The following is a 144,179-nucleotide window of genomic DNA, read 5'->3' as shown; positions in this document are numbered from 1 at the left end:
AGGAAGATGATGCTCATCTTCTGTTCTCCTCCTTTCTCATAGAAAGTATAATGTCATGGAAATCAAACCTTCTAGTTCCTTTCTGGCAACTTTCCAAAAATGAGAAGGAAAAAAGTACCCTTTTTAAATCCAGTTTTGAAAATGAAATAGAAAGGAGACAGATGATTATATATGTGCATTCATATTTCTACCCTTAAGTGTGAAGTTTCTACAGAATCCCTACAATTTTCATTTATGCCTGTTAAGGTCTTTATCTTGCTTCTGTGTGGATGAACATCACCTCATTTTTTACCATCTACTAGAGGGAGTAGAAAGACATTGGCAGGTATCTGTTGTGGACCTTTGTCCTTTTGTCTTTGGCTTCCCAGCAGGGTAATGGCTCTAAACAGCAGAGCTAAAGCTATGGATGGATAGCAGGAAAATGAAAGAAATATTTTAGTGTCTCTTTTTCCTTCATTCTTCACCATAAAATGTGGCTGTAAGAGGATTACTAACTGAACTAAGATCATCATCAAAAGGCAAGAAGTTAGGTTAGAATATTAAAAGTAAAGTTTAGGAAAGAGAGTGTAGCTGTGGTTTTTTTAGCCCAGCTGGGCCTGATAAAAATTATTATAAGATATTTAAAGAATAGGCTGAACTAATCTCACAACAATCAGAGATCATCTTTGAGAATGCCTGCTGAGGACAGGTGATGCTTCAGAGGTGGAAGATGAATGATTATAGCACCATCTTCCACCAGGAAATACAGGAACTGCTGGAGAGTTTAAGATGCTGTGCTCAACTTCAGAGCCAGGGAAACTATTGGGATGAATTACTCAACAAACAACTGCAGGTGCTGGGAAAATAGCAAGTATTTAAGAAAAGGGCCAAGATGAAATTCTAAATAACATATTATATCAAACTATTGATTTCCTTCCTGAGAGTGCAACAATTCTAAAGAACAGAGAAGGATCAGTAATACAACATCATTAGACTCCAGAAAGTTTATACAAACTTTTTGTCTGACTCTTGCAAGCTAAGTAAGAAACAGTCTGCATGAAGCTAATATAAGGGGGTTCAAAACTGTTCAAATATTTGTAGGGAATATATAGCAACAGGTCACCACAGCACAAAACAGAAGTATTGGGCAGGGCTTTATGAAGTTCTTGAGAGCTATTCATGATTTTCACTTATTATGTAGAAGATGAAAACACAAATGATGAAACAGAAAACCCCAAAAATCACTTAGTGACCCTGACAGGTCCATGCAGCTTCATAACAAGGTGATAACTTTGTACAGAGCAAAGCATAGTCACTCCCACCTCAGTATAATGGACTGGCCAGTTCTACAAAGTTTTTGAAATACTAATTTAGTTGAGGTCACATTTCTAAGGACAGAGATATAAGAAAAACTGGAAGAGCTCTTTTCCTTTGCCAGTGATTTTCTCTTGTCCATACTTTGTGCTCCAGTTTTCCTGCTTCAATTATGCAGCATCATGCATTATACAGTGCTCTTCAACTCATGGGGTCATCCTATAAATGGAGAGCATTAATTTGGTGTGTCACATAATGGGCACTTCCTCCTGCAGAGTGGTCGCTTCAGAATGGTCTCATCAGAAGCACCGTTGGACGTGAGCAGCATTTGTCAGGAGGCAGTAATGATGCTGTACCCATTTGCTGGCTGTTCCCTGAGAATATGAAAAGGTGAAGCCTCACTTTCCAGGAAGAACCTTTATTCCCTCAGCCCCTTCTACTAAATTTTAAAAATTCAGCTACCACATCTAGCTCCAAACAGTAAATATCTGGATGCAAGCAGAATACATTAAATAACAAATAACTCTATCTTATATAGTTTGCCATACTAGAATGGGTTTATTTTCAATCCAATTCCATGATAAAGGAAAAATGCACTCGTGTATGTGGATTTGCAAAGGCAGTATGGATTAGGGGGACACAACATAAAATATGTTTTTGTGTGGAGGAAATATCAGTGCTTTAAACTAAACTGAATGCAGCAGCTTTACTTCAACCTTTTCATGCAATCAGTGATGTGTTCTGCTAAGCTCAGCAGTTAGGTAAAAATATGAAAGCTTGGCACAAACCATGAAAATTATCTTAGAGGTCAAGTATGAAGATTTTTTCTTTTACTTTTTCTGTTATATCAGAGATAGAAATATCTCTGATGTTTTAGCATCTCACCTAGTAGATGACAGTGTCATGTCACCAAACTCTGTGTCTATCTGCCAGTCTTAAATCAGCAATCTCTGTCGAAAAAACTACCTTGAAAGATGGAAATTTTACATCCATGGGAAAGATTAGATAAGTGACAAAATCTGAAAGCAGCACTATCTGTACTTTTATCAGAAGATTCTCATCTCCTGCACCCATGTTTTTTCTTTCATTCAAGTTGTCTCCCACAAGACATGTGCATACACACTACTGAAAGTTATAGCTCGGGGTGTGCCATAGTTGTGCACAGATAAATTTGTCTTAACAGGTTTGAAATCGACTAGACCATAAAAAAAGAACAGCCAAAGCCATCCAGTAAATTGGGCAACAATTACTCTTGGTACCTCCATTTAAATTGAGAACAGTGCATTACACACTGTCACTGCAGAAAAAGTAAGAGGCTTGCTTTAGTAATGGATTATTGGATACACTTGCAGTGATGGTAAGGCAATAAATTAAAAAGTACATTACCAATTCTCAATTAGGTTTATATTCTCTACTCACCAGCTTTGTATATATAAGTAAAAAGTGAGACTATTTCACAGGGAGGGCTTTTTAACAGCATTTAGTCCAGGGCAACCTGTTGGTCACTTTGGTCACAGCTGAGACCCAAGCTTAGTTCACTGTCTGTATAAAATGTGTGTCTATAAAATACACAAGGACAGCAGGTCTTCTGCTAATCCTTCACATGGGAACTGTTAGTCAAATTCATCCTACATGTAAGTTCATGAAGCCAGTGAGCTTAACACTGGGGATAATTTTCCCCCAGAGCATTAATGGCAAGGTGACAGCCTTTCACAGACAGTCCTCACAGTTGCACTGAGGAGGGGAGGGAAACTTTGCCCTTACAGACACACTGCTGTCCAAAGGATGGGAACAAATGAAGTGTAAAAGCCAATTTGGGTCCTTCTACCAGATACTGAGTCTCTCTTTTAAAAGCATCAGTCAATCAGACTGACGTTTCCACTTAACCTTGTGAAACAAAATGGATTTTCTTCTCTTTGACATTTTAGCAGGGACATCACGTGTGCACTCTTCTGTAGCAGTGGCACAGCTTCATATAAGCCATTGAAAGAATGAAGTCCTTGTCTCTTTCCAAACTATTTCTGGTTTTAGTTTGTAATATTTCTTTCATGCTGGAGGAAGCCCTCATAGTTTATCCTGGCACATCTATGGCTCTTGATATAGAGTGCAAATAAACAGGCTTATAGCAGGCTAGAAGCCAAAGGCAGCTGCTGGCAGGCTCTGAGCCAGCTCTGGACCCCTCATAAAAGCATTCAATTTGGAGAGAAGAGAATGTTTCTAATGTACCTCCTGAGGGATTTAGAGAAGGTCAGTTGAAGGTGCTAACATCTACATTGTCAAAGTGGAAAAGCAAGCCATTTGACTGGGCTAAAAATACTAATTTCTGTAAGGTTAATGTTTGATTTCAAACTGGACTACATAGAAGGCAATCATGCCAAAGTCAGTAAAAGACAGGAGAGAAGTGTCTAATACAAATAATTTTTCTTTGCGAAAAGAAGGCTATATCTTTATGATATTTAATATTTGGGAGGGATCACCTCTCTTAGTTTCTGTTCTTCCCATGGACACAGAAAATTTGCCTACCGAATAGAATAGAATAGAATAATATTTCATTTGGAATGGACCTACAAGCACCATCTAGTCCAGCTGCCTGACCACTTCACAGCTGACCAAAAGCTGCAAGCATATTGTTAGAGACCTTGTCCAAAAGCTTCTTAAACACTGAGTCTTGGGGCATCCACCACCTCTCTAGAAAGCCTGTTCCACACTTGGTAAAGAAATGATTCCTAATGCCCAGTCTAAACCTCCCTTGTGCAGATTTGAGGCATTCCCATGCATACTCTCACTGCATCCCAGGGAGAAGGGATCCACACCTCCCTCTCTGCTTTCCCTTCTTGGGAAGCTGTAAAGAGAAACAAGGTCATCCCTCAGCCTCCTTCTCTCCAAACTAGACAAGCCCCAAGCCCTCAGCCACTCCTCACAGGACATTCTTTCCAGCCTTTTCACCAGCTTTGCTGCCCTCCTCTGAACCCATTCAAGAACCTTCACATCCTTCTTGAAATACTCTGTCATTTTTAATAAAACTATATAAACAGCTGGGGTTTGGCTGCTTGTTGGGGATTTTTTTGTTTTGCTGGGCTTTTTTGTTTGTTAGTTTTGTTGTTGTTGTGGTTTGGTTTTGTTGTTGCTTTTGGGGATTTGGGGTTTTTTTGTTTGGTTGGTTTTTTCTTGTATTTTTATTTACTGTTGCCTCAGAATCCATGAAAAAATCTATCTTTTACTCAGCAATTTTTTTCAGTATTGGTAGTTGAAAAGAAGGGTTAAAAGCACAGTATTTTGTGTTGAGCAACATTTATTCTTAATATTTTTTCACTTCTTTTGAACTGTTTTATCTGCAGGACCTTTCTTTATAAAATTTACTAAAACCCAAACTCATTTTAGATGGAAAAATGGAAATTAGTCCTTTTGAAAATGCCAAAAGAGAGAGCTTGGGTATACATGATTCTTAATTAAGGGTGATTTTTGTTTTATTTTGTTTTGTTTTTAAAGCCTGAGTTTGTAGGATCAATTTATTGAAATATTTTGGACAGTCTCAAAAAGCTTTTTTTTTATAGGGGGCTGACAGGAAAGGTGGAGAGGGACTCTATATCAGGGAGTGTAGTGCTAGAACAAGGGATAATGATTTTAAACTAAAGAAGGGTAGTAGATTTACACTAGGTATGAGATTTTTTACAACAAGGGTGATGAAACAATGAAACAGGTCACTCAGAGGGGTAGTGGATGCCCCATCACTGGAAACTTTCAAGGTCAGTCTGGGTGATGCTCTGAGCAATCTGATTTACTCAAAGATGTCTCTGTTTACTGCAGGGTTATTGGACTAGGTGACATTTAAAGGTCCCTTCAAATCTCTTCTAATATACTTATCCCTTCAAATTATTCTATGACTCTATGATTGACTGCTACTGTGTCACCATTTCAAGGAGTCACATCCAGGCCTCCATGGACACAGGATCAAGAACTAAAGTGTATCCCACTGTTGGATTTTCTCCATCCTCACTCACAGAAGGGGATGGCTGGACAATGAATCACTGCTGTCCTCATTAAAAGTAAGTTTTCTAGTGTCCATGAGAAAGCTCAGGTCTGTACAGTGCCACATGTCAGACTGGACGTAGCCCGGATCTTCGAAGAATTCCTTCTTTTGTGGTGCTCTTCCTGGGCTAATTTCCTGGGTTTTGGACCACAAAGACAGTGTGATTGCCCCATTGCTGTCCTGCTCCTTGTAGCCAAACTAGTCCATGTAAAGCTGGTTGAGGTATCTCTGTAGGGGCTTTAAGGCTAACTCCACAGAGCAGTAAGAACCAGCACCAGCAGCATTTCTCTGCTCCTGAAAGCTTCTCTGCTGCTAGCTCCAGCTAGTAAGTCACAAGTCTTACAAAATTATGACATCTTATTTGTTTCTTAAAGTTTCTGTTTCTTCCAATTGCTAAATGAGGCACTTCCTTTTGAAAGGGTAAGATTTTCTCCCTTGTGACTCATGTAAAAAAATCTCAAGCCATCTCTCAGCCATCTCAAGATGGCTGAAAACCATCAAAATATCCCAGCTGAGGCTGTAGTTTGTGAACAAAGGAAGTGTCAGCACTGCTTATCCGAAGAATACAGCTCACTTGCTATTTTATCAGCCTTTGTGCTGTCACAGTAAAAGGAAACAGCGTCCCAGTGAGCAGTGTAAGCACCCAACTCCATTGATCACACAATACATGCTCATTTGGGGTGCCTAAGAAGAAATGCCAGGTCGGAAAGAAGTGACTTATTGTAGTTCTACACACACAAGCACTCAGTGGGTTTAAACAACAGCCTCTCCTACAATAATTAGGGCTCAAAATCAATGTTTAAATCAGATTTGAAAAGGTGTTGCTTGAAATCCTGGGCACAGCTGCAGTGTGCTCTGTGATGTGTTGCTGGGCATTTCTAGCATTCTGGCCAGATCTCAGTCTGCTGTGGTGTTGTGCTGATCCATCTCCCAGATCACAGAGGGCTCTCCACCACTGGGAATCCACAGTGGGACCTCCCAGACTTTTCTCTCTACCTGATGTCTCAAACCTAAACAGCACCAAATTTATCATGTACAGGGGCTGCAGAGACTCAGAGATGATCATCCTCTCAATGGAGTGCCCTCACTCCTCCCAGTTTCAAAGGGGTAAACTCCCCTTCTTATGTCTCTTCCCAAAAGTAGGACAGGCACAGCAAGCCAGCTGGACTATGACCTCCAGCATTTTCTAAAGTCTTCTACTTCTTCCATACTGAATAGACTTAGCAAACTTACCTTTCAGCTGTCATGAGTATATGAAGGATCTTTCTGGTGCTGGACAGAGATCTTCCAGGGCAAACATTTCACAGTAAATTCTGAAGTTTCTGTTGGGATTAAATTCATGTGAAGTATTAACTTCATTTTTCCTGTTCACAGCTAAATCAATGAAGTATTTCCCTGACTCTTAGTTTTGCATCTGGCTATCTTTATGAAGTCTTATAGAGTCCTATCTCATTTAGAGTAAAAAGGAAAAAGGAAGAATAGCTGAAAAATAAAGATGTCAGTTTCCTTGTATCAGCATTTATATATGAGATTGCAAAGCCTTTGAAATTGCAGGGCGTTATAAAAATCTGAATAATGCCAAATCAATTGTTCTTCACATATTAACAAGAAATTTCATGCATTTTATTGCACTCACTTTGATTTCACACTGTTTGTAGAGAAGAATATGTGTTCAGAAAACTGAAACACGTAAGTAATATAGAAATGTTTTTCAAGTTTCCAGTCACATGGAATGAGAATCTAAAGCACTTTCTGAAAGGGCCTATCTTTGATCTTGTTTATTGTAAGAAAATACGAAACTGATCTCTTCCAGCTAAAGCCTCTGTATATCCACAGGCAGGAGCAGTCGCCTCTGGCAGCCCATGCAGCCTGCAGCGTCAGAGCAAGGGGGAAAGACAGAGAGAATACTGAGCATATTCATCATATTGTACTAATAATATAATCTGTGAAAGGCTTCACAGAAAGTATATGCAGGGGACAAAAAAAGAGCTTTACTATCACTTGTTCCCATCTCATTTTAATCAGCAGATGCTGCTGTCTCCCTTGGTGGTGTGCTCTGGGCTGATTTATTCATTCATTAGTGCTTGTATCAAGTTCCTTTTGTCTTCTGCTTTCTCAGTGCAAGGTACAGTCCCCTGTTCACAGAGAAACTTCTGACTTAGAGATGGTGTTTGAAGTAGAGTTAAAACTGATTCTTCTCATATTGCATTAAGGAAAAAGGTCAGGTTTGCCACTAATGAGAGTGAAAGAGCATATGTAGATCATCACTGCCTCCACAGAAAGCCATTCTGTAAAAAAATCCAAAACAGAAATTAATATAAATGTACATATATTCTTATATATCTCAGAGTCTGAGGCAAAGGAAAAGCTCTGCCTCTTTCTGCCTGCCTCTCTGCTTTCTCCCAGCCTGTGCTAAACCACTTCTTGCCACTCTGTTCCCTGCTGCTGCTGCCCCAGCATAAGCTTATAAAGATGTGACAATAATATTTAGATGCTTACGTGACAATCAGAGAACTGCTAATGACAATGCCAAAAACCTCTCTGTCACAACATCTGGAAGTAAATACACACCAGATCATGGGGAAGTATCAGTGCTGAATGCAGTAGGGGCTAAAGACTCAGGTAATTAAATATAGCCTCAGGTAAATAATTTTAATAAAAGTGAACAAGAGCTCTCTTGAATCTTAATCATAACACTTTGGCCCAGAAAGCCTATCTAATCTGTGTTTGTAGACTTTGTAGTGAGATGGGTACAGCACATCAATCTTCAGTGTTCATTTTTTAAGAAAGCCATAAAACTGGAACATCAGTGGCCCCCTGGGGTGTCCAGCTCTCAGGGACCTGAGCCCAGGCACTCAGCCTTTGAGGAGGTGGCATGGTCTCAGGTTTCAAGCAGATTTTTTTTTCTTCTTTGTTTATATTATTTCTTCTGCTGTGGAGCACAGCACCACAGCAGAAGAAAACATCAGGGGGCTCATACTTATATGCAAACTGGCAAAAATTGGAAGATTTCCCACAACATTCAAGGATTTTTCTTATTTACCTGTTTCCTCATGCTACTTTTATCATTGTTGTTTTGATTTGTTTTCTTGTGAAAAAGCAGAAGTTATCAGACTGGGTGGGAAAGAGGAGGTAGGGAATGGAGACACTGGAGTACACAATATGGGAATTGGGAATAGATAACTTGTTTTTTTCTGTTTTCAGACTTAGTTCTTACCTTGCTTTCATGTTTTCTATTTCATTTCAATTCTATTTCATTCTATTTCTATTACATATAAGTCAGCTGGTACAATATTTTGATGTATCTGCTTAAAAATAGATTTTAACTGTGAAAAATGTGATCTATTCCATGTATAATGTGTAAGCCCCATTGCAGCTTAAAAAAAGAAATTACAAAAGAGGCATCTTTCCCATGTACATTTGATAGGCTTTCAGAAAGTGTCCTTCAAATGTAAAATTTTTGTCCTTAAAATCTTATTCTCCAAGCAGTGATAAATACTCTAAGTGTAGCTGGGAATTTGGGGGATTTTTTTTCAAATGCAGGCCTTTAAAATTGTTTGGATAATGGATGAGCAGTTTTAGGTAGTTTGCAGACCTAGGCAAAGGCAGACCTTGAATTACTTAAGAATTGGTTGTAGTGATTTTGAAAAGAATCTTGAAAAGAACTAGGTGATTATATGGACATAGACTTCATCTAGCCGCAATGCATGCAATATTCAAGGAGTGCATGTAGGAATTTTTATTAGACTGTCTTCATTTCTGGCTTTTTTCTGCAGTGAAGGGATCCAGCTGTGTGAGCCTGTGGGGAAAGAGTGTATTAATCTTCCCACTTTCATAATCAAGTGACCCATGGCTGCCACAGCATCAGCTACACCCTGTCTGTGAAAGCTGGCATATCAAAGGAAGTACATGTAATTTTAAGGGATTATTAATTACACTTTAACTAGGTCTCGAGTGATCAACAATGTCTACATAAGGTTCTATTTAGATGACTGAATATCTTTGAGGATATAAGCCACATAAATTGCATAATTTCAAGATCAAAGCATCAAGGTGTTAAGTTGAAAATGGTGATGCTCTGCTGGGGAACTGAGCAAGAGGTGAGGATTGTTGTTTCTTACCACTCACAATTTAAAATAAGTCGTGATGGGAAAACAAATCTCCATGCCAGCTTTTCTTTCACCTGTGTGGGTGTTGCCTACTTCTCCAAAAACTCCAAGGTTTAAAACCTTTTAATCATCTACCTAGTGGATTACTGTTAGTCTAGGAGAGCATCTGGACATAAACAGAGTGTGAGCTCTGTTCCAGATAGGGAATGGATCACATCTGAAGTCTCAGTCCTAGACTGATGGATTTCCAGGAGGGCTCTTATGTTAGAGACCAATCTATGGTGATATTTCCCTTCCATCTAAACTGATGAAGCACCTGGGGACTGCATGAAGCCTTGCCCATCCCTCAGCACTCCAACTTGTAAGCATTCTGCCAGCTTAGAAGACACTGAGCACATGAGGATGGGCTGCCCACAGGCACTCACACCACCAGTAAGTGGACTGCCTGTCCACCCCTGCTGTGGGGGGAGAGAGGGAGCAGCAGAAGAGACTTCCAAAGACTCTTGAGAGAAATGCAGCCACTGTGCTGGCCTGAGGAGGGAGCAAATGTGTGTTGAAGCACTGTGCTTGCATGAGGATGCTGCTCTGACTCAAGGTCTGTGTGTTGAAGGAAACCCCTCTGACAGTGGGACATCTTTGCTGGGATGATCAGCCTGAGGCCCAAGGAAAGACTGCAGAGGGAAGTGTAGATGCTCAGGAGTCCTTCAGGGAAAGGGGCACACCTTTCACTTCCTCTTGCCTTTTTGCTGACCAAACCCTATGATTCTTGTCTGAGCAGTCTCCAGCCTCTTGAAACCTTCTTACATGGAAGTTCTTCTGGCAAAGTGTAAATTTCTAATTTGGTTTGAATCCCTTGAATTTTTATCTAAAACCTTTGCTCCCCACAAATACTACATGTAATTTCAGACTCAACAGCAAAGTTTAGTGATGAGTGAGCTTTAATACAATTTTTCTTTTAGACTCTGATAATTTTTTCTTATTTTCTAACAGGCATGACAAATCTTACAAAATCTCTGTTTCAGGCATGATTGATGCAGGGATAAGAGCAAACTACTCCAAAGATTGCCTTGTTGTTTTAAAGACACTGAGTTAATTAGAGAGATAGTCTTGTTAGTGGTGATTTATTAAAAGATCCTTCATGCAACTGAAATGTTAATTTTAGCAGAAAGGATCTAGGGGACTCAAATTATTAATTGATGCATGTTTAATAGTTTTTTTTTTTAATTAGTAGCTTTAGCAGCAGAAATAACACCAAAACTGCAGTGACTGTCACTAGATTTTTAAGAGTTTGACTATACAGGGTTGGATTCCCTGACTGCATTACTACTGCCATCTTATTGCCATTCCCAGGCTGCTTTCATTTGTGCCCAAATTGCAGTGACTTTTTAAAGTGCATTTACTTTGCAGCCTGTGATTAGCAGGGCAAGGTGCCCTGTAAGAAATACTGGGGAGTGAGTCAGGGAAGGAGATGAGAAAGCCAGTAGGTACAGAGGCAAAGCTCTGAAAAGCTAATTTTACAACAGGTATATGTGGTTTATGGAGCTGAAAAGGGTGGGTCTGTTCAATCTTAAGGAAAAAAAAGGCCATGCCCAAGCCATGACAGTAAGCTAAGAGATGGATTGCAAATTTACTTCCCAAGGAGCAAACTTTTGGTTACAAAGAAGAGAGGTCTCAGCCACAATGATCTGCTTCATGCCTTCTTTGGGATCCCACATTACACAATATCCTAATCACATGCTTAAAAGTATGTGTTTGTTCACCTGTTTTGGTCACTGGTCGTCTCTGCTGGTGTTTAGACATCTGATTCTTAAATGTGCAGGCAGTGGACTGACAACCACGTCAGCTCACTAAAATATCCTGGGGAAAAAGAAATAACAAAACAAAACAGAAAAATGCGGTAATATTTTCTTGGCTGATGAGTTCAGGAGCAATGACACAGTTTCAGTTCCTGTGGCCTTGGAAAAAGTTGTCAAGGTCTAGGAAAGCCCTCTTGTAATGCAGTATTGAATGTGATGTGTGCAGCAATGAGATTCGATTGTGTGGCAAATATATTCTTGGTAGCTTGTGTCTCCTCTGATGCTGAATCAGAAAAAATCAATGCCTGTAAGCCAGAACTCCTGTGTTTGTCCTCAAAAACCTTATTTTCAGCTTTCTTCAGAAATTCATATTAAAACAGAGGTTTATTGAAAGGGAAAAAAAGCAAACAGTCAAATCATTAGTCTTGTATCACTAAACTGAAATTAGGGTTGAACCACATTATTGATTTTGCTGTTTATTCCTTCTTTTTCAGGGTACAAGCAGACATTGCGCATGACTGTGTTCAGAGTATGCAGGACAAAGAACAGGTCTAACATTAATCTCAAAGGATGATTTTAGCAGGCTCAGAGGCTAGAGAGAGTATGACAACTAGCTCTGTTATACTCAACAGGATACGAGATGGAAATACAGGAAACTGCTCTAGAGGAAAGACTTGTATCCCAGTGGAGAATTTTTTTCCCCAACTGAAAAACTGTGGTCTAATTAAGGAACGGATGCAGATGGTTTCATTCAGACTGTGCCCAATATTTGCAATTAGCAAATGAGAAATTATGTTAATTTCTAAATTGGCACTAGCGTTAGGAGAGGGGGCTGTTTGTTATTCTTTTTGCTGTGCATTTTTGCGGTTGCCACTCTCAACTATCTGATGGGATGGCTTTCTGAGACAAGCTGAGTGACCTGCCTGAAGGGGTGGCCGTGGGGGCAGGACACAGGTCCTGGGTGATGATGTGGGGTCTCTCACATGCTTCTGGCAGTTTTCTGTGCTTTGGCACAAGCTGTTGATGCGTTTAGGTGTGTAAAGACTTTTGGAAAGCACAAAGGCCAGTGCTTGGGGCACATGTATGGGATCAGACCTCTTCACAGAGATTAAGGTGAGGCAGTGGTAACCAGCCCTGCCTTCCTGAGCTGCTTCATGCATGGTAAGACCTAAATTTTCAACACAGATCTGCAGTGCTTGGCCACAGAATGGGAGGGTGTGTGCTGCAGAGGCATGGGCACTGCTGGGGCCAGGCAGGGATGCTCTGGGCTGGCACACTGAGCACCTACCCCTGGTGTGGAGCAAGCAAAGCAAATATCCTTTTCTCTTACCCTACCTGAGCCCACAGCAAGATTGTCTCTGCCCAGCATCTCCCATACCCCAGGCCATCACAAATAAGTGAGACAGAGGTACCTGTCCCCAGTCCCACCCTTAGCTAAGGACAGAAGCTCAGCTCCTGTGCTCTCTCCCTCGCCTTCACAGATTGCCTTATCTTGTGCTTTTGCAGACTAACCTGAACACACTCCCTGTAATGGCAGAATAACAAAACCAACAAGGGTGTCAGCTGATTAAATCCCAGTAAACTCCAGGTAATGATGCACATAAGAATCAGACAACATATACTTTTGTTTATCACTCTCTGTATGTCTTATGTGGCAGATCAAGTTCTACATTTTACTTGTAGCTAAAAGAATATTTTTGCAGCAGCCAAACTTGGGCATTGGACTGAAACTAGCAGCTGAGGAAATTATTTGGCAATAAATAAAAAAGCTATTCCTACACCACTAGTTAGCAAAGGAATTGATTCAGTCAGTCAGGGAACATTTTTCCTCCACTGGCATCAGAAGGTAAAGCTTCAGACTCATCTGGTATTTTTCCACTAAGACTTCTGAACTCAGAGAATTCCATTTGCTGATCATTTTACCAGAAAATTATCACTTCTGAAGGAAAGTTATTTACTCCAACTGCTGTTTTAGCAGCTGTAGCACAGACCAGGTGTGCAAAAGAGCTATGAAACAGTGCCATCTCCTGGGCCTCGGGCTGCTCTGGGAAATCTGCATTTGCCCATCCTTGCATGGGCACATCGAAGGCAGCTGTGCAAAAGCCACTGTGCAATTAGTGGATAATGCTGATTCTAGGAGGGGAAGGAAAGGAGGGCAATTTGTTAATGTCATCATTTAGTAGTGTGTTCACTGGGCAGATAAGCTCTGAGAGTGTCTCATTTAGAAAAACAAAGAAAAAGAAATTAAAAAAACTCCCACTGTGTTAATACTGCATAAGCCTGAAGAATTGCAGCAATTATAGTGGTCATGCAGCTGCCGTGTTAGGGAGATGGGTTGAATGGCAGGTGAAGGGATAGTTTGCACAGAGCTATCAGCCCACCAGCATCTTGAAGGATCTGCAGCACCAACACCAATCAAGCTGCAGGGAAGGCAGATCCCTGCAGCTTCCTGTGGGGCTTTTGGGCTTGGGGTACTTTTTTTTTTTTTTTTTTTAAATGCTCTTTTTGGTTGTTTTGCTCTCTTCATTTCTGCTAGCTGGTGATCCCCTCCCACTTAACCTGGCTCAAATGCCCTTTTTCAGTAAATGAAAAGACACACAGATCTGCTTGCCCTCCTTTTAAAATTCCTCAGATGACAGAGCCAGTCTGGAGAGGAGTCCTGAGAAAATCTGCAGGGTTGTGATTTGCAAAGAACAGCTGAAATCTTCTGCCTTTTGTCCTAGCTCATACTGCTGTACTTGTGCAGAAACAGCTGTCATTTTAACCCCAGTCTTAAGAAAATGAAAAAATATTAAAACCAGAGGGAACTATTATTTAATGAGACCCAGCTGCAGCCAGGGAGCATCTCAGTTTCCAGGGCAGTTATACTTTGTCCTGCCTGTAGTTTGCCCACTTTGTCTTGATGAGGGAAAGCAGTTTTCTGTCCCCATTGTTCCTAGAGGATGGTGGACTTCCCTTCATTAGAATTAGTCATGTCATTATTTGAAAATATAATCACCTGCATAAAAAGTATCTGGTGCCCAGTAAGGACCATAACCTATGTTTAATGCTTCACAATCCTTTCCCTTCCTATTTATACCACCTGTTATCTGAACTGTTGTTTGCTTGTTTTCTTGGATGTCATGCCTTAACCCTGGTGAGCATCTCAACCACACACAGCTGCTCCCTCACATTCACCCAGTGGGATGGGAAAGGGAGTCAGAAGGGCAAAACTGAGAAAACTCGTGGGTTGAGATAAAGACAGTTTGATACATAAAGCAAAAGCTGCACACAGCAATGCAGAACGAGAAGTTCATTCATCACATCCCATGGGCAGGCAGGTTTTCAGCCATCTCCAGGAAAGCCAGGCTCCATCATGTGTGAGGGTGACTTGGGAAGACAAACTCTGAACATCTCTGAATATCCTCTCCTTCCTTCTTCTCACCCAGCTCTGTAGGCTGAGCATAACACCATGTGGTTTGGGATATTCCTGTGGTCAGTTGGGGTCAGCTGTCCTGGCTGTGTCCCCTCTCAGCTTCTTGTGCACCCCCAGCCCTCTCACTGCTGGCTTGGGGTGAGGAGCAGAAAAGGCCTTGACTGTGCAAATGCTGCTTATCAATAACTAAAATATCCCTGCATTATCAACAGTGATTTGGTCACAAATCCACAGCATAAACCCCTATCAGATACTATTAAGAAGATTAGCTCTATCCCAGCCAAAATCAATATATTGGACTAAATCCAGCTTTCTCTTTATTTTTTATCCAATTTTGGATCAAAGAAATTATTGTGAGGGATTGCAGTTTTGGTGTCTTTACTGTGTCTTTGAATTTCGAAGACTTTTCCCTTGCAACTGATGAAAGATCTTAATTTTTTTGGTCCTTTTTCCTATTGCCATTCTGCTTCTTTTTGTCAGATTTTTCCTAAGCCTTTAAGATGTGTGAAGTAGGAAAGAAAACTGATAGACCCTCATGTGCAATAGGTTTGATAGCAAATTGGGAAGACTATTCTGTTTCTAAAATTATTCTGTCTCTTCATTAAGAAATTCAATCACAGTCCATTTGTCACTGCACTTGGCATTCAGGACGTAGTGAAAAATTTTCCAAGATTCTTTACATTCTGCACTCTCACAGCTGTGCTCTACCCAGCAGGTCCCAGAAATGCCACTAAAACAAATCATGGAGTATTTTATTCTTAGAAAATATAAAACAGTGCAGATAAAATACTATTAAATGATAGTATTTTCTGATACATGGCAGTGGTTCATAATAAGAAGACAAACATACATCTATTCATTGGTATATATTGGATACACATTTCAAGTACAGCCTGATTAAAATTTGCCAGGACAGATGTAAGATGTTTTTGCATTTTCAATATTGAAAGCAGCCTCCAAAAATCTGCATAGTTACAAGTACATCCTCTTCCTGTGAAACCAGCTGGCAGGATCTTCAATTTCAACAGGAGGATATTTCAATTTATTCCTGAACTACACTGAGAAGTCAATTGCATTTACTTTTCAGTCCAATGCCTTACAGTCAGTGTTTAGTTCCTAGAAAAACTATTTGGGCTTCTCAGTGTAAGACCTGTCCAACACTGTCCAGTCTTGCAGTACTGTTACACTCATGTACTTACATCTTTTTATTCTTCTGAGAATGATACAAGTGGCTTGACTGGGTGAAATAAAACAGAAAGTACACTTAATTAATACCAATGGATTACACTGGAGTTCATTTCTAAATACCTGTAAAGACTTGTCTTATGGTTTTTTTGTACAGTGTCACCTCTCTTGAAATTTATCTCTAAAATATATTGCTCTGTTGAGCAATTAGTTTTATTGGTGATTTTGTAGAGTTTTGTAACAAAAATATTAAAATTGATGTGTGTGCAGCAGTAATTAAAAGTTTTGTGTGTAAGCAGGCAAAGAAGCAGCTGAATGAGGATATTTAAAAAGGTCTGCAATGACAACAAAGGGCACTATGCTTAGCATGCCATGCCCAGGACCCTGTCAGCAGCAGTAAAACGGGGACACATTGTTACACCAAGCACAGAAGCTCTGCACTATGACAAGACCCCAGCCCAGCTGCCTCTCTCTGCATCCCAGCAACAGCAGGGTGACACCAACATGGCCACAAATCACATGTAGCACTTGAGCCCTTTCCCACCAGCCTAGCAGGAAAACAGATATTTTCCAAACAAGGGAAAACAGAGGATGAGCAGCAGCCCTACCTAAGATTTATAGTCCTGAAGCCAGAATCACACTGGGGTAGGCACAGCTCCATAAGAGCTCATGGTTCCTAAGGGCTGTAAGAGGTCTGTCCAGACTGTCATTTGCTTTCAGTAGTCAAAAGAAAGCCCAGAGGCAAATTCAAGAGGACCTGACAGCCACAGTGCTTCCTGCTGAGGGCAGGCCACTGGCACACACACCTTGCTGCTCACTAGGAGGGGGTGTGGGAGAGCAAGCAAATGAGCTCTGGAAGAGAAGGAGTGCCAATTCATAAAGTTAACCTGAATTAAATGTTTGTAAGTAAATATCATCTTCCCTTCTGTACCATCTCACACAAAGCTTTTCCCACAATTCTACCTGTTTCATACTGATGTTACTGGTTACCACATCATGAAGAGTGAGCTCCTGACTGAAGGTACTGATCAGAGCACCTGCACAAAAACTCCAGGTTGTTTTCACTTTTTGAGTGCTGATAGCTTGGGAAGGAGTGCCTGTATGGACAGTTGGCTACAGGAGCCTTCACAGCATCATTTGGGGTCAATGCACAGTGGGAGAGCAGTGACTGTTGTGTCTCCAGGGATTGTCAGGGTGGAGGATCCAGTGATAGGACTGCAAGGATCATAAGACCACTCCAGGGGGGATGTTATCATGAACAGCAAGAAAACGTGGAGAAAAAGAGGAGAGAGGAAGTTGTACCAGTGTGGTGGAGGACACAAAGAATAAGGACGTAGAGAGGTGAAGGAGGTGGGGAATCTGAGGATACAAGCAAATATATCACATGAAAAAGATTACAAATACAAATATTATTAGAGGAAAGAGAAAAATAACCTAACATAATCTTGGATACAAAGTCAGAGCAACTGATAAGGAGAAAGAGTAAGGAGTGGAAACATAAGTAGCATATGTCTAATAATAAGAAGTGCAGTTCGTGGCCTGTTTATAAAGTCTGTGCATTTCACAGGAGACTAGGCAAACGGAAATAGAAAATAACATCTCACCCTGTGTAGGTCATAGACTCCTTGGAGGATATTTGGGGGTTTATGCATTTATTACTGTTGAATTATGAGGCTGAGTTGATAATTTTTGAAGGAAGAAAAGTAGGAGAAAAAAGAGAAGTCTGACTGATTTACTTTCTCGGTTATAGGACAATTCAGTGAGGGAGAAGGAGAATCTTGAACTCTGAGGGATATGGGTTTACAAATTTATGTTTTACCCTCAGCTGATGCAGTGAACCAAAGCAAGATTAACCCTCCATCTAAACAAGGCAAATAGCCAGGGTAGGGAGGATGTCCCTCAGCCCTCACTCAACTAATTTCAAGCTACAGGTAGATAGGCACTGACAAGAAGACCTCCCCTCAACACAGCATCAATTCCTTTCTGCTTCATTTCACAGCACAGGCACAGGCAGAAAGCAAAGCAAAAGGCATCAAAGAGCAGATTTTATTCCCATTGGTGCTACCAGGAAGCTTATAAGGGGCCCCTATGGCACATGGAATCAGCATCCTCCCACTCTGGAGGGGTCATGCTGGGACTTTGCAGAAGTTCATAGTGGGAAGATGCATCACCTACGAAGATACTTCACCTATGAAAATGCCCAAGATACTGGGAGGGATCTGGGTACTGCCCTCCTGCCAGCTCCCCTGCAGGGCTCCTGCAGTGTCTGGGCTTCTGTGTGGTTAATCCTGGCTCAGCCAGGCTCTGTACTATTAAACTGCCCCAGGGGACATGTCTGGTGGGAAGCAGGATGGATGTGCCCAGGGCCAACACACGGTTTGGGAGCACTGAGGTTCCCAGTGGTATCAGACTTCCAGGTTCCCTGCCATGTAGCTGGGCACCTGTGTGTGTTTTGGCTTTGCTGTTCCAGGATCAAGGCTGTTTCAAAAGAGAGCATGTCCTCAGACTTAACTTCTATGTGTTTCTAAAAGAATATTTCTTGAAAGAAATTAATGTTTTTTCCAGTTCAGAACAAAAGGGCAACCTGCCTTTTAACTAGCTCTGGATAGATATGTGTAGCTCTGGCAGACTAACCATGTCCAGGTGCTTGCAGTGCCTGACTGAAAGTCTTTGTTATTGCCATGTTCCAAACCTATTAAAGTAAAGGGGTAACAGGGTTAGTTCTCATTAATTTTTCATCAGGTAAGTAGACTACAGGGCAATCTTGTACTCTGTCCACACAGAGTTGTTCTATTCATTCCTTCCTGTGATTCATTCTCACTCTGTATGAAGATCAATATGATGGAGATATCAGCTGCTTTGTCTAAATCAGAGCTGTTCCCTTTGAACACAAACCTCATTTCTTTCATAGTGGACTTGAGGAACACTTGGGAAAGCTGATACAAATTAGTAGTGAGGGTAAAATTAAATTGGAATTTAAGCTGGCTGAGTGTAATCAGACATTCTCACACTGGGGTGATGCCCTCATTCCCCACTATGGAGATGAAGCAATTACAGCAAAGAAGCAAATCTTCAGAGTTTGACGACTGCAGAACTAAACTTCATTAAACACCAGTTGACTCTCTTTCTCAGAACTAAGGGGGTACATTTCCCTCTGCCCAAAGTGTTGGCACACAGAGTTCCTCTGCCAGGCCCACGAGCCAGCAGCAATATTGCACTCCTACAGCATTTTCTCCATGCTAATGGATGCTGTTTCTCAGTGAAGCTAATCATCTGGGACAGAGCTCCATACTGATATGATTACATATATTCCAGCACCCAAGTAAGCTTGGATACCCTAAAGTGCCACTGTACTGCCTATAGTACTAACGGGCCTAAAGTAGAATTAATTTAGTTTAGTATAATACATTTTGAAAGTGACTTAACTAAGTCCATTGGGATGAGTTCCATCCTGAAGGAAGAATATTTGCATAGGGATTTACTGAAATTGAACTAAATTTGCATGAACTTTTGAAAGAAAAACTTTCTTAGGTGATCTGTGCTTAACAAAAAAAAGTAAACAATAAAATGAAAAGGCCACACTAAAACAAACCAACCAACCAACCAACCACAATAAAAAACCCCAAAACCCAACAAACAAAAAAAAAAAAATAAACAAGACCAATTATCCTTTTCTTTGGAGTGTGTAAAGATGGGAAAATATATTGGAATTTATTTAAAATGTACTGTCTCTACCTGCCTGCCTCTAGAGAAGATGAAATAAAAAAAGTTGGGTGAAATATTCGGGATTTTCAGATTTCACAGTTCACATCTTTGACAAAAACATACCTTCTGCTATTCAGCTTATACTCTCTTTATATTGTTTTGTGTTTCCTTTGAGACAAAGGACTTGGTCAGTGTTGATCAGTGAGGAAGGAAGAAGGCAGGAATTTATAGGTATTTCAAGGAAAACAGCTTTTGATCCCTTCAGATTGTGGGAGATGCTCCTTCCAATCCTCCATTCAGTAATGATCCTAGGCACTGAACTTTAGAGATTTAAACCAAACTCAGAGGTCTATGAAGTGTTTAAAGAGTAAGGGGAAGGTCCCCAGGATACAGATTGCCCTAGAAGGCTAAAGAGGTTTTATAAACCCTCACTCACAACTTTCCCATTTAAAAGAACTGAAGAATTCACAGGTAAGACATAATGAAGTACCTTGCACTGAGGCAAGATTCTCAAGCTTGCACCTAAGCAGCTTCACATGCAATCTTTATTTCTCCCCCAAAATAGATGTCCTTCAAATTTTGTGAATAAATATTGACTTTTTCTTTACCATTAAGCATTCCTGGGTTGTTCAGAGCAGGGTGAGAGAGGAGGGAAGGGGGATCACTGTGAAATTAGTGAAGGTGAATGCATTGTCTCCCAGTGGGCAGAGAATGAAAACAAAGATGTTCTCCTGGAAGGAGCTGGAAGTCATTAGCTGCCCATCTACAAAGAACTGGGTGGAGGGCTGGTGCTGCTGAGTGCTGACCTGTGGGAAAAATTATCCTTCCAGCCACCACAAACTAGCATTTATCCTGCAAAGAGCAGATAACAGAAATGCAGTGCTCCAGTATCACCTGAATTGAAGCCAGTTATAATCCTTTTCACTCTCAATGTACTTGATGGGACAAAATCTTTGGAATTGTGGTGATAAAACCTTTCAGACTTGATAGAGTTCTTCATGAAAATTTACAGTGCAATTTACAAGTTTGCTGCAAAATGCAAACAGGCTCTTTGCTTTTGCATCACATCTTCCTCTTTCTCTCTCAGACTGTCTCTAGGATACACTGGTGGATATCTAGAAAGAGTTTGTCTAACTGCATGTGTATCTTCAGCCTAGACGATGCCCATGGTCTGAGAAGGACCTGGGCATAAATCCAAAAAGTGCAACAATAACCAATGATTTATGGGTGAGTGATGTAATATGTAATAAAGATGTAGAGTCAGGTGACATAATTGATTTGGACATTGAATGAGGAAGAGGGATTAAAGGCTTAATATTCCAAAAGGTGAAGTTAGGAGATGGACATATGCATGACTGAATCTTTTCCAGTAAGGTGATATAGACTAACAGAAGGAAGCTGGATTGCTTTTGTTATAGGGTGTCTCTCGAGAAAAGTTTATGTTTGAAACTAAAAATGTGTGGTATGCAAACTTGGTGAAGCATTTTGCTGGAATGGTTTCTTATCAGAAAATACTTTGGTTTGGCAAATAATTTAACCTTTTCATAAGAAGAAAAAAAATAGAAAATGTAAGTAACCTTTGATTGAGAAACTTGTTTGTATCAAGTTTACAGGAGAAAGGGAGAGTCCCACTCAGTAGTTACATGATCAGAGAGAGGACCTACCTGCTGATACATGGAAACTCTGTGCGCAAGAGCCCTTACCTCTACTTTTTCTTGTGAAGAAACCATCTGTTTCTTTTGTCTGATCTGAACTTCTGAACTTTGTCTGAATCATATGGAATTTCACAGACCTTTTTGAATCACAAGCAAAAGTTTTTATTTGCAGTTCCTTAACACAGGTTAAAAGATAATTAAAACTCTTGCTTCTATTTTGGATCCTATTAATTGAAGAAGCAGATAACTATTGCATATAGATTTGAGGTTTTTATCTCTTTTCTCAAATCATTGCTCAGGATTTTCTCCTCTTTTTTTACTGCAGCAAGGATAGCCCTTGGCTAGTTCCAGGCTATCACTTATTCCTTTCCTTTCCTTTTTCCTTCTAAAGCCTAACCACCACCTGTAACTGTACTGAATAGCACTATCAAGAGTTATTTGCAGTGCATGGCAATCCCTTCCTGTATAAACATGTCTGACTCACTCATCATTAAATTCCATCTTCTGAATCATTCAGCCAAGGGTCGCAACATAAATGAGTTCCTTCACCCAGGAAAACTCTCCTGTGTGTATTGTGTTGTGCTGTACTCTGTAATCCTCTCTCCCACTGTCAAGCAACATTTTCACAACCCAAAAACATGTCTTGGGGTTGCTTTGACAATGTGCTCTGGCCATAACAACATATTGCCAACCTTGGCATTAGCACTGACTGGACAAACCAAGTATTAGATAGGGAGCCTGGGAGAACTCCTCATGCTTCCAACACCAGAGGAGACACTCCTAGTGATGCAGCATGGACATGGAAGCTGGAATATTCATCGGGTAATAAACACATCATTTGGAAAACAGGTCTCTCCTGTCCAAGTGTACGAATTTGTTGCTGATTTCTGACTCTGGCTCTAGAAAAATCACTGAATCCTGAGGTACCGGCAAAGTTTCTATTTGCCAACTTCTGCTGGCTGAAAATGTGCACCCAACAAAAAGGACCTTCAGTGATAGGAGTGTCATGGGGACACCAAGAGAATAACACTGATTATTCCCTTCTTTGCCCTCTTAGTGCCTTCCCAGACTCTCTCTGCCCTTGTAAATAATCTCAAATACAGATAGATAGATAGATATAGATACAGATTAGATAGATAGATATAGATTATATAGATAGATATAGATATATAGATATAGATGATATAGATATAGATATAGATGATAGAGATATAGATAGATAGACAGATAGATAGATAGATAGATAGATAGATATATAGATAGATATAGATAGATTATATATAATGAGACATCTCCCCATGGGTTTCATCTGTATCTGTAGATAAGTTTCACTGTCTATCTTTGTATCTCTCTCTCTGCTACAGCCCACTGAGGGGTGTGTTTCTGAGATGCAGGGGACTTAGACCTAAGTCTTCATTGTGAATCCCCTGATTTACAACTATTGATTCATTTTCCCTGTGCTCAGGGGAAACAAAAGTACCTTTCTCCTTCAGTCAACCAAGAGGTTATATTTAGCAAGAGATAATGAAGTAAATTGTTATGAGAACCATTAGTCAATGAATAAGAGCATGAGTAGTTTAATAGTTTTTCTTTACTTTCTAGAGAAAGCATCCATCAACCTATCTATACTTACATTAAGTGGTGATTACAGGATGAATATATTATAGAGGAGTGAGAAAATGATGAGCCATGGTTGTTTATGGGCAAGAGATTAAAAGAAATGTCCTGAATGCCAAATACTCAATATTTTTTGCCTTTTTGGACTAAGATGAAATGGCTTGATCACATCAAATTACCTTGTGAAAATGTGTCACTGCTGATTGAGATAACGAAAGAGAGGACCAGAACCCATTTTCATTCCTCTGACCTTGAACCTGTTTTCATTCAGAGGTTCTCATCTGCAGATATCATCACCCATATTAATTGTTGAAGCCAAATAAGAGGCATAAGATTTTTGCCTAAATATATGTTTTGTTTTGTTCTTTTTAATTTCTTAATCATGTATCCCTGCTTTATATATCTATTTTTGTCCTTTTAGGATTGTTTTCATTTTCCTTCATTATGCACATCATTATTTTTTAATATTTTCTGAATATTGTTGCAGAACCCAAATTTGTCAAATCATACAAGCAAAATTATTTTTTCTGGACAGAAAAGCCTAGCAGGGTGAAGAAACCTCTGTGGGGTGAACCTATTCTTCACCAGTATTTGAGTGTCAGCACTGAGCAAATATGCTCAAAAAACCTTGAAATGTATTGGCTGGCAAGGTAATTTCCATTCTAGCACTGATCATTTAATGTCCATTTTTTTTCCCATATAAAAGTCTTTGAAGTCCAAGAAAGATACCAATAGTCTGAAAAACAAATTTGTAGCTCTGCAATGTGTGTTCTTCAAATGGGGCTGCCAGAGTTTATCTAGTATTGAATAGATTTACTGACCTCTTTTTACATCTTCCAATGATCCTTAACCTCTATTTGGAACAATGACTATCTGTTATTACTTTAATTTTTATTTTATTTCGTATCTTACATGGGAATAAAACCAAGGAGTTTTAAAAATTCCTATCTAAGGTTATGCTTCCTGTTTTAACACACAAGCTCTAGAAATTCTAAGAACTGATTTAAAACAAGTACAGTCAGAGGATTGAAGAAAAATTAGAACAGAAACCTATAAACTAATTTGTAAAACTCCATTAGGAAAGCAGCCCAGGAAAAGCCAGAGGGGCTGCATGTTAGTTGACAGTGATAAGAGAAATTGAGTATATTGAGAGCAAGACATTATACAGCAGAAGTCAGAGAGGCAGCTTGAGGGGTAGGAAACTCATTTTTTCTCCAACAAGAGTATGCAGCAATTATAAAATACAAACATGTTTATTTTTTCAATAAGTTCTCTTATTAAGAGTGTAACGTTTCACATGAATCCCAGATCAATAAATTATCACACCCCTTCACTGAGCAATAGCTCAAATCTTTCCCACTTTATTCTCCTGCAGTTTAAAGTTGACATCCATGACAGAGGCAAAGCAAGCTGTAGCTAAGATGAGAAGCAGATGTGTCTGATGCACACATGCACAGGTAGTCATGCACACAGGAACACACCAATCACTTTGGCAGGTATTAACAGCAGCCATGACTTTTAACTGAAAGTGAAGAACTCTAGAGAGAGTAGGTCAGAATCTGCCCACCACATCAATTTTTTGCACCAGATACTGCACATAAGTACCAAGAAGGCAGAACTTGATTACTCCTATTGTCTGTGCTGAACTGTTGATGGGATACAATATAATTACAATATGAAATTCCTTTTCCTCTGTCCACAGAGTGAAATTACATGACAGAAAATCCATCAAGACTTGGGTCACTGTGGTGGTTTGACCCTGGCTGGATGATAGGTGCCCACCAAAGCCACTCTTGTCACTCCCCTCCTCAGCAGGACAGGGGAGAGAAAATATAGTGAATGTCTCATGGCTTGAGGTAAGAACAGGGAGAGATCACTCACCACTTCCTGTCATGGGCAAACCAGGTCTGACTTGGGGAAATTGATTGTATTTATTACCAATCCAATCAGAGCAGGGTAATGAGAAATAACCCCAAATCTTAAAAAAAACCTTCCTCCCACCCCTCCCTTCTCCCCAGGCTCAACTTTACTTCCAAGTTCTCTACCTCCTTCCCTGCAGCAGTGCAGGGGGACAGGGAGGGGGTTGTGGTCAGTTCATCACATTGTCTCTGATGCTGCTGCTTCTTCATGGGGAGGACTCCTCATGCTCTTCCCCTGCTCCACCATGGAGTTCCCCTTACAGGAAAGTGCAGTGATAAATTCAAATGCAAGGGACATCAGGTATCAGATCAGGGGAGACAAATTTCCCTCTGCTCTTCACTGGAAGTGGATTTTGAGGAGACAGTTTATAATTCTAGTTGCACATCCGTACTGACACAGGCATTGAAACACAGTCTGTGAAACACAATCATGGAAAACTTTTTTGAATCTTCCACTATGAACTTTTAGAAACTAAAGTTTCTTGGGAAGGTGTCGCTTTCTGCCAAAGTCTAGTTTCATAGCAAAAGAATGAAAAAGAAGAATCAAAGATACCAAAATAAGCATCTTAAATGTTTTTAAATGTCTTTTCTTCCTTTCACAGTCGCTACAGATTAATTATAGCAAAAAATTTTAACTTTAAACTTAAACTAATTTGAAACTACCACAAAGTATTTGTTTACATAATGGAAATACAAATTTGTTGATTAGACTGACTTAAATATAATCTAATACAAATAAAAATAAAATCTGATTTAAATAAAATTTGATAATAAAAGTTATTATTCCAGTTTTGGATGGAACAGAGCCTTCTCTGGCAGTATCAATGAATGACAGCAGCAGAGTTCTGCCACATTCAAGTTTCCAGAGGAAAAAGGGCAGACAGTTTGGTTTATTTGAGTGAGAACTGAATTCAAGGCTTCAGTGGATCTCACAGGTAGATCTTGTGATGTCTCACACAGAACAGCTTCAGCTGCCATTCCATGGCACTCATCAATGCCCTGGACCTCAGCAGTGACAGACAGAGCAAATGTGCTCCACTCCAGCACTGATTTTGGTCATAGAGTTAAAACTAGACTCATTTAATGCCTTTTCTTCCAGCTGTGTATTCAGCTGTTGCCAAGAGAGCTCTTAGTAATTCTTGAGATATTTTAGCTTTCATGAAACTTATCGAGATTTTCTAAAGCGGTCCTTGTAACACAAGTAGCATCTTGTAATTCATGGCAGTTTGACACAGTCATCTAAAACTGATGGTGTTAAAACATCTGCAAGTTATTATCACATCTGCATGAATATCACACTATAAATTAGGATGAGGCTAGTATTATATTAAAATAATTTAAATAACAGGTATAATAACTGGCATTTTCTTCTACCTTAATCTAGAAACCTATAAAAACTGTATGTTCTTTAGTATGTGATGAATTTTTACTTCATCAAAACACTCTCTAATCAACCTACGCTGCATGATTTATCTGTTATGCTTTCCAGTGCTTTAATACAGAGCAGTCCTCTAAAATAACCTGAAACAACGCATACTTCCTACTTATGTTTTATTTAGGAAATTTATTTCTATTCTTTGCCCTCCCCATTCCTCACAAGCATTTCCAAGCACATGGCAATGAGAGATCTCTGTTTAATGCAGAATTCCTCTGGGATGTGTTCCCAACAAAACTTGGGAAGTGGAGACCAAGTCAGTCTGCAGGTGAGATTGGCATTCAGAGAAACAAAGACAGAATGATGCTTAGTTTTTTTTCACATCTACAGTCCTTACTGAGAGTGATTAATGGGAAACTGCTGACCTTCTATATATATCCTCTTATACTCTTCATTTTCCCAGGAAAATAGGCAGCTAATTACTGCAAATGACTTGGGAATAGAGTCACAAAAGGCTTTTAGTACTTAAATCATGCCTTAGTCTGAAGTTGTGACCCTTTAAAACCTGTCTCATCTAGTGCAGAAAGCCTGGAAGTGCATATGGATATCTAGTGCAGCTTTCATATGAACTCTAGGTAGATTTAAATATTCCAAGTAGAAACTATGTTTCCAGGCCTTGAGAGCCTGTGTCCTGTTCTCCTAGCCCATGCTTGCATCCTCCTGGCACCCACAAGTTAGATGCCTCAGTCTGTGCTGGTGGGAGAGCCCAATCTGTCATGTGTCTTTACACCACTTCAGCCCAGGACTGTCCCTGGACAGTGACAGTCAAGCTGTGCTCATTTGACTCATCCTATGCCCTCATTCTCCTAAACCAGCTGTCCAGCTACTAGATCCCACATCTGCTACAGCTTCCCAAACATGGAGGAGTTTCAACAGGCATGTGTCCCTCATGTCCAGAGCACATCTCAGGTTGCATTTAGCCTTTAGCTTTATGAGTAGAACATTCGGGTTGGATGGTCCAACAGATCAAAATGAAAAAACAACCCCAATATCTTGAATAACTTTGAATACCCTTTAACTGAGAACAAGAATAGCCTTAGTTTCATTGCCTTGAAGAAAAAGACTAAACCTTAATGATCCAGCTGAGTTCTTATAGCAAATCTTGGTTAAGCATTTACCTGTGGAGAAGGGAGGAGTGGAGGGGTGGGTTCAGTGCGAAACTTCCAGATGGAGATTTGTGACCAAGAGGTAAGTGTCTATATCCCATGATAGGTTGGGATTTAAGACCTAATTCTCTTCCTTTTATTTCTGAGTGGTGATATTAAATGTCTAATTGTTCAACCTACTAATTTCTGATCATCTGGCTCTGAGACCTCTCATTTTTTCTCTCTTCTGCTTTATGGAGTAGTACACACCATTCCTGTGATCAGGCATACAAAACATCGGGCAGAGGAGCACACAGCCCTGAGACACTGAAATTTTCCCATTTTTTCACAGTTGGCATTTTCACAATACAGAAACTGAGGTGTAGAGTTGTGCTGCATCCACCCATGACCTTGGATGCAACTTGATTGAAGGTTATCTAATAAAACATCATCTCAAATGAACACAGGCTCACAAATCACTGATGTGATTGTTTAAATAGATGAGGAAAAGACAGAAAAGGAATTTTCTGAATCTAAACAAAGTTATCCATTTAAACAAAAAATCCCAGGAGGAATTTCTCGTATTAAACACAAGGAGGCTCCTATTCTGGACAAAACCCTTGGCAGCATCTTTCTGAGCTTAATTTCCATCGAAGTTGGACACCAGCATGTGCTGGAACAGGGCATCAGCAGAAGAAAAAGGATGTGTGTGTGCCTACATAGCAACCCTCAGTGGAGATTTCAGTGGCTATCCTCAACCTGGCAGACTGAGACAACTCTGGTTAAGCATGCAAAGACACCTGCAAGGGACAGTTACAAGGTTCTTTACAAGATATTGTCCATTTTTTCCTGTTTTTCACTATATAAGTAGAATATTCTTGGGTAGTTAGACTCATCATAACAAATAATCTACACTGTCCTTTTTTGCCAATACAATAGCCTTAAACAAACCTCTTTTATGTGCACTTACAAGAACACTTATCTTTGAGATCTTCACCAGATAATAAGCTTGAGGGAAACCATAGACTGAAAAAATAACAACACTCAGGAAAAAAAAAGGATTAAAGACAGAAGAAGAAGGGAAGAGAAGGACATCACAAAACAGGTCAAAAAAAACCCCAAAGAAATATGCAGCTGAATTAGTTCACACATGGATTCATACTCGTAATAAGAAAAGCAGCTAAAGAAAAAGTGCACTTTCCTTGGGGATTATAGCAAGTCAGAGTGTCATTGATCATGACACCAATGTAACAAGGCTAGGGAGATGCTCATTCACAGTGGAAAAATGCTGTCCCTGGCTCAAGAGTAGGGGTAACTTTTCCAGTTGGACTGCAGGTCAGTCCTTGGTGTAACTCAAAAGACAGGGCTCTGTGCTGGGAGCTGCATGGCAGAGCTGGTTAGACCAGCCCTCCAGAGTACCCTTCTGTGGCTGGCACAAAAAGCTTCCTGCTGTGAGAGCAGGCTCAAGCTTTCCCTGGGCAGTGCTCCCACACCACTACCAGCCACGGGATTGAGCACCCATGCCATTAGCAGTGGGGAAGGTGCCCATGGGTGGAACCTCCCCAGTTACTGCACAAAGAGGGAGAGGCAAGAGTGAATGTCCCTGCATCCATGGAAATGTGAGTGCTGCCACAGCCCTGCTGCTCTGCATGCAAGGATCCTTTCATGCTTTGATTAGGGATATGAAAAAGTCTTTGGCTTCCCTCAGAACATAAATTCTCATTTTTACCTGACTGCCAGTTCAACAGGGTAATGTAACCTTGATAAAACAGTGTCCTGGGGACAGACATTACCCATTCAATTAGCAGTGAATTAAAAAAATGTATCACTCAGATAAAAAGTACTGATGCCATTTTGTCAAACTCACATTGTACATATGTGATATGATTCCATCTTCCTTGGATTAATCTCTTTCTGGAAGCTTCCCTACTTTCCTGCTGTTTAGCCTGGAGGAAGAATGAGTCAGATGTCCAAAAGACCATGTCCTCCCTTTGCTCTTGATGTCCTTGGGTGAGGGTGAGAAGTCTGAGTATCTGTGTAACCCCAAGGTCATGCAGGCAGTGGTTTTTGCCAGCAGAGACCATTTTATGTATAACACTCAGGTGTTTTGTCTGCACTCTCAGCACTGCTCCAGAGGGCAGCCAGCTGCACGACTCACACAGCCTGGGGAAACCAGAAGTGCCTCAGGCTGGCCCTGCACTGCTGTCACACTGAAGGGCACAATAAGCCCCACTTAGGAAACTGAGCTGTGTGGCCTCTCTCTATGTCAACCCCAGGGACAGGGATGAGGGAGACTGCTTCAGGTGTTGTTTATCAGGGATGAATTCCCCCGACATACCTGATTCAAAGCATTAGGCTTTGTTTCCTGCATGCAACACCAGAAAGAGTAACAGAGACATACCTTGCAGGAAAATCAGATGGCAATGACCAGAGGCTTGTAAGCAAATGTTATGTGCTTTAGACAAACTCCACAGAAAACATCAAAAGGGCAGGGAGGAGGTGCTTTCCTGGTTGTCTTGTATCTAAATATCTGTCAGAGAAGGTTCTCTCAATCTGACTGAACGACGGGATTTGAACACAGTCCTTAATGATCATTGAGAAGTGCAAGGCTATGCAGAGCTGTAAATAGGAAAAAGAAGCCAAAGCTGCAGTTTGCAGCTTTGCTGTTGTGTAGTTTTCCTGGGAAGGTTTCAGAGCAGAGGCTGCAATTTACTGAAGTATTCCTGAGGCTGGAGATTATTTTCCTCCCAAAGCACACAGTATTGATTGCTCCTTGTCTCCTCCAAATCCCATAATTTTAAAAAGTATTTTGCATTGTTTCCTAAAATAAGTAATAGATGGTTTCTGAAAAGTATGGGGGAAGAAGGCATTGGGAAAACACATTCTTCTGAAAGCAGAAGCTAGGCAAATTCAACTTGAAATTGAAGTCCAATTAAATATCAGCGAGACATTGCAACAACTCAGACAGCAATATGGAAATTCTCTGTAATTTGAAATTTTTCTCACTGTGTTTTAAATCTCTCTGGAAGGGCCAACTTAGTGAATTCAAGTCAAGATTTTTCATGCAGGAGTTGTTGAGTAAATACTCAATATGGTTTGTACTGTTAAATGACTATGGATTTTGAAGATTTAGAAATTATTATTTTTCTAAAAACAATGCAGGAAATCCCACAAAGATTTACTCTGCAAATCAGAGGAACATCAAGGCTGAGAACAATGTGTGTGTGTGGTCAGGCAGCTCAGAATTACAGCCACGAAAGTGTAAAGCACTCTAGACACTCATGAACTCTTGCTTTACTTGTTCGCCTGGACTTAACATGTGGTTTGCAACCTTTTTTCTCCTGCAGTTCCCTACATAATTCTCAGTAAGCCTCTCTGTCGTGTACTGCAGCTTGCTTAGAAATGGTTTGCTCTTCTAATTACCATATCTATATGCTGTAGAGATAGCCATGTGAATGGATTTAGGGATCTGAGAGTCCTCAAAACCACTGAATGGCTTTTTTCTGATCCCCTGACTGCTCATGCTCTGTTTCTGTTGTGCTACTCACTTTAGCCTTCAGCAGGCATCTCTATTTGCCCACATACTACAAATTTAATCCAAATCCTGTTGGATTCTCCAAAGTCATAAAGTTTTATTCATATAACAGAGAACATTTTGTAAAGAGAGCAAAAATATCCCAATAAGCCTGCAGAAAGAAAAATCAGGTGATTTTATTCAAATTGGAGGAAAAATTCACTCTGCTTAACTCTGCTTGTCAAATTTTATATGTCTCATTTCCTAGCTCTATAAAAGCTCTAGTGTGTACTGAGGGTACTTTGTTACGTTTTCTGCCAGACTGATTTAAAAAAAATACATTCACTAATTACTTCTTTTTTTGGTTTGGTGTAACTCCTGCCAACACAGTGATGCACCCTTGCTGTCTTCTCTCTTTTTCCTCATCATTTATATCTGTGTAGAAAGCTGATCTTTAGGGTGGCCAAGATGTGGTAAAAGCATAAAGCAATTAAAACAATGTATCCTGTCTCTTAGATTTTTTGCCAGGAAGCCAATATTTAATGAAGTTTAGCATTATCTGACAGCCCTTCAACTTTCTTCTAATTAGCTTGCAGCTCTTCGAATAAAACCTTTCAACACAGTGGGACTGCCTGTGAATGCAGTATTTTGCTGCCACTTCAGAAGACATTGACCTCTTTGGTGTGGCTGGGAGGCCAGCTCTTTAGTTTCTCCATCAATTGTTCTTTCCCCTGAGAGCTGCATTGGTGCACTTCTCTAAGTAAAAAATTATTGTCCTTTCATGGAAACACTTAGCAGGAAATTGCATATACTCCATAATTCAAAATATTAATGTGTATCTTTCAAAGCCAGATCCCTTGTATTTGCCTGCTATAATTAGTGCTCTCCCTTCCAACAGTGACCAAAATAATGCTGACCATCTTCAAAACCTAGCTGGAATCTCTGGGATTCCGTGGTTTTTTCCAAATGTGTGTTGCTCTCTTGTCCAAATAGAGCTGAATGACAACCCTTGGATGATATTTTGAGAGATAAAGATCCTTCATCCCTGCTTTGCCATATCCTATATGTGAAAATAGGATATGCTTCTTCATAGCAAAAGGATCATTTAGAGGAGACTATGCCCAGCAGGTGCCCCCTGCAGAGCAATAACTTTTATGCTCCCTCTTTGTGGGCACTTCTTGAATTTTGCATCTAATGTAGAGGTTAAACAATCTGGTGAGGAAGGACTGAACCTCAGCAGATGCAGTGTGCTACCTATTTTCAGCAGTGAAGATTGCTCATCCCTGCCAGTTACTCCATATTTCAAGGTAGGAACAACAATGTACATTCCCAAAAAAGTGTGGTTGCCTGACACCACTTACTCTCACAGCATGTGCCACTTGCTGTAACAGACAGGTGAGGCTCACTGTAAAACTGTTTGCTTAATGGCTTGTTAGCTATCAGTTATCAGTCATGCTTCTCTTCAATATAGCCTAAAACCCACACCAAGGCTAGCTTTAATGTGACAGGAAAGAAGCTATGTTGATAGTTATTGTGTAGTTGCCTGATACCACATTTGGCAACACATTTGCCAGAACAATGCTTTAGTGTTTTGTCAGTCCATAGCCCCTAACGTACAGCTCAGCTGGGTAGATTTTTGTGTTTATACTGGGGAAAAAACCCTTCATGGATATTTGAAAATTCTTTTTGAGGTTGTTCCAGTCTCTTATTAGGATATTGGTTGATAACTCATACAGCTCTGTTTTTCCTTCTAAAATTCATCCTACTTTGTCAGCTTTATTGCCAGTGAGACACTCAAATTCTTGAGCATACAGCTCAATTTTTAATAATTACAGCCTTCTTTACCATCAATATTCAGTGTTAATTTTCAACTCCTCTTTTAGCTTCTCAGGGTATTCCTTTCCAGGGAAATATTTCTTCATTTGTCATCTGACAGCTGAAGTCACTATTAGACTTCCCATTCAAAACATTGGCATGCTTCAGCCATTTTTTGTTTTCTAGAAATTTGTTTTGCCACACAGTAGACCCCATTTTCTTTTTCCCTCTTCTTTTTTTTTTTTTTTTTGGTTGGTTTTTTTGGTTGCTGTTGTTTTGTTTTGTTTTGAGAAAGGACACTGTCTCAGAGCTTTGCTGGAGTCCCCTTGATGCAGGTTATACTCTCCCCTGCTTTCACAGATGACTATTCATGTGTAGGGTAAGAAGGCAGAAAAATAGATCCTCTGCTAATGAGGTGAAAAGCAGGAAAGTAAAACAGGCCTGATACAAGGAAGTTTTCTGAATACTGAGGTCTGTTGACTCACAGAACAGTCTTCAAAGACAAGGCTCAAAGCCATGACAAATGACACATTTAAACTATTTAGGAGTAGAATTTACTTATGAGAGTTTTTCTTATGGAAGGCAAAATGTGAGCCTTCTGAAGGCAGGATTCCTCACAAAAGTGCATCAGCTCTAGGTAGGCTGGGGTTTCCACTCAGACACTGCTGGGGAAGGTGTACTATTGACCTCCTTGAGGTTTTGTGATTAGGGTGCTCATCTGCAACCACCTTCACATATACTAGATGTTGGTTCAGAGTTAAAGAAGGCCAGGAGGAAAGGACACTCTGGAAAACTTGGACCTGAGGCTCAGGAGATCAGTGTGAGAGATGACAGGAAGTCTTGGTCTGTTTCAGGCATAGCCAAGCCTTGAACAGAAGCACAGAATGAAGGATGTCTGGAGGTCATCTGGCCCAACCTGTCTGCTCAAGCAGCACCACCTAGACCTGGCTCCCTGGACTGTGTGCAGGCAGTGTTCAAATATCCCAAATGCTGGAGACTCCAAAGCCTCTCTGAGAAGCCTGTACCAGGGCAGGGACATCCACACAGTAAAAGTAATAAAATATGTATTTCTGACATTGTTTTCCCAGCTTGCCACTGCTTTTCTGATGTTTCAGTAGAAGGGTTTCTTGTAAAGACACTATCCATCTAGCTTCCATTTTGAGAAAAGGACTCGGAAGGTACAGAAAAGTAATTTAATTCTCCTTGTTTTCAGAACTCCAAGGACAATTATCTCCACAGCAGTGGCATACAGGTGCTTCTTTTAATAATATCCACCTGGCCATGCAAAAGAAGAGCCTGGAAATGAAAAAAAAGACCAAGGGATCAAAAAGAACAAGCATTGCTTGAATGGGCACCTCTACAACATATTCCAGGGTAACCCTGTTTGCCCATAGCTCTTTAGCCTCAGATACTATGGATTTTGGGCTCTTTGTCTGATTCTCAGATGAGAAACTGGGTTGTGGAGGGTCAATATTAAAGTAAATATGAAAGCATGACATAGGACATAGGATCCCATGAAATAGTTGTCAAAAGCAGAGGATTCTTCACCTCCTATAGAGAGGCTTGCTCAGAGTAACTAATAATCTGTCATTAATGCCTAGTTGCATTCTGTGTTGAAATCTAATAACAGGAACTGTAAGATTGCTTGAAGGCATTTATAACCAGCAGCCTCTATAACATTTGATGTGAGTTCATCAGCATCACATCCTGCAGCCACCTCCAGAAAGAGCCTTTACATTATTTTCACAGTCCATATACACAGCATTCTTTTGGAGATGAACCTAAAATCTTTGAGTGAAGAACCAAGAATCCAAGCATCCCAGCAAAGCCATCAAATACATTTGCATTCATATTCCAAATCTGAATAATAAAATGGAGAGAAAATGCTGAGGTGGCTGTCCTGCAGGAAATCCTATAATAAGAACAGAGGGCATCACTCAGAAGAGAATGGCTCTTGCCATTGGTACTAAACCTCTTTTGGCCAGAAAGTATGCTGAGAGTATGAGAGAAAATGAGCACCAAGAGAAATACACTGTTAAGAAACAATTCTGACTGGCCATATTTGTTTAACCTATAACCTTTTATTTCCTAGCTTGCAATGAGAAACTTCACCTTGAAGTCTCAATGTACAATTGTTGGGGTTTTTTTAGTATTATGCCATGGCTGCAGAGTGAATTATGGATCAGCATATAATTGTCTGTTTACCAATAACAGAGAATGCAAAGAGTGGTGTGTGCAGGCACTGCAGGGTGTTCCACACCCCAAGTATTTTGTGTTTCCCAATAAATTTCAAAGGAAACCTTTGAGTACTGGTATTAACAAATGCAAATTTTGGAAATTCCCTTCTGCTTTTGCCTTAGTTGTTGGCATTATGTATGTCCCCACAGGAAGAAAAAGAAAAAAGTCATCTCACCTCTTTGAATAACACCATGCCTCACACTTGCCTAAACAACAGATCATATTTCCAAAGTGGTGTGGTTATGATATTGATATCACCAGAGGAACCAGTGTGACTCACAATTTGTCTTCGGGGATGCCACCTTCAAGAGCCTCTTGCATGACTGGACATCTTACACAATCGCAGTCCTTTTCCTACAAAGGATGCCCTTTAGACAAGATGTTACACAGCAAACTCCTAATCCCACAGGATGACTCAGATCTCAGACTGCTTACAGAGCCCAAACTTCCAACCAGTAATGATGTCACCTGATGGCCAGGGAGAAGAAGCAATAGTAGAAGAAAAATGTGGTCACAGGTTTTTTGAGACAATCAATATATATTTATGATTTACCTCCTCAACCACTAAAGCATCTCCCCATGCAATTTCAGGGAATCTCAAGGACAGTTGTTTGGAGGGAGAAGGACATGTCAGTGCTCAGATCACACTTTTCTGCTTTTTGAAGTAGATGAAGTCTCAGCAATTCTCCAGTTAATGACTTCTATCTATCCTTGACAGGAGTCCTACAACTTCTTATGGTGAGCTTTCCAGTCTATTAAGGTACAGGTGATCTGCCCCCCTGACATGAGGATGTTAATGTCTCTGAGTATTGAGATCACCTTAGCCCAAATTTTTTTCATGTCATCCAAGGAGAAAAATAAAAGGAAAGCTGTGAAAAGGTTGGAAGGCTTTTGCTCTAATTTCTTCAAAGTTTACCTGCATGGGAAGTAACATACAACAGACTTACAGGATTTACAGACCATCTGTCACTCCTTCCTGACAGCTCATCAAAGTGACAGAATGCTACAGAAACACAAGTAATGCTTTTAAAGATTTAGAAAATGAGCTAATCTTTGCAACAATCATCACAACATTATTGTGAATTACTTAATTGTTAACTGTTAAATTAAATAGCATCTGAAAGATGCCATATGTTTTCATCTATTTCAGAAGTCATGGACTGCATGGAGAGTGCACATCCTTGCAATACCTCAGGTGCCAAAACAACAGAGAAGAGAAGTCAAGAATAAAGAAAGGAAGGGACTGCAGGCCATGAAATAGAAGTGTTGAGGTTCTCCTGCCCTTCTCTGTGATTAACCCACCCAGCCAGGCAGGCACTGGGTGCCAGTCACCCTCAGGGCTGACTGAGTCACCCTTGGTCCTTTCCTTAGGAAAGGACCCCGTTCTAGAAGATGTAACTGGGTAAGAGCTTTGGATGTTAATGGTGGGTAATTTACTGGACTTAACCTGAATACTACTGTGAAAGGCAGCACCAATATTTCAGTATGCTTATTCTTTCCTTTAAGTATATTTTTTTTAAATGCACATGAAGCAGGGGGAAATAATTTGAAATAATTTATTCTTTTTTTCTCCTTTTTAGTGCATTTCTTACTAAGCCATATCAACTAATTACAGCCACAACAACTAAAGCTTCGTGATGAATCCCTGTAAAGCTGGGCAGTGCTAGGAATAATGCTGTCCCTTTAGCTTCAGTTCAGTCTCCTTAGACCTATGAATCCAGCTGTGGTCTTTAACCACAGGATAACTGTTCTTCCCCCAGATCCTGCATTGTCACTGCAGACATGTGGAGCAACGTGGTTCCCTCTCGTTGCTCAGTGTGTTGGCACTCTACCTCATTCCTTGTGGGCTATTCAAGCCATGCCCTGATGATAATGTCATTAATTTCATCCAGTGCTTTTCTTTAGGGCTGATCACTGCTGTGACACAAACATTAGTCAATGCATTGTTGTACCTCCTCAGCAAGGAGTCTCTGATGTACAATCAGGGAGCAGAGTCACAGCAAGATTCCTAATTCTGGATGCTCATTTGAGGCTTATGATATAATTTTCTCCCACAACTGTTTAAAGTTACATAACACTGTAGATACTTAATACACAGCTGATTTTCATTTCACTTGTAACTGTGAGAAATTTATTCATTCACTCGCCTATTGGATAAATAAGATTACAAAAATTTTGGACCCTTTAGATAAGTAAGGGCTGTGAACAATGTCCTATGATTCTCAGTGTTGCTGGAATAACATCTACAGCCTGACCATCTGACCATCCTGCTGTTTCAGATATACACAGTTCTGCCTCTTTGGGGGGTAAGATTCAGGTGAATACTATCTCCACCTTGTAACCCCCTTCCTCCTCATGGAAAAGACATCCAGTCACAGCAGTCTGAAGGGAGAAAAAGTATTCTCTAGTCTGGTCCCTGATGTTGGCAATGTGTGGAGCAGAAAGCAGGTTGTGCTGTGGCACCCAGATATTGTTCAGCCTCAGTGAAGCCAAATCAGCCATGGGCTTCTTTTTAGCAATTATGAAACACCTGCAGGGAATCCTTAAGTCCAGATTCATCATGCCCTGGGTTTGCATATGGATGAGATGCTGCCATGCAAGTACAGGTATGTGAATCTAAATCCTCAGGGCATCCCCACCTTGGAGGAAGGAGGTCCCTGCAGCCATGGAAGCTGTAAGGCATGCAGGGACTACCAGAGTGATGGAGGGTATGCTTGTACACCTTGTACTGTGGAGTAAGATGAGTGTGGGGGTTTCTTTGAAACTAATTAATGACATGGGTTTGAAAATGCAACAGGACTTCATAAGGTATTGTACATGTCACTAGACTAAGGGATGGCCATGCATGAGACCACAGGGCCTCTCACTCACACTCTGGCCCAAGCAAAATTTCTGTACTATGGCATCTGAATAGCTTTGAGGATCAGCTTGTCAAGGGAAGTTTTGTGACAGTGTCCTTTGGAACATCAACAATAGCTATACAAAATTACAGGTGCCTATTTTGGGGTTTTTTTTGTCCTGGTTATGGATGTAAAAGTACCTTTGAGCTGATGTATAATTCTCATCTTTGTGTAGGGCTTTTCTTTTTTTTTGGTGGGTTGATTTTTTTTTAATCTGCTTTTTGGACTCTTTCAAAAGTGTTTTCAAATTCCCTCAACAATGTTCACATTCATGCCTCATAATTGTGGTGCTTTAAAAATACTAATGCTAGCAGTCACCCTTCATGAGATGAAGGTTACATAAATGCCTCTTAAGTAACTACAAAATGCTGCAAACAAAGAGCTCCAAGTTTTTCCCCAATGAATATTTCTTTGGAGATTTAGAAGCTGATATTTTACTGAACTTTTTCTGCCTGTGGACAATCATAATAGCTCTCAAAAAAGTAATCCACACCAAAGCTTTATAGCTCAAAGCAGAAAGCTGCAGGAAATTAGCTTTATTTTGCTGTTAATGGAAAGAGGCAAAATCCTGCAATAACTTAACTGTTTTGGGTTTTTTTCCATTTGTAAATGATTGAAAGAGATTAATAAAATTCGGGAGACAGAATGAACTTGCACTTCCTATGAACATGAAAGGGCACTGTATACTAACAGCAGATTTCTGTGATAACCATAAAGCAGAATTTAATGAAATTGCTTCAGAGAAATGCAGCAATAAATACAAGTAATGAGCCAGCAAAAGAAGCCAGGAGGCAAGGTGCTTCCACAGATATGAGTCAATAAGTGCATTAGTGAACAGAACAATGGGATCTTGGAGAGAAAATTGCTTAAAATTATCAGAGATGAGAACAGAAGCAATTTGTACAAAACTCCACCAAGAAATCTTCTCTTTTCCCCTCTGGTTATATTTTAATATCTGCACTTTAACAGAAGTCTGGAGAGGTCAAAATGGTAGTTAAGACAATATGTTTTTCCTGTCAGCCAAAGCATCTTCAAAGGCTGATGTGTGATACGAAGCGAGGTTTCCACACCTTGTGCACTGCATTACTGACCAGCACACAAAATACAAAACACAGCCCTGCTGAGCACACAGCAGTCTCCAGATGACCACAGCTGGAGTTTAGCATTAAAATAGGCATCACTTTAAGATGGAATCCATATTAAATGAACTGGTAGCTCTCCAGTGCTTAGATCTTTGTGATGCATGACTTACATCCTTCCCCTCTCATAGAGGCATTCCACAGGCATACAGGTGGCAGAGAGAAAAGCAGAGCTGGTCTCCTTTCTTCATGGCTTTTGTGGAGCCAGAAGAGACTGGTGAAGGAGCTGTGCACCCTATATATTTACACTAACTAGCTGCAATTTGCTGCACAGAAGTAGCACAAACACATCAAGTTTGGGATGCTGTTCCTACCCCCTCGTGTTTTACTCACTGATAGTTGCAATTTTTTAGGCAGCTCCTGTAGGAGATTCAAAGTAATGAGAGCACTGTCAAAGTAGCTGCCTCCATTTGTGCAAAGGCAAAAGTACCTAAATTATCTCGTCTGGAAGGGTGTGTGAAAGGCTGCCATAATATTTCACAGCATATATTACATTTAAGAGGCCTAGGCAACATGCAGTCAGTATGTGAAGGCATTTATTTCCATGACATGGAGCTGAATTAGATCATCACATGTAACACATACATCTCTTGGGCTGTAGACTGTGAGAAGTGGGATGAACAAAACATTTTAGAGAGAGCATGGAAATAAGACATTTCCCTGAAATCAGAGTCACTGCACAGCATGGAGCACAGATGTGACAAGTCCTGGCTGTGACACCAAATGGCTTTGTAAAGTTCTGTGCTATGTGATTTTTAGGAGAAGACTCCAAGGATCACTCTCGCCCAAAATAAACTATGGGAAGGACTCTTGCTTAGAGCTGCTGTCTAGAAAGTGATAACAGCCAGCCTGTGAAATTAGGAAGCCAGCAACAGTAATTATTTCTTAAGAAGAGAGAAGGGGTTTTGAAAGGCCTTACACACTAGTAGGCACTCATTCTGAAATCTGAGACAGATTTCTGTTTCTAATTGGTTAATTATATATAATTTCAGTAGGCATGGGTGTTCCATTTTCTGGAACTGATCTTTTTTCTGCCAAGTGCTAATGGAGGTTAGAAGAAAAATATATTAAGCAAGCTGCTATGTAAAAAACTAAGTCCACGAGCAGACCCTTCAAAGACCAGGAATGCTGCAGGATGCCTCTAATTACAGGTCATTGACAATCAGTGACTGAGAGCATTTATGTTCATTTTTTTCAGAGACTTCTCCAGTGCTTTCTTCACAGTATGTATGAATGGTAAAAAAAGGAAGACAAGCATTAAGTACAGTTAATCTATCAATTAAGACAAACCCTGAGCATTGTATGCCTCCTGCCGAATCCCACTTTCAGACAATCAATGTAGAAAGTTTGGGCAATCAAGTAGGACAGTAAAAAACAAAAGTTGCATTACTCTCAGACGGCAGTGGCACGGATGGGAGACTCCCCAGTCCATGCGAGGCTGAGGCTGCATTCACTCCCAGCACCACCTCCTTTCTAGCTCGGTTAACTCCTCTCGCAAAGCTTTTCTGCAGAGATGTGTGTCAGCAATACCATCTGCTGGCTAAAGCTGGCACTGTCCGAGCAGCGAGCAAGGGTGGAGGGGCTGACAGTCCCCATGGCAGACACTTTCCTGCCCCAGCAGGGCTCAGCACAGAGCTGAGACAGATCCCCATCTCCGTCTTCTGAGCCAGAAATGGGTCCAGTTACTCCTATCTCACTGGTCTCTCAATGTTCTGTCTTTCAGTCCTGGTTCACAGTGTTTGGGGGCTTTTTCATTGTCATGCTTAAGGGAAAGAAATGCCTTGCCTGGCCACCTCTCTGCTGAGATGTCCAGGCACATGGAATAGCAGACAATAAGTCCAGGCTATGCACAGGGATCAGGCACAACCCTGTTTTCATATCACAGGAAAAGAAGAGCTCTCTCTGTTATGTCCTTTGTTGGAGTTTTGCATGTAGCAGTCCCCCTTTAATCCAGGATAGGCATTCAAAACAACTAAGGTAATTTTTATGGAATGAGATAACCGAAAGTAGAGAGCACATGCAAAACCCCTTCAGGAATTGAGCCGAGGGTGTTTTCAGTAGGTATTTATTTTGGACTAAGATGTCTGACTGTGGGAGCCCAGAACAGACAAGTCATCTCAAAAACAGTAAAAAGCATTCAGGGAAAGAAGCCATGAAGCATTAGGTAGCTCTGCTTTTTTTTTTTTTTTTTTTTTTTTTTTTTTTTTTTTTTTTTTTTTTTTTTTTTTTGAGGGGGACAGGTGTTGTACACACAGAATCACTCTTTTTTTGGTCACCCAGGTCTCTGTCCATGGTGTGGCTAAAGAGGCTGGGAGTCTGGTCTGGGAGTAGGAGAGGCTAAGAGGGAGGGATGAGAGAGAGGACCATCATGGCAGTAATGAGGAGAGATTAAGAAAAAATTATTTGGTTTTTTAGGTAAAATTAACTGGAAACTCTTGTAGAACAAATGGGGAGGGGATTAGGCATACAAAAAATATGTCGTGGATTTATAGATATATCCTGCCATGTTCATGGATACCTGAGGTGCTGAGAATTCACATGGCTTCCCAGATGTCCAGGCCCTGAGGGCACCATCAGCACTTAGTGCCCCATGGCAGCCCCTGGGACTCCCCCTGTCCCATTTCAGCCACCTGGGGCTTCCCCAGGGATGCCCTAATCCAAACATCTCGTTTTATGCTCTTATGTACTGAGGCACAATCAGTGAGAAACTATTAGTGAACTGAAGTCATACAGCCTTGCTGGAGAAATAGGGTGAGAGGAAGGCTTAGATTCACAAAAATCAAGGAGGAAATATCTCCAAAGCACCAGGGATAGCAAGATACAGAACAAAATTATTTCATTCTTGGAGGGAATCTGAACTTGTTTCCATCACCTCTAAAGAATATGTCCCAATAGCCCAACTGGTAGATCATATTTTTCATGTGTTTTCTTCTGTTCCTGCAAGAAAAATGAGCAATTTTCTTTATTTGGATTGAATTGTTTGGGGTTGTGTTTGTTTGTTTTCTAGTCTGAGAAATAAAAAAAGTAATTATAGCTTGAAAGAGAGAAATTGCTACTTCTCAACCTTTGCTCTGTGAGGAAAAGGTTTTGTGTAGGGTTGTTTGGCTGACTGAAAAAATGACTAGGAGCTAGGACTGACCCTTCTAGTGGTCAGTGAATAAAGAGACTGAGCTGCCTCTTCCAGAAGCAGAGCAGTGCTCCATCTGTTCTTTGGGACAAAAGAATAGAAATAATCCCAGTGAAGTCAGGATATGCTCACACCTTGTGCTCACCACTCTGATTGTCTGAGGAGCAGAAATACACTGGTCACCTATTCTGAGCCCATGGGTATGAATTGAGTTATTTCAGAAAGGGATGTTTACAGACCTCATTGGAGAGACTTGGAAAGGCAGAGGTTCTGTTTACCAGCTTACAGGAAATGTTATGTATGAACAGCTGGAAGGGACAAAGAATTTGTCAGTCTCAGTCAGTATGCTTGGGCCAAGAGTGAAAAAGCTGAGCCAAGCACAGGAGTAATTCTCCTTCAGGGATGCCTGGGCAGGGCAAAGCAGCTACTGGGAGCTTTGCCCCATGCAGAAATTCCCAACACAAACTCCTCCTGTTGTGGTACAATTATTTAATCAGAGAAAAAAACAAACACAATTATCTTTCCTCAAAATAAGATAATAAAAAGTGCAGTCTCGATGACAATGAGACAGCCCTATACTTGTCCTATTCATAACATCTTTCCAAGGTCTGTATGAACCTCTGTGATTCAGAGTCAGTGCTTTCATGAGACAAAAAAGCTGCTTTAGCTGCTACTGCTGCATTTTACAAACCACAGAAATAAAACTCCAGGGATTTCAAAAGCCATAGATTCGGCAGAGACGCCACAGTTTAATTTGTGAAGTGAGACAGCTCACAGATTACAAACTCAATTTTACTTCACAGTCATTAAAGCCATGAATCTAGTGCTGTGTCACTTGAATCAGTGATTATTAATGAGTTTCAAGACCTTTATAAGTGCAAAGGTAGGGAGTTTAAAAAGCAAAGGCTTCACCTGGCATAGAAAGCAGACAAGACCTTGTTGCACGATGACATGGGCCAGGTATTCTCCAGCACAGAGTTAGGGCTGGAGTAAGGGTTACTGTGTTGAATCAGGATATAGGAATTTGAAACATTTCTCAGCAATAGTTCACTGCTGTCATTTTAAAGAAAAGTGGACTCCCTTAGGCATCCTAGAGAGCAGTTTTGCATCGAATGTTGCCTGTGTGCATGGAAGTGAGTATCCCTTGGAGCAGTGAGCTGAGCAATGTGTCAAGGAATGACAAATAATTGCACACTATGCATAGAAATAACTCCTGGGAATTTTTATCCAAAGCCAGCAGGATTCAGGCTGGAACTGCAGAGCAAGGCAGTCTCCATTTTGACAAATGCAGTGCATGTGTTAAGCAAGAAAAAATGGATTCAGGAGCATCAAGTCTCAGACCCATGATTCTCAAGAACATGAGTCTGATAGGAATTGAGAATATCCCATATTAAGCATAGAAGTACTCTCTTTTTCACCACTAACCTGCTATTTTGCAGCCAGTCTGACCCATTTTGTTAAGCTAGTAAAGTAAAATTTATTTCCTTAGTCATCTCAAAAAGAGTTTATATTAGTGGACAGGGAAGAGGACATTCTCTGCATATGCTCCAAAGCTGTATGTTACATTTACATGTAGATTTGCATGTCTGTGGTTTCCAGTTAAGAGGAAATATAAAACAACAGGAAGTGAACAGGACATGACAGCTGCAGACCTTTTCACACAACTGCAGAAAGAACTGAGACCTGGGATGTGGCTGATCCCACCTAGCAACTGCAAAGATTTATTGCATCAGACATATTTCAACAAAACAAAAGATGATTTTCTTGCTTAAATCCATTGTTTTCTTTCATTGAGGTGTTTAGTTCCACAGTTTCCACAAGCAGCTCTGTATCCAGCAGAAACAACTTGTAATGCAATTTGCTGGCACTGCCCTCACTCTTTGAGCTGATCTTTGTGGGCAGAACTCTCAGAGATACATCTCATGGAGAGGGAATGACTGTCCTTCCACACCTCCCAGCCTAACCATGTGCCCAATGGCACTGACAGACACCTGCTGGACTTCTGACCACACAGGGACCTCCACACCTCCAGTGAAGGGTTCCTGTCATGTAGGAACCCACAGCAGCACCAGAACACTGCATGTGCCTTTTGCTGAGGTGGCACGAGAAACAAATTTATGCAAATCAGTTGAAAACTCCAAGCTGAAGACAGTAACCATCTCAATTTACATTTTTTCCTATTTTGTGGAATCTCTGTCTCCTTTTCACTAACCCTCAAGTGAGCAAAGAAGGAATTTCATGAGTCCAGCTCTACATTAAAACACCAACAAAAGGCAAGATTTACACAGTATTTGCATTTTAGCCTCATCTTTACTGTAGTTATACTATTTGAAGGAATAGTTACACTATTTGAAGGAACTATTCTGTACAGTACCTGCCTGCAGGTGGGATTGCACGCAGTCAGAATTCAGAACTCCATAGTATCAGTCAATCCACAAAATTAGGGCTATCATTTAAAAAAAGAATGAAAACAAACAAGCAAAAGAGTATAAACTATTTATTTCTGAGAAAATATCCTACAAAATTGTGTCTTAACTACCATTAAAATGTCAACAGAAAAATAGGAAAGATTCTGATAAAATATATTCCTTACGGTCATTAAAGTCCTGCACTACATTTTAAATTGTTTCAAACATAGAAAAAAATCCAAACCTCACCTATAATGAGCTTATTCAGTTTGCATCTTGTACAACTTTTACAGTTTATAACTGGGTAAGTGTTGATGCATAAAGCTGTAATTCACCAGTGTTGATCACAATTTTTATGAAAATAAATAAGTAAACACACTGAGATAATAGAAGCTGAGCATACAGAATTCATCCTAATTACACTTGGGCAGAGGTATTCAAGTAAACAGAGTCATACCATGAAATTTTCATAAGAAAAGCAAACTGGAAGCAACACTCTTGCCTGGTTCTCAGAGCAATTTTCTCATGGTATCACTATTACTTCTATAAACCCATTGGCTGAAGTTACAAAACAAGATGCCTAAAGGCAAAAGTAAAATTAGTATGTAAAAAAAAAATGTTTCTGCATCATCTAGAATATAATAAGATGGATCTCCAGCTTTCCAATGTGCCACCAAAGCAGGGATTTTTCACATTTTAATCTTCAAAAGTTAAGCACTAAGTTCATTGTCCATTTCTTGCCTGGTCAATGCAGATTCAGATTAACCAAGATACTGATTTTAGAAGGATCCATCTTTCCCATCCCAGATAGCTGCTTTCATCCAGCCTCAATGAAAAGAGATCTCTAGTTTTCTTCTTGGGCATAAGGGAAACAAAATAGAAGGCCATCTTAAACCAGCCAGTAAATTTTTACATGGCTCAAATATATGTGATGAATTGGGTCAGGAAGTGACACATTTCCATGTATCTCTATCAGCAGAGGAGTTACAGACCTAACTGTATTTATCATTTTGTTCCATTAGGGTACCATTTAGTGTCCCACAAACCCAACAGAAGTGTGCTGTGTTTGGTCAGCACAAAGGAATCCAGCCATCACACTGGATACCTACAGCCAGCAGTCACGTTGTGCAGACAAGGGTTTGAATTGTGATTTACATCAAATACAAGCATCCAGGTAGAGCTTGATCTCTCTTTAACTTGCCACACGCAAAAGGAAGGTTGGCACTGCACCCACTGGCACAATGGTGAATATCAAAATAAGTTTTCATAGATTTGAAGGCTGTCAGGTCTCTGCCTTTCTGAGATGAGCACTCTATATCATTCATTGCTGGTGTTAGTGATGCCATCAGTTTTTGCACACCCAACCTGCTCTTATGGATTCTCCACAGCGAAGTGAAAAAGGATCTCCACAAGCACCCAAGTGTGTTGCTGCCTGTTCAGCTCAGGGGGGACCTGGCAGCCCCTCAGGGAGGTGGTGGGCATGCTGCTGCTCACAGGTGATGCAGATACACTTTGGTTTAGAACTCAGGAGGAAAAGAGCAACAGGAAGAAGAGCTGGAGTCTCAGCACCCTTGCTCCCACAGGTATCAGGCAGCTGATATTCCCATGGGAACACACAAGTGAGCAGAGTGGCCACAACTGCACTTTGGTTTGTGGCAGCAGGACCTGCTTCTGAAAGGGAAAGAAAAATGCCCAGTGTTAAAGTTTAGCCAGAGGAAATATTTGTTCTTATGACCTCAGTGGAATAAGAATCACATATGTCATACACTGAGCCAGCTGCCCAGCAACTGAGCAGGGGGCAGAAATTGTCCACTTTTAAAAAAAATTTATTGTTTGTTTTATGACCACACATTAGAGGCATTATTATTACCACTCCCATGGAAAATACTGTGAATGAAAAAAAATATTATCTCACTCCTAATTTTTTCTTGGGTGGAGAAAGGGTGAAGAAGCTGTTGTTTTTCTGATGCATGCTGAAAAATGCTTAGGAAGTATCGCCTAATTTTCAGGGTGGAAAAGGGGAGCACTCAATGCCTGCTACTGATAGCCTGTTAGCCTGTGTCCTTGAAAAATAACATGCTACAAGGACAAAATGTGTAGTTCTGAAGTGTAGCTCCTTTCTGTCTCAAAGCATCAGGAGTAATTGATTTTAGTGGATGATTAAAAACTTTCACCCCACTATTATTGCACTGTGGGGAGCTGCCATCAGCAGTGACCTACTTGCTTTCTATGGCAGAAATGCTTGTTTCAGATGCTGGCCTAAATGCAGATGATTGTTGGTTGGTGCTGATCTGTCTGCAGTGTGATACCCTTAGAAAATAAATAACTTCTGCCAGAGGGCATCCCTTGCTTGGCAAGTGGGTTCAGCAGGGTTCTGTCCCCTTGCCCTTGGTGGTGTGGGCATGGCCCTCACAGCTGACAGGCACATGAGCACTGCTCACAGAGAAAGATCTCTGTAGCTCCCCTTGGTGTGCCTAGTGTTTACATGAAGGGCTTTAGTGCTGGGCTGGGAGATTTCTTTGTAAGAGGTTCAACCACAAGACCTCTGAAAGTGTGCCAGAGAATCAGGAGATCTATTTTAAAATGTTATGCTAATTTTTTGTGCTTTCAAGGGGGCTCTCACATCACATTTCCTAGCTTCATCACACAACCAAGCAGGATTGTTTCTTTCCAAATGGATTTGGTGGGGGTGATGGCAGTGAGGACTGAGCAAGTCGGTCAGTGCTGTGCTTCTCAGACCTGGGCTTTATTAGACAACAAAAATTGCCATAAATTAACATCACAAACACTGGCAACACTAGTGATGAAAAGAGTCAACAAACCTTGCTGTGTTATTAAAGGCACCATTTTGAACATGAAAAGGCTCAAATGTGGAGAAGGAAATGTTTCAGCTCGTCTGGGAGGAGAAGTCCAGTTATTTTTTGATGCTGCTTGTATCCAAAGCACCTCCTGATGCACAGGCGGCACAACTGCATCAAGGACAGTGGCCCTGGAGAAAGATCCAGGGAAGAGGTTACACACATGGCTTTATAATGCCAAAACAATAAACCTGAAACAGCAGCTGTTTCACTGCTCTCCCCACCTCCTGCAACCCACCTCTCACCAGGTTTTCACACTCAGCAGTGAAAAGTCAAACCTTCACCCTCCAAAGGACAACAGCCTGCCTGCAATCCAGTCCATGCCTAGTCCTTCTGTCATTACACAGCTGCAGTTGGCATCAGCAGCACCAGTCTTTCTCTTTTAAGCAGCACAAATGTTTGTACTGTCTGAGAAGACATGATTGATGCTACCTTAAAAGCCCTTTCCTCCTCTCACCCTCCAGTGAGATCAAAGTTTTCAGTCCACTGCTTTCTTGAGGCATATTTCATAACAGTGACGAACACAAAGCAGAAGAAATACTATAGAGTTCTTTATTTAAATGGTCCCACGTTGATAGATGTGAGCCCTGTTGAAGAATCTTTGTCACTTTGCAATAAATCTAAGTATAATAGCATTATACACTTGTTTGGGTCACTCATCCTTTTCAGGATGAGGAAGATCCTATGTGAAGTTTTACCTGCAGCACCTGACAGTGTTCCACCCTCCAGGGCATCGTTTGCACAGGGGTGATGAGTGTGGAGGGTGGTGGGGACTGTAGGAGAGCAGGAAAGAAGATGGGCACTGATGAGGGAGGGGGTGGATGCTGGGAGTGGGGAGGATATAAGAAGAGACACCTTAGAAAGTGAGAGGGAGGTGAGTGAGCTGGGAGGGGACAGTTTAGGTGCCCTCCTCACACAGAGCAGAGGGAAGGAAGGGAGGCCACAACAATAATGAGGTGAGGTGGCACCTTTGATCAGCTTTTGGGACTTCCCTGGTGTAGGACACCACATTTCCAGCAGCTCTGCAGGGCTGAAAACTGCTGTGCTATCAGAAGGGCTGTGCAAAGGGCTACACCTTTCTGTTAGGAGCCAGCATATGAGTTAGGTACCCTGTTCTTGGGTACAAAACAAGGCAAGCTGATACGAGGCTAGTTAAACTACTGCAGTATCACACTGCACCTGTGCTTGACTCTGATGATACCACAGAAAAATGCTCTGCCTGCAAACAACTCATTAAAAAAAAAAAAGCTTCCATTAAAAGAAAATACAACCAAACCCAAAACATGAAAACTTGTTAAAACATAAGCAGTGACACTACAGTGGAAAATATTTAGCAAATGCAAGCACACTCTTCGAAAACACAGTGCATTTTTGCACCATTCACTTACTCTCTCACCCACAAGTAGGACTGTCCCTGAGATGTAAGCAGGGTGTGGGGTGGTTCAGCAGCATGGTGAACTGCTAGGAAGGAACCATCACATGTACTGCACCTGCTCTAGGGTGGTCCTGGGAGGGTGACTGGGTCAACATGCTCACCAACTCATCTCTGATTGCCAAACACACTCCCTGCAGCCTGCCTGGCCATGGTCTGGGGGCTTCAGCAGCTGTGGTGTGAGGGGAGAGGAGCCATGCACAGGAGCAGGGCAGGAGGGCAGAGTTTGCACCATTCTCCCAGACTGCAATTGTTCAGCCAGGCAAAGAAGCCAGAGATCAGCTACCCACAGGCATGACCCCACTCAGAGAAGGGCATGTTGGGGAATATCAGAAAAACACTCTTCCGCAGGAAAATTCCCTTCAGGTATTTATTGTTTCATATTTGATTGCTGAATTTCACTTAGAAAAGCTGCTCACTGCCCAAGCTGTCAGCTCAGCCCAAGCAGTGTTTCTCGGGCCAGTTTCACAGGGTGTGCCTGAAATGTTTTTCTATCTTGAATAAACAGGACACATGCAGTGCAACAGGAATCAGGAGCTGAAAGCAGCAGGGACTGGAACTCAAAAAGATCTCGGCTCTGTGTGCCACAGATTAGGCTGGAAAACTAAATATCTGTTGCTTATGCATAACGTGCACTGCACAGTTGTTCCCATGCTACTTTCACGTTACTATTTCAAGCAGGGCCTGATTCATCACTGTGTTATTCCAATTTTACTTTTGTGTAAATTTTTCTATGGCACCTATCTCATCAACATGTAACTGGCATGGAGCACACCATCACCAATTTGTTTAAAACAATGAAAATCCAGATTATTTAGTAATATGTATAGGTTGCTGACTGAATGAGAAAATCTAAAGAAGAAAATCTAAAGCAAAAAAATGAGTAGACACTGGAGATCATTTTCAAATTTCCCACAATAAGAGTAAGCAACCTTTCCCTCCACACTTCATTAAAGGCTTCATAATCAATAAAATAAAATTACCTGGAACTATTTAATTTTCAAGCACAAAATAGACACTTCCTGAAGTTCAAGCCTGTGGTTTGATACTGCTGTATTATTCAGCACATAAAGTTTGTCTTTAAAGAAAGACTAGTGTACAAATATATATACTCATTCATATATACTCATATCATTCCTGTGCAATTTTCCTTTATGCCCACCAAAATAAAAATCAGGTTGTCTTTCATTTTAAAGATACTTTTGCACCTATCTAAGAGCTTGGCCCAAGAATAAAAGTAAAGAACCAAGAATTAGATAAAAGGATCTTCAATATGCTGGTTTTTTTTAGTATTACATGCTTTAAAATGTTTTGGGTTGCAAATCTGCATTTAGGCATTTGTGCTGAGACAAGTAACTGGCACAAACCTGACCATTAGCATACTGTGTAACCAGAGATCCCAAACCTCACCCTCACCACTTAGCCTCAACTCCCATCAGAGGTGATTTGCTGCCTGCATCTGTCAGCACACTCCACAGAACACTCCTGGGTCTACTGCTGTCTGACACAATGCAGCTGAGAGATTCTCACTAAATTCAATGTTTTAGGTAATGAGAAAAAGCTACCATTAGTTTCTAAGGCGTATTTTGCTTGTTTATTCACTCTAAACTCTATTGTGCATTATATGGCAAGCTCCATATGATTGCTTCCTAATGCAGCCAATTCAAAATCTGGATGTTCAAGATGAGTTTTATTTTTCTTACCATTATCACTGTTAGTGCACCACTGTATTCTGACACTAAAAAACAATGTCTCTATGTCAGCAAATGGAGGCAAGCTTAGTTATTCCCAGTTTCCTAGTGCTAGCAGCCTGGAATAACATAACCTTGTGCAATAGTCAGTGTGGGTTTTCCCTAAAACAAGCTCTTAGGGGCACCTTCTCTCTGCAGGAACAGTTGGCCCACAGGGCAGCCAGGTGGCACCAGCTCCACTGGCCTCTTATTTTCAGCGTTCTTCACCCAAATGTCTGCTCCAAAGTCCATCAGCAGCTTCACCAGCTCCACACTGCAATTCCTGGCAGCCATGTGCAGAGGGGAGTCCAGGCCCTTGCCACCGTTCACATTTGCTCCTGGACAGTAAGAGAGGACAAAGAATAATGACAAAGAATAATGACTACACAGTGGCCTATTTTCATTCACCGCACTAGCTGCTATTTCTCTGAATAACACATACATGCTGAAGCCTCCTCACAGAGGTGGACTCCTTTACTCTGGGGCTTGGTGCTACAATTTGCACAAGCACAGCTCTCACTGGTTGAGGAGGAGAGGAGTTGTGACTAAGAAAATGATCCCAGAGGAACAGTGCATGAGGAGGTCCTTCATCCACTGCCCAGCCCATGGATATCCTGGTGCAGGATAAAGATGTAGTTCCACCTGTGGCCCACCTCTGCTTCACACCCCTTAAAATACATGCAGGATTCCAACATCCTCTGTACCAGAGGCTTAAGCTGGTGGGATCTCCAAATGCCAAAGTCTCTGTTAGGGAAAAAATGTGAGTATGGAAAAGGTCCAGAGGCCCTCGGTAGAAGAGGACATAAGCACCCCTGATGAGAGCTCCTTCACTGACTACCCTGAACTAATGGTTCCTGGGACACCTTAAGAAAGCTGAGCTGCAGAACTAATTCAAAACCATTTATAATGCTTTTATAGTACATATCTCCAAATTTAGGAGGCAGCAAAAAACAAATTAGCAGAAAAAATAAAGTAGTTGCAAAACATTTAATATTTAGATTAATTTGCATTTGAATTCTTCCCCAAAAAGGTCACTGTAGTAAATAGTGACCTACCTAAAAGCTGATAGACATTTAATTTTCAGTTGTTTTTCCTAAAGTAGCTCTGTTGGACCATCATTTTTGTACCAGCTATGTGTCTACCTTAGGTTACATGGCCCCTTTGGCTAGAAGAATTGTACTACTGTAGATAACAAATCATTTTGTGTAATTATCCAAGCGTTTAGACTTACAGCTAGGTTTGTCTGATGCAAAGCATATAGTGCTGAGCCTTTCTCTGTGTTTGAAATGTCTCAAACGTTTTATTAACTCATTGGAAATTAAAACATGTTTGCAGAAATACTATGTAAAAGTGGCTGAGTCAATTGTTTTGGGTAAAGAGGGAGTAAAATTAAAAAATTAAATTTCTTCTTGTCCACTTCAAATAACTGCAGCATCACATGTACAGACACCAGAAGGGATAGTTTGGCCCCAAAGCAGGAGCTCCCCAAAATCTTTTATGCAAAGGCAATCCAAAGATAAATGTCACAGGAAATTAAAGTATAAATGAAAGTATACCATTCTTTATTTTTCTTTTTACCTGACTCAAGCAGCTTCTTGGCACAGTTCAGTTGCTGGTTCTCACAAGCTACATAAAGTGGGGTACCCAGGTGCTTGATGTCGTGATCTATATTTACCCCATGGGATGCCAGGAGTTCGACACATTGCATGTGACCTTAAAAGGGATAAAGGAAGAGTAAACTCACAAAGATCAGGCCTTTGGGGTTTTTTTTCCAGCACGTTCTCTATTGCAGCAGTGTAGTTTGGCAAAGACTCAATGTTTTGTCAGGAGACAGTAGTGTAATACTTTCATCCACTCCAGTGGATTCAGCCAGCAAAACAGGAGCTGCAAAGCCACGTTCAGCAAAACAGGCTCAAGCCTCACAAGCTAAAGCCCTCACATTTTATCTGACTCATTTGAGATGTCTATTGAAGATGAGATGAATCACTCCATGTTTCTCTCCACAGCTTTTGTAGATAGCCAGATGTCTCCCTCAAATGTGCACATTGTAGGCAGCTGACATGGACAATGCATCCCCTTCCAGGTGTCACCATGTGAACTCAGAGGATGTGACAGCTGAGCTGACCTGCCCTTGATGAGCAGGAAGAACTGTGCCTCTCACAAGGAGACCAATTAGCAAGGCATTTTACACGACCCAAACCAAGCAAATTGTCTTCTTTATCTATCTCCCACTTCAATGCACTGCTAGCAACATGGAAAGCAGGGCTGATGCCTGTGGGGTTACCTCTCTTAGCAGCTTCATGGATGGGGGATGCCAGGTCACAGGGTGGTTGTAGGCTGGCTCCATGCTCCAGCAGTAAATTCAAGCAAGCCACACTGCCACTGACACAAGTGTTGAACAATGGTGTGTGCCAGTCAACAGTCACTCCATTCACCTGGGGGGGAAATAACACAATCAGGAAATTGTTTTTGTCTTCTTGGTATTTCAAAATTGATTACAATTAACTAGTTTCTCAGCAGAAAATAGGGTTCTCAATATTTTTATTTAATTCCATGCCAAAATTCCCTTGTACTTCTGAAGACAATAACTTTTTATTAAAACAATCATTAAAAAAATATTTTTTTTAAATTGCCCCCAAGTCTCTCCTCCTGCAAAAACAAATTTGATCAGTCCCACTCCAGGGTCTCTCACGAGTTAGCAAATTACCAGGCTAAATATATGCCCACTAAGTTATCTTAGGTGAAACAACCTGCCCATAGCTCTCTCCTGAAATAGTCCATTTTTGGCTGAAAGTGTGAAGCCCGCTTATTTTTTAAATTTTTTTATATTTTAAACTGAAAGGTAATATATGGTAAGGTAATATATGTAAGAATTAATTTTCTTATTCATTATAATTTTGCCTTGAAAATTAGTGGCCATGAGACACCATTTCACCATTTTACTTGCATTTTGTTTTCATTTTCTTTCCATTTTATTGTCAGTTGATCCTAACATTCCTATGCTTTTACTTAAGACTCTGCATGTTAAAACCAATAAGATTAATGTGCATAAAACAAAACACATCCTTAACTGCTGCAGGATTATAAACCCTTTGAAAGACAAACTTCCCCCTGTTCTTGTAAAATATGAGAATATTTCATCCTCCTCTAAAGAACAATAACTGCTGCTTATATCTGTGCTTTTTGGATTGCTTTATTAGGAAGTGCATTTCATAAGTGCCTTAAGCAGAGCTAAGTACAGAGGGTAAATCACAGAGATATTGTGCCATGACATCACCTGGCATTAAAGAGTGGCAATACATCATACTAACACCAGAGACAATGGTCTGTTCATCCCATACTCACCTGAGCACCATGCTTTAACAGCACACTGGCACAGGCAGCATGACCCCCTAGGCAGGCTTCATGGAGAGGAGACACCTGGTCCGCTGTAACAAGATTAACATCACTCCCCTGATAAGATAATGGAAAATGTCATTACAACCAACTACCAAAACCCCCAAAACAATTTAAAAAAACCCCTTTCTCTCTTTAAAGTTTTATGTAATCAGACCTTGCTCAATTGCCTGGAGCTATTAATCTCAAAAAGTAAGGAGATGAAGGGGCTGTGATGTTTTGGCTGGAGTGGATACTGCCACATTGTGCCTGAGGTCATGCCTTCCACACACTGATATCCAGCACAGAAAGCCTGTTAGGCTTTCTGTGGACTGTCCAATGGGACAATACACCCTGTTAGGAACTCAGCATGATTTGATTTCTACTACACCATGGATAGCAAAATCTGAAATACAAGAAAACAATGAGAAGTTGCTACTAGAGTTCTTGGCAGGATCCTGACTGCTGCCTTTTTAAATCACTGCTCAAGCCTTCTGACCTCCTGGCCACTGAGTCTGTAATTGTTTGACTGGGTAGAATTCTGCAATGCTCTTGAAGTGTTCTCTGATCTTTGTCTCAAGGCACCTGCTGAAGGAAAACCAGCCCCTGCATTAGAAACCTTGGTTTGATTCTACAAGATCTTTGTTTCTAGCAATCTCAGTGCTCCAGAAGGTTAAGCTGGAAGAGCCTCCAATACCTCTTCCCTTTCCATCAACTCCTTCACAGGTTAAACCCAAGGATTTTGAAGAGACAAAGCAGTGAGGTTCAGAAACCACTTCGTCCTATCCCTGACCTTCTGGAGTGGGAGCAGGGCCCTGGGATATGCTCAGGCACTTCAGAAACAAATGTGTGGGCGACTGAATTGAAACCTCAACCAGACCCATGCCTGGCTCCAGAGCTGGCCCTCAGCTGGCACACCAAAAACTGCTCACAGGCATGCACAGGAGCTGCCCTCAGCCATCCAGAGATCCCAGTGATCATGGTCCCCTTACCTGCACCAGAGTTAAAGAATCACCCAGGATAGCTAAACACATCTTCAAATTAGTGCACAAAGCCTGTGCTGGGCAAGGAACTTGTAGAGAAAAAAAAAGTCTGTTACATGCAGATTTCACTGTGGCCTGGTTAACATGATTTTCTCACCCTGGAAGTTTCACAATAAAGCACAGACTGCATTCATCCACTGAACAAACCCTGCAGAGACCACATGAACCCAGCAGAGAGGTACCTGTTCAATGAGTTTCTTCAGAGAAAGAAGACGCCCATGGATGGAGGCCTCATGTAAAGGAGACCAGTCTGAAACAAAGTCTGTATAAAAAGAAACACAGGAAAAAGACTCAAAAACTCTATTTCACCAGCATACTTTACTTCAACAGTGTGACCCCTCTTCTACTATATTTGAGCTGCCAAGCTTTCCTTGGAGCAGATGCTGTGAGGGAGACAGACAAAAGGATGGTTTCTCTCTGGGTGCATTTTTAAATCAACCCGTGTTTGCACTGAGCAGCTGTGCTCCCCTTCAGTAGAAAGGAGAGGGATTTGCAGAACATCACCTGGCTCTGACTGAGCTTGTACCTCTCTTTGAATTATTTCCAGTGTCTTTGTTTTCACAAGCTCATTACATTTCACCAATTATCTCAAACGACGTATGTTTTGAAGAGGGTTTGGCTGATCAGTCATTTACTGCTGTTCAGAGCTGGGCTAGAGTCAAAAACACTTGGCAAGAGAAGGGACCAAAGTACAAGGAGACAAATTGTGTTACCTGTTAATTTTGCCTTTCAGTTTTCAGTGTCTGGTGGGAGTAGTGCATTCTAAGTAACAGCTGTGTCCTCTGCATTGTTGAAACACAAAGTGAGGTACAGCATGTATATGTAATGTGCAAATATTAATAGAGGGAGATCTCCAGTAGCACAGATTTCATGGCTCAGAGCCAACTGACAGCAATAATCCCTCTGGGAGACATTTATGTCCCAGCATTCAAAACTCAGCATCTGCTCTGTGCCAATGGCCCAGGCTTTCCCTGGGAAGGAAGGGAAGCTTTTACAGAGGGCACTTCACACAGCTTCCTGTGGAAAGACATTCTGCTGCTCTCTGGAGATGTCCCACTCTTCTTCCACTAACTACAGAGAAAACTCCAATAACCAAGTTGCTGGCAGAGGTGCTGAGGTTCTCAGGAACTATAATAGAGCACATGCATGGAATGGAATCCTTGACAATGAGAAGTCTGCCTTCAACAAAAAATCCTAATAAGCCACTATAATTCTTTAAAATTCTTTAAAATAATGTTTACATGTAAGCTGATGATGATAAAGGTTTTAAATAAAAATAAGGTATATTTAGACTAGATATAAAAATTAGGAGGTGAAATAATGGAACAGGCTGCCTAGGGAGGTGGTGGATGTGCCATTCCTGGAAAGATTCAATGTCAAGTTGGATGGGGCTCTGAGCAACCTGGTCTAGTGGAAAGTGTTCCTGCTCATTGCAGGGGTGTTGGATGAGACAAACTTTAAAGGTCCCTTCTAACCCAAGCTAGGCCAGGAGTGTATGAATTTAAAGAAATTGTTAAAGCAAATTTAAAAGAAATTTAAAGCTTTTAAAGAAATTTGTATTCTTTGTTATTAGCATTACTTGAGCTCTGCAAGCCTCTTTCTGTGTTCCATGGGCTCTGTCCCACAACAGCTACACAGTTTCAGTAAGTTCACAAACATCCTTTGGCTTTAGCAAACGGACAGCCAATTCCAGAAGCTGTGCTTCTGGTTCGTAAGGATAGTCAAACTAGGCTACAATTATTAAAGCATAGTATTATTAATTGACTAAAATAGCTTTGCCCTAAGTGATGTGTGTCAAATTGATGCTTATCTGACAGTGCTGTTGTTCTTGCTGATCCTGCTTGTGTTACAGTTGGTTATTTCCAGGGTATGTAAAAAGCTTTTCTCCATTTAGAAACTAATGCCATTGCTCAATTTGCATGGGTTGTAAGGGAAGTATGTTTGCAGAAATTCTAAAAATCTAGATTGAAGAACCAGTTTTTTGACCTGCAACTTGAACTTTTTTTGCTACACAAATATAGTCAGACGTTTGTGCAATCTACCAACTTGTTATACCATCATGTCAGAATTCTAGTTACTAAGAGGGACTTATCCATGTGTGGATTTTACCCATTCAGTCCTTGCTTGAGAAAAGACAGACTTCTACTGAAACTCTAAAAAGAGCCAGACCAGCCACCTGTGGACTGGCCATTAGCTTGCAATTTTCCAAGTCTTAAAAATGAATTAAAAGAGTGACAATATAAGCATCAAAATTAAATGTCAGTGAAAAATAAAGAGGTAAGTGCTGACACATAATCGAGCTGGGAGTTCTGTAAGTGAGAGAAACTGGGAGTTTTATCCTAGGTGGAAGTGGAGTCCTATGGAGTCCATCACACCAGCCTCAGATACCTTGGAAGGAAGGGTGTTAAAGGCCTGACTGATGACTAATTGCCATGGCATCATTCCAGATCTGCTGCCATGAACTGCACCGCCTCAGGCTGATGTCTCTCCTGCCCTATCTCCATCTGCAGCAAACACCTCTACCCTGAAGCAATGCCAGGGAGGCACCCCCATCTCCCCATAAGAGAAAGTGAATTTCCCCAGTTTCTGCACCCAGGGAATCACCTTCTGGCAAATGACAATATTTCTCTTTTCTGCCTGCTCCAGGCTGAAAAGGAGGCTGCAGTGGATTTCCATGTCTCACTGCCCATTTCTACATTTCACAGGAGGCACAATGTCAGAATATAAAAGATCTGTATTTATATTTGATTAAGGCCTAAGCAAATGCCAATTCCAGCTGACCATGAGCTTTTGAAATCCTGAACTAGTGACTTCCATGAACGTGCTCAAAACACTCTGTCTACCAGAGCTGCTCATGAAGTACCAAGGCCAGTGTATGGAGGTGACACAGCTGTGCTCATTGTATGTACCACCACTGCAACAAGGATTCCTGATTGCCAAAAATATCTACAACTGCTCTTTCATAGAGAAACAAGACCATTTGTCTAAATTTGAAATTTACCCACCCCTTAGTCCACAGGGAAGCTGAGTCAGACTCCAAAAGTTCAGCATCTAGACATCCAAGTCCCACTGGCTTTCAGTGGCATTGGGTCACCTGGCTTCCCTTCCACTGCAGAAAACCCCAGCCAGGGCAGAGGTTACATTAAACTCTGGTCATATTTGATTACATTGCCATCACTTGGGCACATGACACTGGCAGGGTGGTGTGTACAGAGGGAGCTTTATAGCACTAACCACACACAAAACACAAATTCTGACTGCTCCCTGTGCACAACAGAGCTTTCACAGGACCCTTCTAGAGCACTGGTTTTTGTGGTGATGGCTGAAGCAACTTTTTCTAACCTCTGACCATGTGAGGGCATTGCACCCTCTGTGCCTGTCCCCAGGCTGGCTGCCGTCCATGCCTGTCACCACAGAGCAGCTTGAAAGGGCTCTGAAGTCCTTCCAGTGAAGGTATGCTCTTGCATTCATATTTGCAGACACAAATGCCTAAGGCATTATATAGAACAGTATTACAAATGGTATTTTTCATGTGCAAAGGCTGTCCCTTAAAGTTGTGATATACATAGCCTGAGCCAAATACATTGCCAGCAGAGCTACTTGACTCTGCTAAGGAACATGCAGACACAAAAGGAATGGACTGAACTCTGATTTTCAAAGGACCAAATGATCTGAGTCCAGCAGTGCACCATGTGGGATTCCCCTCTTCCATCCCCATTTTGCTGGAGCTCATCTTCAGTGTGGACTGGTTCCATTCTCACTGTTAACATTGCTGTGCCTTCCCTCTCACCCCAGCCTCACGTTTTACATAGCTGACACACATGAGGAGAGGCAGACGACACAGCAGATAGACTGATCAGCCTTTCACTGTGGTTTCATGGTCTTAATTTTCGATTTGGTATTAATGGAAACATCCTGAACAGCCCAGGAAAGGAGTGAGGACAGCATAAAATCACATCCTCTCAATTTACCACATTCCCTCTGCACTCATCATTAGATGAAGGAGTAACTTCACAGAAATAGAAACATGGAACCCATCCAGCTAAACTGTTATGTGAACTTATAAGTAACTTACTTGTGTTTTTTTACCATGTCATATTTTCAATGGCTCTGGGCCAGACACAGAGCAATGGCCAAAATGAGGCCATTTCTCTGAAAAACTGTTCACTATTATGTCCCCACAACAATGCCATTGCAGAAGAACCCAGTAGGGTTGGTGGCTCAGCCTGGACAACAAAACTTAGGTCTGCTCATCTTAAAGACAAGCGGAAGGGATAAGAGATAAAGGAAAAAAAGGAAAGAAATTAAAAGAAGAAGAAAAAGAAGACAAAAAAGCAAAGCAAAAACTAAAATAATCAAAAGAATGGAGAAAAGAAAGAAGGAAAGTAAGGACGAAAGGAATGAAAAAGAAAACAGGAACTGAGCCAGTGCTGAGTTTCTTGCTGGCACTAATTTATGTAAAACATGCCACATTGCAACTTATTTTTCAGTGTGTTGTGGTCCAAGTTTGTTTCTGCTTGCACAAACTGCAGTATAAAATCAAACACTTTTCTATGATACACAAGAAAAACAACCAAAATTTCAGCATCAAACAGAAATACCTTTTTTAAATCCCCTCAGAATTTCAAAGGCGTGGGGGTGTTTTGCGGGACTGACTGTGGACCTGTGCGGGAAGCAGGACACAGGGAGCAGAGCCACTGCAGCCCTTTGGATTCCCAGCAGAGCTGCGGCTGGTGGCGAGGCAGGAGTGTCACTTACCCCTCATCTGCGGGTTTGATGGAGACGCTGCAGACGCCTGGCCTCCCTGCGATTTGCTGGCATTTTGATTTGTTCTCTCATCATCCATCTCAGCCCTGTCTGCCCAGCTGCTGTTTTTTCACTTTGCGGTCGGTTTCCAGAGTTCAAATTCCATGTTCCGCGGTGAGCCCCCAGCGGCCGCAGCGATCTCTGGCACCGGCTGAGCACGCATGAGTCGAGCAGAGCACCGGGACGTGGTGCCGCCAGCTCTCCGGGCAGAAACTCGAGCACCTGGGTTGGGATTTAACTACACAGCTCCCGGGCTGCCCTGGTCGGCAGCCAGCGCTCCAGCCGAGCGAGAGATGTGCCTGATGTCACATCCTCTCCAACGAGGCGCCCAATCGGGGCGCCCGCCGCTCGTTTTTATCAGGAAGGAAATTCTTCTTTTGCCAAAAAAACTAGACAGAAAGAGCCAGTTCAACAAGTTGGGCAAACTGTGCCTGCAGGGTATGCGCGGAGAGCCCACAGAGCCACGAGCACACACAGCTCTGCCCCGCTCCCGGGCCGGGCTGCGCAGGAATTTGGCTGCGCCCGTGCGGGACTGAGCGCTGCTGTGCGGAGCTCTGCTGAGTGAGAGGATGGCAGAGCCGATCCGCTGCTGTGCGGAGCTCTGCGGGGCGAGAGGATGGCAGAGCTGATCGCTGCTCCGCGGCACCGAGCGCAGCCTGTCCCGCAGACCCGAACCTCATCTCTGCGAGGCTGCGCTTCCTGCCCGGAGCCCCGCGCTCTCTGCCGGGAGTGGAAATTGCAGCCCTGTGCGGGCTGTGTCCTTTCCCCATGTGATTTCACCGAGTCACAATCACACCAGGAGTTTTGTACCAAAACAGTGTGCTTTTATTTTTGAGCAATTTCTCAGCCCAAGCAAACCATCACAAACCTAAGAGAAAACAAAAAAAAGAGGCAATTTCTTTTTCAGGAGGACCTCCACCGCATTTCTCTGGGTCTGTTTGCAAAAGTTCGGTTCTGACTGATCATCTCTATTTGCACTGTTTTCCTTCCCAATTTAGTATAATTTACAAGCATAAAATCCTTTTTCTGTCACTGAATATTTGTCCATTTGTGCACAAGTGCAAGTAGACAGAACTTCCGTGAAAATTCTAAACCATGTAATTTTTTTCTTTTTTTTCCTGTATGGCTACTAGAGCAAAGTTTGTGTTTGTGTATTTGGGGATTCAAAGTTGTGAATGGTAGTCTGATTCCGATCCTAACTCATCTGAGCCTAAGAAACCTGGTTTCAATTTAATTTCTCTCTGTAACACATGCAAAAGATCTGGAATCATATTTAGGATTTCTTTGTCCATATCTTTAAAAATAATAATTTATACGAAAAGATGCAAACAGCAGCTGAACACCATCCACAGACCTTGCCAGCAGGGAATCTGTGACAGCAACCTGGGCACAGGTGAGGACAGGGCCAGCCTTTTCCATGGCTCCCTTTGCTGAATGCATCTTGGCATCTGAGTTTGGCCTCTCATGCTGCATGTTATCTGACACTTTGATCTGCCTGGAAACTACATTTGTGTCTCAGCCATTTCCACACTAAAACTGTTGTGGAGAAAATGTGTAAACGGAGAAAGTGGTGCAGGTATTGGTTTTGAGGATTAGTATGTCAAAGAAATGGAATAACAATTTTTCCCTTTTAGTGTTGCTTGAGTTTAGAGGCTAGACTGCCACTTCTTATGGAAGTTTGCAGATTACATGAAGTTGAATGGTGCAGTTGACACTCCTTAAAGACACCATGCAATCAAGGAGAACCTGGACAAACTTGAGGAGTTGGCCTGCAGGAGCCTCATGAAGTTCAACAAGTCCAAGTGCAAGGTGCTGCACTGGAGTTAGGGCAATCCCAGACATGAGCACAGACTGGGAGAAGTCATGGAGAGCTGCCCTGAGGAGAAGGAGTTGGGGGTTCTTGTGGATGAAAAGCTGGGCGTGAGCCAGCAGTGTGAGCTTGCAGCCCAGAACACACGGATCAAGAGTTTGATGGACATAAATTATCTCTTGAGCTCTTGCTTCAGCTAGCAATCCAGACATGCCTGCAGAGGCAGTGTGCTGGCTTTGGTCTAGTGGAGCAAATAGCATTGTTCACTGTATTGTTGTTTTACCATCTAGACCCATTTGCTTCTTAAGCATCATTTTGATGTTAGTGGCATCATCAAGCTAAATTTAACTCCCCAAATAACACATCCCAAAACCAGGGGATTACTATAGAGTGTTCTCAGCCTTGCTGAGAGCTAGAATATGCAAGAAGGCTTTGATTCATTTCACCTCCTTTGTTGCTGATCTTTTTTGGAAGCAAGCAGAAAATTCTTCTGTTAAAAGGGAACATGTTTTAACATCAACCTGGATCTCAAGATAAACAGCACAGAACTTCAAATACAGATTAGAAACAGCTTACACAGCACAGAGACAGACCAGAGCTTTTAAGCATTACAATACTGTTTTCCATTTAAATCACAAATACACCCCCAAGTTCTACATAAGCAGGCTTAGCTACAGAAATTATTTTATCCAAGTGCAGCCATCCTTGGTGGATAAAAGTGCACAGTAAAGTGGAACCTACAACATTTATTATTACTTTTTTTTCTGTTTATAGCATGTTTTATAAAAGGAATCACTTTCTTTTCCTCATTCCAAAATGTAAATTTTTTGTAAGTAATTCAGTGGAATGTTCTACTATTTTGGTTCTTTTTTCTTCCACTTACTTAAGTTTTTTAAATTGTGCAGATAAATTTTATTACAATTTTATTATTATTAGCGTAAATATTGCTACAAAAGTGAAAATGCACTGTTGGTAAATCTCTTTTGGCATGAAAATTCAGCATTGCTTTCTGAGGATGCAAACCACAGAATTACAGAAAATGTTTGGAAAAGTGGACACAAAACATAAGATTTGTTCAATTTAACTTCAGAATCAGGGACAGAAATCCTAGCTTTTCCTTAGTGCTAATGAAGAAATACAGGCATTTTCAAGCCATGATTCATCTCACCTGTTTTAGATGTCTGTTCTGGGACAACACTTATTGGAACTGTAGAGTCAGCCTTCACCAGCTGTAAAAGGGATCCCTAAATCATGAGCAGAGAATTAGGTGTGTATATGTAAACAGCTGAAACCAACTTTAAAATATGGCTAAATTCCCAGCCAAGTGTCCCAGCTCTGACAGCCCTGAGCACTGTCATGTGCCTTGTACTGCACAGCCTCGGGGTGCCACAGCTCAGGGTGAAACATCTTCACTTCAGACAAAAGCCAGCATTGCCTGATGCCCAAACCACAGAGCCTCGACTTTGGAGTGTCTGTACTCAGAGGGCAGGGTTTTGACAGACAGCTCAGACAGATTTATCTGCACTGATCCAAGCTGTTGCTCCCTGCCTGGCTCCTGACTTTCAGCACAGATCAGCCAATACAAGGGACAGCAGCACTGGCCAAAAACTGCTGCCACAAACTGCTGCCACAACTGTCTCAGTACATTGTCCACTGTGTCAGCTCAAAAACCTGCAAAAGCAGTTTTCTTCTCCAGCCTGTAAACTTGAGCCCTGAGACACTAGCACACGCCACATCCTCCTCTAAGGCAGTAATTTCCAGCCAGCGAGCAAGGCAAACATCTGGGACAGCCATGTTTTAAATCACAGCAGTTAAATCTGCCAGAACTTGCCCACAGGAGTACTAAACCACTGGCATCATTTCCAGAGGTACCTGGGTTTTCTTTGGAAATCTGCTGTGAAATCTTTGAGCTGACACGAAGTGGAGAACTTCTCCCTTGGAGAAATTAATAATACTGTCTGGTTCTTGTATCCCTAATTTCCTTTCCTCAAATCAAGTCTCTCCTCCAGAGGCTTTCTTTCTTTTACAGTTTTTCTGACATGAAATGTTTTCATTTTCCTTCCTCTCACCCTGACAGAAACTTCCCTTTGCAAACATCCCGTCAGCCTGGCTGGGGACCAGACAGACCTCTGCAAGTAACAGTTCCCTTCTGCAGGATGGCCAATTTGCTTAGCAAGAGAGACTCTGCATCGAAACAAACAAACCCTGAAGAAAGCAGCAAACACATCTTGGTATCAGTAGCACCTGGATCTGTGCTTTAACTCATTGCAGGTGTGCAGAAACACCAAGATTTCCCAAGGAGCAGGACAAACTTTGCATGAGAGCTTGCAAACAAGGTTATTGTAGTTTCTTTGTGGCAAAGATGGGATTAGGGGCATTCTCCTCACAGAGACAAAAGCAGCAACAATCCATTTTTCACCATCTGGTGTCAGTTGTCTTTCAATGAACATCTGTGTAAGCATCTTCATATGTTACAAAATGTAACTTGACATTGCTTTCTGAACTGGATTTAAAACATACACTCCTGATCAGGCAAAAAGAATCCAGACCCTGAAAGTTGGTGGGTTTAATTTTGTTTATTGTTTTGTTTTGATTTTTTTTCCCAAATCATTGTGATTTCTATCATTCTTGGGATGTTTTTTGTCCTGTCTCATGGGCTTCAATCATGGTTTGCCCACACTGCCAGGTGAAACATCTTATGTGGCAAGTACACACCAGCAAGCAGGCAATCAGTGTAATGACAGCAAAAACATCAGCCTGGTAATTGTGAGCTGTGGTAGTTTTTTAGCAGTCTGCCAGCACTTGGCAAACTGTAAGGTAGTCTTGTCCAATACCAACTTTAAGTGAAACCCAAATCCAGGCATAGAGCAGATTTCAATTTCTCTTTCTTCCTCTTTTTTAACTTCTCATTCTTAGTTTTGAAAAGCAGTGGGAATTCTTTGGTTTGCTGGCAAATCTTCTGGGTTCCCAAACTTTCTAGTGTAAAATAGCCATTTCTGAAAAAAGCAAAATTAATTCCTCAAAGACATTAATTTTATCAGAAAGTTTGCATTTAAAAAAAAATAAAATAAAAGTTGTTTGTTTTGTGGTGGTTGGGGGTGGGGGTGGGGTTGGTTGGGTGTGTGTGGTAGGTTCCACACAGAGCATGTTCCCTCTGTGGTGGGTCTTCCCAAACAAAGCAACTTTCCGTGCCTTCCTCCAGTTGCTTCTCTTCCCCCTGCTTATCAGTACCAGGAGGCAACAGCAGTAACAGCTGAGGAGCATTGGAAAGGCAGATGGAACACTGAAAGAAGGCTCATGGGATGGAGGTATCTAATTAAGGGTCTCCTCTGCCCTAGTGCTTCTCTTCCCCAGTTTCACTGGGGTTAGATGTTCACTTCTTATCAAGCACATTAAATTGCAACAAGCTCTTCCACCCACACTCACAGGCTGTTTTCCAGACCTTGGAGCTCACCTCCAGCAATTTGCCTCATGTGGCACATCTGTTCACACTTCTGCATGTGATGGGAACAGCCAACACATTCCACCTGTTCTGGAACTCCCCATGGGGAAAGCTGCCAACGCCTTATCACTTCTACAAAATGCAATATGTGGGCTTACTCAAAAGTTACCTCATAATCTCCTAAACCCTTGTGCAGAACTGGAACTTCTGTTGGCTTCCAAAAATGGGCTGCAGAAAGTGACAGTGCCAGCTCAACTGCTTGGGCAGTAGTAGCAGACAAAGAAAAAGTCTCCAGACCCTGCATCTGGTTCTGTTCCCTCCAGCATCCCAGGCACAGCAGGTGCTCCCATTTTCTTTTGGTAAAGATTGTTAGCAGGTTACTAAGGTGGGTGAAATCACTCGGCTCCCTGAACAACATTCGTGTCTCCCTGCCTGCTCCTGAGAATGGCCTTTGGTGCATCAGAGAAAAGGTTGTGTAGAATAGTCAAGCCTATAGGATATGAACTGTTCCCAACATTATCTTCAGTCCAGGAAATCCATTCACCTGGTGTTGGACAGATTAGCTGCTCAGATCAGGAACTATCTGTATTTTTTTGTGTTGAAAATGCAAAGTTGGGACTGCAGTAAGCAGCCATCTCCAACAGTAGTGTGCCTTGGTAGAAGTTTCCTTTGCTGTCCCCAAGCACAGCTTGGCTTTTGTTTTGCATGAGGCTGGAAATCCTCTGAAACAGCCAACGGATGCTGATTCACAATGCTGATTGTAAAAATAAAATAAGAGTTTTATTCCTAAAAATAAGAGTTTCCCTTCCTAAAGGATTATGAGATGAGCACAGTGACAAATTACACAAGTTTTGTCTTAGTACTGCATCCAGCTTGGCTACTCATTTGAATATCTGATGTTCCAGGAGAAGGGAAACCACCTCTGGCAACTGATGTACAGAGTGCAGGGCTTACCTGAGGCATGAAGATTGAAATGTGTGGCAGGGCTGCCTCAGCCTCCTCTTCCTCAAGCTGTGGGACATCCCTGGTGCACAGCAGGCTCCAGGCAACTTCTCCCAAGGCTGCACCTAACCTGCCACTCCACATCAGGTCCCAGTGTCATCCTCCATGTCCCACCCAGGAGTGACAGACCCTCCCTAGGACCCCAACCCACCCAAACCACTTTGGGGGAGGTGGGCAGGGAAAGGTCTGCAGCCAGCTCTTGCCCTGGCAGAGCTGCAGGGAGGCAGGGAGGGCCAAAACCATATGCACCTTGCATCCCCAGAGCCCACACATCACCTCAGACTGCTCAGAGGGACCAATTCCCCACACACCTGCCCTCTTCAGAGCAGACCTGGGAGCTGTCTGCACATGCAGACCACAAAACAAGAGTTCTCTAATTCATTCTCCACTTGAAAAGCTGGTTATTATTTTCTCATCACTTCTGCTTGTGACCACACTGGGGCAGGAATCTGGAGATCTGGAACAAGCCCCTCACTCAACTTACCATTTCTTCATTTCTTCTGATGACAAAATTTGCTAGAGATTTGTAACAGCAAAGGGAATTAATCTGATAAAATCTACCAAGGATGAGCCTTTTTAGTCACATGCTTGAGGCACATAAAAAAAAAATCCCTAATGAGTAATTTAATGGTCAATGGCAAAACCATATTTTTTTCAAAGCTTCTGCAAGCATGAAAAGCCCAGACCTTTCTCAGCCATTTACAGTGGATGAATAGCAGACAGGGAAGTTTTCTGCACAGTAAATCATTTCAGCTCAAAGACTTTAATAAATATCAAATGAGGTGCCATCCTGCCAGGCACCCAGCAGAGCAGCTGTGGTGCCCTGCAACAGTGGCTGCACACAGTGAGTGTGAGGGGAGCATTTTGGGGTAAAACTGGAAAGCTTTTGAGAAAAAAAGCAGTGTCAGCTCAGGGGGAAACCTCTTGCCCTCTCTACACCAACAGCCTGTGGGAACCTGCCTGTGGAAACAAGCTGGCATTACTTTTACTTTTTGGCATTGTTTTAGAGGAAAGTTTTGATTGAAGTCTTGGAAATTCCCAACCCAAAAAAATCTGTTCCTCAGTCACTGTAATTCTTCAGGATGCCACGTTTCATGTATATGCCTCGCTGTAAATCTGTAGTGACCCTGGAAGCACAAGTAGCAAAGGAAAATTATCACATTCATTAATTAGGAGCTATTCTGGGATATTTGGGGATAAGTGGTCTTCAACAGATACTCAGTAATGAAAGGCACAAAGCTGCTGGGACGAAGCCAAAGTATTTTTATACAAATCAAGCTCCAGGCAGCAGGAACTCATCCTCTGAAACGGTTAAGAGCAAACATCTCCCTGTAGGAAAATGAGATACAAATAATACACAAAGTATGAGTCTCTGGGCCAATGGCCTTAAAAATATGCCAGTTTACTTACATTGTGATGGAGATGGAATGAAAAGGGAACACTAGTTTTTATAGTTTGAGGATTATACATTTTTTTGTTTTTAATACATAAAACATGAAAGAAATACGCTTTTTTTCCACTGTTAGTAAACCCAATCACCCTCACGGGGATTGGTAAACCAGCCTTCAAAGCAATTCAGGGTTACTATCACTGCCTATAACAATTTGTTCTTTGTGACCAGAGTAAAATAGGTATTTAGTCAGCATCTAGTGCAAGAAAAGTGCAGAGAAAAATAACTGCCCCCTGTCCCTGCCCAAAAAAAAAAAAAAAAAAGATAATTTGAAATCATGTTTGTGAAGCTGCTGTAGCATTATATGGGCAACATAAAATGAGCAAGTCATATAGCCTGTGGAGTCTTTAATTATTCTCTTCCTAAGACAAAAACCCCCACATTTCACTCACAAACATCCCTAGGACAAAAAAATAAAATTTAGAACAAGTTTTCTCTGGATATCTCTGCATCTCTCTCCCTTCCCATTTCTACACTGTTAAGGCATGTTAACCTCTGTAGCCGGCAGGCAGACCTAGCAAAAAATGAACTGTTCACACAAAAGTATACTGCTAGCAAGTCCCTGGTAACATACAGCTAAAAATACGTCAGGATGCTGCAAAATTCACAGAATCATAGAATGATTTGGGTTGTAAAAGACATTAAAGGTTGTCTAGTTCCAAACTTCCTGTCATAGGCAGGGGCATTTTCCACTAGACCAGGTTGTTCAAAGCTCCATCCAGACTGGCCTTGGACATTTCCAGGTGCTCTAAGGAGCTCCACCATTCCATGGTCACTGCAGCCAAGGCTTCCCATGAGCTTCACATTCCCCAGCAGCATGTCCTTCTTGGTGAGAACAAAGTCCAGCACAGCACAGCACCTCTCCTCATTGGTACCTCTGTCACTAGGAGAAGGAATTTATTATCAATGCATTCCAGGAACTTCCTGGTTTGCCTATGCCCTGCTGTCTTGTCCATCCATCAGATACTGGAGTAGTAGAAATTCCCCATGAGGACGAGGGCTTGTGAATGTAAGGCTGCCCCTGTCTGTCTGTCTGTCTGTCTGTCTCTCAGGGCCTCATCCATTTGGTCTTCCTGGTCAGGTGGCCTGTGACAGACCCCCACTCTAATGTTCCTACCCTCCCTTTAATCCCAGCCCAAAAGATCTCAGTCAGCTTCTCATCCACACCCAGGCAGAGATCCATGCACTCCAGCTGGTCACTGACAGAGGGAGGCACCTCCTCCATGTCTCCTCTGCCTGCCCTTCCTAAAGAGCCTCTATCCTTCCATTCCAACATCCCAGTCACAGGAGCCATCCCACCACATCTCCATGATGACAGTGAGATCAGACCCTGCAGGTCTGCACACATCTGTAACTCATCTTGTTTATTCCCAATGTCACACATGTTTGCATAGAGACATTGAGGTTGGGTGCTGGATGAAGCTGACACTGTCTGGAGAGGAGGGGAATTCCTTTGTGCTGCACTTCAAATGCTCTGCTGATTCATCTCCCTCCCCCCTTTCAAATTTTGTTCTCAACTGAATATGCAGATTATGTTTTATTCTGCAGTTCCTGATACTCTTTACTGAAGATTTTTCAATTCTAAACCTGACAAAGTTTTCCATTTGTTTGCAATGTGCGTCATGAGTTTCTACAAATAGTATAAAATTTAAGAATAAAGGAATTTTCAAGAAATAAAACTCAAATTAGATAGAAGGTCTGTGTGGAATAATCTGTATTTGACAACAATATATTATACATCTCACGCAGAGTGTTAGTAAAAAACAAAGTGAGGAGCAATTGGCATGTGGGAAATGCTGATTTCTGAAAAAATAATTACACAAAGGCATCAGGAACCATCCTCCTAGAATACTGGTCAGACAGATTTTTCAACTAAGAGTCAGTGAATGTATTTAATTTTCATTCTTATCAGACTTGCCCTAATGCCCTGCTGGGAAACACCACCAGTATTTTCAATCCAATAAAGACTGGAGGGATGTTAACTGCCAATAGCAGAATTGTGCTGCAGGAGAAGGTCAAGTTTGGGACAGAAAGGTGCTGGGCAGCCCCTGTGCCTCCTGTCCTGCAGAGCAGACAGCAAGTGGAGGGCAGAGAGTGGCACAGAAGAGACACTGACCCCATTTGCAGGGGTTTGCACAGGGGCAGCACAACATTTATTTCTACTACATGTAGAGAGAAGAAATCTAAGTGCCTTGAGGAGGATGCTGGCCAGGCTCAAGTTCCCTGGGGGAAGGCAGTCAGGAGGAGATGATCCTCCTGTCCTGCTGCCCCAAGTGGCACAGGCAAGTCCCAACACAAGAAGAAAGAGCACCCAGGTGGATGGACAGACAGCCTCCCCTCACAGCCTGCATCTGCCTGGGAAGGGGAGATGTTGGCACCTAAAGGCAGATGAGGGGAAGTTCAGATCCCAGTTGTTGTATAACAACGTTACAGCAGTCTAGCATTTCCCTACACTTTTTAATTTCACTCTCTGAATGACAGATTTAGCTGGACAGACAGAAATTCAGGGACTGAATCAGTTAAGTCCTGGAGAGGAAGGAGGATTGTTAAATGCCAATAGCAGAGTTGCGCTGTAGGAGACAGAGGTCACCTGGAACCTAACAGGCTGGTCAGGAGATAAAAACAGAGATCTTTTTGGAACCCGATCAGAATAAAACTTCTTTTTCTACCTCTCTTAACAAATATTGTTTATTAAACCCTCCCAAAATGTGTTGGCCTACTAATATTCACTGTTGTATGTCCCCGAGGACGTGGCCCATTGGCCAGAATGGTTGCAGAGAAAACTCTGGGAAAAACTACTCTCAAGCTACAGGGAAACCTGTGGAACCAGGTTTTGGGCTGGAGTTTGAGAGTTCAATAAGAGGGGAGCAAGAGAAAGTTCATCAGGAGAGACACCCTTACAAACAATAGCTTAGCTGGAGAAAAGTGGGGACAGGATACAATGGGAATTCAAAAAAGGACTGCAAAGATCTTTGGAGATGTAGGAATGCAGTGGAAGAAAGAATGTTGACATGAAGGCAGATTATTTCAAAGATAAAAATAGAGCTGATACAAAGCCCATCTGATTTGGTTTTGTTTTGGATTGTGAGCAATCATAGACTGCATCGAGTAATAAATGATGACTTGAAGTCAACATCTGATTAGGTGGAGATCTGTGAACTCCTCATCACTGGCATTTCTGCATCCATGCTGGATCTCTTGTAGCAGATGGCTAAGAAAACTGAGAAACTGAGAACAATACAGGAAGTCTTTTGGGTTTATATTGGAAATAAGAACCTATTTAAGCCACTCCTGCAGCAACTTTATGGCTAGGGAGCATGCATAGCCCAAGCTTGTGCTTTACACTGCAAGTCTGTACTCAGAATCAGTGAGTGTCTGTGCAGAAAAACTTCCTCTGCTGCTGAGTGGAAAAAATTTCCCAGTAGGCAGCATATTGTGTAGCCACTCCTGAAATACACAGCACTTTCCACTGCAGCAGACAGCACTGGCAGCTGTCAGGGGTAAAGTCATACAGATGCTGTATAGCTTTGGACATTGCAGCACATAAAAATGTCTGTGTCCCCAGAAAAATCATACTTTACCCAAAAAACTAGTTTCAGTCAATGATCATGGAATGACAGAGAAGACACCACTCATTTTGAAGAAAAGAAACCTTGTGAGATTAGCTAGCCCTTCTACCTGCAGAAAAAACACCTGACAGATGTTTTCCAAACTTATTCTGAAAACTCATCAACAAGATTCAATAGTCTCATAGAAAATTTTCCCTATCCAGTCTTTCCCTATCCTAACACGAGATGGCATGTTTGCAAAAAAAGTTAAACACCTCCTCCAGCTATTTCCTCAGTATTTCCATGCATTGTTACAACACAAAGCATGGTCAATGAGAATTAAAGGGATAACTTAATATTTTGAGATAAGAGCAAGAAGGTCTGGGTAAAGTTTTTGACGAAATTTCTTAATCTCAGAACTTCTGGGCTTCTCTTCTGATTTATTAAGGCTATGTTCCTGTCAGACTCTGATACACAAAATTTCAGGGAGAATAATGTCTCCAGGAAGAAGGAAAGGTAAGGTGATTTTTGTGATGGGAAGCTATTATCAGGAATAAATATAGGGCAGCTTCTCCTGCTTCTTAAGATAAACCTTTCTGAGAGGCTGAATAGACTTTGCATTTTCTTAATGGAGATATATTTTTTCAATCTAAAATCCTATGTAAGTGAACTACTGCTTTCATTGATGATTGCAGCAGGAAATCAATTCAGCATTCTGAAATAGATCCCATAAAATTGCCTTAGTGCCTTGATTGCAGTTCGAGTCTGACAGCTCACTCAGTTGAAGCTCTGTCTATTTAGATGGCAGATGGTATTCTCACTGCCACTTCATAAGCAGAGCAGGTGAGTTTGCAGTAAGGATAGAACTGAGAGGGATCTGCCGACATCAGATTAATATAGACATTTCTTCCTTGATAGTATTTGATTTTCAAAGACTCTTGAGAATTTAGTGTTCAAATTTCTGAGATTCATGATGCATTGTGCTATACAAGGTCATTGATGTCACTGACGACTTTATGGGCAATAGCTCTTGCCATCAGATAACATGCAGTATGTACAAACACAGACTGAAAACTGCATCCATTTTTGACTGTAATGTTGAAGGTCCAGTCTCATGAGCTTCTGAGAGCTCAATTTATCTTACTTGTGCTGAATTAATCATAAGGAAGTACAGGAAATGTTGGACCTTTGTCTCAGAGAAACTGTCCCAGTGACATTAAGGGATTAACTCTCTGCTGGAGCAGGGATAGAAGCTTAAATGCTGCTGGAAGCCAGTCCCCTATCCAGGCTCCAGCAGGCCAATTCCCTCTGACTGAGGATGTATGGGCAGTGATATTTGGTACCTAACTCATAAAGAAACCACTACAATTCACAGCCTGAAAATGTCTGAGCAGACTCTTGGACCTGTGAAGTTGAGAAAAATGGAGACAGACTCCTTTTAATTCTGCTTCCCATTTTACTACAACTATTGAAACACCATTGCCTGTCTCATTGCAGAAGTTTACCAAAACTTGGCTCTGAAGAAATGTTTCATCCCCCAGAACAACCTCCCATGAAAAATAAACAAACCTTTATGAAGTCAAACAGGCACTGCAACTGTCACTGGATCCCATATTTCTCAACTCAAAGAGGTGCATGCTTTCAGCCCTGCTGTTTCCAAGCTACTAATCCTCACATTATTTAAACTAATCTCACAATGGACAAAGTTATAACACTCTAAAAATCCTTTTTCCTAGGGAGGCAATTAAAACCCCTAGAATAGGGGGTGAAGAAGCAGACAAGCCTGCAAACTTCTGGTGAGGAAAATCCAACAAGGAGACCATTTAGGTGATGCACAATCATCTTTAGTGGCCCTGCTTCTCTCCAGCTCCACAGCCCAAGGACTTACCTTGAGAAATTTCAAAGCATGCAAAGCCAAAAAAAGCAGCAGTCCTTCCTTTCCTTTTCTTTAAACCTTGCAAAGGATGGACACTGAAATATCACCTACTATGCCTATGAAACTATTTGCAGTTCTGTCCTGGAACTAAGCTAAGAAAAATTGTTCATGTAATGAACACAGCCAGATCTCAGGTGATATAGCTTTGAAGAGATTTTTTTTAGAAGAGATGAAAGGTTTTTTTAAGACTTTCACACATTTTGGTGGGTTTACTCCAAACCCCTGCACTTGCTTTCATAATATCACTTGTACTGCCAAGGACAAGGTGTGTTAGCATTGGGGATAGAAGTGCTCAGGGCTCAGGATGTACAGTGGCTGGACAGCCAGAGCCTGCTGGAAATTGATAGGACTCCAGCAGACAATAGGAAGGAGATGAAAGGATGCAAAATCAAAGCCAACAAAAGATGAGCAGTATGTTATACACCTCTGATATTCATCACTGAAAGTTTTCATTTTCATATACTAATGGAAGGATAATATCCACTGCCTTGATTTTGACACTGAGATTGGGTAGACAAAGGGAAGAAGCTGCACAGAAGCTGCACAGATAAATATAGCCCTAAATGCAGGGGAAATCTCTGTGTGTATGTGGGTGAGTGGACATGTGCATATGCATCTACAAACGTGTCAAGTGAGCTGTTCATGTACTGGAACTTCTCAGGCTGGTGTAAGTTGATGTGGCAATAGATTGTGAGGGAACTGTGTCCATAATACCATTCACTGCCTGTGAAAAGGTGTTTTCAATTTACATTGTCACATAGCAGCTAATGTTTTGTAGCCACAGAAGACAGTAAACGATGCCTTTGATTTTTTTCTTTGCTATAATAATCTTGGAGTAAACAACCATTTGTTCCTCTTTCTTTTCCAGTCTAAAGACAGTCCCAGACTTATCGATAAAGGAGGAAGTTCTCCAGTGGCTCAGGCAGGTGCAGCTTGTGCACTGCATAGAGGCAGGACCGCCCCAGGTGCTTTCTGATACACAACCGGCACAGCTGGGCGAGGCTGGCAGGACCTGGGGGGAAAGACCAAAGGCAAGAGTGAGCATCCTCAACCCCACCACTGCTATGAGTGAAAGCAACAAACACCAGCAGGATTTGCAGCTCAGGTCAAGCACTACATAATGACTTGGTGAAGTCAGGGAGAGTTAGATATATTATTGTTCGTATTTAATTTGTGTTGTCAAAGTGGGCTCAGCATTTTGAAAACTGTGAGCATGAAACAGCTAGGCTTTTTGGCATCTTTTCTTGAGCAAACACTTAAAACACCATAGTGTCTGCACTGGGGAGAGAGCTCCAGGATTCATAGCCCTTGCTCAGTATATGAGGCAACTCCCAGCAGTTTTGTGAGGATAAAGATAAAAGATAAGTACACTTAGTTGTTCGTATATACAAAATGTGCTTCTCCCACCCACTGGTGTCTCAGCAGGTACCTGCACAAATAGTAACTGCAACTTAGCCTTTTTACATGACCATAGTCTCAGAATATTTATGTTTGTGAGTCAATCCACCAGTGCTCCTCAAAATATCTTCTTACTGTGTCATCTAATTTTAGCTAAGTCTGACTGAAGAGAAAACTTTTGAAGAAAGGTCTCAAAGATAGAAAGTCTCCAAAAGTTTTGTGCAAAATCACATTGAGGGGAAAAAAACCAACCAAAAAACTCCAAGATGAGAAGCCTTTTTGCCCTTCCTTTGCTGCATGTGAAAACTCTCATTAAACATCAGGGGGCAAGTGGTAGGAAAGCTGTCAGAGCACTCATCCTGGGCAGTGGCTGGCACAGCACTGCCCACAGTGGTGCTGCCCCAGTGTTTTCCCTGCGGGGTGACCTGGAGCTGTCCCACCACACCCCACCATGGGTTAGGTGAGGAGCACACCAGGCACAAACCCACTGGGTAAGAGGCTCCATTGCTTCTGCAACTGTGAGCTTGCATGTGCAAATACACCTGGCTGGTGAACGTGTCCTGCCTCCTTTTGCTTTCCTCTTGCCACAGCTGCTCCAGGTGAAACCTTTACGCCTGCCCGGAGGTGCTCAGTTTTTGAACCTTGTCTTGCCCTTCCAATCCAGTTTCTGTCCAAACAGTAGCAATCATAGCAGAATTTGGCAAGTAATGGGTAGAGATATGGGTTTAAAGGCCTGTCCTCATATTTTACAGGAAAATTTAAGAGATTAAACCAGCTGATAATATCCCCTCTGAGAAGAAATTAATAGAAAATATATGAGCTATATAAAAAAGAACATTGGAACATTTGTACTACTGTCACTGGAAGTGAAGAAAGAAACTACCATCTCCTAAAGCACTTAGGAAAATAGACACATTTTACATTTCACATCACTTAATAGCTAGTGAGAGGAGCAATTAAAGGGACCCATCTAAGTAACCAGAGTGGTGCAGTTGAGAGTAGAAAAATTCTTCAGCCTGGGCTGCTTCTTTCAAACAGAAGGACCTCAGAAAACAGAAGTAGGAGAAAAGGGTACTTGCATGTTAAACATAGCAAAGTTTCTGAAAGTGGGGCTGAAGGTGAGAACTTCATGCTTGGAAAAAAAAAGAACCAGCAGGAACTGAAATGGCCCTATAGTCCCTCTGACTGTAACGGAGAAGTATATGACAAGTTGAGAATTCAAATCAAAAGGAAAGCTTAGGAGGGGAAAATTATTGGATATTTCTTTATCTACTGAAACTCTGATTGACACAGGGCAATGGTAGCAGGACAATTTCCAGCACTGCTTCTGCTCATGCAGCCTGCCACTGCTGAGTCCTGAGAACTCAAATAGGAGCACAGAAGTCACAAGAGGTGAGAAGCATTCAAACAAAAGTCCTCACAGAAGGTTTTAGACCTGACAAATTAAATATCTGCATGAGAGAATCATTCATGGAGAAGAGGGATTAGGACAGAAGGATATAAAGCTAATTTTCTCCATAAAGCCCACCTGTGTCCAGAGGGTCAGCACAAAGGCTTTGTGCAACACTGATGGTTATTAATTTACTCTCAAAGAGCTGTTGGGAAGTGCACATCGTGCTGTGGTCCTTGGTGGGCTGTGAGCAGGCTCAGGAGGGTGGGAGGCTGCCTTGCATGGGGAGAGCACCATTCACCCTCTGCAGCAGCAGTGCCTCAGGAGAGCACAGACCAGCTAACAGGATACCAGTGAGCTGGGAAACATGGAGATTAGAGAACTGGGGAACTAATTCAGCAAGCCCATGGCACAGGGATGTTGCTACTGGATGCATCAAGTTCTGGCCAAACGTGGTGCAGGTGAAAATGGCACAAGAGGATCTTGATTTATTTCTGTTCAGAGGTTTCTTCCAGTAAAATTGAAAGATAATTAATTGCAGGAGGCCTGAAGGTAAACTGCAAAATGCTGGTCTGTGCTGGAATTGCAGCCCCATGAACCATATGGAAGAGCTGTGAAGCTGAAGAGTCACCTGGCAAAGATCTCTGCTTTCTCCTGGCAACTGAGGACACACTCACTCATTGAGCCATGGTGTGAGGCTGAACACTAGATGGTGGTACTAAAATATTATCTATCAATAAATTTCCATGGCAGTTTTTAACCCTAGGAGTTCCACTTGGTAAATATGTATGATTTTCCTTTAGTAGACAGGAAAAGAAAGCACAGAATAATTGACTGATTTAACCACTAAAACCATAGCACCAGGTGGCAGATCTAACAATGAAACAGATTTCTGTAACATGTGTTGCAGGTTTGAAAGCAGCAGAGAAAGTAAGAGAACTTATATAGAGCATTACTTATTAAAGCAGCTAAGAAAATCTACTTAGGTAAAGGATATAAAAACTGTTTTACCTAAAAAATGAGAAGCAGAAAGGAAACCATTACCTTCACGAAGCAGAAGTGACTGCTCCACTTTGCTGTTGGTGGCAAGATCCAGGGCACATTTGAGGTCAGCATTCCTGCATTTTGGGTTGGCACCATAGTCTGTGAGCAAGATAACGATCTCCACACTGGATTTCCTCGCTGCTGCATGCAGGGGGGTTTCTAGTAGCTTCCCCATGTTCACATTGGCTCCTTGAGTGAACAAGAGCTCATGGTTAGACCTGGGAGGCAGCAGGAACTGTGCAAACCTGCATCACACAGGCTGGTTTCCACCAGTAGCCTCAATAGATAAGGGGGATGGATGACACAGAGGACTCCCCCCATGTCTCAACAGCAGCTGTGCAAAGCTCAACAGGTCAAATACCTGCTCTGTCAGAGTCCTCTGAGCCACCAAACCCTGTCTGGGGTGCTCAGAATTGAGCAGCTCAACCTTCAACCCAATACATGTTCAAAGCCTACCATATGCTCTTTAAACTTGTTAATGCCATAAAATCTAACATGGATTATGTTAATTTAAGTGCCATAGGAAAAAAAACCCCAAACTTTTTAGATATCTCATTGTAATAACTCCGGAAGCACAGCAAGCAAACTGCTTGCCCCAGGCTGGCTGGGCACAGCAGGGTCACACTTCAAGCAGCAGTAAGTCAGCTAATGTACACTGACAGACAAAATTTATGCTAGTTCATAGCCTCTGCCTGGACCTGCAGTGATTATTCTTCCAAGCAGCTTTACTGCTGCCCTCATCATCCACTGAGTTGCAGGTGAATTTAATGGTTCTGATATACTACTGTGTTAAGCAAGAGTTGATTCTGGTCAGTAATATTAGCCAGCATTGTTTGTGCTTCCTGTTATCAGGCTACAAACCTAAAAGAATTCTGTTTTCATATTTAGATAGCCTCAGGGAGGATCTGTAATTAGAGGGCTTTTTACTGAGGAAATCATAAATTCTTCATCAACACAGGGGAAATTTTTAATGGCCTCAAATGAGTCTTACAGACTCAGGCTGCCCAAACAACTCTTGTGGTAACAACTGATGATGTTTGCAGTGGAGAGGCAGCCCAGAGAGACCAGCAGCACTCACTCACACCACCATAGCTCTCTCCCAGCTCACACCACCATAGCTCTCTCCCAGTCCCTCTCCCAGGTGCACCTAGCTCCAAAAGCTTCTTGACACAGTCTGTCCTCTGGTACGTGCAAGCCATGTAGAGAGGGGTCCCATGCTGGGGGTCTTCTTGGTCAATGTCAACCTCGTGGGCCACAAGGGTCTCCATGCACTCCCTGTGACCTGTGGAGGGAAGAGCTGTCCCTGAACTGCTGCAGGGCAGAACACACCCAGATACAACCGTGAGGCACAAGAGCTGTGACATGGAAATAATACATATTTTTTAAATTGCTTTGTCAACCATGAAAGAGGTATTTGTCACAAAGTTATTGCTGGCTTGGGTCACACCCTGAACATTACCTCTCTTGATGGCTTCGTGGATGGGCGAGGGCAGGTGGTTCCCTGGCTGTGCCTTGGCTCCGAATTCCAGCAGCATGCTGACACAGGCTGCACTGCCACTGCAGCAGGCATTGAACAGGGGAGTGATCCCATCGATGGTGACTGCATTGACCTGGAATGGCAACACACACTCGGGATAAACCAGTTTGACGCCCTTGCAACATTCCTCCTGTGCACACCACCAGTGCACCAGGGTAAGACTCTTGTCTTGTGCAATTTCAGAAGTTATTTTATTGACACCTCTCTGAGTGATGTATTGTGATATAACATATATAACATTCTCCTTTGATGTCTGCCCTCATTCCCAGGTATCTAGTGCCATACGGCAGAGACACTGCGTGATATGAAACCTTCTCCTGGAGCTGCTAAAAATGCAATTTTTTATTCTTTCTTTTTTTTTGAATGTGAAGAAGTTGGATATCTTCACAATCGTTTGGTTCACGGAAACATAATCCCAAATAGAAAAGGAGCTTGAAGGAGTTGATATGCATGTGTGTCTGTGCAAGACAGAAAATTTTCTTCCCTGACTTCTGATGCAAAGACCTGGCAAGAACCACTATTGCCATATTGCCATTCTCCACTGGGACAGCAGAGCGGTAGATCACAGAATCATAGAATCACAGAATAATGCTGATTTAGAAGGGATCCATCAGGATCATGGAGTCCAACCCTTGGCCCTGCACAGGACACCCTAAGGATCACACCATATCCCTGGTTATGCTATGTTTAACTGTGTAGCAAGCCCTCAGGGGCAATTTATGCAGCAAATCTGCATGTCTAACTCTGTGCCACACTGGAGAAGAGCAATGGATTATGCAAGCACGTGCCAATTTGTACCATTTCCACTGCCTCACCTCCTCCCAGTCTCATCAGGCAGGTGTGGGTGGAGCTGCTGGAGGCACTGGAGGTCTGTTGACTGTTTTGGTGCTGCTTGGTTTCTTGCCATGTAAATTGTACTTGAAAACCCAGCTGACATAAAAAAAAATTCTTATATATTTCATCCATTCCTTAATCTCCATTGTGAAAGTGTATTCTGCTTTAGGTCCAGATGTGGGAATTGTTATTTTATTAGCAGATAAAATGTTTCATTGCTTCAAGCACATCATTTTTACTTACATGAGACTCCCAAACCATCCCATAGAAAACCAGATGTAATTCCAGTGATCATTGCTGAGGGGGGAGGGGGAGGGTAAAGGCGCAAGTTACTTTCTTCAAGGTTATTTCATTTAGCATCTCTCATTCCTTGTCCATCAATCGTGACTATGTTTCACACACAGAGGGAAAACAAAAGAGAATAACGGGGTGATGCAAGGGGGAGACAAATCTATCACCCAGGGAAACAGAACACTGTCACATTTTTCCACATTTCTGTCTGAGATGTCCATCTGCATCTTGGCCCTGCCACATGGACAGTACAACAGCCCCACTGATGCAGGGAGCATCCAGTCTCCAGGTGCCCATGTCCCCACTGGCATCCCCAGGACTTACATGGGCACCGTTTTCCAGCAGCACCTTGGCACAGGCGACGTGGCCACCCAGGCAGGCCTCGTGGAGAGCTGACACACGGTCTGTCGTCACCAGGTTCACGTTGAACCCCTGCAAGGTGGGACCAGGGGTGTGAGGGGAGAGCCCTGCCTGAAACACAGCTCTGCCAGGACTGGTTTGGGTGCACAGGGCAGTGGGACCATGGCAGGGAGAGCTGTGTCACCATGCACATGTCCAGGGAAAGTGCTCAGGCTGGATTAGTGCTGTTCACTGATTCAGTTCTTGTCCCCACAAACCACAGCTGGTGATGGGGTTAAAGAGGGAGCAGCACAAGCTCTGCCTTCTGTTTCTGGTTCCTTATTATGCACTGGCAATTGCAGAAAAGACATCCCATTTCTTTAACTTGTAAGGATGGCATTCCCTTCCCTATTCATCCTACACTGGGAGCTACAGCTGGAGGGATTCACCTCCCTGGATGAGGATGCCTCTAGCACAGCTCAGCTGGAGCTGGCAGCTCCTTTGCTGGGGAGAAACTGGCTTCCCTAGGATATGGTTCAGCCCATGCTAAAGTAGCTGTTTCTAGTAGGGCACATGGGTTGTGTCCTAAAGTTCTTTCATTGACTACATGGTGTACCCAAGTGTGTTCCACTCAGAGGTAGTAAGTACCTCGTAAACCTACAAGACAGATAAAACAAATCCCACCCACATCAGTTCCTCGTATTTGACCATCCAGGAAGTGTTTTACATTGGAAGAAAGAACAGTGATTTACAAATGTCTTATTACAGATATTTCCCTAAATAACAGTTGCCATATCTATTCCTGCACAAAGACAAGCCAGACATATTCACAAAGGGGAAAACAGTTGCCACGTGCTTTTCCCAGAATACAACTAAATCTCCTGGTAATTAAGGTTTTACAGCCATGTGTGAGAGCAAGCCTGAAAGCAGCTATATTTCCCACTTGGTGCTGTATTTTGAAGCACAGTTGGTGCCTGCCTGGCGTGCTATAGACAGGGCAGCTCACGAGATGGCAGCAATGCACTTTTTGGAACACAGAACCCAATGCAAAGGGCAGAAAGGAGTACCTGGGAGCAACTCCACTCAGCAAAAAAGGCAGCTGTCCTGCCGCTGTGAGTATTAAAACCAACCATTGTAATCACTTCAGGCTAAGCATCATATTATGGAAAAATAATCTTTTTTCAGTCATGAAAATATTATTAATGTAAAAGTTGTTAAAATTTCTCATGCATTACAACAATGCCAAGGGAATAGATGAAACATTGAAAAGATAGAGATGATTCAATTTTCTAATTGTATGGTTGTTTCATCCTTAATGATCAGCATATTCCTTCAAGATGAATGTCTTCTAGAGATTCCTAATAAGGAGACCTATTCTCAGTCATTATTCATATGTATATAAACATACATATATATTTACATTTACACAGCAAATCCTTCCATTACAAAATGGAGAATAAGTTGTAGATCTTACAGTGGCTGTTTGCCAAACGTCACTCAGGCTAAACCTTGTTTGAAACGTACATGAAAAATCAAACACTTTTCTCAGGCATTGAAACAGGCATTGGTGAGTTTTTGAGCTATTTTAAATCTCCAATATTATACTGCCTCCACTGTCCAGGCATTCCCAGTGGAGCCAGAGCCTCCCTGGCTTTCTTGAAAGCTGTGGTCCTGCAGCAGAGACTTCTGAGTGTCCCACACATACACTAGTACAATCCCATATTTAATTTCAGGCTAGTAGTGTAACTGTATTGGAAGCAATGAGCGATGATTATGCTGCTCTATGAACAACTTCAACCCTACATTTATCAACCTGTGGTAAATCAGCTCCAGTTCAGGCTCTACAGATGTTGCTGCCTTGATCTCTTTTCATTAGCAAGGACCTTCATCCTTTACTCCAAAAATTAAATTACTTCAAGAGAAGGAGAAAGGGTGGATTCACTAAATTATATAACCACACCACGGGGTGCTTCTCCAGTATATAACCACGACCAGTGCATAACCAGGGCATCTGCTGAATAACCACACCACCAGGTGCTCCATGAAGCAAGTGGTGTAAGATCAATATAAATGGAGATAGAGAGGTCAGAAAACCACCAAATCCCTGAATGAGTAAACCCTCTTTCTTTTTATCTCTAACCTCCATCACTTACATTTCCATAAAAATCATTTTATATCAGCAGGTGAAGCAAAGAGGGATCAGGAAAGGGGAGGGTGAATACTGTCTGGGAACAGCAACTTTTTTTAGCTGCAGCTATGCCTCAATAGATGTCTGGAGTGGAGGCTTTCATACTGGCAGCTCCACACCTTGAGGATGTTGTTCATTCAAGATGTGGTCTCTCTGGTAAAAATTAGTTACCTTGACTATAAAAAGTCTGATAGCCAAGTTGCCAGCTTTACACTCAGGAAATTAATTTCCCTGCAGTTGCCTTGGGGGCAAGAGGGAGAGGGGGACAGTTGCCTATCCATGCCAGATGAGGATACTGAGTTTAAGCAAAGGTGGTAAGAAATATGGTTGGCAAAAAGAACCATAATCTATCCCTTTTCACAACCAGCTTCTTGTCCTTTCTCTAGTATTCTCTCCTCCTTCCTTTCCTTCGCCTGAACTCTTGATTTCTTTTGGAGCAGAAGGTTTCAGGCTAACAGCTCTGTCTTTATAAAAGCAAGATGCACTTTTACAGCTTGTTACTGGTTTGACTTTTTATAGCCTACACATATATATTTATTGTCCCTGCTCTCAAGTCTAGTTGCATAGTTCATCCCTGAGAAAGAGCACAAAGATCACTGTTTACTATATAGCAAGCTACAGACTGTGATGGTCTTTGTTCCAAGATTGTCCTCAGCTTCTTAACTAAGCACACTAATACATGCCCAGAGGTGTTTGTGCTGATACATAATTCATGCAGCCATATTTCTTATGCCCTGTTGCAGCCTATTAGCAGATCACCTGCCCATGGTTTCTCAAGCCATGTGAAACCACCCTGCTTTCCAGCCCTTTCTTTACCTGTGGGGTTTTACCTGTGCAATCAAGGTTTTCAGAGAGAGAAGGCGTCCCTGAAAGGCAGCATCATGAAGAGGAGATCGGTCTGCCCAGCTGCCTGAAACAGCAAATGCAGGGAAGCTAATTCAGGTATGCAGCAAAAGCAGATCTTGGGTGGGCAGGGGAAACACAGCCACATGTAAATGCAGGTCAGGACTGAAATCTATACGGGTTCAGCAGTGAAACTGTTTGATGAATTGATTCAGCAGAGCAGCTGAGGGCTCAGCAATCCTGAGAAAGTTGGCTGCTCACTAAAGGACCTAAACAAAAGCTTCTTGGCAAAACTTTTAAAAGAACAGCTAAAAACCTGTTTCAGCAAAGATCACAAGCTTAGTACTGCTGGGTCTCACATGCAGACCTCAGAAACCTGCAATTCTCCTATTCAAAACCATATGACCCTCCACCTCTCCTAGGGAGCTTTTGTCACAAATTGCATCCCAGCTTCTCTGACACTTTATTAAGAGCCTCATAGCAGCAATGACTTGTCCATCAAATTAATTCTGGCACATCCTTGGCAGTTTTATTTCCTGAACTGACAGTTTCATAAACAACATCCTCCATCTCAGACTACCATGTAACAGGTTTAATCATCCTCTTCACTAAAAGATTTTAGAAAATACATGGAAAAACAAATTCTGCCTGAGGCTTTACTTTTCTTCTTTAATAATTTTGAGATGTTGAACTGTTCAGACTCCTTCACGTAGACTTGCTTGCCCTTTTTCTTATCTTAATCTATTTATGTACCAAGAAAAATAATTCTTTAGCCTAGCTACTGCCTACAGGCATAGACAGTCAGCTCAGGTTAAATCCCTGCCACTCAAGTAGAGAGCAAATTTACTTGTCCTATATTAAAATTTATAACCATTCTGCAACACAGTGTAGTAAGTATTTCTCCAAAGACCAGCTGCCTTTCCAGTGCCACAGGATAGAAGCAATACCAGTGTTTGCATTCATGCTCTGTTGTACAGCAACCCCATAGGCACTGTATTTGAAACCTTTGTCCTGTTTAATTTTTTCAGCTATGCTGCACACCAGAGAGAATGGAAAAGGTGATTTATCTCCATTTCAGATGTTACTCAAGGCAGGGAGAAATCAGTGAGAGGCACAGACACATCCATAGGGACTTGAGGCCAAGGACACAGCAGAGGTTTCAGCCTTGGCCAAAGTGTCCTTTTGTTACCCAAGAACCAGGATGCACTTCAGCTATTGGGGTTACACTTTTAACTATGGTTGTTACTTTTGTTTCCATTTATTTAAGGAGCACTTCCTGGGCTCCTAAGGCAGGAAACTGGCATGGAAAGACCAGCTGGCACAATCTATGACAAGGCTCTGAATGACCAAGTAGAATGCATCAGTCAAAATGATGGAGACAGGAACCAAGTAGAGACAGGGAAACATCTCCCTGAAAACATCCCAAGTACCCTACGCCTCTCATCATGCTGGTGACTGAAACAGGTGAGCTCATTTCAGAAAGTCAGAAGACATTGCAAGTGACAAAGCCCAGAGAGCCTTTACACAGCAGGAAGATTCAGAAGTAACTCAGACAACAGAGCTACAGGGCCTTATTTAACCTTTTATGCAGAGTATAACCCGTGCCAGGGCGTGTTCTCACATGCATTTCCAGGGCATTTCCAATGCATGTGTTTGCACACACAGCCCCATGACAACACACACTGCAGCACACTTCCACCCCAGCCACACAACCTACCTCCCTGGAACGTGTGGCAAATATAGTTCCCATATGGGGCACCTCTTCCCCTCTCAGCTGTGAGTGACATGACTGAAGTGCTCCTTTCAAATGCCTACAGATAAATAAGGCAGCCCTGCTGCTGCTGTGCTGCTTCACTGCAAAGAGAAAAGGTTGTGGAGCTCTGACTGTAAAGTGATATAGTGCCCCAGCAACAACATCACATGATCTTACATTTTGTAAGATTACCCTAATGGCTTTCTGCAAATGGCAACTTGCAGATAAAAATATGTCATGGCCTGCTGAATTTCAAAGCACCTCAGTAAAACCCTGCTTGAAGGAAAAACTGCTGTTCACCACGTTGGACTATAACTGTATAAAGGTGCTTGGGAAAAAATGACAGTAATAAATGATTGGAATTACATCCTAGAGAATAAAAAATAAGTTAATAACCAAGACATGCCTGTATATAAACAGGCTTCATAAAGGTTTTCTAAAAAATGCTTGGCTGCAGTATTTCTCTTGGTCAGATCTTAATCTCCCTGCTTTGCATGGCCATCCCACACCATCCCTGTGCTGCTCCCATTCATGATGGCACAATCCACCATGAAGTAAGTGCCCAACAAATGAGTCACATAGAAATGTGTGATGTCACAATGCTGGTAAGAATCTTTGGCTGGGAAAGTAAGCTCTCATTAGCAGTAAATTTAAAATACTGTGTCATTTTAATTAGTGGAATTAACAGGCATGCAAACACATGCCTATTCATTATTATGGCAGTGATGTGAAGGACCAAAATCACTTGAAAAAAACCAAAACCATGACCTACTAAGTAACATAAAAAATACAATATATTTTTGTGCTATGTATTTTTCAGAACAATTTTAGCTGCATTCATTTTTATCATCTGATTTAACAAAACAAGGATTCTTGGCTTGGATTCATAAAGTCATTAGTTATATCCTCCTAGCATCTCCTTTTAGATAACCAATGTGCTGCTAAAACTTTTCCCTAAAAGTTCTCTGCTATTAAAACTGGATGTTTAGTAAAACTATCTTTAACCACTGCTGAAGAACACCTTGCACCCAACAACAATATTTTTATTTACCATAGTGCCTTGAGCAAATGTTGTCTTCATTCTAGCTGGGTAATTGTTGGTGTCTCATATTTTGCACACCTAAATCATGCCAACAGATACTGACACTGCAAAGACCCCAGAAATGGGAGGCACCTCAGGTTAAAACATTTACCCCTATGTTTAGCAACAAATCCCTCATTTCATAGCAACTCACTGATTTAAATCCTCAAGTTACAAAAAATGTGGCAAATAAGCATTTAAATGTTAGAGTCCATATTTTTACTTTACCTGGGACTATTCCATAGATCTCTTCTGCTATCCTGGCAGCTTCTTTTCTGTTGCCTTTAACAATATAGAAATGGGTCAGCAAAGCCAAGGAAATCTTAATTAAAAGCTTGAAGCAAAACAAAGCAAAAATGGCAAAATAAATGTTAGTGAAAGAATGGAGTATAGAACTGTCCTCCATTTTGGTTTGCTCTTTGAATAGTTTCTCAGGTTGGCTAAGTTGCACTGGGCTATTCTTGGTATCATATGTCATCTATTTTAAACCCTTCAGGACCTGCTGTTCCTCAGTTACCAAAAATACATCCTGGTTTTATTTGGTATGAAGTATTTGATACTAAATAACAATACCAAGGATAAGATAGTTTGAACATCTCTGCATACAGGAAACAAATCAGAAAATCCTTTCCAAACCTACATAAATGAGAATAAATTTTCAGCCAGATGCTCTCCATACTACCTGAAAGCCTATATATCCACATTATATTTATTCTTTGAAGTAGCAGTTCCATTTACAGAGACTGCAACAGAAGTTGCAGAAATTGTTCAGGGGTGCTGCAAAAAGAATACTTTGCTGTCTTTCCCATCTTGATAACAGGCCCTGCTGGCATTCAGACACAGAACAAAGGCAAACGTCAAAAAAAAGTATTATCATGAAAGAATTTGAAATAAACCCACATATGTGCAAAGCCAGAGCTAAGAAATCAAAGCTATTCTAGGAGGAGAAAAATACATTGAAATTGCACAATAAGAAACACATGATAACATACTGGTTTTTTCCATTACACAGGGATAAAGAGTGGTGTCCATTGATATTTCTTGCAAGCAGCATTCTCTGTTTTGAAAAAATAGAAATATTTTTATGTTATCCACCATTGATTCAAAGACATAATATTTGAAACTGAGCAAGATACACCCTTTCTTTAACTGCCCTTTTTACTTTCTGAAGGCACATGGCTTCTATAGAGAACAAAGGTTTTCTTCTGCATGTATTTTATTTATTCCTATTTTCCTATATGCACCACAGGAGGAGGATTTCTTTCTTTCTTGATTCCCCTCCTAGCACAGGTTCTCTTAGCCTTCAATTTACACAGGAAATTGAAGGCTAAGAGGAAAGAGCAGGAAAGGAAAAGAGCAGGATATCTCTTGGAGATCCCAAAGAGATTGTGGATATGCACAAGGAAATTATACAGCAAGTTATTTCCCTGGGCATTTTAGATGTAACTTCTTTTGGTTGATAGCAGTACAGCTGGTTTAGTACCTTGCTGTTGTCAGTGCTTGGCCCTCCCAGGTGCTCTAAAATGCTATATAAAATATGTGCAGAGGCTGAGATAAAACACCCCAAGCAATTTTCTAAGTGAACCAATTTTTCTAAAATTCTTAATTAAACCAAGCTATGACATTCTTACCAATAACTCCTAGCAAAAGTATTACATCTACCTTTCCTTACACAGTAATATTCTATATCTGTAGCAACTATAATACCTAAGAATCCAAAAGAGGAAAATTTCCTCTTTTTAGTCACTTTGATACAGTTTGCCACAGGACAAGACAGCTGAAGATGCAAATTACATGACAAGAGAAGTTCAATTAAGGAATCACAGAAAAACAGTTAATTCTGCTCAGCTGAGAAACAAAGAGGAGAAATTAGCAAACATAGGTGGACCAGAAAAAGGGATGATCAGTCAGCCCAGAAAAATCTGAGATAATGAAAACATTCCTCCTGAAGCCAGAGGAATAGTAAAAGCTGTAAAGCACAAAATGTAGGATGCAGAGAAAAAGAACACATAAAAAATAACAAGACCATTACAAAGTAAAGTCAGCCGAAGTCAGTAAACTATGGAGAAATCTTTCTTATGTAGGATTTACAAAACTGGCTCTCAACAAGCCATAAGCAAGAAGGAAGAGCACCTTTTAAGAGAAAAAAAACAGAAATCCAGCTTTTGGTTGCAAGGGAGATTCATCGATTTCTTTAACAATCAGCCTGCTAGATGGTATGCAGAACTGTACAAGTCCACAAAACTCAGAACAATATCAGACACTGGAGATCAGGTGATTTCCACTGAAATTCTCTTATCCCTAATGCAATAATCCAGAAGAGCTCTCCAAGTGCTCTAAAATACCATGAGAAAGTTTGACCACTTGGAAGCAGTCACAGGAACATTTTTCCAGAAGGACAAACTATTTGTGCAGCAGCAAGATCACCCTCCTGGCTTCAGAACAAGACAAATAAAGACTTTCAGTTAAATTATGGGGTAAATCATTTGAGAAAACTTGTGTAATCTCTTAATCTGCTCTTAATGTACAAGAGAACTAGGAGAATTATTGTACTGGATTAAAAAGAAAATCATCAGTGGGAAGACAGCTTAACAGCATGGTGCAAAATATGAATACTGATAGTATTCATGAATATGAAAGGTGGTAGTCAGGTAAACCACAGCAAGATCAGGTGTGATCACTCGGAAATCTCTGTATTTTTGAAACTCAAGAGGTGAGCAACATAGTGTAGGCGTGAGAACAGGCAGAACACAACAGAAGAGCAATGACAGTGCAGAAATATCATTCCTCCCTCGCTCTTTTGAGCAGAACGAGATGGATTATGCAACTCCATTGATAGATTTGAGTGAAAAGTCAGACCTCCATAGAAAAAAACTGAGAAAACCCTCACTGAGAACTTCTGCAAGATGCCCAAACTACTCCATTAAACACTCTTGCATACAGCTAGGATAATTACTAAATTGTTAAATCAAAATATCCAAAAAATATATTAATACTTTAAAAAAATTGTCATGAGATGATAAATAGAAGCAGTTTAGCTAGATCATCCAAAAAACTGGAAAGGTAATATTTATATATGCTTAGGTTATAAACATGCAAGGAATAAGCAGAAAAAAAATAGCAATCCATTTTAGAAAACAACTCATTTTCAATAAGGTTCACCTTAACTTTATCCAGCTTTTAGGAAGAAATGTCAGATACGACCTGAAGAATTCGGCAAGGAAATAAAATTAGAGGGATCCTCGTCTCAAAGAAATCCTCATCTCAAAGAAAGTGACACTGGTCTATTCTTATGCTACATACACTTTGAATTACAGCAGTGTATTTCTAATGTATATAGTTGGAATTAGAATATCAAACGTATTCAAAGTAAGGCAACTAGGGAAAAAAAGGAGTCAGAAAGACTCAAACAGAAGAGGTGAGCACAAAGACGTCCATGTAGAGCCTGGCTACTTTTCTATCAGTTTGATCTAATAAATGACACTACTTCCCATACAAGCCTTGCCTCATTTGCATCCTTAGGTCAACACTTAGCTTACAACATTCCTGCTTGTAAGAAGAGATGTAGAGAGTGACTCAGCTCTCAAGCCAACGTGGAATTTATCTCCTCTATCTGCCACCCATTGCACCAGGTAGCGCCTGGTTATCGGAACTCCTGCTGCCTGGGCAGGGAAAGAGCAAATTCCAGCAGGCACTCAATTTCCCCTGTCTGCCCCCAGTGCCTGTGTGCACAGGGAATGCACCAGAGCCTCCTGCTTAAACAGCCAGCTTGGAGAACCAGATTGCACAAGACAACCAGTCATGCACAGTTAAAGTTCCATGAATCCCGCACGAGTAACATCTCCAGACTTATGACAGTGTTGGAGCCACGTCAGGATCTGAAAGCAATCTAATCTACCTGCTAGGTTTACAAGAAAAATGTGTAATTTTTGTAAAACAATAAATTCAGATGCATAACTACTTCCTGCCTTTAGTTTTGTTCCCTTAAAAAAGATCCACATTTTATTTGACTATGTCAATGCTCAAGTAATTAGGGAAAACTGTGGAAGTCAACATAGTACTGAGTGTCACGATGCACAGCAAATATCATGAGAGTAGCTTAATGAGAGAAAATAAACACTAAAAATATCTAAATATTTTTAATATAAAAAATTAAACTATTTTGAGATTATTCTTTTATCTATTTACATAAAGTCTTTATTTTCCTAAAGCAGAAAGCATCAGAAAGACTTTTACAATTAATATTTAAAAGCCTAAGCATATATGAAGTAAAGGGACTAGTGAAGAGAAATAATTATCAAAAAGGGAAAAATATATTTTAAACAGATGCAGAAAAACTTGACCACAAGAAAAGTAAATTACAGTGTATTTACCTTCTTACAGATCTATCCCCACCCACTAAAAGACAGTCTGAAAGATTAATCTTATATCCATTCTTGATGCTTATGTGGTGCACTGTATGGTTTAACCTACAATCTTCAATTATCAACACCTTAATTCACAGTGTCTGCACATAACGTGTTGGAATCATTTCTCCTTGTGCCTGGAGATGGAATTTCATTGCAGATTGGGGACAACCTTCTATACAGGTGGGGTTTGTGTGTTCCTTCCTCCTCCTACCAGAGGCTCTGCTCTGTGCAAGAAATTGCTTAATTAGCATCACTCTCTCTTTGCTAACATTCCCCTGCTATTTCACAGGGATCAAATGTTACCTGCAAGCACAACTGAAACATTTAATTTTTTTTAACACGTATGTTAATAATTTCTAACTACACTCATTATCTTAGTTGATTTTTTTTAGTATTCTGGTTATTTTATTTAACCTTTTTCATGTTAGCCATTGATGTTTTCTAAAACTGTAAATGTGTCAGTGACATCACCCTTTACTCTATGACACAAGGCCAGTGAGCAAATAATTCCCAGAGCTGTATATAATACAAGTGGTGTTGTTTGAGAAACCAGCCATGAGTTAAGTTTGTATGGCAGCTTGTACAGAATGTTTGTTAAAAATAATTTTTCTCATAAGAACTCCACCAACCAGTGATGGAAAGCACCATTATGCTGTGTAATTCTGTATTTTCTAATTATATGTTCCCACATACTAATGAAATGTATCCATTCTTTATGTAAAGGTAAATAAACTTCTAGATAAACTTTACACTGCCTTGTAAACAAGACTATAACAAGGTTTTATTATGTTATTCATAAGTACACAATGTTCCACAAAAGAAAAAAGTATTTTCAATAGATACACACAATCCTTTTGATTTGTGTTTGTAGATGTTGCAGGAAACCAAATAGAAATAAGAGAGAAGAAACAAAATATTATTAAAAATACATATATATATATATATAACATTTCCCTGGAGTGACAATCAGTATTTTCAAAAGGCTGTTAGAAATGTGAATGCTTGAATTAAAAAAAAAAAACAAAACAAAACAACCTTAGAAAAGTAAAATATTAGCTTAATCCCATCCATTTATCCTTAAACCTTGTGGCACCATTTTAAATGACCTCCACTTTTAATGCAGAGTTTGAAAAACTCAAAATTGTAATATTACATGCTGTATGTTAAATATCAAAGTCTAGAAATTCTAGTAAAAGAAAATAGACTTTATATATGGCAATTATTTTACGTTATCTTTCTGGGTTTCATGAAAATATGTTCAATGAAATTATAAAATGCTTGTGTTAATTACATCTCTACTCAAAGAAGATGATTTTGGCAGAAGTGTGTTAAATACTCTCCCTCAAGGGTTTAGAAACAGTATTTTCATATTGCACAGTTTTAATATTAATACAGTGTCCAGCAGCACACAATACTCCAGAGTCATAAAATAGTAAGCTTGTCATCATTAGTGATGCTTGAAAAATAAATTAACCCAGTGCATCAGACAAGGGGCAATTTTAGAGGTGGTTGGCACAAATGAAATAAATGCCTCCTCTCACACACACACTGGCACAGTGCTGTGCTGTCTCTTGCCCCATGTACACAACACTCAGCACTCAGGAATCCTCATGGATACTCCTCTCTTTCTCTGTCTCTCCATGAAAAGCACAGCCATTGGTTATTTCCACTGAAGGGATACCTTCCCAAGATTTCCCTTGCAGAACCTGCCAGACAGTGTCTCTGACGTGGATGAGGTGAAATCATTCACACTGAACACTGTCCCTCCCAGAGATGGACTGAAATGCCACTTTGGTCATAAGTGAGGGGAAGGAGAAGCAGGGGGGAAAGGGATGGGTGGGTGGGAGGTGGGAGAGAGCAAGTAAGCACAAATGTGCTTGTTAAGCCCTTCACAGATTTTGCTCTCTCACACACACGTGTTACTTCACACTTTGGCACAGTCTGCTGGAAGTTTTCAGGCCTGAGATGTTTCTGAAGGCTGTATTATCTCTAAAGAATACTATTTCTTCACCTATGTACTGAAAAACAATAACCAAAACACTATAAGCTTTATGTCACTTTCACACATGTAAAGTGAACAGGACAAATTTAGCACCTCTGAAAATATCAGAAAATCATTTTGGAATTTTGATTTAGCAACAGGATGAGCAACTAGGGAAGAACTTCAAAATAATAATGTTATGCAGGCAAAACACTGTCACCAGGACACAACTGCTAGAACTAAGTCTCTGAAATTTACATGGTAATGGACTTTATGACTAATTTCAAGTGCCATTTTCATCTTCAGAGAAAAAAAGGTGTATTTTGTTGGGTTTTTAATTATTTTGAAAGAGTCTTAAAATAAAAATCACAGTAAATATAATGGATTAGCAGGGACTACTGTAAGCTAATAATTTTTGTATTTTGCTTTCCCAAATACCTTAAGTCCCTTTCTGCAATGGTCAAGTTATCAAGAAAAGACTTGTATTTTTGTTTCCAAGGCTTCTGACACGTATAAAAACCCATGTTCTCCTCTCAGCTTTAAGTGCAAAAGAGATGCCTATAAATTTGCATGAATCCAAAACTGAACTAAAAATATCATCCTAAATTGAGGTAGCACATTGAACTAAGTTTCTTTCTAAGAACTTCAGAAAGAAACTAAAGAATTTTAAGAGTAATGTCTCTGTCAGCAAGCATTAAAACCTTTAGTGACTGATGCATTCTTCCCTCTCCACTTGAGCAATTTAGGAGTTGGGAAGTTCTTCTTTAACTCTTCTTTTTTTCCCAAAAAAATACTCTTTAGTCCATGCACCCTTAGGTCCTGTAGCATCTATTGCAACATCAATAATGGAATCTGGAGTCATCCACCTCAGAAACACCAAGAGAAGGAAGTTCAGAACAGCAAGCAAAGCAAAAATACACCCAGTCACTGGGCCACAGTGAGTCATGAGTCTGTCAAGTCGCTCATTCATTGGTAAAACCACTTCATCTGCAACTCTGTCATACACCTAAACAGAGAGGAAACAGAAAGAAAGATCTTAAAAACATGTTGCTTCTACCTCAAAAACTGGGCAGTACTTTGCCATCATGGCGCCAAACAAATTCTCTGTTCTTAGGTTCCAGATGGGACAAATATTACCCCCAAAAAAGCTTTGAAGATTTTAAGTGCTGATTTATGAGTCCCTGTTCTAGATATTTCATTCATTTATTTAAGGAGAAATATAAAACATTCTCTTTTTTTACAAATTTCAAGAGTATTTCATTAACTAGGAAGGCTACATAATTTGTCTCTCATGTAACATTATATAGAAAGGGTTGGGGGTTTTAATTAATTGAATAGGTCCTAATCTCATATTCATATCAGTCATAGGAAGAGTTTGAACATGCAATTACTACATTTTAAACACAAAGACAGATGAACCAGTAGGTGATCTTGGCAATATTCCAAATCTCTGTATTTGAACAATGAAGCAAATCATAATGGGCTCCTGATTTTTGTTTAAAGAAACACTAGTTCAATTATTGCATGAAGCAAATACATGCTACTAGTGACTTATTATCCATGTCAACCACAGCCAACTACAAACCCATGACGAACCACTCCAAAAAGGCTTGAAGGACACAAGAATGTCTTTCATGTGAGAATGTTACAGACTTCATCCTACTTAATTTGCTAAAAAACAACTTCTTCTGTACAATATAATATCTGTGCATAGGTCTACCAATTTTATGAGCATTTTCCTTCATGCAGTACTGGTGGGTTTTTTTTAAGAAAAGTCTATCTATATAAAGGAAACTCAAATGCAGGCTAACGCCTATAAAAACTTTGCAATTCAAATGTTGCTTGCAGTTACAAAACCTTAAAATGAATGGTACTGATGGCACTTGAAAATAATAAACTGGTTGAACACGGCACTTTGAGAAGGCTCACAAGAGAGCTGAGTGCACTACAATACCAGTAAGAGGCCTAGGGGTCAGCTACTCTCTCCCTCCTAAAACACAGGAGGTGAAATCAGAAGTGACATCTCCACAGGTGTTTGTAACATCACTGCAGCCAACATTCTTCACTAAGGGCAGAGTTTTTATAACAAAGTGCAGTTCTAATTCTGAAACACAATTTCAAAACTATGAAAATTAATTTTCATTACAACCACATCTTATGTAAACTCAGCTGTGTTAAGCCTTCTGGCATTAAACTACCTCTCATAATTTTAAACCACTTGCTAGCATGTGGCAAAGCTTTGCCATGAACTGTCTTTACCTCGTCATACACCTTATGCAGCATGTTCCAGTTATGCCAGAAAGTTACTTTGTGTGAAGACCTGAATAAATGAATGAGTAGAAATCTAACTAAAGGTCTAAGCTTTTCTTCACAATATTTACCGGCAGTTTTGGCATGTTAGGAAATACAAATAGAAAAAAAAATCACCTATCTGGGGATATATTGGGGGAAACAAAAAGCATTTTCTGAACCTTTTAATACCATGTGTGTTTGACAGGAAACACACTGAAAAATTACACTGGATAATTACACAGAGAACATGCATAGTAATATTTCAAAGCAACAGTTGTTTCAGAAATGTACTATCAGAGAATTTAAAAGAAGTGATTATACATACTTTCTCAGTCCTCTCTGCTACGTTCCTCCACGTATAAAATGTCTTTACTTCATTATGAACAGTTTCTGGAGATGGAAGAGTTCCTGATCTGAGCTTGGCAATAGCTTTTTCTAGTCCATCACACAAAGATTTCACAGAAGGCTCACATAAAATAATAAGATTTTCTGGAAGTACCTCCGGAATCCCACCGACTCTTGTACTCACCACCTTTGAAACAAACAAAAGAAACAGCATATATACAAAATAACAAATGAAACTGTGTGATGACAATGCTGTTACATTGTTTCAATGCAGCAATTTAAAATGGGAAAATATCATACTTTGGGAACCCAACCTATACGTGAACTAAAGGCGTAAGCCCCAGAGAAGACACAGCACAGCAGATGACCTTTAACTTTGTCCAGAATGATTCTTTGGTGCCATGATAAAACAGAAGACTTGGTCTAATGAGTCACCTTTCCTGAAGGTGTTTGCCACAGTACAAAACTAAACCTGTGTAACCAGATTTTAGACTTTTCCTCCATAGGATGCCAAAAAACCTGTTACCCCTATTTGGAGAGGACAATTTTACCACATACTTAAACTCTCAGTTTCCTAGGCTACTGAACACTTGCAAACATTTATCAGTTATTTTAATCTGAATTATTTTTAAAGGGATTTCAGAAATTAGTAAGACTCACATTGTGCAATCATCTCTAAACATTGGGCAATAAGGAACTGCAGAACTTCCTCACCTCTAGAGAAGAAAAGAGATGACAAGGGAATAACTACAATTAGGTACTAACTGCGGTCAAAGGGTACTGAAATAAAGAAAAAACTGAAGTCACTCACATTTTCTATACTTATAGTAAATTGGGTACTCTTCTCAGTCTGTCTTTTTAATAAGGTTTCTTTATATTTTAATGTGAAACCCTAAGATCTTTATGGCTATTGATTCAACTTCTTTTTGAGTTGTCAGTCTGGGCTCTAAATTAGTCAGAAAGGGTTTTTACTGTGTTCCCTCTCTCCAACACTTATCTTGGATCCCTACATACTAAGGCAATTTTTCTGCTGCTCCTTTCAAATACTGTCAAAATAAACCTTTGTGAACATCAACTACCCCAAAACTCTGTAAAGGAGTACATACAAAATAGTATTTTGGAGAGGCAGTCTGGCTAGTTCAGAGAACTGAGAGCAGATCTACATGTAATTCCCAATCCTGCACAAAATTCTTCTTGGAGCTTAAGCAATTTCAGTTAACCTTTCTGTCTCAGCTTCCAGGTGATCTGTAAATGGGGATAATATTTGCTTACCTCTGTAAAGACAAAGCCTCAGATGAAATCAAATGTTAAAAATCAAATATTTCATTGTGAAACTCATTTAAAATGGAGACATGCTATCTAGATATTGAGTTGTATTTTTTTTTTACCTGTAAACCACAGCTTGCTGCTTCCACAATAGCCATACAAAAGGCCTCAGTGAGGGAAGTGTTGAGAAAAATGTGCCCCTGGACCAGGACATTTCTAACATCCTGGTGTTCCAAGCCTCCTAGGAGACGCACCCTGCATACAAAAGGGGGAGAAAAAGAACAAAAACCCAGAGATAAACACTAGATTTGGACCATAATAATTCTGTGTACTGTTACACATATTCTGAAAAAGGTACCAATGGTTCACACTTACACAATGAGAACAAACAGAGGCACCTTGGTTTAGTTTTCTCTAAATTTTTCTAACAATGGAGAAATAGAAGATTCTGCTTTAATGATTTTAATGACAATTGCCTCCAGAACATTGTTACTAAGCCATCTAGTTCTGCAAGAAAAAATGTCTTCATTCAGTAATAATTAAGTTTTGTCAAATGCATTATCTGAATTTTCAATGTCAGGTCTGATCAATCTGAGTCTGACAGGGAAAAGGTTTTAAGATACAATGATCAGGACCTATCATTTTGAAGAGATATTGGAAAACAGTAACAGATAAAATGAGAATGATCCTGACAATTTTAATTGGGGGAATCACTGACTAAAGTACAAAACAGACAATGAAAAACCTAAAAAAGAAAATGAAAAATTAAGAACAAGAAACTGTTCTTGATCAAGAAAACTCCAGAGAAATACATAAATGCCTGTGTACCATGGCAACAACCTGGTAACATGGTAGCACCAGGGAACATGTCTGTAGTGCCATAAGAATACACACGAGATAAGCACTATGCTTAAGTGTTTCATACTGAACTAAAATTAATTATTAGTAGTCATCATCACATGCAGTGGCACAAATGAGCTGTTAACACCTGATGACATAAGTAATCCAAGCATCATGGTTGCAGAGAGGAGTATGATGAATTTATACCTAAGTCAGCTTTTCTATGACTTGAGTGAAGGCTCATTTAGGGCTTATTCATAGAAATATTAATTAACTTGCAGGATCACAGTCCAACTTTCACAGACTTCAGTGTCTGGTTTATCTGCCTTGCCTTCAGGCCTCCAACCTGCAGTTTTGGGTTTTTTCTGGGGGAGGAAGGCAGGCAGTTTCTCACCCCCGAAGTACCTTGCAGGGTCAGAAATCTACAGAACAAACCTGTCATGTAGCTGGTATCTTTCCCGGACTTCTTCCAGAATGATTCGTTTTGGTCCTTCTCCTCCAACTAGGAAATGTAACTCCGGGTATTTCTGACACAGCTCAGGAATTATACCACTAAGCAAATCAATACCTAAGAGTAGAAAATTTAGATTTGATTTCAGAACTTCTCATGATGCAGCCCACTGCTACAACTCTATTCAAGAGTAAAAGAAATTTTTAAAAAAAAGTCTCTTGAAGACAGTTAAAACTTCTGTACACAAAATTATGAAAAAAACTTCACAACTTGTGACCTTTTAGGAGACAAATATGGGAAAAAATCACTTAAGTTCGTGTCACTTGATTAAATAAAAAACAATTAAAATATTTCTAACAGCATATATAGATTAGGCCCTAAATCTCATGTCTAAAATAAGCCAAACCTTCCATTTCACAAATTGCAGTTTTCAGTATCGTCAGTATCACAAAGCAAACACATCTCTGAACCCAACACATGCAAAAAGAAATGTACATTTCTTCTACTTGAGTGCACATACACAAAAGCTTGGAACAACCACCTCACCACTCCCAGTGAAAATTCCATCCATACCACAGATACAGCCTAAGTGATACCTGACCAAGACCTTTCTAAAGAAAGGAAACAACCAGAACCAGCTTACATTTGATCTCCCATTACCTTTTCTGTAAACAAGTCTGCTGACAACAACAATCGTTATTGTACTGTCATCCCTCCTCGACGGGTCTGGGGTGAAGTCGGTGGGATCGACAGCGTTGGGGATGACAGAGACTATGCGCGGGTCCAGGGCTGCCCTCAACACCGTGTTCTCCTTACTCGTGAAGGAGACGCAGATGATGTGGTTGGTGTCGCACAGGGACACCGTCAGCAGCTTGTTGGTCAGCACCGAGCTGACATCGGCGAAGCCGAAGAGGGAGTGGTCAGTGAACACCGTCCGCAGCCCCATGGTCTTGGCGTGGAACAGCGCGTCGTGGGCCATGGCGGAGAAGGAGCTGTGCGCGTGCACGATGGTCACCCGCTCCCGCACGAAGATGTACCTGAGCAAGGGCAGGCTGTGGAACAGCGTCGTGGCCGTGGACTGGTTGTACATCACCTTCAGCGGCAGGTAGTAGACTTTCAGCCCGCTCGTGAGGTAGCGGACGCCCCTGCGGTGCCCGTAGGCGTGGGTGACCACCAGGACCTTGTGGCCGCGCTCGATGAGGCACTGTGACAGCTGATACACGTGGCTCTCCACGCCCCCCATGTTGGGGTAGAAGAAGTCCGACACCATGCACACGCTGTGCGCCGCCGGGCCTCCGCCCTCCATCCCGGGCCCGCTCCTGCCGGGGGAAGGAACCACAAGGCGCCATCACTCGCCGGCGGCCGCCCGCGACGACCCCCGGCCCCCTCCTGTCGGCGGCGCCGCCGGGCCCGGCCACGCGTCCCGCGCAGGCCGCACGCAGGGAAGGACGGTACCGCGGCCCCTTGAAGAGTCCGCTCATCCCCGCGGCCGCCCCGGGGGAGCAGGGGTGTCGGTGAGGGCTGGGAACCGTGCACGTACCTGCCGGCGGCCGGCGCTCCCTGCGCGCTGCCCGGCGCCATGTCCCCATTTCCCGGTCACCGCGGCAACCACGCCCGCCTGCCGCGCTGCCGCAGCCAATCACCGCCCGGCCGCGCGTCACGCGGGAAAAGGAGCGCCAATCGCTGCGCGGGTGGGCGGAGCGGAGAGCCCCGCCCCAGCCTCAGCCCCGGGGATCCGCCCCGCTCCTGCCAGCGCTCCTGCCCGCATCCCGGGATCCGCCCCGCTCCTGCCCGCATCCCGGGATCCGCCCCGCTCCTGCCCGCATCCCTGCCCGCATCCCGGGATCCGCCCCGCTCCTGCCCGCATCCCGGGATCCGCCCCGCTCCTGCCCGCATCCCGGGATCCGCCCCGCTCCTGCCCGCATCCCTGCCCGCATCCCGGGATCCGCCCCGCTCCCTGCCCGCATCCCGGGATCCGCCCCGCTCCTGCCCCGCCCCAGCCTCATCCCCCGGGATCCGCCCCGCCCCAGCCTCGTCCCCCGGGATCCGCCCCGCTCCTGCCCGCATCCCTGTCCGCATCTCGGGATCCGCCCCGCTCCCTGCCCCGCCTCAACCCGGAATCCGCCCCGCTCCCCGCCCCGCCCCACCCCGCCCCACCCCGCCCCACCCCGCATCCCGGGATCCGCCCCGCTCCCTGCCCCGCATCCCGGGATCCGCCCCGCCCCATCCCGCATCCCGGGATCCGCCCCGCTGCCGGCACCAGGCACCGAGGGGATCGCGCTAATACAGCAGCGATGTCCTTGCTGTGGTGGGAAGCCCATCCCGGGGCATTGTTGTCAAAAAAGTGTAGTCCGGAGCTATTGAAAGAAGTGACCTGAATGCCGTACAGGGATGGGATTGCCTGGAAATTCCAAAGGCTTTGCTCTACCCCCGGTGGAGAATCTCTTCTGATGTGTTTAGCTCAGTTACAGCTGGAGCTCCCAAAATGTTCCAGACTCTTCTGCCATAAGTGCTGAAAGATTGCTGTCTCTGAATGAAAATAAATTATAAAAACATGATTTTTGCAGACAGTCCAGGAGCTTGAACACTGTGAAAAGTGCTGGGTCGGCATCACTTGGCTGTGTACTCCTGGTCTTCTCAAGGAGCATTACCATCAGCCTTTCTTGCAGCTCCAACACTGTCCTGACTGCTGCTGGCTGCCAAGAAGGGGGTTCATGCCTTTCCTGCATGTTCCCAAAATTATGTTTGGCAGCTCCTTCTTCTTGACCATGTTTCTGATATGAATTTTCTTAGATATGATTCTGTCATCACTTCTGTGCAGAGGTGTTTGTTGTGAGTGATAGTACAAGCTGACCTAGGCTGGAGTGCTGGCTGGATTCCTGTTAGACTGAAGCTTGGACAAACGTGGTTTGGGGGCACTGATCCCAAGAACGACTAAGGAAATCAGGTACTTCATTCTGGGGACTGAAAGGTGTGAGAGTCTACTGCATTTAGTATGAAAAACATTGCTTATCGATTGTGTTCAGAAAGGCGGGACCAGGATTGGCAAATCTGATTTCATCATCAGGTGCTTCTTAGCATGGCAAGAACCTGAATTTCAGGATGAGAGGCTGCGTGTGACGCCAGAAGAGGGGAAGCTTCTTACCAGCAACAGCAGGATGTGAAAGAGGAAGAGTTTGAGAAGCAGGAGGCTGTAGGGATCCTAGTTCTCAGAAGAAACTGTAGCCTGAGTGTAATGCAGTGGCCTTTCATTACATCTAGGAAAAAGCCACCAAAGTAGTGCCAGGGGAAAGGAGGAATGTACTTGGAGTTCTCTGCTGCAGCACCCCATGATGAGAGCTCTGGTAAATGAGGTGGTCATTACCTCCCTTGCTGTCACACTGCCCTGAAGAATCAAGCCATCAAGTCACTCCAATTTTAGCTGTCAGGAAAACAGTGCTTATGGTTTTAACTATTTGAAAATATATATTTTTTAGATTAGTTCTTCATTTGTGTTCTCTAGGGAAGTTGTAATTCTTAGTATGCAAGCTTAAAAAATCCAAAGAGAAATCATAACTGGTATAGACATAGCAGCACCTTTCTTTACTTTCCTGGCAGTTGGTCATAGGCTCTGGACATCTTTCTGAGGGAGATCAGGGATGATGGCCAAGCCCTCTTGCCTTTGGCCTGGCATGTTGGCTTTGGCAGTCTGACATCTGTGTTCTTCATCAGATGTGTCTAGTTGAGCTTCATGTCACACCTGTCAGTATCCAGTCAATCCCCCTGTATCAGAAGCCTTCTTCTGCTGTCATGTTCAAAGGACATTGAAAAATTTGTCTAATAAGGAACCTAGGAAAAACCTTAATGGAAAGGAAAGCAAACGAATCTTTGCCACTGCCAAGCTGGAAAAGGTGCTGCTAAATTTTCTCTCTGCATCTCGTTCACAAGGATGGGATAACACACACTTTTCACTGGCTGTGGTGTTGTGTTGTTTATTCACAAAATTGCCACAGAGCCTGGGCATATCCAGAGTCAATCCTGCCCTGATCTGAGGTGAAGCTGATATTGAAGGGACCAACAGCTGAAGAAAGAATCATATTTTCTTACTTTGTAGATCCTGCACTCAATATATTCTCTCCCTCACTTAAAGCACATACAAGGTCAGTGTGAGACTGTAGGATAGAGTCGAGAGTAAAGATGTAAAACCTGTGACAGCAGAGTAATTGCCACTTCCAAGCCTGGTCCTTGAATGCTCTCTAAAGCACCTCATAAATTGAGTTAATGGAGAGAGAAGACAGAGGACACTTAAAGAGACTCCTGTGTCTCTGTTCAGGTAGCAGATGCCATCATGCCTCAAGGAGACCACTTCAGTGATCTTGAAAATGTAGAAAAACTTTCTGACAAGTACTATGTACTTTCATCTTCCACTCAGCCTCCTCTGAGGCTGAATTTCTATCACTCTATCACCCGGCCTGGTGCATGACATTGCTTTTGTTCCATGTCTGTACAGAGCAAAAACTGTCACTATTTGGTGAAGTGGCTTTGCTCTGTATTATTAGCTGGTGTATTAAATTAATGCATTTATTTACACTTAATAAGCCTAAAGCATGCACATTTATTATTACAAAACAATATTAATTGGCAAAAACAAGCCATCAGTTGTTCACAAAGTAGTTCACAACAGAGATGTGAAGCAGTGCTGCTCTAGAGCTTGATGCCATAACAAGGGAGCCATAGTACTCCTGGAAAAAAAATTCTTGTGACATAGAATAGTGGTGTGAAAGTGGACAACAAGCTTGCAGTGAAGGACATTTTCTTTGCATGATTCAGGAAAGCAGAAACTGTTGGGAGCCACAAATGAAGAACAGCAGTGAAAAAATAGTACTGCTGAATAGAGAATTATGGCCTATAGATGCAACATAAGCTGAGACTGACTAGCAAAACCAAGCAGGAGAAAGCCAGAGACAGCCCAACAGCTTGTTTGAAAAATGACACTATTTGCAGTTTTTTTTCCTGCTGGAATTAAATGGGCTCCAAAACAAGGAAGAAAGCAGTATTTGGAATTGTTCCCCTGAAGAAAGAGGACAAATTGTTCCATTTAATTTACTTTTACAGGGTAAGACTGGAGAGCCTGACACTTCTCCTAAGATTCCTGTATAGAGGGAGTGAGGGTTCAACTGTTTACCTTCAGGAAACAGGAACAGATCGAACAGATTTCTACAGTACCTTAAAAAGGTTGATTTTGCCTGGTTTCTACTGCATACAGCCAATCTCATTACCTGGCTGCAATACCTCCCATAAAGCAGCCAGGAAAAATCATGGTTTTCTCATTCAAGCACCTGGGTTTTCCTATTTGTGGAATCCCAAAGAAGCTGGCTGAAATTAGATTTTAATGTACTTCTAAAATAAAGATTTCAAGTTGCAGGCTTAACAAACTGCAGTGCAGCCTGTGAAGGAAATTGCTATTAAACACAAACTGGAGAAAGGGCTTCTTTTCTTGAAACCAAATTTCTGTCTTAGATGCCAGAAAATAAGTTGGTTTTCCATTTTACAGTCACTTATCCCTTCCAAGGAGTTTGGAATTCATCTGTGGGAGATGGATTTGCTAACAGAAGGGAGAAGTTGGTTGTCAGGGTTGTGTTTGTTAGGCGTCACATGTGTGTAACCTGTGCCTCTCACTCACACCCTGAGTCCTCAATCACGTGCTCATCCTCTGCACACTACAATGCTTTTCCATCCCAGATCCCAGGGCATTCCCTTCCCTGCCAAATCAGGTCAGTGAAGGTGAAGAAGAGCATGAAGGCTTGGGAGTAGTCAAAGGATATATTCCAGGAGTAGCTTCCAGTCCTCTGGGCATTCAAACAGGTTACATCTCTTAGCAGGACACAGGACAGGACAGCTGCTTGCAGTGCATTGACTGTTGCTAACAATAATCCTCTTTTTCACCACTTGTGAGTGAGTCATTCACCACTCCCATGCAGGATCCATTCCAGCACCAGAACACTTGGTCTCTGGTCCTTCCTGGTGCCTAGCAGGAGCAGTCATGGCAACCAAAGCCTGGATGGTGCCTGTCTTCTACCTTCCCAGCCAAGGCAGTGATCCATCTTAACTACTCCTCAAATAGGGCAGAAAAAATTTGTGGGCACACAGTGCAAAGTGATGTCTGACCTTTTTAGTCTGTCAGAAGGACTGGTTGCTTTTGTACTGGCAGACCTGGGGGATATCTGTCCTGCAGCCAGTGTACAACCACTATCAACTCTCTAATAAGCCATCTGACCAACTTGACAGAAATACAATTCTGCCTGTGTCTGATTTGAATCAAATGGTTTACAGTACCACACAGATCTGAGGTCAGTTACGAAGCCACAGCATGTTGACCACACTACACTTGGTTCTACTTTCTTTTTTTTGGTCAGCTTTATTAGATTTTACTGTCTATTTTGTTGCTGATCCGGTTCTGTTTTTGCAGCCTTGAGGCCACATCAGAGTACTTTAACACTTATGTATCAGCTGTGCTGGAAGGGGAGGCTTGTCCTAGAATTCTTCTGTTTGTATCTTTAAGATTGTACTTGACAAACTCTTTTAAAAACTCCTGGCAATTCATGTCATAGAGTTCTACATTATATGATTCTATGAGTTGATACAAACTGGAGTGGCAAAACTGTCAGGTGGATTTCAGCTTTAAAATGCTAACAAGATGAGTTTTGCTGAAAGTTGAATGAGTGTGGGGACTTGAAGGTGCAGTGACAACAGTAGATGGAGCTATTGGAAACTTAAAATGTGTTTGTCGTGGTGGCGATGCAACAGTGCAAAGCTGAAGAGCCTGTGCCTGGTGTGTTTTATTTCCTACAACTAATGTCCCCACCACACAAATGCTCCAGAGTGTTTTCAGCACTTGTTCTCTGTAGTCATTATACCCAGTAGACTGCATTCTACAGTTCGAATTTTAAGAAAACTGAGTTTCTTGTCAAAACTAAGCATGAGCTATCCTATATATTGATAGTTTATATCCAGGTAGTTTTAAACTGTAAAGCAAAAATAATTAGTTTTAATTATACTTTAAAATCCATTAAATGAGACAAGGGTTTCTTTAAATTTTTACTGTTACTGTAGCCTTGAATATCTACAAATAAAAACTAGGTAAGGTCTGTGCAGGAAGCAGTAATTTTTATTGGACTGTTGGAATTGAGAAGACTCAGAGAGGCATGCAAACCTTTCTTGAGGTGTGAAAAAGAAGCCACAGATTTCAAGCTTTGTGCAGGTTGGAAAGTACTGCTCTGAGGTTAATTTAATGGATGTGCAGCAGGCCAAGGTGAAAGGTGATTGTATTCCAGGGGACAGGTAGAGAGGTGAAGGCATTCTTTCTTAGATGTGAAAACTTTTAGGGGTGAGCTTTGGGTATACTTAAAATGGGCTGCTCAGGGAAATGGAGGAACAGAGAGACTTGATGATTTTCAAGGGATTTTCATTATATACCTTCATAACTGAGCTACAGGAAAATATTGATGTTTATTGCAAAGACAGTATTGATAAAAAGTATTGCATAGCTCTTGTGGCTGTGTTAAGCTTTTCCTTGTGATTCATCATTTGTATTGTTGATTTTATTCTCAGGATTGAATCAAGATAACTGCTATGCAACTGTAGTTGAAAGTTTAAACGCAATTCTGAACCATTATCCATTAATAGGGATCAAGATACACTTTCCCAAGAAAAAAGCAAAGAAGGCAGATGGGTGTGCACAGACAGTGGGATCTGGGGTCAAGGGAAAGTTTTGGGTAAATGCCTTGCCAATGAGTCACCTAACAGAAACTGATGGGTTGATCTGGGTATCTTGCATTACTATTTCAGCTGGACTTGTGATCCTAAGACACACATCAGAGATAGTCTTCACCAATTGAAAATATGACTTAGAATAAAAAAGTGTGGCAAAAGACTAAGTGAAATGCTTCCTGTTTTGTTACCTTATTTTCTTAACTCTTAATTTGTAATCACACTCTGTAACTAGATGTTTTTTATATAATTGCTGTTATATTTTTAAATAGATGGCACGTATTAATGCAGACTAGAATAAAATCATTGATTATTCAGCCATAAACATTTTAAAGGTACCTTTAGATGTTTAAGAAAGGAAACAGTTCATGCTAAATTACAGATCCTCAATACTCTCAGCCTGGAAGGACCTTTCACATTGAGTAGTATTGTTAAGTATGATAAAAGTGGAAACAAAGAAGGGTGTTAATGGCATAGAAGTCAAAATGCAGACCAAGCCCTGACAACACATTTTGTGTTCCCATTTTGTTTTATTGGTCAAAGAAGCACTTTCCTTTTATCTTAATTTGAAACAGACTTTTTACCCCTGAGTTGAAAGTTTTTAGTGAGGTTTTTAAGGAACTGCTGATGTAGGAGTTTGATAAATAAAATTAATGGTAGTGCATCACTTGTAACCCCAGCTTGTTTGTTTTTTTAAATGTAGACTTTAATAAATGGGAACATAGATTTACTTGGCCTGGTATCCACCTTGTAGTTCCAGAAAGAACAATTCACTCCACAAGTCCAGAATTAGAAGATGACAACGTCTTTGATATTTTAAAGTTGAAATGCATTTACCAGTTATTAAGAAAATACAAAGGAAACAGGCAGCTGGAGGAGCTTCTACAGATTCAGTTTTGGGTTCTCAAGATTTTTACTTCCTTTTTTTTAGACTACTGTAAAGCAAAATAATTTTAATAGCATAAATCCTGATTTCTGGTGGTACAAGAAAACAAAAAATAAACCCAAGTAGATTCACATTAGTTTTCGCTGGAATACAGGAAGGGACCTTACCAGTCAGCTGGAATTGATGCCCAAAGGATACATCTAGATTTATATGTTTGCAGTGTATATGAGCATGGCAGGATTTATATGTGCTCTGTCAACCCTCCCATGAATAATTCTTGCTATAAGCAATGTCAGAGCACATGACCTATGATGGCTTTTGAAGTGCATGAGAGCAGTGCTTTCAAGATGTGCTTGCATTTCTTCCATGTCATCAGCATTTGGTAAGATCACACGTACCTCTGTCCTTCTGGAAGTCAAGTATGGTTTTTGCAAGTAGATAAATATTTCCTGACTCTTTCAATGCAGTGTGCATATTCAGCTATTATTCTGATTCATATTCTTCCTTCTCCCCTTCCTGCAAAAAAGCACATATAAGTGGAAGCTAGCTGCTCATAAAAACTGATGGTTTGAGAAACTTCATGTGTGTTTATTTAGAATTAACAATTATTTAAGTACTGTTATTTCTATTACACACATAATACAAATATCACATTAAAGACATCCCTCACTGTATAAAAATTAAGACACACTGCAACAGAAATTTTTAGCATTATTATTTTGGCCATGAAATCTGTAAATCATGTCCATATGCCTAAAGAGCAAGTCATGCTGAACACAGTAATAAAAGGCCTTTCAAACTTCAAAGAGAACATTCCACTGCTCAATAACCTTCTCTCTAGGAAGGTCATTTAGTCATAGGTTAAAAGCTAATGACACCAATCAAAGAAAAGGATCTGCTAGGAATTTTACCTCATTTAATTCTTCTGAATTGTTATATTAAATATACTAATTAAAAGTCAGTCTGATACATCAGTATGAAAGATGACATAAAGTATTTCTATTTTAAAGTTTGTTGAGTATTTTCAAATGACAAATCCAGAATTTGGCCAACAGAATAACATTGAACTTTTATAAATCCTCACCAAAAGCTAATTGTCTGCATGTGTTTGCATCTTCACCCAGACCCTCCTTTTAGGCGTGGTGTTCCACATGAAGGATTTATGGCTATGTCACAGAGTTGATGACATCCAGATCTTCTTGGTGCTGTGGCAGTGAAGACCATCCCACAGCACTGGCATTGACAGCACTGTGCTTAAATTCTTGAGCTTTTCCACAACGTGTTTCAGTGAATGTTACAGATACACACCACATGCTTTGTTAATTTTCTAATTATGAGGAGAGTAGGGTGGCAAAGAGCAGCACCTTGTAATACAGAGGCTGGCACAAGGCCTTAGGAACAGATGATCTGCTGTAGTAGGGATTTATTGTGAAAGAAATACACTGTAAGATGCCTGTAGGTTGCACCAGAGATGACAATCCTACTTGAAGAATGAAGAAGTACATTCATAAGGCTTCTAGAAATTAGGGCTGAGAACATCTACAGAGCATGGCAGTTATAAACTAGATAAAAACCTCTGTGTTGGCTGCTTAGTGAAACAGCTGCCACCACGAGCAGTTTCCTTTTCCATCTTCAAAGTTAGCCTTAGAACTGTTGTAACCCACAAGCTTTCTGGCACACTGCTCCTGCAAAATGGAAGCCCTTTACAGGTAGAACAACCTGTAGGTGGTTAAATTCAGTGTCAATTACACTGATTTTTACATTGACCTCCAGGTGTATTGTTGATGATTACATACTCGTGTTTGTTTGAGCATGCTATCTGTCCTGGTTTGGCTGGTACAGTGCTGGGTTATGTATTTAGTATAAGAATAATATTGATAACACACTGATGTTTTGCCTATTGCTAAGTTGTGCTTACTCTAAATCAAGGACTTTTCAATTTCCAGTGCTCTCACAGAGAGCAGGTACACAAGAAGCCATGAGGAGTCATCAGCCATCATCAGGATGGCTGACCTGAACAGGTCAAAGGGATATCCCATTCCATAGAGCGCCATGCCCAGTATTATTACTGTTGTTGTTGTAGCTGTTATATTTTATTTTGTTTCAAAATTATTTCAATTACCAAAACGTTCTTACCTCAACCCATGAGGTTTACCTTTTCTTTCCAGGTCTTCCCACTAGGGTGGTGGTGAGACAAGTGAGTTGTTTGGTACTTAGTTACCACCTGGGTTTAAACAACAACTCCATCAAAAATATTTGCCTAAGTGTTTAACCAAGTGATCCACAAGATTTAATAGCAAAATTTTGAAGCTAAAGGTTAAATTCACCTAGAGGCTTAGACTGAAAGAAGCCTATGGATGTAGTGAAATCTCATCTCACTACACCCTGTTGGGATCTTCAGTCCTGCACTGGACGTCCAGGCACAGGTCTGTTTTTCAGTGGAATAGGGAAGTGTGGAAAACCTCAGAGCAGGGTTCACAAGGATGGTCAATGATGGTACCTTTCCAGCTTAGGTATCCTACTGGCCATTGTAATCTCCTGGAGGTTGGGTGGTTCATATTCAAATCCCTCTGTATCTCTGTGAGAAAAGCTTTGGAACATATTTTTCAGCCCCTCAGTGACAACATCTAAGGGCTTTCTGGGCTTGAAACAGATTTAATTGTGTCTCAGGTAAGAACAGCTCAGTTTTGAAAAATGAAGTTAATATATTTCTTGGTCAGGATAGAAAACCAAGGAATCCTCTATAGATCAACACTGACAAGACACAGATGGAATTAATACAGCATTCCAGTTGCTAAACTCCAGGTTAAGCTAGGAAATGTAGAAGCTTGATTTCTTTCCACAGGAATTAGCTTTACAAATACTTTTGCATGTTTTTGCACAAAGGTGTGTTTTTACTCCATACCTCTGGTGCTACCAGTTAAGTGTCAGGTTTGCCTCTGCAGCTCCCTGGCTTTCTGAGGAGTGTGCTGATGGTGTAGCTTATTGGCAGCACAGCCTTTTGGTCAGGGTGCCCCCAGCTGAGATAGAAGTGATGGGGCAGTTCATTCCTTTTATGGACCCCTGTGCAGCTCAGGGACCTCACCCACCACTCACATGGGCTTGAATTTAGAGCCTCTTGGAGGAGCAGGAGAGGTGTAAGGGTGTTCTTGTGCTGCCAGGCTGCTTCACCTGCTGTTGCACTGGGGTTACGTTCCCCTTCTTGGCCATGCAGATTTCACACTAGTGCCATGTGTCCTTCTCTCTTGAGAGCATCCACACCAGGTGAGCCCAGTGCAGCCCAGGAGGTAATTCCACTGCAGGGGCTCCACCCAGGATGTTCACAGGTCAGGCCATGCTGCTTGGTCAGAGGACCCCAGGCCAGCTCACAGAACAGGCAGCACAAACAGCCTGCAGGTATGTTTGCACAGACCTAGATCCCAGGAGGCTTAGGAAGCACTCACAGCACTCAGGATCAAATCCTAAATGCCTTAGTAAAACTAAAGGCATGTTAAATTGTCTGGAGCTTTGTCCAACCATTCAATCAATCTTACAGGATTTGGCTCTAATTTTATTTTAAAGAAATCTATTTTTCCTATACAAATACAAAAAACCCTTAGTTGCACATCATAAATCCATTTCCTGTTCCCTGTGTTGTGTCAAGCATTCCATCTCTGTAGCATTTGTTTCATATACTCTATTCCCTTTGTTCACAGTGTAGAATTGGAGAATTCAGCAAATGGGAAAAAATCATACAGATGTCAAGAATATCACTTTCTGTTCAGGATTATTGCTTGTAATATTTTCTCTGGACTAGCTCACACCAGACCTCAGTGGCTCAGAAAATAATACTGTCCTTGTACTTGATCTGGTTAAAGAACTGTTACTCAGACCTCACACTGGTGAGAGGAATTTCAGTGTAAAGACGATATTTTCATAGCATGGTAAGCTAAAACAAAAATCAACTTCTAGTGAATTGTGCTTTTCCAAAATTCACTGAAGAGTTAGCACTAGTGCGCTGTTATCCCCTTAGGAAGATTAATGCATTATAGCAGGAACAAATAAATAAATCACACATTCTGCCAAGAAGACATGGAAAAAAATGCTTCTTTTTTACTGAAGTTATTGGGTCAAGTGACCTTGTTTTGACCTGGGTTTGGGCAGAAGCCAGTCCCTGTGGAACAAATATAAGAAAACTGTACTTGAAATTATTTTGGGGTTTGGCTTATTTTCTTTTTGTTGGGCATAGTTTTGAAATAACAGAGAAAAATCAAAGCCACTCGAATAACTGATGTATTTATTTTCTTATATACACTTAAATATGGCACATCTGACAGTAGTTGTACAATAAACACAAAATGATAATCAAAGCTGGACAGTAGATCAAATAACTCAGTGCTGAACCTATTAGAAGCCAAATCCTGTACACTGAATTTCTGAAGAAAGTTTTACCCAGGAGCTGCATTAGCTAAGTATTCAGAGGCTAAGATTATCAAGTCTCAATTTCTGAATGACTGGCTGGAGACTGTGACTCTATTTCCAACACACAGCTTCATCTTCCATCACGTTATATTGAACTGGTGCTTTCCAATCTTTCTTCCATGCAGCCAGAAATTCATCAGCTGTTGTTACCTCTTACCAATGTCCCAGAGGATTCACCTGCAGTTAGTGATTACTCTAATAAATAAATGCAGACTGGATTAATTCTTCTGCTATTAATGTGGAAGATGTTCATGTTTACTATTGTTTGAAAGTCAGTGACATCTACTTTGCAAAGCAGTGGATTTTTGAAGAATAGGGGAAGCTCAGTCAAGGAGTTTCTCTGCTCTGGGACCCATGAGAGCCTCTCTTCTCCTTCGGACAGCGACAATGCCTGGAACACACTGGTTTGGCTGTTGGGCATGTTCTGGGTTGGGATGGACACCTGTCTTCACAGCTGTTTGATGAAGGAGAAAGAACACAAAAGAGAGAAGCATTTTAATATGATAATTCTTCACTCTCATATTCCTCAACTGTTTCATCATTGAACACTGCAATGCTCCCTAGACACTGGAAAAATGTTGACATCCTACAACACAGAGAAAAGAATTTGCTGTCTGACAGTTCTTGTCTACAGCAGCATGTCTTTCACTGGTCCATTTGTCCAGAGTCGTGACTTAAATGATGCTTTCATTTCTTGAGAGCAGTGAAGTCCCAAGGGTGAGCACTGGATAGTGCTGCCCTCGAACTCTGCCAAGTAGCTTATCTCACTTCATGATTCAGCTTTGCTCCTCCAGAAATACTGGCCATGGAAGCCTGGCATTAAAGTCCTGTGTCCAAATTACTGTCATTTCTATAAGCCAGATTAATATAAACAAATTATTACATTGCTCCCTTCCTGCCTGTCTGAAACACATAAATAACCAATTCTTTTGTGCTTACTTTCAGCTATGCTGATTGTTTTAACTATTTCTGTACTTGTCAACTATTTTGTGTTTGTCCTCATTTTCAAAGCTGAACATGAAGATGCAAAGTTTACTTCTTCCACAGCATCTTCCCTGTGAATGAACCTTTTGAGGCCTCTGAGAGTGGACAGTGAGTGACCACTCAGTGAACTGCACCTCTGCCAAGGTACCCAGGGAAACTGGATGCTGACTGTCCTTACATAAACTTTGAGACTAAGCTACTGCATGCTCCTGGGTCTCTACATGGGACCAAAGCTTTCTGAAAAATTAAAACAATTAACAAATGCATTGAAACAGGTGTTTTAAGAGGGCATTTTCTATCTGTGATCTAACACGGAAACCTCAAAACTAATCATACAAAAAGATTGGGGAAATTCATTGAGTATAGAAGCCCCAAAACAATTTTCCTGCTCCTCAGTGGAGTCAGAGCTGGTTGAGTGGATTTGTATGTGTATAAAATTGCATTAGGTTTAGAAAATTGCTTTCACTGAGGACAAACTGGATAAGGCATGTGCTGTGTGCTCTGTGCTCTGTGTGCAGATTTAGGGAGCCTTTGTCCCTAACCATCCATGAGATTGCCTTCAGCTGCTGCAGAGAACAGCTGTCACAGGATGTGTTCTGCCTACCTACAAACACAAGACTCAGTACCTCACTGCAGAAAATAGTATCAGTTGTAGTACAGTTTTAATCATCATTCCCTAAAGATTAGTAAAAAATAAAAATTAGTAAGTATTGACAGCTGAATAGCAGATAGCAGCCTTGTCCAGATTTCTTTAAAATACAAATAAACCTTAGATTCCTTTTATGAGGTAAGTATTTTAAATATAATCTCCATTATTATTATTATCCTTGTCTGCCAAACTTCAGGAAGGCATTTTATCCTGAGTGGACATCCTATCCAATTCAGCGCTTGCAGCTCCATCTAGGCATGTTAATTCAGGTCTTGCTCTGTAGACACTGAATGACAAGGATCACTTACCTGCAGGTTTCAGCATGAAATATCTTGTGTTTTAGAGCACAGCTCTCCTGGCTCTCCCTACACAAATAGCAGCTGCAGTTCTCTTTGCTTTGAAAGAAATCTGTGGGACACTTATGTCTACAGATGCATTCACAATTTTCTTCATCAAATTCCATATGTTGTCCACACATAGCCAGCTCAGCAAGAGGAGGGAGTCCTGCAATAGCACATACATCTTTTAGCAATAAGCTTTACATGACCAAATCCTGCTTTTGAAGAGACTCTTTCTGTTCTCTATTCACTAGGGCTCACACATGTACTTTCTGATCGATTCTAGACTTCACAATTTCTGTTGTAACTTCCCATGCAGAAAAGGACTTGAGAGGATTGAAATGATTATTTCACTCTATTCTAATACTGCTATTTCTTGTGGATTGAACCAGCAAAAAAAGTCTTGGGGGATGTATATTACAAGAGCCTAATGTTACATTTTGGAATGCACAAATCTTTACTTGACAGCAAAATTTAAAAATAAAATCTCCAAAAGATTTAGTCTATACCCATGACAAAATGGGACATCCATTCAAACTACCACACCCATCACATGTGTAGTTCACTGCAGAGTCACTGTAGAAATTTTTAAGGAGTAATGCACCTAGTAAGGTGCAAGCTGGCCTAGTACTTCAACAAGGAGCACATTCACATTTGTCAAAGATAAAAGAAAATAATTTGTTTGGGGAAAAAAAAAAGCCCAAAGCAGCCAAGGGAACTCACTGTCTAATATCTTCCCTCAAAATACACATCTGGAGTACAATATGAAGCTAATCCTAGCAAAAAGGGAACACATTTTGTGAAAGCTTTATTAAAATGCAAACAGCACATCCCCAGTTAAAGGTCATGTCAAATAACATGTCACTGGGAAGGTAATTTCCTGTAGCTTTACAATTAGCTGTTGGATTTAACCTATGGAATGTGAAATGCACCCTTCACCTCTGCTGGCTGATCCCTGATCTCAGTGGCCAGAAAAGGCTTGCACATTACTTGAAAGAAATCTTCATTATTATTTACTCAATGCTGAAAAAGCAGTATCTAGATAGAATAAAACCCAAGACCTTTTGAAGGGAGGAGGAAGTCTACCCAGAATTCTTGGAAGACAAACCCCTTCCTTGGGGTGATAAAGCTTGGCATGTGTGAAGTGGTGTAGAGTGTTTCAATCTCACTTTGTTTCAACCTCAAAGACAGATTTTAAGTTATTTTGTCCCAGCCACTTGCCAAACACAATGTACTTCAGAGAATGATATTTTTTCTGAGGAAGTATTGAGTCTATGTCAACAAGGGCCATAATTCAACAAGCCACAAATTTTAATGCTCCAAGCTGACAAGACTCAGAATTGAGAGGGGTCTGGCTATTCTCGGTCCTTCAGACTCACTCTGAAACACGGAGTATTAATTCTTTCTTGAGTGAAAGTCTAACCTGAGTTTGGCTGCCTAATCTGACGGTCAGGGGATCTTATCCAGAGTGAGAAAAATCCAAGAGAAACCACTATGAAAGTTATTTCTTGCATATTGTCATTAGGAGCTTGTAATCAGGAGACAAGTTGAGAGGTAATTTAGATTTATTTTAGTTTGCTAGTCTAAGAATTGCTCTCCAGCTTGATTTATTGTTGCCTTGCATGGTTTATTCTTTTTCTTGCTTTGTGCTTTAGCATGTAGGCTAAAGCACAAAGGCAAAATTTCCTTCTCTGTCTGTCTGCTCCAGTGCTTTCATCATGTTATTTTGACCAGTACAATTTCCTGAGAAAAACAATTTTTAAAAACCTTACACAGGACTTGGAGACAATTTAACTTCTCTTAATATTTATTGCTGGTAAGTACGTTTAGACTTACGCAGTTGCCGCCCAGAATATTGCCTGCAAATTTCTCTGACAGATGAAAATTTTACAGAAGCAGAGGAAGAAGGGCAGTAATTACTCTTCTACAAATTTTACCCTCTTCCATTTCCTTCCACAGACCTGAAGGAGTATACATATGTAGTTCTGAGCATGTAGGGTGTATCAGTTTGAAAGATTCCTAAATTACTTAAGATTATCATTAAAAGTACTCAAATACCTTGAAAGGTTATATATTTTTTGCACTGGCTACAGCTAACATGAAGGACTGGTTTTGCCTACTTTATTTCTTATTAATTATTTCCTTAAAAAAAAGAAAAAATCAGTACCTGCCTCATGCAATCTATTAATGTATTCGTGGGCATTTATTTTTGCTACACTTAAGAAATTTTCCTAATGCCCATCATACAATTTAAGGCACACATAAAATAAATATTTGTACATGGTACCTACTTCACAAAATCTTATAAATACTTTCCTGTGTTGTATTGAGGTTGTTAATACAGAGAGAGTAAAACATCCAAGCAAAAAAACATGAGATGGGGGGAACAGCATATGTGTGTTTATTTTCAGGCAAGTTTCCACACCTTAATCAAAGTCTATCTAGGTATATGGAATAAAAATTGTAACTCTCTCAATGAAAAAATAGCAAGAAGACCAGAATGAGACACAAAGACCTTCAAGATTGTATACAAAAGTGTCTCTTTATCATTTCACCTTTACCTTCTCTTCTGTTGGAATGCTCTGTGTCTATAACACATTCACATTTGTCACTATCCCAGATCCATCCATTATGGCAAAATTTGTTGGCAAAGGGGCATCTAGAAGATAAAAAATTGAGATAGGAATTAAAAATAATACTCCTGCCATGTTACTGTATTCATGACATTCATGCCATGTAACTGTATTCAATTTTGCCTTGCTGCCAGAAGGTTCAGCTCCAGTTTAAATTTGCCCATGCTCATGGATCCACATGGGACTATTTCAGTGTCAGAGGGACAGAATGACTTTCAGGCCCTTTGCTCAGGGAGGGGAACTCACAAACTGAAAAAAGACTGAGGTTCTTCTGTATTTGTCTAGAAAGAGGATTTGGAGTGGCCAGCAGGCTGAGGGAGGGCTGGAGTGGCTTTGCTGAAATGACACCTCTTCCCAGCCCCATGTCCAACTGAAGGGCAGGGATGGGGACAAGCCAAATGCAGGGCTTGACAGAGACATTCAGGGTGACTTCCAGTGAGTCACTCAAGCTATTTGAGTTTCTAGTGTTTAATTTATGCAGCCTTTTCCCACCAGGAGTACCAGTATTTTATGCCATATTTTGGAGTGAGGTGTGAGGCCACTTTTCTCCAGTCCATGAGCCTGACAGATGCAAACCAGGACTGGATCAAAAAGTGAAAAGCCATGATTCACATTGTTTCTGACCTGATGTGCCATAAGGTATGGCAGAGGGCTTTAGCTTGAGCACAGAACTCAGTGTGCCCTGGCTAAATAATGCACGAGCCAAGTTGCTGTGTGAGGTTGAAAGTGCACAAATACCCAAATAGCACAAATACCCAGATAGATCCAGTGGAGCATAGTGCCAATGTGTGCCCTTTGAGTCCCTGCTCAAGCACCTAAGTGTTTTAGTGACTCCAGATGCTGCTGAACTGGCCTGCAGTTTGTTAGATTCTGATGTCCATTCACTTAAAATTCACACGGTTTAGGTGAACTTTCTAACCCTGAGTGATAACCAAGTTATTCAGAAAAACTTTTGGGATGACAGAAAGAGAATGGACCATTATAACAAGCAAGTCAGAACAAAACTATTTCAACATATGTAGAAGTTTGCCAGTGAGGGAACTTACCCATCCTCTTCTGGGTACTGGACAGATCTTCGTATGATGGTGTACTGCTGGCGCTGGGTGTTTGATGTACACTTACAGGCTGTGTGATTGGCAATTTTGATGGGCACAGGCTCAGGGACACTTGTCAAGGGAACTGAGATCTCAAAGAGCTAGGTGGGACAAATTACATTTATTTTTCAGTTTCCATTACACGGTTAATATTTGGAGTTTTAAATAAAAATCTCATATTCTCTTCCACCATTTTTCCCACCCTTGCTTTTTTCTAGAGATAGTTACCATACATATAAATAAGCAGGAATGCACTCAGGGTTTTGAAGAGTAAGCGGTGCCCACCAAGGTAGGAACTTGCCAAAAGAGGCATCCTAGTGCTGTATTACAGCTATTAAACACCCAAGACCACTCAAAATTGTTTGCAATCAAGCTGAAAAACATCTACGGGATGCTAGGGCCAAATGGGAAAGAGGCTCTCCTAGGTCACAATATAGATGTATTTAGTATTCTATTACCACCAGCTGTGGGGCATTAGCTGTTATCTCCTGCTGTGACTCACCCCTGATAACAGACAATGGGCCATCAAGAACCAACAGCACGACTCATGGAATTATCTCATCCTATTGTGAGATGCTCCACCCAGGAGGGAGGAGCCAAGCATTCCCACCTGGATATAACCTGGCCTTGGAACTGCATAAGGAGCCCTGTCTACTGGATTCCTAGAGGACAAGAGCTATCACTGGACCTTCAGCTGGAGACTGAACCTTCCACAGGATCACTGCTTCAACCTAACCCCTTCAGTTGGACTGCTACCACCACCCTAACAGGGTGTCAGGTTGTATCTGACTTTGTCAATGTTTTTTCCTTGTGTTATTACACTTTTTAAAATTTTCCCTATTAAATTTATATTCCTGACTTGTGATCTCCCGCTGGTTTGTTTTCAAACTAATACAAGGCAGGTGTTGAGAACTTTGTTCTTGGTTATATCATCAGTTGAATCCTTATCACTTACAGAGACAGCTTCTTGGCTATAACTACAGTATGCATCTTTAGGGACCTAACTAACCCCCACAGACTCCTCAGAGAGGGAAGAAACAGGACCAAATAGAGGAAAGTTCATTCTGCTTCATCTGGGTTTCTGCAGGGAATCATCCTGTAAATGTCTCTCTGTTGACTATAGCAGGAGCTTAAGGAACAAAGCAGCCTGCCTTTAGCGCATTCAGATTGTTTAAGGGTGATCTTTGAGGAGCCCTGTGGAGGCTCTGGCTCCTTGGGCAGCTATGTCTAGGAGCTGTTGAAGTGATCCACACTCCCTCTGCCCCTCAAACCAGCTTCCTTCTCATGGAAACCAAAGCATTGGGCTCATCTTGGTGTGCCAGCATGTCTTGGCTTAAAGCTGCATCCACCTGGAGGGACTGAGTATTCCCAAGCCAGACTGCTTAGACATTAAAACTTCGGTGTTGCAGTGTCTAACTTTAGGTGGCATTAATATCTTTCAATGGATATTTTATACCAAGGGGGAAAAGTGCCCTCACTAACATGGAAATATGGGAATAATTCCATTAGAGGAATAAACCTGGACTAATGGTGGTATATCCAGGAGTGGAACTTAGCTGGGGACTTTTGAGGGAATGCTTATTTTGAAGGACGCTAAAGGAATGTTACCCTCTGCAAAACTGCAGCTTTTCAACAAACTTATGAACTGTTGCTCAAAAAACACATAAATAAATAAATACCTTTTAGCCTGACCTAGCTCCCTGAACTGATCAGATGTCTTTTGTGTGTGGCCAACAGCTCATAACAGCTTTCTCCTTCTGGTGTGGAATGAAAGCAATTAATGAGCATTGACGCAAGAAGGACAGGCCCTGATTTATTTTACTCCAGCTATATTCCAGTACACCCAGACACAGTGGAATTATATTCCAACAAACACAAAATAAATACAGAAGTGAATTGGACCTGGTCCCCATGAGGGCTTCAGTTTTCTTTTTGAAACAATTGCCCTTGATCTTTGTTCTGACTTAAAGAAAAGCCTTTTTCATAAGTAGAATTTAATTTATTTCGCCAAGTGAACTAGGAATGCACAAGGTGAAGGTTCATCAGAGAGGACCAGTCTCCTGTGCTTCATCTGTGGGTATGGATCACAGAACCATGGAAAGGCTTGGTTGGAAAAGACCTTAAAGATCATCTAGTTGCAACCCCTTACCCCTTCCCATGGGCAGGGGTGCCACCCCTGAGACCAGATAGCTGATGAATACAGATGGTTTTGTCCACAGAGCAGATTGAAAGTACTAAAACTGGAGCTCTGCTCAGTCACCCACTGGAGCAAGGTATCTCAGTACACAGCCTCTAGTGGGAGTCTACAGAAAAAAGTTGTCTGGCTACACCATGCTCAGGTTTTGGCACTTGTCATTAAAATTTGGGTATTGCCTGTTGTACCTAATTAGTAATTGACTATTGGTTTAAGCCTTTCTTTCCCTAAGGGATGTGTGATTTGGGACATTCTGATCCTAAGCCATGCTAATTCAGATCATCTGGCCTCTCCTGATGAATATGTATCCTTTTTTGGCTTGCAAAATTGCACATCCAAAATTATTAGCCAGCCTTCTTGGCATAGACAGTAATGTTGAAATGCAGCAGCCCAACACAACAAAATTTCCAGGGGTTAAACATTTGGTACAGAGGATTCCTATGAGATGATACTCTCAAGGGGTCCCCAGTCCAAGTAACAATATATTGAAGGATTAAATTTCTGATCATCACATGAGCCTGCAGTCACTTTCTCAGGGCCAGATTTTCCATTCCTACACAGATATAAACAATTTTTAATAATGCAAAATGAATGTAAAATGCTATTGCACACTCCTGCATTCACTCTGCATGGATAAAAAATTAATTCTTCTGTTTGTTATGACAGTGTAGACAGATCTTTCATAACAGGATCTCAGAAACCAAACATCCTCCTTCCCCTCCCTTTTTGGTGAGCCAGGGTAAAAAGAAAACAGATGAATAGCTTCATTTACCGTTTTCGACACGTAAGTTGTACTTGTGTTCATGCAGCTGAGACTCTCCTCATTGCAGCAGCCTCCACATCTGAACACGTTCACACAAGGAGGCTTGAAAAATTTGTTGGTCGTTGTACCCAGCTCTTTGGCAACTTCCACACAGGTTTCCCTTGGCACACACTGAGTCTTTTGCCATTCTTCATCTATGACTGAAGAAAACACTATATTTGTAAGCTATCATGGCAAATTTAAACCTCTTGATTAGTGAAGCAGAAGCATTATATAAGTAAAAATGAAGTACTGGCAGGCCATTTGCATTTACTTGGATCAATTTGCACTTACTTGGATCAATCTAAGGACCAGAGAGAGTCTGAGTGCAAAATTATCCCAGTAACTTACACCAGCTGCACTGGCAGAGAGGTTGTTGCATTTATCTGCCTTTAGCTTTCAATGCAAATTACCAAAATCTCTGTTAGTTTCAGCAGATTAAGTAGAGCTGCATTGATTTCCCTTAGCTGAGAGTCCCCAGCTCCACAGTGTCTGACAAAGCTGCCCCACATCCCGTTCCCCTTTGCTCCAGGGTAACCTTCCTTACTGTCATTTTATCCTCTCTGACTGTACCCCACCACGGACTCAGTAGAGCCTGGGCCTGAGTGCAAAAGCACATTAATGATTAACAGATTCTGGTCAGAGGGTATTAATACTCCTGATGGATGTCAGCCAGCGAGCACTGTTTCCAAAATGCCCAAAGAAATCCAAGACAAACAGTCTCACACCTCAACACCATCAGGGGGTTCAAGTCTGAATAACAGGAATATGAATTCAAGCATGAGTCGTCTATTCAAAACACCGTGGCATCTTTCAAATACTGAGTTGCTGTAGACTAGTAGACTAGGCTTGACTGATTTGTCAGATTCAGACTGTGAGAAGGAATAATGCATTAACTGCCTGAATCAGACAAACAGTGGCATTTACATAATATAATACAATATTGAGTTCTGTCAAGAGGTGGCCCTCCATTTTTTCCTTTTGCTTACTTGATTTAAGTTAAGGAATTGGTCATGAGTCATCAATGCTTATGCTTTAAGTTCTTCTTAAAATAATGAAAAACATTTTTCTTCTCTACCCGGTATATCAGGCTTCTGAAAGATCAAAAGCAACTTCTATACTATTAAAAAAAGTTCTCTCTTCCAGTGCAGTCCACCTCCCTACTATTGGAAAAGCAGTGCCTACATTTGCAGTGAAGGTCTGGAAAAAAAATTCTGGAATATTTTAACCTACATGTTATATTTTGCCATCAGTTGAACATCTATGTTTCTTATTCCTGACTTTCCTTTTGCTGTTTTTAACTTTTTCTTCAAATGACTTTGTATATTTAAATAATTTTGTTTATTCCTGCAAAGTCCTTCCACAGGATTGATTTACTCCATTTTTCAGTCATGCAAAGAGTACAGGAAATAAGAGTTTGATGTCTGAATTGTTAAGAAGCAGCATAAATTAAGAGGAGAATAATCATTAAAATTAATAGGATTTTCTAGAGTAATGTTAGACTACCAAAATAGCAATCTAGTCCTAACCTTAAAATAGAAAATAAAGTGATTGCCAAACTCATTAAGGTATGAGCCTGTAATCACTTCAGATGTCACTTCAGTGAGCATAAGCAGCGATGACCTTTCCAGCTACACACATCCTCACTTTATTAACCACTTCTTTAGCAGGAGGACTGTTACAGGGACTGGCTTCAAGTTAGTGGGTATCACATTTTTTTCAGAAACCCCATGGTCACCCTGATATTTTCTGTGACCAAGTGCAGGGCAGTTGCTGAGAAATTTGGCTCTGATACAGTCTCCAGCTTGCAAGTGCTGCAGTCCTTAGTGAGCTGAGCAGCTCAGGGGAGACTGTGGTTAGATGAAGTGACATGAAATTTCAGTGAATTTGTTGTTAAAGGTCTAGAAAGGAGGAACAGAGTCCTGAATTTTCCCTGGTGGAGTCTGGAGGGCTGTGGAAGATTCTCTAGTGAAACAGTGATGAGTGCTGACCCAGCCTTCTCATCAAAAGATTTTATTAAAACAAAACAGATGCCCTTGGCAAAAAGCTTAATGACTAAACAGGGTGTGGGAAAGAAATACATGTTTATGGGCTTGGTTTTTTTCTAAAGGAACTTTAGTACCTTGAACATATTAATGTATTAGAACAAAAGTAGTTTCTGCCCTGGGATAATTTCACTTTGAATGGAAGAATGGAGAAGATGGGCCAATGGGCTTTTTGTAATTTGAATTTCAGCAACTTCACTTTTAATGATAGAGCTGACATCTCTGTGTCTAGAGTTAGACTTTCAAAGGGAAAATAGGAAGCAACCTAATAGCTGTTCCAAGCAGAAAATTGTATCTATATATCCATTGTAATAGAACCACACAACAGTTTTGTTTGGAAGGGAACTTAAAGATCATCTAATTCCAACCCCACTACCGTGGGCAGGAACACCTTCCTCTAGACCAGACTGCTTAGTGTTCCATCCAGCCTGGCCTCACACTTCCAGGAATGGGTTATCCACAGCTTCTCTGGACAGCCTGTGCCAATGTCTTCCTAATACCTAACCTAAATTTATCATCTGTCAGCTTAAAGCCATTCCCATCACTACCTGCCCTTGAGAAAAGTCCCTCTCCAGCTCTCTTGTAGCTCCCTCTTAGGTACTGGAAGGCTGCAATTAGGTGTCTGTGGAGCTTTCTCTTTTCCAGGCTGAGGACCCCCACCTCGCTTAGCCTGACTTCATAGGAGAGCTTCTGCAGCCCTGTGACCATCTCAAATTAGTTACAGCACAGGAAATGGCATAGTGACCTTATTTCCTGAATGTTATTTATATTGCAAATAATAAGTTACATTATTCTGCCATTGAATAGTGCCAATTTCAATGTGCCCTGCCTCAGTAACATTTAATAACATCCTCTGTTGTCATGTTGTTTTGACAAAAGCGATATTTTAATTTTGCAGAAATGTTGGTGTTCACTAAATGAGCAATAGTGAGCAGGGGATTACAGTACTTGGGTACTCCTTTTAATTATTCTACAGATTTTTAATGTTACTGAGTAGAATTATAAAGGTATGTAAGGAAAATGTTTATCACTGTTAAAAGCCTTCTTAATTTTTCTTCATGTATCTATTTGATTTAGCTTTCTTTTCTGTACAAAATTTCTGTGAAAAGGGTAAAAACAGGCCTGTGATGTGAAAACCCTCCTCAGACAGGAATTGTATACACATTTCTGTGTTGTGGCTCAGAGGAGCAATTTAAGGCCTTTGCTCAGATATAATTTATCTGAGTAATGGTGTGTGAATATGGCTGGGGTTGTAAAAGTGGTATTGGAACAGGATCAGCGATATCTGATTTCCCAAAAGGAAAGTGATATGATAATATCACTTCAGGGTAAAGACAACAAAAAGATTATCTCAGCCTGTCCTTCATTAGGCTATGGTTTAGCTTTGCTGTAGGATGTCCATCTCCTAGACCATATAGTGACTGATCCTTTGTTTTACATCCATGAATATGTAATGTCTATTGAGTATTACAGCTACAAGATGTTCATTCTTGCTCCAGATGAGGGACTAGGTTGTGATTCTCCACTTTCAGTTGCTGGTTGGTTGCTTCAAGATCTACTTTTCTCTAGAGAAACTTCCTCAAACAGATCAATGTTAGGACAACACCTTCTTCCCCTCAATCCCCACACAGACACTGCTGCTGGTGCAGTGCCTTACATCAGAGCACATGTAATAAAAAAGGGATTTCTGTGCCTGCAGTAAAGTTCATTCATTTCTGCCTGCAAGCAAGTTCTTAAATGTAGCACAATGCTGCTGTCCAGCCCCTTGGCCAGTCACTCTGACCTGGTTTTTGTACATTGACTTCTCTTTCTTCTGTGGACTGACAAATTCCTGTATAGTACATCTTCCCTTTGGAGAGTATGCAGAGAACAATAAGCCTGATTTGGCACCAAAGGGGGAGGTGTTGTCTGACATTTTTTTATGCTAAGTAATTTTCCAGTAATGCCCTGTTGTTTCCAGTATGGGTTTATTCTAGGAACCCCCTTACTTACTTAACACTTTACTTCACAAGAATCGGGGAGGGGTCTTGAAGCTGAGATCAGACTTGGCCACACCTGCACCCACCTTTCAGTGTGTCGATATCGTAGAAAGCAGCAGCAAATCTGGTTGAGCGGTGTGAAGCAGAGCGGGAGTCTAAGTTGGCCAGACTCTTGAGTTTTAACCTGCATTTCCACAGCTTCCAGTCCTCAGAGTGAGTGATGTGAAGCAGCTCTTCCAGGCTGGATGCTCTCCTAATCTGCTGTTCTGATCTCTCCAATGCTGACAGAGATGTCCTCTGGAAGGAAAGGGGCAAGTCAGAAAGCCAGTACCTTACAGCCTGTCCTCAGTGCAGCACGTGGAGCACTTGTACCAACAGGCAGAACATCACAGAGCACATCTGAGAGTACCTGGGAGAACAGCAGCTTACAGAGATCTCTAGGGCTTTTACAGTGCCCAGCACCAGACTAATCTGTAGGATTTGTGCCCACATAAATTGGAAAGGGGAGATACCCATTTCTTCACCTTCTTCATCACAGCCCTCAGAGCTATTTAATAAATGCAGACTTTACTGTGTCTCTGGTCTGCAGGGAACCTGGTAGGCACTGATCACATCACAGCTGTGCCTGAGCTGGCCAGTCATGCCAGAGTGAACCCCAGGTCACCCTACAGGCAACCTGAAGAGTTCAGCTGGTGAGCCCAGCCCATGTGCCTCTACAACAAACCACCTTGGGTGCCAAAACTCTGTTTCCAGCCATGAGACATCACTGCAGGGCCAGGTGACACAGCTGGAAGCTGCCCTAAGTACAAGGGCCCTTCCACATGGCAGGCAAACACAACACTGGACATGCTGCAAAGTGCAGGGTGCATCTGCCATCTCCCATTCTGACCACCACGGGGGTCATGCCCATGTCCAGCCTCAGGGCTGGGGCTGTGCAGCAGCATTAGCACAGTCACTGCCTTTTCCACCTGTGTGATGTTTGTGACCACTCTGCTTCCTTTGGAGAAAACTCCCTGCAAAGACCCACCCCATCAGTTTGAAGTAAATATTCACTTTAAAAATAGCTGTTTAACACTTAATATTGTGCACCATCCCATAACAATACTGCTTTCTTTGGCTGCTGCTTTCCAACATCTGTGTTTGTGCCTTTATCAAGGCCTTGAGTATTTATTTCCACTGAGTCACCAGATCTGCTGAAAGCATTGTCTCCAACCCAAGTAAGAGGTTATCTCTGTGAATGACTGTGTTACACTGGGATGGTGATCTCTCAGCTGTACTCTCTGGTCATACAGTAACTGTATTTTTGACTTGAAAACAGAGGGCTGTAGTGCCAGCTGTCATAAATGAAATTGCAGCTGTTTAAAGCAAAGCTGTAGTACAGGAGGCTGTTGGTGAGGTGTGTAGCAGACAGCAGTCTGAACCAGCAGTGAGTGAGTGTTCTGTATAGGGCTGGGGAGGCGATGGGGGAAAGGGTCACCTATAACAGGAAGATTTTTAGATGAGATCTGAAATTCAAGCACTGAGAGCATCTGTTACTTGTTATAAAAACATCTGTGGCATTTATTCTTCAACAATACAGCTGTTAGCCTGTAAGTGTGGGACAAGTTCGTTTTTGGGTAATTAATTACCTTCCACTGACCAAAAATTCTGTAAGTAGTTAGCTCAGAAAAAGTTGTTTGCTCTCCTTTCATGCCCATGCAGAAGATTATATTGTGCTCTAGCAAGCTGCCATGTTTCATTATAGAGATGGCTGCTTCATAGGTGAATGATTTCTCTTGCATTTCATATGGAGTGAAAACTGGAAACCCCATCTCAATACTTATGGACAAATAGCTCAGAAGGAATGTGAATATTTAGCACCAGTAACTGAATTCCAAGACAGTTTTTCAAACAAGATTCCCAGAATTTTGATGAACCAGGAAAGCTGAAATCCAGCTTGAGGTCAATGCGTCAAGACTTATTTGTTCTAAGAACCACAAATTATATTCACTCTCATTCACAAACTGTCTCCTTGCTCTTGCAAAACATGTGAGTGTAGGACCAGCATTGGCGTGGTGATGGGACCAAAGATATCAAAACTGAACTCTATTGAGCATTAACTTTTCTCCTCTCTCTTTGTGGTTTAAAAAAAAAAAAGTTCTAGCTGAATCAGCATCCAAGACTTCTAAACTAGACTGAATTTACACAGAACCTGTAAAATGAGATGATAGCATTCTGTAACTTAGACGATATTATCCCTGCACTTCTTGTAAGAGTCAGCAGTTTGGGATGGCTGGCTTCTCAGACTGGCTTCTCAATTTCTTTTACTTATATATCAAGAGGTTTTATTAGTCAAAGAATCAGAATTGTTAAGGTTGGAAAAGACCTCTAATATCATCAAGACCAACCATCAATCCAGCAACACCACTGTTTTCACCCCTAAACCAAGCCCTGATTATTACACGAGCAAAGTAAGGTTTAAACCTAAAATGAGTGAATACAGAAAAAGTAGCAATGCCTCCTCATGGTCAGCAAAGATCACTGATTTTATCTAAAGCAAGGATTTGTACTGTTTTAAGGACTTTTTCATTTTTAAAGCTATACAAATTCCATAATGTGGACAGAATACAATTTAAAAATTAGCAAACCCTATGCCTTCACAAGTGCTATTGTGTAGAAGGGTCATTAGTAGAGATCATTTCTAAAAAATTAATCTCTAGCAGGATTTGAATTCTGGCAATTAAAAAATAACACCTCTGATATTGATGCCTAGTAGTGGTACTGACAAAACCTGCCTATGTATTCAGGTAGCTCCTTCTCTTACTGGTTTTCATATATCAGAAATTGGAATGTATGGTCAAAGGAAATGGAAGGAGCAGTGCTCATTGCAGAACTGCCTCTGCAGTCACCAGAAATATATCCTAATTAACTAAACCATGATCATCCAAAATTCACACAGAGTTACCACTTCTCTGTCAGATCCAGCTCTGCTCAGCATTGCCTGAGCTATTCAACCCTGAAGTGAATCTGTTGCCCCTCCTCTTTTCATGTTTTCTAACACTTATCCAAGCTCTGCAGTCTGATGGGATTACCTGTTGCCTACCCTGATAACACAAAAATAATTGTATTCCTTCTTCTTCTATTTGACTTCTTCCTGGAGGCACCAGGTTTTACAGCTGAATTTTTAACTTTTCCACAGGATTCCCTGTCCAGTACAGAATTGCCTTATGCCCTTTCCCATAACAATGGCACTGAGATAAAGTATGGTCTTTGAGCATTGCTGATACTAGATGGTGAGCTGAAGGCACTGCTGGTGTTTCAGGGAGGTCTGAATCTCAAGGAGTTGTAGGTTTTTACAGTGGGAACATCTATTTTGTTTGTGAGCTGGTTATCCTGAGCTCCTTCTGTAGCAAAGACAGAAAAATATAGACACTTATGGAGCACAATTCATTTGAAATCACAATGAAAGTTTTTTAGTGGGTGAGCAGCAAGGCCAGGCTCACCATGACACAAGAGGTATTGGTATGGCAGATCTTTGTTCAAACATATCTCAACTCAGCTATATGAGGTAGAAAACATCTGAAGAGAAGCACTTAATTTTGTTCCAGTCTTACTAACTGTCAAAACAGGAACAGTGAAAAGCCCCTTATGTGTTTCTTTTGATTCAATTGAGACTACTACAATGCTCTTATCTAAAACACTTGCTGGAGCACACAACAGATTGTTCAGCAAACAGAAGGATGTCCTCATCCTAATACACTATGACCATAGCAGGGGTTGTCCACAAGTTAAAAGCATTCAAAAGTAAAAGCTTAAAAGATGAAAAGTGTAGAAGGTGCATCAGCTCTATCAGCAGGACAAAGCCCTACAGCCTGAACTGCTTCTGCTGGGCACCCTCTTCCTACAGCACAGCAGCACCAAATAGAGCTCTGTCATGAAATCTTTCCAAATCTTTCCATTTCTGGTCATCCTACTTTGAAAAGGACAGCACCAAATAAAAGCACAGAACCCCTTATGGTCTCAGATAATGCCATGGATGAAGTGCCATGGGCACCATGCAGATGTGGAGTTCCTTCATATACTGCTCTTTCATATACTATTTAAATTCAAGCCCTGCTTAGATATAGACATACTCTGGCTGACTGAAAAGACACATTTAGAAGAGTGTAGCTTTGGACAGAAATATGAATAAATGTTTCAAAATATTAAGTTGGAGGAGAGTGTTAGATTCAACAGAGTCCCAAACTTACCTGTCATATGGTGATCTAGGACTTTATCCCCTCTCACTGTGATGGCAAGTGGACAGCAGTTAAAACTAGCATTTGAACGGAAGGGGAGCTCCTCACTCAGCCACAGAGCAGGGGAAAGATACACAAATGTCAAACTGATATTTCACTGACATTTCTGGGAGATCCAACTCCTCACAGAAAGCAAGTTGAACAGAACCATCGACTGTTTGTTTCTCCTGACTGTAGCCTTCTGCACATGCTCTTTCCCACTTTTCAGATATCCCTACCTCCTTTTTCAGTGTTTCTTTGATAACTACAGTCCTCCCTTTCAGGTTCCACTCCCATTCTCCACTCTGCTCTCAACATCTTGAACTGCTTGGATCCCACTGTGCTTTTCAGTTGTTTATTTTCACTTCTTTCCCCTATTCTGCTAGGTGGGAGTCTAATGAAACCTTTCTCAGGCTGAGTTGCTCAACCTCCTTGTCCAGAGAAATATATCCATTTTTTCCCTTCCATGCCCTCATCCAACTTTTTTTTACATTGACACAGATTTTAGTAGTCAGCTGAGGTGAGCTGTCACCATTGTGGAAGTTGTTGGTTGTAATGGTTGCAACCAAGACATGGAGCAGAACTTCACTCCACTTGGCATGGTACTCGTAGATAGCAGAATTATGAACTCTGGCCCCAGAAAGCTTAAAATATGCATTAAGACTTGAGAGAAAAACCAATTAGAGAAGGAGTCATTGGGAAAGGGTCGTGGCAATGTCATTTGCATGCTCTCAAAATGAAAAAATTACCTGTGGAGCCATATCACTGGAAAGATCCAAGTGTCCTAAATTTTCAGTCCCATAAATGCACACCCCATAGTCCACCAAAGGCATAAAGCTATTGCCTGTGAGAAATGTTTGAGTAGAATTTATCAATAACAAATATCAAACTAGAAGGTTTGAGTACTTCATTCTTATCTCCTCAGCTTGCTGCCATTCTTAATGTAATTTTTCTAAATATCTTATCTAAAAATGTATCCCATAAGATAAAAAGCAGATAAAAACCCCAAGATAAAAACCAGATTCATAATTAAATGAAGTCACATGTTTTTCAAAACACTGACCTCTTACATGTTCCAAAATTATTCTTCAATTCAAAGAGGAATATCTGTTTTCCTCTATTTTGGCTATGAACAACATCATCAGGAAATGATAACGTGGGTTAGCATTGTGATTTTTGGATAATTACAACTTTTGTCCTTCCAAAAGAAACCATAATGGGCTATCTGTCATCTTCCTAGCAATCCTAGATGCCAGAAAAACCCTAAAAGTAGTCAGCATTGGAAAGAAACAAGAGAAAAAGCAGTGATACATTCAGTGGCCTTTCCCGCCTTGGACACTGACTGAAATCAGACACTGAGTTCATTTCCCCACTGATTTATGTCAGTCCAATGTTTAGCTTATGCACCATGTCATACAGATGCACAATCCCACAGACAGCCTGCACTGTTCAGACTGGGCTCCTTCTTGACTAGTAATGTTGACTGTTAGTATTGACTACAGGGGCTGCAGCTCTGCAGTTTGCACCTTTACTCTATCTTTGACAAGCTCCTAGATTTCCTAGTTAGGAAAAATACATCAAATGGTGTCCAAGAAAGCCAGCAGAATGTACCTTTGTTGAACTCCTTTTTTTTTTTGCAGGTACTGCTCTTTTCAGCCTGACACAGATGGTCTTTGCATTAATGTGTTTCAACACCTCCTGGAGGTATTTTGAACAACTGAGGAAAGATGTGGAGCAAAACATCAAAAAAAAAAAAAAAAAGGCCTGCTGAGGTCCCAAATTTGTTTGGGGACCTATAGCATAAATACATGTGAAATTGTATATAAGAAAATAGACGCATGAATGATCTGCATTGATGAAGATGAATACTATTTTGAGTGTATGGGAAGGCAGAAATAAAGATTGATTGAAATCCATATTTCACTCAATCTGAGCAGAGTCCTGCTAGCATTTTGCTCTGTACTGAAGCACCCTCACCAACCCAGGAAATATATCCTGAAATCTTTACACAAGTGACTACTTTCCTTGTGCCCCAGCCTCACAGTCTTTCTCTGCAGTAGAACATAAACTTCTGCTTAAAGCTAAACACATGTAAGAACTCTTCTGATAAGGAATGTTTTCCTGAGTTAGGGTCACAGATATTATCATGGCAAGTGCTGCAAAAATATCAATGGAAATTTCAACATTACCTCTGTGTCTGGGGCCAGCACAAATGATTAAGGAACCTCCCGATAACCTTGCACTGTTTTATGATCCATCCTCTGAGCAGCTAAGCAATAGAAAGAAGGTAACAGATTCATCTTGCCAGCGAAAGCAGATTGTAGCTGCATAACACAGTGATGATCCTCTTAATGCCATTGTATCATAAACTTGGCCAAACAGGCTTAAGGTAAGGTGAGACTAAAACTTTCAAACCAATCTGTGGGATGGCAGCTTTGTCTCAAAGTGGGGGCACTTGAACACAGAGTACTGGCAGTATGTGAGGATATTTTGAACTTTTTTGCCAGTGTTGTCTTCTTTATGCAGCTGAAGCAACTGCATGCAGTTCAAGAGAAGCCATGTAGGAGACAGACTTGATGCAACCAGAAGGTGAATTCCTCCTGCTCCACTGCTGCCTGAAGGCTAATCTCAGAACTAGACTCAAACCAGTTTAAATACTAGGTGGATGATTCATCACCACATGAAAATACCAAGGAATTTTGCTTCTATATATGCTATACCTGAAAACAACCTCCTTTTCTTCCACGATGCATTCCCCAAGGTGTTTATACCACAGTGTATAAGCTGATTATAGTTGCAGCCTCATCTTGCAGAGATAAAGTGCTTACAGCTCCCTGCAACTTCACAATTATCAAAAATAAAAAAAAAAATCTGATTCCATCATTCTATTCTCACAACTGAATATGAGCTTGTTATCTGAGACTCTTCTTATGGATAATGGAGAAAAATAGGTCCACTGGGTGAACATTTGTCTCATTCTGAAGCCTGTTGAATTAACTGTGTCTCCAAACTGCCTCCTTCTCTCCACTGGTACTGAAGGATGAATTGGCATATCACCAGCTTAGCTGTAGTGAGGGGACCTGAATCCCACTCACTTGAGAATAGTCAAATGAGGTAAAATCCCCTCTCCTAATCCAAAGCACAAGCACTTTCTGAGGTACACAAATATAACCATGCAGGAAGTTCAACTGCACGAGGGTGAGAAGGACCTGGGACTGGCTGAAGGCCAGCCCTGGCAGGTGTTGGGCAGAGGAAAGCATTCCATTCCCTGCCTCAGGGCCATGGTGTAGCTGCCCAGCCATGCTGTGGCTCACAGCACACAGACTGGGAGCTGATGTGGCCAAGGAATTGGAAGGGAGTTCCCGTGGAAAACTTTTGTTCTCACTTGGCAGGAAAATCAAGCAGCTCCTGACATTGTGAAGCCAACACAAAGAAGTGCATTTTCCTGGTGAGAATGACAAGCTGGTGTGGAGCTTTTTCAGTAAGAAAAGCTCTTTGGAGGCTTTTCATCATTATTAATAGCATTTTTATCATTTTTGTGGCTCCTATGAGTTGGGAGTCAGGTACAAACACAAAATAAAGAGGTAGTACCTAACCAGGTGTATATAACCAAGGCAAAAGACAAGAGAAAAGAGAGGAAGGCATTCATCTAAAAGGAACACCAAGGAAACACAGAAGATTCTGCTCAGAGTGATGGGCCATGATTTTGAGGAAGCAGGGGCTCAACAATTGCCAAATTTTATCATAACAAATATTATCTATAATACAGCATCTTGTACCCTTGGGGTGTTGCATAATGGATAAAAAAATGGTGAGAGAATCGTCTGCAGCTTAAAAACATGAGGCTTGGAGGACTGACTTACTGCCCTATCAACAAACGACTGCATTACCCCATAAATATCTGTCATGAGGCATCTAACTGCCACATGTCTGACATACATTAGCTTGCAGTAATTTTATCATCACATTGTATTTCATTTCTGAGAAGAGAAAGAGCATTTACTTTTCAACAGCTCCAGTGAAATCATAATTTTGGTTCTCTGTCAGCTATGAACTTCTGATGTATGAAGTCGCATCCCTGACTCTATTCCCTCTGGAAGCATGATTGTACATTATTAGTGCACAAATAAGCTAGTTTTAATTGTCGTGAACATGACCACAGGGAGACAAAACAATTAGACATTTTGACTTCCTACTAAAATTTTTCTCTGAAACATGTTGGGCTTGTCGTGGGATTTTTATGTGGCTATTACAGTCTTTGTCATCTCAGAAGCATGGATGAAATTTCAGGAGCACGCAGAACTTCACTTCACCTTCAAATGTTGTAAACAAATACTCAAATCTCTTCTAAAAATGTTTCATCTCTCTCAGTGCACTGCCTTGTCCAGACTGAAAATTCCTTTGATCATCACAGTTATAGCATTAATAACCTGGAGGGACATTCTGTTTATGATGGGGACAAGTTTAGGCCCAGTGAAGCAAATTTCCGGCTCTCAGTTTTTAAAAAGGGTGATTTCTCCAGTAAGAGCTGTATTGAAACCATACAGCTATATTGTCCAAGTATATAGCAAAAAAAATATATGCAAAGGAACAGAACTTCTTCACTGAAAAAAGCTCAGGGTATGAAAGCAGTGTAGAGTTGCCAGAGCACAGAAAGAAGGACTGACAGGTATGTTACTTGTGGGCTTGGGAGGAACAGAAAGTGGTCAAACTAATAGTCTGTCCAGATGTTGTATGAGGTGGCAGAAGGCTGACCTGAGACTGTCACATTTCTCACTGATACATTTGTGATGTTTGAGAGCCTCTTTTGCTAAAACCTTGTCAGTCTGACTGAGTGTCTCAGTCATTGTGTCTCAGTCATTGTCTGACTGAGACACAATACCAGAGGAGGAAGCTCTAGACTGTTCCACCTCATGTTCTTTCAGACAGCCTTTCTTGAGAGTTTGTCTTCCTGGGCTCCAGTTTTACTGCGACTGAAGAAGAAGACCTAATTACCCATTTTCTAAACTTGGTGGTCAAGGTGGTGATGAAAGAGCTTCTACTTTAGCTGAAGATGATATGTTTTAACAAGTAAATCATACTAACTACGCTGTGGCTTCAAGACAACAGCTGTTTTATATTTTTAATGGCCTTTTGAACTAGAATAGATCTTTTGTGATGCTACAGCAAACAAATCAGACTTCTTGCACTTTAGTAGCGTGCTTACATTATAAAAATCCTCAGAGATGAGACATTTTGGTTGCTGTATTCTCTCTTGAATAAACCAAAATATTTAAAGCAAATAACTGAAAACATCAGGATCGGACATGGTTTTACAGAAGCATGAATCCCAGAATATTTCATATAATTTTTCATATCCAAAGCAGAGACTGATTATATTTTATCAAAATACCTCTCACAGCTATATACTTCTGGCCAGTTAGGTCTTTACACCAAAATGAGGCACTTTTTTTCCAACCAGCAAACATTTTGAGTATCAGCTACAACTCTCTTTAAACAGAGGTTTCTTCCCACAGCCAGGTTTTTTTCTCTCATGGAAAACATCCTCCAATTGTGATTCTGAATATAACAACATCCACCGTTTGTTGGCAGTTATGGAAAATCTGGAGTGGTAGATAAAAGAAAAGAGTTTGTCTGCTAAGGTATGGATTTTCTCCCTGTTCAAGCCTAGCCATCTACACTGAGGGTTCACCTTTAGTGATCATGCAAAGTATACTCACTTGGTAAATGAAAAAACACAGGTGATTTGTCATAAATGTCCAATGTGATAGCTCCCTGATATATCCTAAATTCTCCTGATAGCCTTGAGAGCATTACAGTACATTTCCTGAACTTATACTATGCTTGTTCATATGGTCATGCGTTGCTGCAATGTGTTGAGGCAGATGTGCTGCTTGATACAGAGCACAGCTAGAACATTATCACTCCACTGTACACAAGGTTAGGTGCTGGCCTAACACTATGACAGGGTGCACACATCAAAAATAGCATAATAAATGTGTTTATAAAGAGCGTGTCCAGGCTGTAGTCACTGTCTTTTGATGTTTGCCTGTTCTTTGGGAGTCACAGGGGTTTGGAGAGTGAGCTTGGAACGGCTCAGTAAGAGAGACCTGGCTGAAATCAGATGACTATGTATTCTTTAAATACTTGAAAATGTTTTTTAACGTGATGAAGGGTCCTTCAGTTAGTGCTTTCATTGGTTTTTGGGTTTGCCCCAAGACAGTTTAATAAATGTTTTGGAAGTGTGACTAGCCAATTGGACAGCTGGGTTTCAAAATGTCACTTCACAAAGCAAAGCCATTGCCAACACTAAATGAACTTATGTTACCCCAATCACATGCACACATTTTCCTGGAATTGTAGTTTTTCTTGAGTAATATTTCCCTAGCAATTCAGAAAAGTATCCTAACATGGTTTCTGAGTCACGCTGCTAATTAAAGTGAAAAGTTTTGCCTGTCCGTGTGGCACATTCTCTATGTGCAAAGTGACATATGATATTGTAACATGATGCAACTTTTTCGCAATTCCACATGACTCAAATAGAATTCCCTCCCCAGCTGCACTCAAACAGTGACCACACTGCAGTCGGTGACCATGAATTCTCAAAACCAACACAGCGTGCTTCCCATGAAAGCACGGCTCAGGCAAACCCATCCTGACATCCTGAGAGTGAGGAAGGAGGTCACTCCTTTCCATACCCATTCATGTGGTGCCCACATTGGATTGCCAAATCCCACGTTTGTGCTCAGGATGACTCTAAGGAAGCAGAACAACCCTAGATGGCGTCCTACCACCAGCTGAGTGGTCACACACGTTAAATCACGTTTGGGGGAAAAATATAAAAAATACGCAGCTGCCCTTCATAAAGGAAGGAAGCTGAATTTTTCTTAATGCAAGAAAACTAAAATAGCCTCTGCAATTGTTCTTCTGTTCATTGATACAGAAGCCCATATGTTGTTCTTTCGCAAGGATGTTAAAAAAAAATTCTGCTTGGTCTTCCCATGGGCAAATGGGGTCTGTGCAGCTGTAGTGGGAGCACTCAGTGTTTTGTTTCCATTCCTCAAATCCCAACAAGATGTGTGAAGATTTGCAAAACATGTTGGGGAGGTAGGAAGCAGGTGGAGAAGTAGATAAGGGAATAGCTCATAGTGAGAGAAATAAGAAATTTCTCAGGAATAAGGATTTCTGTAGGAAAGTTACCATATCAGATTTACCTCCCTGCAGCAGCATATCTCAGGTTGTTTTTCCCTCTCAGCAACATGGTCATTCTGGGACTGCATCTCAAAGCCAAGTCCAAGAAAGGGCAAAGGCCAGTTTAGTAACTAGACTTACTTGCCCTGAGAGAAAGGCCTAAGAGAAACGCAGATCCCACTGTGTGATAACTATAAAAAATATTGTACAAGTTTTTTAAGTGGGAATAAAAATAAATGAGTTATCACCTACAACATCCATACCGTATTTATTTTTCCCAAACACCAATATGCTGTCCACAGGAGATAAGACACAAGTAACTTAGTCTGGAATACAGATAGTGTTGATCAGAAAAAAATCTGCAGACGCCATGGCAGAAGTCTCACAAGCCAGAGTTTGCATCAGTTTGTTTTCAGGCAGACTTTTTCTCTGTTTGCCTCCTGTGGGAGCCTACACTGATACCACCACACCAGTGGTTAGAAACAACACAAATGCCTGTGGGAAGAAAGCACTAGCAGGCTGCAGAAAACAGAAAAAAGCCACACTTGCTGAGCCTGAGCTGATGGCTTGTTTTGTTTGCCTCCAGACCACTAATTAACAAAAAGATGGCCCACTGCCTTCCAAACCTGCCTTTTTGGCTCCCCTTGCTTTCACAGACTTTCAGATGTGAGCTACAACTGATGGCAAAGTTTAATTAGTGCTGTCCTTATTTCAAAGAACTGATTATTGGATTTCTCAAACGCTGCATCTGATTAATGTACACAGCCTGGAGTACTTCTCCAAGCTGTGTTCCATCCTCAGACATTACAATCCTAGCTGAGATGGACTGGATCGGATCTGCAGCTGGGAGGGATTTTTGTGCTATTTCTCATGAGTGAGAACTGTTCTTGATAAAGTAGCAGAGAGTTAGTAATTCCCTTTCCAAACTGATAAGAGCCAAGGACAGATGCTGTGTGGCATGATAACAATACAGGATTGTTCTGCTTTCCTTCAGTGTACCTTGTCAAGAGAGTAGCAGGTAATTCAGAACAAATTGGCTTTCCTCATGTCTTCCCTAATAGCTTCTCACTTCTGTAGGAAAAACACAATCATTTCTGCAGGAATGCAGTAAGTATATTTTCACACATTTTTGGCTCATCATGCCTATCAGAGATGGTAATCACAGAGAATCAAAAGCAGCAGTGACAAAACTGGGAGAATAAAATACTTCTGAAAACCACAATTTCATAATATTTGCTTAGAAGAGTTTCCTGACTTTGAAAGGAAGCTGGATTTGAGGATGAAAAGCCTAATTTAAACAGAGAAATTGTTTCCAATGACATTTCAAGTTGCTTTTTCTAGCAGTTAAGCAGTTTTTCAGGAGTTGCCTTTGAGGAAGACATCCCATGAGATAGAAGATTTGTTAGAATCTAACTTTTCTAGAAACTGAGCAACATTTGCAAGCAGGGTTTAGAGAGCTGGTTAATTACTTGTGTAGATCTCTCTGAAAACCAGTGTCAGTTATAATTACAGAGACAAAAGCTTACAGCCAGCTCTGCTGCTCAGGTTTCCTCACGGAGCTCTGTTTCAGCTGTACAGACAGACAGACTGCAGCTGGCTCTTGGAAAGGAGATGTAAACAGCTTCCTGATTCCTTCCACCCATGGTGTGATGGCTCTCCAGAATTTCCATGCTTCCCCAAGGGCAAAGAATTCTCCACTTAGGTGGTCCAGGGCCTCAGGATGATGGGGAAGTGCTGCTTCACTCTCACAGGTGGACAAGGACTGTGTTCCAGCTGTGTTTGGAAAGTGGTTTTGCCCTCTGTCCAGTTCCCAGTGACAGCAGGAGATTAGGAAGATGTGTTTGAGCAAGAACGACCACTCGAGGCTTTATCAAGGCTTAGTGCAGAAGTAAAAACAGATTTAGCTGTGGAAAAGGAGTGAATGTAACAGGGAGCAGCCATGTTTACTTCCCAGCTAAGTACATCTAATTCTTGGTCTTTTGATCAGAAGGCAGCTTTATAGTTCAGGGTCACTCATCAGACCTATCCACTACCTCTTTAACAAAACCAAAGGAGGGTTCCACATGGGGAGAACACCTCTGCAAAAAGAAAAGGCTGTGAGTCTGTTTAACCTGGGAGAGACCAGCTGTCCTTTCCTCTTGCCTGTCCCCCAACACTTTATTAATAATGTGAAGTGGCAGAAGAGAGCCGGGAGCAATGAGACTTAAATTCTCAGAGATCAAGACTTGCAGGCTCGTTAGAGAGGCAGTTTTAGTGTTGGAAGGCAGAAGCAGCTCTGATGGATCGTTGGCTTTTCTTGGCAAAAAATTTGTCGCAGCTCTGATGAATATAGGACATAGCTCTTCGTATCTAATTTTAAAATTCTGGAAAAAGTAGTTTATGTCTGTTGCTGCTCTAGGAGAGGAAAAATTTGAGGGGGAGAGGCAGAAAGAGAGACAGTGAGATTTGCGGTTCTCTAGCTGAGAGGTTCCAAAATGTAAGAGACTGTTGGGACAAAAGCTTCAATAAGGATTTTTTAAAGCATTTCCTGATGAAAAAAAACTTAGAAAAATAATTCTCAGTCTTCAGAAAACCCATGTGGAAATCTAACTCTTCCATGAGGACTTCATATGTCGGGTTGGCATCCTGAACCAAGCCACTGATGTGGAATGGCCAGCCTTGTCATCCATTCAGCTCTGGAGCTGAGCCTTGTTGGACACCTCTGTGGCTGTTCTGCCCCTGTCTGAGGCTGCCCACTGCTTCCCACATGAGCCTGTATTCCAGCTGTGCCTCAGACTGCCAGACATTTGATGTTCAGACCAAAACTTTCCATACCTGGTGCCTCAAAGTTATTTCAATGATTTTGGTTTTTTGCTTTCTCTGTCAAAATGGTTTGACCACAGTGGAGGATGAAGATCTTCCTTTGTCCGTGAAAAAAAAAATTCTGTTTCCCTACAGTGAATCACAGATGTGAAGTTTTGACACCTGAGGAACCTTTCTTGGCCCAGATGTGTCTACTGCTATCTTTGAAAGAAATCCACAAAGCCTCCCAGAGCAGCAGCAGCAGAGACGTCCCAGGGCTTTGCAGCAAACAGGTCCTGTGCTGACTCCAGTCCATCCAGGAGTGGAGCAGGACATGGGTGCTGGTCACCCATGGGTGCAAGTCCAGCCCATGGGGCTGAGAGCACAGGACCTGCCCTTCTTCCCCCTCAGGCCACAGGGGTCTGGCATCCAGGAATGGGGAGATGCTGGATTTGCCTGTGGGAGGGCAAGGAGATAGCTGGTGGAAGAGGGCAAGACCTGGCTGAGGAGGCTAAGATCATCTTTGGAGACCAGAACTGGAAATGGGTCAGGAAAAGGAAAGGTGGGGAAGTTAAGACCACAGGGACAAAGCAAGAAGCTATGGATGGAGAAGGGAAGGAGGAACCATGGTCAGGAATGACTGGAAAGCAAAAGGGTCCATTAGGGCTGACTCTGAGAAACTTGGACAGAGCTCCTGAGGGTCTGAGAGAGGAGAGGGACATCCCTATCCAGAATGAAAAAAAGCAGGAAGGAGGGTGGGACATGGATAGCACAAACAAGAGACCAGTGGGAAAACTGAGTCCCTGAGTCCTGGAGGTGAGGGAACACAGGTCAAATGCTGGGGGTAGGAAAGGTCAGGAATGGAGAGAGGAAGGAGTTAGGCCTGACAGGCAAGGAATACATGTACATGGTGGGGAAAAGGGATTCCTGTGCCTAGAAGAAGATGGTGTTTTTGAAGGGTGAGGAAAAGCCAAGTGCCATGGAGATACTTGCAGGATTACAGCAGTTTCTACATAAGCTTTTTAACATTCTTACCTTTAATCAGGATGCTTGGAGGGGAATAAGAGAGTATTTAAATCTTTAGCCCCCCAAAACTCAGTTGTATGATACCACACTGACACCACCTGATGGTTTAAAGCATGAACAGGTTTAAAATTTCAGGTGTCCTGGGCAGAGCTCACCTAACTTAAATTCATATATGGGGGGCAGAGCAGGTTGCTGGTGCTTAAGCCTTCCTAGGCCCCATTAGTTGTGTGTTACCTGCATCCTGACCTTGTGGGTTTTATCTAGGGAATGCGAATGTTGATTTTAAAGAAATTTACAAAAATGAGGTAGGGTAGGTGAATGCAATACATCATTTCTGCATACTGCAAATTCAATTTCAGGCACAAATAGTAAAAATAGTCATAACCCTGAGTACCATCCAACATGAAGGACTTTTTGTGGTGTAGTTCCACATATGTACACACACAGAAGCCCAGAGTTCATAGATTAGAAAGCAACCCAGAAACCTAATATCCTATGTAAAACATTAATAGGAAAACAAACAGTTTAGCCAAAAATCTCTGTCTAGATCAAAAAACCTCAACAAGCAGAAAGCCAATCTTTTCCCTTTGGCAATCAGCAGCCAATGCTAGTGAAATGCAGCCCTTTTTGAGTGTGATCTATAAGATTCCTTTAGGATAGTCTTGGAAACTATCAGTGAATTGTTTCAAGAACAGTAGCCTGTGGCTAAGCTGGCTGCTTGACAGCAGTAGCCAAATTTCAGTGAAAATAATCACATTTGTACATATGTTGGATGGACAATCCTATCACAGTGAATAGACTGTAAGCCAGTTTAAGCTAGCAAGAAGAAGTCTTGCATTTCCTCTAGGCAAAGTGGATATGGATTCAAAGTTTATAATTAAAGGACCTTCTAGTGGTATTACTATTGTGCTGAATAAACTTGGGTCCCACATGAGGACAGTATTACCACCCCTGCCAATTATGAAATGGTTACTATTCTGTATTAAAAAGCATGTTCTGGCTTAAATAAAGTGATTCCTACAAGTACAAAACCAGTGATTTGTCATGCAGTGCACGAAGTTGATGTATGAAACAAGGCTGATTACTCTGTCCTAATGTCTTCAAAGAATTGATTGCTGAGGTTGTAAATGAAAAGCTTGTGAGCAGTCAGCAGGCATCAGTCATCCTGGGGCACACATTGCTCACCACTGCTGACTGATTGGGCTGGCAACAGCAGTCTGCAATTAGGCACACAACTTAGCATTTCTTTTCTAAAGCACAGGTCAGCATGCAGCAGGCTCACAGACTGGTGTGTGGTCATGGCTTGCAAGCAGGAGGTTTTCTGAAGTGAAAACAAAAATATTAGCTTGTTTTGCTGTGCTAGTGAAAAACAAATAATTTGTTCTGGACCACACACTGAATTAATCATTTTTGGACAGACTGCACATGTAGATACTTGTTCCAGTTTTTGTTCTGCTTTTTCTAAATGATTGCCCTGGATATTCTCAGGTTGTCTCAAAGTCAGATCTCAAAAATCCTACTCCCTCGATGAGGCTTCAACTTAAATTTTGTTTCATGTATTATATTCAGAAAAAAAAAATTTCCAGGCAATGTGCTCTATTATTACAATTTGCTGTTTATTTTAAAAACCTATATAACTTCTTCTAATGAAGCAAAAGAAAAAATCTTTGATTTCTGGCAAACAAGTGAAACACTGATGAACACGTGTTTTACAGGGAAAATTTCAATGCCAGCATACTAATTCCCGCAATTATAAACACCCGAAATTAAAAAAAAGTATATCTAACAAATATTCAAAATGCTCTGACTCACACAGTTTTTTCAGATTTTTCTTTTATTTTTCATGATTGAAACTAGAATTTTAACTCCAGAACAAAGTATAAAACAGGTACTTAATAACTAGTAGAAAAAGTAATAAAATGTTAAACAGAGAATATGGATTTAAATTCCTTGCAGATTCATTTTCCTCTGTGGCTGCTAAACATCTCTGCAACTAAACCATCACCAAAGAAAAAACAACAACCCATTACCAAATCAGCAAGAAACCCACTACCTTGCACATTAAATGTAAGTAATTCTGGCAATTTGTATTATTAAGAATCACAGTAAATAAAGTTCACTTACCTTTACAGATCCATTCTCATAGTCAGATCCTTGCATCAGATGTAGAAAAGAAACTATGAAAATATTCACAGTTGCCCACGGTTTGTACATTCTGATGTTTAAAATCCACAGGTTACTACGCAGTTGTTGTACAGCTGGAGGTGTCTGTTTCAAAAGGCATTTCTCCACCACCAATACAGAAAAGCTTCCAGAAATTCTCTTATAAACTCACAAAGGATTCCAACATCTGAGAGTAAATATCTGTCTCTCAAAACAATTGTAAGTTCTTCTAGAGAATGTAATTTCTTAGAGCAGATCTTAGATACACTTGAAATAAAATCATGATAAGGTTTTAAATAGATATATATCTGTATGTATACACATACACACTCACAAGTGATCAGGTATGCATTCCAACTAATGAAGTTACTATATCTTCCACCAAGACACAAAGAGACATTCAAAATCCATCTGTGGTCCAGAAAGTGTAAGAAATCTGCTCGATTCTGTGCTCCGTGTTACAGCAGGCTTTTAAGATGGTAGTGCAATGGCCAGTGTTTTGAGCCGAGAGCTGTAATCCAACTCTGTATTAAAACTTTTTTCACAACCTTCATGGAAGCTTGCAGAAGCATGTGTCTTAAATCTGATACAGACTTTGGCAGTAACACAGGCAAATTTTGGCTCAAATCCCATTTTCTTCCTACCAATAGCATAGCAGTTTTTAAACTAACTGATGCAATCTAGACTCCCATTATTTTAAAGAAGATTACCTGAAACATGAAACTTCAGCACACGTTCTTACACCGCACACATATTTAAAGTTACTTGTCTGAAAAAAAAAAAAAGAGGGAGGCAAAGGAAAAGAAAAAACTGACTTTCTTTCATGTGTTCTATCTTATGTGTCATAGGGCTTTCTGAATGGATTTTAAAAAACGAAGTAAAAAACTATCTCTAACAACAAACAAGATTTTGATTTTTTTAAAAGAAAACCCATGAAGCTACAGATATAATAGGATAAAATCTGTTTTGATTGCAGCGAAACACAACCAGCATTTCTGCTGCAAGTTAAGTATGTATTTTGTCTGTATATCTGCAGTTTAAAACAGAAATTTAAAAACAGAGATTGATAATTTAAAATTATATCAGATGGGACAAAGGATCCGATAATTATGCTTGTTGAATCTATATTGCTGTACTCATATATACTGTGCTCAGGAGAATATTTCCACTCTCACATGTCTTAGTGTTTGCAGAATCAGACTCTATGGTTGTTAACATAAAACTGTCCTGGTTTCCTACCTCTGATGTCCAAGCAAGTGCTCTCTTAAATATAAGTCACACTTCTCTACCTACCATTAGGCTGAAGAATTTCTTCTTAACTATTCACCACAAATGTACATAAGAAAGAAAATTATTTTAACTTAGTCTTTCCAGTTGTTGTCTGTTAACCATCATTAGGTTTTAAAAAAATATATGTAACTCTATAATTTTTTTAGCTTTTTCTTTTCCCACTTGTTTTGTGAAAGCAATCTATTTCTCTTTCTTTTTGCTTCCTCATCCCCCCCCACCCCCACCCCACACTGGACAGTACAAGGACAGCAGGAATTTCACATTTTTGAAATGGGAGTGAAAAAGCTGCTTTGTCAGTGTACCTGCTGCTCCCCCTTACACCTCCTCTGCACCCAGCTGGCAGAGATGTTCACAGTTTTGCAGACCCCACACTACAAGGGTCACCCTGAGTCTGTGCTGTACTTTACAGTTAAAATACTTTAACCATTCCATTAATCATTTTAAATTATTGTGTTGTCTAATGCTTATGTGTGGTCACCTTGACCTCATTTAATGTTTCTGTTTCACTTCTGATACTAATATCCATCTCCTTGCAGGAGCTGAAAGTGTGTTAGATAAGAAATGGATCTGCCTTAGCCTCGGATGCACAGCTTCCGTGTAAGGGATCAAACCAAAAATAACCACTGTAGGCTCAGGACTGCATGAAAATAACTTTCTATCAACCTGCAGTTAACTGGAGGGAGTGTCTGGCCATACTCATCTCTCATTTATGGGATCATTTGGAGCACAGACCCAGAATCAAGGGAGAATGAAGGAGCAATTGATGCCCTCATGCCTGAAAGCCTGGTGAGTGGGATCCTCACACAGCCTGTCTGCAGCACAGTTCAGGGATGAGCTGCTCTGTTCCTGTGGGAGGGCTGATGCCAAATGCCCACAACCTGCCCTTAAGGGACTCTGAGCAATCCAGCATTAGAAAACGATGGCTGTTTGGTTTGGAAATGTTGGAGGGAAACACCTCAGTAGCATTTTCTGTATGTTAGAGTTCATCACTATTACTTACTGAGTTCAGCTCTGAATTACAAATGCATGTGGAAAGACCAAGCCTGTATCTTTCTCAAAGGAAACCATTCATCAGAAAAGGTCACCCACCTCTGGCTTTAAGGGGCTTTTTAGCAGGAAGACTGAACTGACCCTCAGGCACTGAATCAAACTCATTTATACAAGAGCAAGTTAGATGCAGGCAGAAGACAAAAGGTACCTAGTCTCTCCCTTAGGACCCTTTGGTTAACTGCAGAGGACTTTAAATCTGGCTCAAAGCTGTTGGTGAAAGCAAAGGCAAAGCAAGAGAAACCAGCTGATAGGACAGCAGAGCAACTCAGATAATGAATTTCTGGGAAACTCTTTTCACCATCTGTATTACTGTGCCCATCACATTCCCTATAGTTCTTGTCTCTTTCCTCAATTCAGGATAAGAATTGGTTCTTCCTTCAACACCACCTCAGCCCTGCTCCTTATATAGCTTTCTTATGATTTTTCCTGCCTACTGTTTGAGAACAATTTAAATGCTTTATGTTGGAGCTCAAATCTCAGACGTATGTTGAGATTATGTTGCTGACTGCCTGCACCAGCAGTGAACAGACACGCTGTCTGGCCAGACACCTCTGTTTTCATTTAATTTATTAGCACAAGTTAGCAATACACACACTCTAGTTTCTTCTTTTATCTCAGTCAGCTATTGTAGGACACCCTACTCTGCTCTGCGCAGGGCTGGGGTATGTATTTCTTGTAAAACCTAGTACTGTCTAAAAAGAGGCTTAAATAAAATTTACATGACTATTTAAATTACTCGAGTAGCTGAATAATCAGCTCCACTGACATCAGCAAGGCTAACTAATGCATAATGAACTGAAATTTCAAACATTTATGCCACCTTCGGGTAAGCAGCTAATTCATTAATATTGTGGCAATGAGTTATCTCTTTGCAAGAAGAGCTTAAAATTTTGTTTAGTTAAATCTGTTTTTAATACTGATCAGCACTGATGTCTGAAATGGATGAACAATACAGATTAAAATTTTAAATCTATTTATCTGCAAGCATTATGTACGATTTTTTCAATAATATTTGAAGTATGAGTCTTTCTTCCAGTCTCACATATTGCACTGAAACCCTGAATCACTGATTCCTGTGCTCTCTCTTTGTGATGGAAGAGAACATATAAATGACCCAGAACTTGGTAAATGAATGGATTAATCATCATTTCTCGGTATTTTCCACTAAGTTTTAAGATAGAATATGCAGACCAAGTGCAGCTTATTTAACAGAACTGCTCACTGTGGTGCACTGAGGGTTCTATACTTGGACTTCACAGCACATAAAGAGAAAAAAGACCAGTACAGATGACTAGAACTCAGAAAACAGCACCATATTTAACTCGAGCATTTCTTGCATGCGTACACACCCAAGGAACAGAAGAATTTCTTGACAATGCTGAACAACTCATTCTTCAAGCTGAAATCCTTTCAGGTGAGACAGTAAATTCCTTTGGTAATCTGAAAATAACTTAGGCCTGCAGATAGACCCATCCTAGTGTCACTATTTGCCAGAAAGAACTAAAAGGG

At 41.3% G+C, this 144,179-nt stretch overlaps 4 protein-coding genes across 10 annotated transcripts; all 4 read right to left on the bottom strand.

The window, feature by feature from the left end:
* Window positions 1–44,450: 44,450 nt before the first annotated feature.
* Window positions 44,451–59,911, bottom strand: ASB9 (ankyrin repeat and SOCS box containing 9). 3 transcript variants are annotated; one of them, XM_085051681.1, is made up of 8 exons: window positions 59,582–59,911; window positions 55,006–55,085; window positions 53,751–53,858; window positions 52,690–52,840; window positions 51,984–52,118; window positions 50,552–50,743; window positions 47,208–47,374; window positions 44,451–46,056 (listed from the first exon to the last, which is right to left on the bottom strand). In XM_085051681.1, exons 1-7 carry the CDS (start codon window positions 59,667–59,669, stop codon window positions 47,250–47,252), a joined length of 879 nt encoding a protein of 292 aa, XP_084907807.1. In that variant the 5' UTR covers window positions 59,670–59,911; the 3' UTR covers window positions 44,451–46,056; window positions 47,208–47,249. The 3 variants fall into 3 exon arrangements, with proteins under 3 accessions (XP_084907807.1, XP_084907815.1, XP_084907819.1); XM_085051689.1 differs by lacking the exon at window positions 44,451–46,056 and adding an exon at window positions 46,073–47,124; XM_085051693.1 differs by lacking the exons at window positions 44,451–46,056; window positions 47,208–47,374 and adding an exon at window positions 49,023–49,710.
* Window positions 59,912–69,030: 9,119 nt separating this feature from the next.
* ASB11 (ankyrin repeat and SOCS box containing 11) lies at window positions 69,031–90,540 on the bottom strand. Of its 5 annotated transcripts, XM_085051639.1 has the most exons (9): window positions 90,018–90,540; window positions 86,508–86,572; window positions 85,744–85,797; window positions 82,669–82,748; window positions 79,636–79,743; window positions 78,109–78,259; window positions 77,797–77,931; window positions 76,650–76,838; window positions 69,031–73,829 (listed from the first exon to the last, which is right to left on the bottom strand). In XM_085051639.1, exons 1-9 carry the CDS (start codon window positions 90,173–90,175, stop codon window positions 73,705–73,707), a joined length of 1,065 nt encoding a protein of 354 aa, XP_084907765.1. In that variant the 5' UTR covers window positions 90,176–90,540; the 3' UTR covers window positions 69,031–73,704. The 5 variants fall into 5 exon arrangements, with proteins under 5 accessions (XP_084907765.1, XP_084907774.1, XP_084907785.1 ...); XM_085051667.1 differs by lacking the exon at window positions 69,031–73,829 and having other exon boundaries at window positions 76,700–76,838; window positions 77,797–77,960; XM_085051648.1 differs by lacking the exons at window positions 86,508–86,572; window positions 90,018–90,540 and having other exon boundaries at window positions 85,744–85,959.
* A 136-nt stretch (window positions 90,541–90,676) lies between these two features.
* Window positions 90,677–98,787, bottom strand: PIGA (phosphatidylinositol glycan anchor biosynthesis class A). The gene is made up of 6 exons (XM_085051625.1): window positions 98,640–98,787; window positions 97,760–98,418; window positions 97,084–97,216; window positions 95,931–96,063; window positions 94,523–94,729; window positions 90,677–92,911 (listed from the first exon to the last, which is right to left on the bottom strand). The coding sequence occupies exons 1-6, from the start codon at window positions 98,678–98,680 to the stop codon at window positions 92,648–92,650; spliced, it is 1,437 nt and encodes a 478-aa protein (XP_084907751.1). The 5' UTR covers window positions 98,681–98,787; the 3' UTR covers window positions 90,677–92,647.
* An 11,206-nt stretch (window positions 98,788–109,993) lies between these two features.
* VEGFD (vascular endothelial growth factor D) lies at window positions 109,994–140,903 on the bottom strand. The gene is made up of 7 exons (XM_085051613.1): window positions 140,292–140,903; window positions 123,000–123,210; window positions 118,860–119,050; window positions 115,846–115,994; window positions 114,728–114,825; window positions 112,137–112,332; window positions 109,994–110,649 (listed from the first exon to the last, which is right to left on the bottom strand). The coding sequence occupies exons 1-7, from the start codon at window positions 140,379–140,381 to the stop codon at window positions 110,523–110,525; spliced, it is 1,062 nt and encodes a 353-aa protein (XP_084907739.1). The 5' UTR covers window positions 140,382–140,903; the 3' UTR covers window positions 109,994–110,522.
* Between the last annotated feature and the right edge of the window lie 3,276 nt (window positions 140,904–144,179).

Source organism: Lichenostomus cassidix, chromosome 1, assembly GCF_008360975.1.
Source record: "Lichenostomus cassidix isolate B80296 chromosome 1, HeHo_3.0, whole genome shotgun sequence".
Lineage (NCBI taxonomy): Eukaryota > Metazoa > Chordata > Aves > Passeriformes > Meliphagidae > Lichenostomus > Lichenostomus cassidix.
Note: the sequence above shows the minus strand (reverse complement) of the source record. Positions and strands in the feature narration are given on the sequence as shown.

Excerpts from the sequence above, each read along its gene's own strand:
- ASB9 (XM_085051681.1), bottom strand. The coding sequence starts at position 59,669 with ATGGATGATGAGAGAACAAATCAAAATGCCAGCAAATCGCAGGGAGGC. Across the intron at positions 53,859-55,005 it reads TGAAGAAACTCATTGAACAG|GGGAGTGATGTTAATCTTGT; the intron begins GTACCTCTCTGC and ends TTATCTTATCAG. Across the intron at positions 52,119-52,689 it reads CCATGAAGCTGCTAAGAGAG|GTCACATGCAATGTGTCGAA; the intron begins GTAACCCCACAG and ends ATCCCTTTTAAG.
- ASB11 (XM_085051639.1), bottom strand. The coding sequence starts at position 90,175 with ATGCTAATTAAGCAATTTCTTGCACAGAGCAGAGCCTCTGGTAGGAGG. Across the intron at positions 78,260-79,635 it reads TGCTGGAAAACGGTGCCCAT|GTCAATGCAGTCACCATCGA; the intron begins GTAAGTCCTGGG and ends TTGCCATTCCAG. Across the intron at positions 76,839-77,796 it reads CAAGAAGCTTTTGGAGCTAG|GAGCCAATGTGAACATGGGG; the intron begins GTGCACCTGGGA and ends TGTTCACTCAAG.
- PIGA (XM_085051625.1), bottom strand. The coding sequence starts at position 98,680 with ATGGCGCCGGGCAGCGCGCAGGGAGCGCCGGCCGCCGGCAG. Across the intron at positions 98,419-98,639 it reads GGAGCGCCGGCCGCCGGCAG|GAGCGGGCCCGGGATGGAGG; the intron begins GTACGTGCACGG and ends TTCCCCCGGCAG. Across the intron at positions 92,912-94,522 it reads TAGCAGAGAGGACTGAGAAA|GTGTATGACAGAGTTGCAGA; the intron begins GTATGTATAATC and ends CTCTCTGTTTAG.
- VEGFD (XM_085051613.1), bottom strand. The coding sequence starts at position 140,381 with ATGTACAAACCGTGGGCAACTGTGAATATTTTCATAGTTTCTTTTCTA. Across the intron at positions 114,826-115,845 it reads CAGTACCCAGAAGAGGATGG|ATGCCCCTTTGCCAACAAAT; the intron begins GTAAGTTCCCTC and ends TTTATCTTCTAG. Across the intron at positions 110,650-112,136 it reads TTTCATGCTGAAACCTGCAG|CTGTGAAGACAGGTGTCCAT; the intron begins GTAAGTGATCCT and ends TTCATCAAACAG.